This window comes from Anastrepha obliqua, chromosome 1 (assembly GCF_027943255.1).
Source record: "Anastrepha obliqua isolate idAnaObli1 chromosome 1, idAnaObli1_1.0, whole genome shotgun sequence".
NCBI lineage: Eukaryota > Metazoa > Arthropoda > Insecta > Diptera > Tephritidae > Anastrepha > Anastrepha obliqua.
Genome location: NC_072892.1, coordinates 128,874,262 through 128,997,390, shown reverse-complemented (window position 1 = coordinate 128,997,390; position 123,129 = coordinate 128,874,262). Strand labels below are relative to the sequence as shown.

The following is a 123,129-nucleotide window of genomic DNA, read 5'->3' as shown; positions in this document are numbered from 1 at the left end:
TGTTTAATCGAAAGAGCAAAGCTTGTTTTCAAACGAGGAATAACATTTCATTCAAATGACTCCCAAAACTGGCTAAGGACATGTAATTTATTGAAAATGATCAGACTTGAAGCAATCCCAAGTCTCACCGCATGAACCCCTAACGGACAATGTCCGGTAAGGATACCCATCAAATCCGAGAGCTGGGGCTTTGTTAACCTTGGGAGTTCCCTCGAGCGTCTCCGATCTAACCGTGGCCAAAAGGATCTCGCGATTACACGTTTGCACACTAGTCCAGCGCTCGCTGAGTTGACTCGAGGCCCATCTTTCCAGGAGTAGACCACAGGTTCTTAAGGGAACCCCAATCTCCTCATTTCGCGACGACACCATCTCCAAAGTTCCCTGTCTACCTAGCTCATCAGCCCAGCAGTTTCCCTCTATGCCGCTGTGACCGGGAACCCAATTGAGTCTAAACAACGAAATTCTATAGAAATACTTAATGCCACCGTCTGCCTATGCTATAAAATAGATTCAAATCGCTGATGAATGCCGTGTATGTCATCCACTTCAGTTTAGCACTTGCTCATTTTCTAGAAAAATATGTGTTCAATGAAGCCGCCTGACCATAATCCTTAATCCAAATAGTCTCTTGCTGTGGATGCAACGGCTTCTTCTGACGACGTGTTGATTTTCTAACCCCATATGCGACAACTGAAAACTAACTTGTTTATCGATGGCTGTTCGGTAAAAAGGTCTGTCTCAGATACCTACCGTTTCCATGTGCTTCGCCCACAGAAAGTGGCCCGTCATCAGTTCAACCAGCTGTCTACAGTCCCTTCTGCTTAATGACAGGAGTATCTGCGACAGTCGGTCGGACATGTAAGGTAACATCAGTTTTGTCCATCGACAGTCTCTTTCAGCCTGCCAAAATCGCCTGTGGGTTGAAGTAACCCGTTTATTAATCGTGGACTTGATGTCTGCAGAAGCGAGTGGCAGAAGGGACATTAAGAGACATGCACGACTTCATAATTTCGTTTGACAAGTTTTGACGCATGAAATAACTTTTGAATTTAGAAAGTAGGCATTTTTGAAATTCAAAGTACATTGAACGTTCCACCCGGCGGTCGGTTGTATTTTAGCGGAACGACCCGACTAAAAACTGTCTCTCCAGCAGCAATACCCGTACATGTATGGGGAATGTTTTTGCATCTACAACAACAAATTTTTTTAAACTTTAGAAAGATTTGTATACAAGAAAAAAAAGCATAACCGAAAAGTACAATTTACAATTTTCTCAGCAAACAGAGCAAGCATTTTTCCTTCTCTGCACCAATCTATTGAGGTAAAAATAATGCAGTTATTATGAGCACATTTCACATTTAGTAAGCTGCTACAACAACAACAGCACATTTCACATAATGTTGGATTGAATGTAAACAAATTAAATGTTATTTCACTGATTAAGATCGGAACTGCTCGCCCTCTACATCAGTTGACAATTATGCGAAATAAAAAGGATTCTTCTTTATTAAATTACTAAAAATATCTATTTTTTTCTTCATTCATAAAAATAATTATTGCATTAACGGTTGAACTCACAAAACAAAATTAAAAATTTTATATAGGTATGAACATTTTACACACTAACTGTAAATAATTTACCCACAGCCGTCTTAAGCCTGCCATATCACGCCAAAGTCGCAATTCTAATTTGTTTCATATTATACAAAATTATAGTTTTTATTAAAATTTCGACTAATTTCTTAGGTGTTTATCATATTTTTCTAGTTTAGTTTTTTTTTTTATATTCACGTTTGGTGGATTTTGTATGTATGTACGAGTGTGAGTTTACGTGTGTAAATATTTTATTGTGGACGTATGCCTTAGTGTACATTTCCACAAACTCGATTGAGGCCTGGTGTAGCGGTGACGTTTTCTCTCCTCTACTTCCTTTTTAAGTGTTTTTTTCATAATAGTAGTATTTACAAATCGTACAAGCTGTAAAATAGCGCGGCACAGAGGCAAAGCACGAATGTCTCCTTTTGAACAGAGGGCGCGTATCATCAAATTCAACAATGTTATCTCGTGCGTAGGACACGCTAATGCCACTGACCATTCCGGGACCAATTTCCAATGTGTTTGGCTGCACAGCGTTGTGTAGTACGCTTTCTATCGTTGCTGCTCTGCTCTCATTTGCTGAGCTTGTTGCTCTTGCTCCCATAACCTTACTCGTCGATCCCGCCGGGAGTGTGTCTTTTTTATACAATATTTATATGTTTTTTTGTTTTGTTTTTTGCTTTTTGTTTGGGTGCCTGCTTAACCACGAGCTGGAAAACTGACTTTTACCAAGCCTGTATAATATAATTTATAGGTTTACATAAGAACCAAATGTATTGCATATGCTTTACATACATAAGTACACATTATAGCTCAATCAATTTGCATTGTTGAGCGAATTCATGTCTTTTACTTGTTTTATGTTTTGCTTGACGCACACCCACCCGTTTTCACATGCAACCACATTCAACATTTCGTTTGGATTTTTTCTAATTTTCATTTAATTTAGTGTTTTTTTACTATATCCCAAAACTTTATTCCTGTATCCCAATGTCTGGCGACAATCGAAATGTCTGTGTTGTGTTACTGGCAGCTGCTGTAGCTACCGCGGCAGCCGACGACGTTGTAGCCGCAGTACTCGTAGCTGTATTGCTCGCCAGTCTGGGGGTTGAGCTGGCTGAGCTGGAGGTGTGCTCTTCGTCGCCTTCGTTCTATAAGTAACATTTTGTTGAATAAGAGGACATTAAGTACACACAAAAATATACGAAATCCTACATTGTATTGATGCACAATAGGCGCGGGACTATCTGCAGGCGTCTGCGCGTCGTTTTCTTCACTCTTGTCCGAGTACATCATGATTTCGTGGCAGAGCGGACACCGATCTTGCACATACAGCCATTTACGCAAACACACACCATGGAAATAGTGGCGACAGCGCGTAATTTTGGCAGAATACATTTCCTGTGTGATGGTTGGAATGTTAGTATGCTTCCACTCTTTTTTCTCGGAATTATATTGCATTTAGCAACTGATTACCTGGTAACATATGGCGCAGACATCATCGAAGGCGTGCAATTGAGCTGGTGTCGCCTCGGGCAGTGCGGAGATCTTGTGTACGGCCGAACGTCGCTTCATGAACACAGACCAACCGGCACGAGCCTCACACCAAATATTGAAGTAGGCATGGATGCACATCATGATGGCTCGTATAGCACCGCCTATAACATTTTCGGCTATCAAGTTATATGTATTTATTATATGGGAACATATCAACAAAATAAAAGAAATTAAACATAAACACACACCCACATACAAACACACGTAAAAGCTCATTTGAAACAAATTTAACAACATGAATAGGGTCTTATTTGAAAATTTAACCCTCCGTTGGGCACCCGGGTCTGACCAGACTGGCTTTTTCGACTTGGGATGTGAATTTAACATATAATATTTCTATTATAGCTAATGACTTGAACTTGCGAGTAGCTTCCTAAAATTTAATTTTCTATCGATTTATGGACATAACCTTTTAAAAAGGATCCTCGAAAGGATCATCGAAGAGAATGAAAAAAGGATTTTAAAATTTACACCTTCGGCTGGGCACCCGGGTCTGGATCCATTTCATCATCGTTATCTTCATCTGTGCTTCCACGACGAATATCAGTCTCAAAGGCCAAAGATAGTCGGTTGTTATAAGCTAGTTCTGCCATAATTTCTGTTACAAGGTAAGTCCGTTATAGATATGAATTATAATACTTTTTTTAATGAAGTTATATATAATTGGCGCATACACTCTTTTGATCAAACTCCTCACCCTATTTGTGGCCTGCGTCCGAAGCAGCTGCTTGGATTTCTCGAGTCTAATTTTCTTCAAGCGCGTTGTCAAAAGATGACCAGTTGAGCGACGGAAGGCTTCCATGTGGAGTTCATCTCTAATTAGTCTTGACATGGATGTGGTCGATACATTCATTTTCCTGGACGTGATTTTCTGCCTTCTAAGGCGATTTCAGCGAATTCTTTCTCGAATGGCTTTTATGGCTGCACTGGTTCGAAAAATGCGAGGACGGCCACTTTTTTTCTGTCTGTCAATTCAGACGTTTGGAAAAACGATTGATCGTGCCGCACTCAAAAATTTTCGAAATATAAGTGTTTCAGCAATTCGTAAATCTCACTTGCACTTTTACCACACTTTGGTATTGCCACCACTGCAATGCGATTTCCCTTGTTAATAAGCGAATTTGGCCAGGAAACTCGGCATAATTTATGAGTACACAATGCATACGAACAAAGGCATAAATAAAGGATTTTTTCTGCATATTTGTTCTCGCCGTATGCTTTGCAAAATTTGTCACAGAATTAATGGCAGGATTAAGTACATAGCCAGTCCCGGGTGCCCAACCGAAAGTTTAAAAAAAGTATGCAAAAATTAAAAGCACAAGGAATGTGAGCGTTGGACTGCTTGCAAGATTGAAAATTACACACATACACTCACCACCAAAAACTAAAAATATCACATCCTAATAAAATCCTATTAAACGGCGGCTTTCGACTATAGCCGCCACAAATCTGGCTGTAGCTTTACCCTCAAGCCACAACAAAAGAAAATAATGACACAAATCTGTTTTTGCGATATCATTTCGAAACAACTTACCAGACTCAAAAATTAAAATCCAAGCACCGTTAAAGAAAAGCAATATACCAAAGCAAAACTCAACCGAATTACCAAAGGCCCGTACATAGTACAAATAATCATCCAGTTTCTCCCAGAAAGTTTGTCGCCGTGCATCGAGCAAAAATAAAGTGTACGTGGCCAGCGAAACAAGTACCTGGAAGGAATAGAAATTTCCGCATTAAAAGCGTTAAGCCAAATTATTAAATTATAATACACATACCTTTACGACCACTTCAACGGAGAAGGCCGTAACTGCGAGTAACCAGGTAGACGGCGAATGCCGTGTCCAGAGTGCGGCGAGCAAGCAAATCGGCGTAATGACCAGGAAGGCGCACACGGTGAGCGCACGCACATGACGCTTTCGTGAGGGATTGCGTGCGGCACTCAATGACAGCAATATAGGCGATACAATATTGTGTAAGAAATGTAGCAAAGCAGTTATCAATAAGCATAAATTGCGACACAAGCGCACGAAGCGCTTATCGGGCGCCAATGATGTGAGTCCTGTCTGCAGCGCTAGTATATAGAAGAGTACAGCGGAAACAGTGCCCAGTGACTTTTCTTCGTCGTTGTCGAACGTGAGTAGGTACCATTGAAATGCGCGTCCAATATAGTGGCAAATAACCGAGATAATCGAAGTCATGCCCAACACAGCTGTGAGTGTTTCACAACCATCGACCAACAATTTTTGCACGGTGGGAAAGAAACTCAATGTCGTGTTGCTATCGGACAACACAATTGAAATGAATTCCTGTCCGATTCTGTGGAGATATTAATTATATGTACATTTTTGTTGTGACTCACATTGCCCACTTTCCACATTGCACTGCTGCACTTACCTGATTGTCCAGAACACACGCAGCACACTCGGTACATTCAGCCTTTGCCATTCATTTTCAATCAATGCTGATAAGCCAAAATTCGATACAAAATTCATTGCATACTGGTAACCATTGTAAACGGTCTTGGCCGCGTCTATAGCACTGCTCAGCATTGTAATTTTGGTTAGTATCAGCGGCACAGCGCCGGCCAGCACAGGTAAATCCTTGACAATGCGTGGCGGCAGGGGCAACATTGCCAACAAAATGGGACTAGCAAACACGACTGGCATAATTTTTTGTATGGCTGAATAACGTGGACCTAAATGCACGTACGCGAACAGCATACCCATGAACCATTGAGCCATCAGATGTGGGACGAGTGACATCGCAACACCACTTGTGTCCAGCAACCGTGTTGTGTTAAACGAAAGCAAGTCCCCCAATATACATGGCGATTTCTCCATAACGGCCAGTGCAGATACGTTCGACCAATACGACAGAAAGGTTAAGCCCAACGAAATCACAAACATGTAGACCATCACCAGGTGTCGAGTCCATAACATAAATATGCAAGCAGCACTTAGGAATACTGGAAAGAAAATGCATTGATAATTGAGTAAAATATTGAAATGCAAAAGTGGTGTGCTATGTATTTCTGTCCGATAACTATGCCTACAAATGATGAAATCTATGATTACGGAGTGCAACAAATTTTCAAATATTCGTATAACCAATGCATTTGATACAGCAATCCTAAATTTTAGTTCAATTACGTTCCGGCAGAAGGCCAAATTACAAGCAAATAACATTATGAAATAGCCTACAAAATTTCTATTTTTTATATGACACTAGTTTCTCCCCCGAGTAGCTATTTTTATAAGCTTAACTCAATTAAAAATAAATAAATAATTGGAGTGTACACTTCTGTTAGGGGTTTGGCCGAACTCCTGCTCCTATTTGTAGTCTGCGTCTTGTTGTTGTTCCACAAATGGAGGCACTTAAAGTTTTAAGCCGACTCTGAACGTCAAATGTTTTTTTATGAGGAGCTTTTTCATAGCAGAAATTCACTCGGAGGTTTGCCATTGCCTACCGAGCGGGGACTGCTATTAGAAAAAAGTTCTTCTTGTTGTTGTTATAACAGCATAAACATTCCCCATACTTACATACGGGGAATGCTGCTGGAGTGACAGTCCTTGACCGGATATAAATCCGGGTCGTTTCGGTAACGTAGAACCGACTGTCGTGGAAACGAGAAAAAGAAAAACTTGTTCTATCATTTTGCTGTTTCATGCACGGAGAATCGAACCTACGCACTCTCGAATGGTAGACACGCACCAACTCATTCGCCTACGAAAGTCGGTTCTGTGTTACCGGAATGACCCGGATTTATATCACTCCAGCACCATTCCCTGTACTTATATGGGGAATGTTTATGTCACTGCAACAACAACAACTATTGCGTCCGCAGTCGTTCCCACGAGTCGGTTGTACGTAACCGGAACGACCCAGATTTATATCCGGTCAAGGACTGTCACTTCAGCAGTATTCCTTGTTTTTGCACGTGGAATGTTTATGCTGCTACAACAACAACAATTAAGCCGCCTCAATTTAGATTAATACTTTGGAATTCGTTCGTAGACAACAGACCTGAAAGTGTTAATCCCATTTTATTCAAAACTGTCTTTTTACTTTCGTATATTGTTTTTATAGTTTAAGATTCAAGTTATAATTTAAATATACATAGGTTGAATCTCTGGCTTCAATAGTAGGGGGCATAAACACAAAAAAACACGTTTTCATGGGTTTTCACCTTCCTTTTTTTAAATCATGGCAGGCATTTTAAAATTCCAGGATCGTGTTCAACACAACCAAATCACCTCGGAAATCAATTTCATATAAAAATATGTAGACCAGTGTAATTGAATAATTGCTAATAAACTACGAAAAAAAACAGGTATAAACAAATATTTCAAGAGTTAAGGATGTTTTGCGGGTCATTGGTCAAAAATGTCTACTTCGATTCTGTTTGTTGTAAGCCGTGTTCTTATGTTGTTCGTATGTGGAAACATAATTCAATTAACATGCGCATCTTTGCTATTTCTATTGAGTGAATTGATTGCATTATTTACTTTTTGGAATATTTAAATGTTTGCCAAAAAATGGCTAAAACTGTACGTCACAACGGAATGGCCTATATGTAGACAAAAATGTAAATACAATAATTAAAATAATATAACAGGCGAATCTGCGTTCAAATGTCAACCTTTAGTAAATAACTTGCAAGCACAATTAAACTCAAATTCTTCTAAGTACATAACTGTTTTATTTAGAGGTCGTTCGATAAACTTTATGCTTAATTATTACGTATACATGTATGTATATGTATATGCATAATGCATTGCGGTAGCTTTATTCGTAAGCAATTTATTGCTCTACTTTTACCCATTCAAGGTTTTTAGTGAATTTTCATCATAATTTTTCGTTTTCTTGATTGCTTAAAGTGTTAATCGCATACTAACTAGCATTTAACAACAAAAACCAACACGAAATGAAATCGCTGAGTCATGACGAGTGAGTAGTTTGAAGCGCGGGGAGCATTTTCAAATGACTACAAGAAGTACAAAGTTTATGAGAATATCTACTGTTTTTGATTTTGGTACAACGTGCTCGAAAGTAAATATACTCCATATTCGCCTGCTTGGATCCCAGTTGTAAGTCATAAACGACCTTTCGCTTATTTTACTTCAACCTACTACCGTAATAATTTATTATCACATGAAACAACGATTAAAAAAGAAATAGCACTAATTGCAATTATTTTTGCTCTCACTTACCAATTAGGCAGATAACAAATTTGACCGAAGTTATTGACAGCACATCGGAGAGAAATGTGTCCTGCGCCAAATCGTTCATCATGAGGCCAAAAGAGCTGCTGAGCACACCACTTGAAGCGGCTGTAGCCGATGCATTGACTATGGCACGCTCCAGCAAACTATCACCGCCTGAACTTTCTCCGCTTGTGTTATTTGCAAGGCTGGCATGGTTGATATCAGGAAAACTAGATGCTGAATCGCTTGGGACATTGGCGGCGTCACTATGTGTTCGGTTTTCATTGAATTCGTCAATATGTAGTCCCTGGTCGGTGGCTGTGGGATAGAAGCGCGTTGGTAGTCCCATACTGATTTTGAGTACCTCATCAATGACCAAGATGGGCGGCACGCGCATCATTACATCCACTAGACCGAGTACTTTGGTGCGCACAGACATATTTAGGGGGTCTATATAAATATTTAAGTAACTGATGGTTGTAGATTCTTTTGGTTAGTTTATAAATGACGTTTTGTAGATATTACCATCCGAAGAACCGATCGTCGTGGGGCAACAGTTAAGGGGTCAGTGACCAATGACGTGCACCTGACGCTTTGAACTATAGTTGTTTTATGTTTAACAACAAACTTTCAAATGGGCAAACGCTGTTGACTTGTGCTCCATTAAAATTTCTTATTAATTGCACATTCACCTTGTTGTTGAGATGCTCCTACTTAGGGTGTTCTACGAATTTCGATGCGTTTTACAAATTTGCAAACGATTGTCGTGGCCTTATCGCAGTCGTAGGTGTGTTTGTGCCTACACCTTCGCCCCTGTTATTAATTTATTCAAGCACAGATTGTGGATGATGAAGTTTTGCACCTATTTCGTTCTACCAGTCGGGTCCCAGCGCCACTTCAACTCTTTTTGACTCTTCAGATACTTGCAAATACAGCTTATAAGCCCGTTTATTTACAATTAATTACTCGCAACCTCGAGTAATGCCCAAAAGTCCTGCAAGTGTTTTTATTTCCGAACTTTGCTTTGCTCTTTCACGTAGTGAATTATTAACGCTTCTTCTTTCTATTCGTGTCGTGAATTGACTTTTGTAAAATGTTTTTTCCTTCTGTTTGTTGCTACTATTCAAAGTAGCTATCTCATTCTGTCATACGTGTATGAATCGAAATGAAAGAGCTTTATTTGTTTTGGTTTGCAAAGAACTGTCAGTTTGGCGAAAATTTGGCAATTTTCAGAGCTACCGTCTCAATGAAAAAAACTACATTATTTTGACTAGAAAATGTATGCAAAAACTCATATGTGCGCTCACTCATTGCGCTACCAAACATCGTTTAGTAACCTTCGTTGTAGGATGAGTGGAGTTTTTATTCTAATTATGCTAACTTAAATAAAAAATAATATTATTTGTGAACGTCATAGTTCAGAGATTAACACATAGGTGGCGCAAGTGCAATTTAAATACGTGTTATTGTGAATGACAGCGCACTTGCACAGCAAGTTATTTTTGAAGTGAAATTTTCTGACCGGTTGATAATATTTCCGGTGCCGTTATATTGGTGAAACGCTCAAAACTATGGAGTTAGACAAAATGTTGAATATGTGCTCGCTCGTACCAACAGTATTAACTTTCATATACGGGCAACCAATAATTAGTAAGTCTGCAAAACTTAAATTAACCAGACGGTTTTATTTATTTCTATAGCACTTGCGCTTGGTGCACATACATAAACGCTACATCTTTGGTTTGTAAAAATGTAATATACATTTCCAGATAATCATAATAGGAGGTGCTAACATTTGTTCGCATAATTTTGCCTATGAAATTCACATATAATTATAATTAATGCAAATAACTAATCTGCCTGGAATGTGGCTCGGTTGAGAATGGCGTTATGGTAGATTTTTATTATTGTTGTTCTTGTATTAGTATACACATTCCCTATACATGTACGGAAAATGCTGCTTGAGCTGGTTATAAATCCGGTCGTTCCGTTAATGTAGAATCGACAGACTTGGGAACGCGTGGACGCGTTCTGGCCTGATGTTTTATCCGCTGCGTCACACTAATGACTATTGGCCATATTTAACCGGCTGATCGCTTTGAATGCTACAAACAACATTTTCTTTGTTTTTGACCTATAGATATGCTATTGACGAGCGACTAGGGCTAGTTCGAGGCAAGTAATAAAAGTGGCGATATTGCAGCACTTATCCATGTTTGCAGCCCTATTGCAAATACTAAGATGATAATCTTCTGATGTTCGAAAATAATATAATTTCGATATTGACGATAATTCATTCCCGAAAATGGCAAAGAAAAGAAGTAATCGCGTAAAATTCTTAAAGGTTAGGATGTACATATTTTAAATGTACGTAGGAATGATGGAAAACTTAACCTAAAACACATTTCTGGAACTCTATTTTGGTGTAGCCACCAGAGCTGTCTTCGATTTTCCCTTTCGGCTTTTAAAACGCGTAGTTTTTTGACTTGATCAAGAAACAAAAAAAAAAAATAAAAATAAAAACAAAAATCGCAGAGTCATATCAAGTGAATTCGATGGTCGTTTCGTTCTTGGTCAAACATTTCCAGATAATGAAGGCATCATTAAAACTAAATATAGTGTTTCGAAATGCTTAGAGAAAATTTATTAAATTTTTGTCAACATGGCTATTTACTTGGTACTGATCAAAATTACATGAAAAAGGTACTAATACATTTTTGAGTAGAACGTTTTTTAGAATAAGGCATCTTAACCGAAAAATAAAGAAATACAAAAATTTAAATGCCAGCAAAAACATTAAGAAACGTATAACGTATATTGATATATGTCATGTAAATGTGTTTATTTTATTTGAAATAAAATGATTTAGCAAAAAAAAAAATCATTTGTTATTAACACTTAAGGCTTTATAACAAATAATATACTTTATTTTACTCGACATTTTACAAAGATTCATCTAAGCGCCGGAGAAAAACTTTAAAATTGGCTTATTGACCACATAAATTTGACATTTTTGGTGTGCTTCATGTTTACATCTGGAGAAATGCTAAAAATTTGCTTGAAAATCGAAAAAGAGTAGCAATGAAACAACCTTAATTTTTGTGTCATGGTTGTTACATAATAAAATCAAATAAAAAAAATCGATATTACAAAGTTTTCTGGGCAAGGTTTTGCTACGAGCATTACACGAAATGTTATTATTTCTTGTGTTAACTCCTTTTCACTAACTGCTAAATGCCTAACTCCTGTTCAGCTTAAAATCGCCTCGTGTAAACAGCATCGATAAAATAATCGCATGTAAAAGTTGTAACGCGTAAACAGCTGTGCGTTTTGTTTGTTTCTCTCAATAATTTAACTCTTTCCGGGGCGCTGGTATAACATTTATACCACTTATTTAAATGTTTTTCCTGCATTTTATGCACATTGGTATAATTCTTTTACCACTTCTACAGGCAAATTTAAGCTTATATTTTCTAAAAAAAAAATATAACAAGTGTTTGAAAGAGATAAATATATATGTTTTTTACGCGCAAAATGAGTAGAATATTGAAGTATTAAAGTGTTACTCAGAATTTATCATATTTTGTAAATAAAAGCACGTACAACATCGGTTTCCTACAATTTTAATAAAATAAAGTGTTAATGAATTAATTACTCAGCCAATGGAATAAAATATTATTATATATAAGAAAAGTAGAGGAGATCCACTACTTTACATTAAGTGGAGCACTAGTGTAAACACCTTCGGCTCGCTTGTTAATGAATTTACCAGAGTAACAAAAACTTAAGCAGGGTTCGAGATATACTATATACGGGTAAAAAAGGAGATCTAGTCGAAAAAAAAAACTTGGAGAACGGATCATTCTCGGCTTAACTACTGATTTTGGGGGGAAACATCATAAAGTGTTTTTCGATAATTTTTTCACTTCGTTCAACTTGATTCTTGAACTGAAAAAGCAGTTGATAAATGGATGCGGAACAATGCGAACCAATCGAAAATTTCTTCCTACCGATATTAGACCTGGTAAGCAATTAAAACGGGGCTACTAAGTTAAGGCAGCTACCTGACTGCAATACGCTAGCAATGCGTATCAGATGACACATGCGCAGCAGCGTTAGTATATAACCGCCCCTGCACCGTGTGAACCGCTATGTCAGCAATATGTTAGATTAAGAATTAGCTTAGCTTAAGCATAAGAATAAATTGTCAAGACACTCTTAGTTCTGGACTGAAGAAAACCGCAACGTATTTTCACTTGCTGCAAAACAGGAGTAAGTATGGAAAAGGGGCCAAGTGGTTGGCCCCCAACTTTAATTTTTTGGTGCTCCCTGAAGGGAACAAATTGATTGGCAAATTAGTGATTCTGGTATACTCTTTATGAAGTGGATTGACAAAAGAGAGGTTACAGCTTTATCTAACTTTCATGATCCGAGTAAATTTGTAAAGGTACAACAATGCCAAAGAGATGGTTCTGTCAAAGAAATCGAAAAGCCTGAAATAATACACGACTATAATATGCACATGAATAACGTTGACAAGTTAGATCAGCTAAAGAAGTACTACGAGCTGAACAGAAAAAGCCGCAAGTGGTGGCACCGAATATTTTTTCACTTTCTTCATATTGCAGTCGTGAATTATTTTATTATTTCTAAAAGCATAGGGTACCACTTACCCCTTAAGGACTTCAAACTTGATTTGATTTCAATACTATGCAGTTCAGCCTCACCACCTACTTTTGGAACCAAAAATAAAAAGCAAGTTAGAGTCCGCATAAAGAAAAATAAACCGTATGTAGATCCAAGCCTATGATCCTCGTCATCTCACCAACCAGTCAGAACAACCTTACGTAAATGTGCGTACTGCAGCACGACAAGCCACCAAAGAAGGACTCAGTGGATGTGCTCAAGGTGTAATGTGCCACTTTGCCTCAGCAAAACAAAAACTTGTTTCAATGAGTTTCATAAATAATTCTCGCACTCCATGCGCGATGGTATAAAAATCGTACCACATCTTTGTACAAAATCCTGCAAGGATAAAATTTTTTTTTTTACATTTTCTTCATTAAATGTCTCGAATAAATGCAATAAAAAAATCTTTGTGTTTAATTTTTAGCGATTTTTTTCAGTGCGCCGGAAAGAGTTAAAATTTATAAAAGATGAAGCGAGAAATGGGCTACTATATTTCCAGAACGCCGGTTAAAAATAACTCTGAGAGAAATATAGTAGTAAAACGGTGATTAATAGAAGGTGAATTCACTCCAAATGCTCTGTTATTTTAAAGAAAAAAAGTCTTTGCAAAATGGCAAAGCGATGGCGAAAAAATTTTTTTTATTTTTTCTGTGGTATCAGCTGCCATTTTTTGTATTGGTTGATGTGTTTACCGAAAGTTCATCTTCCGAAAAATTTTATCGAATTCTAACTGAGAGATGTTCGATAACCAGATAATCAGAAATCACTTTTTTAGACATCTACATAATTTTTGAGCACTTAATCAGCCATTGGTTTGGTGGAGTATTTTGGTATTTTTGCTATGTTTAATTATAATTATAATAATTATTATGAACGGTAGGAAGAAAATAGGAATAAAACCAATAGTTAATTTAATTGCGCAATTTGCTGCTAGTAATAGACAGTTAATAGACAGTAATAGACAGGAAATCCGTAGACGACAACCTCTACTGAGGTTGCAAAAAATCATGGCAGCAATACGTATACGAAATTCGATGTTACATTTTATAATAAATATTAACACGCCAAAGCGACTATGGGCGACATGGGATTTTCTCTGTAATATGAACACATAATTATTGCAACAATATTTAATAAAAATTGTATTAGAATTATGTCTACGAGCCTCTTTTCTTTGGTGACGCCCATTTTATATAGTTGTTAGCCATGATTCAATTGTTAAAGGTTTGCTCACTAGTGATATTCAATATTTGACACTCCCTTACAAAAGGTTGTATTTAAGAAGGTGAATAAAGTGGAAAATTTTAAATCTTTTTTGGTGAAAATGGTAGCAAGAAAGTAGAGGGTGGCTGATGAATTTTGCTACATTAAGAAACTCAAATAACTTTTTTTTTAGTGTATGGAATTCATTTATTTTTTTTTCAAGTTGAAGGTCATTAAATTTTATTAAATGTAGTTTAACTAATATAGTTTTAAAAATAATTGAATTTAAATGCCCCCCATGCTCGTTGACACAAGTGCGGCATCTTAGTAAAAAGTTGTTCATTGCTGCTTTGAGAATTGCGACAGGAATAGCCGCAATTGTTGCCCGAATGGATTGTTTTAGTTCATCCAAATTTGTTGGCTTTGTTTTATAAACTTCTTGTTTACATAAACCCCACAAGAAAAAGTCAGGTGCAGTAAGGTCAGGCGACCTGGGGGGCCAACGAAATTCGGAGTTTCTTGAAATCAGTTTATTGGGAAATTTTCGTCGCAACTCTGTCATAACAGTCTGGGCTATGTGAGACGTTGCCCCATCTTGTTGAAACCACACAGAGTTGAAAGGAATTCTCTTTCGGCGTAGTTCTGGATAGAAAAATTCTTTCAGCATTTTCAAATAATGGTCTCCAGTAACCGTAACGGTGAGACCATTTTCTTCAAAAAAATAAGGCCCGACAATACAGTGTGAAGAAACCGCACACCACACTGTCACGCGAAGAGGATGCAATTCCGTCTCGTGGAGTATCTGTGGGTTAGAAGTACTCCATATTCGACAATTTTGTTTGTTCACATTGCCGTTTAAATCGAAATGGGCCTCATCAGACATGAAAAGGCAGTTTAACATGTTTTGGTCTTCTTCCACCATTTGCAGGATCTTCTGGCAAAATTCCAAGCGAATCGGCAAGTCTGCTGCATTCAGTTTGTTAACCATTTGAATTTTGTAGGGAAATAAGTCTAAATCTTTGTGCATTATTGTTTGCAAAGGCTGTCGGCTGACACCAAGTTGAGCAGATAAGCTTCTTGTTGAAACCCTTGGATTGCTTTGTATAGCTGCAGCTACAGCAGCGATCGTTTCCTCCGTCCGAACTGGTGGGTTTCGATGATAAGGCCTTCTTGCGACTGTTCCTTGCTCAGCAAAATTATTCACCAGTCTCATTATGGTCCATCTGCTCGGGGGATCGCCGCCAAACATCCGCCTGTACTCTCTCTGTACCAAAACTACGGACTCCAGTGCGTGATAGCGGCGGACTATCCAAATTCTTGTTTGCGTGTCCCAGTTATCCATTTTAATAAATTTTAAAGATCAATCTGCAAATTAAAACAAAAATGGAACAGATAACTTAAAAAGAAAAAAAGTTATTCAATTTTTTTTTGGTAGCGGCTTTCATCAGCCACCCTGTATTTTCTTACTCAAATGAAAACAAACTGTGAACGGTTTAAAAACTAAATTTTTAAAATATTTGAATGTAAATAATAGTACAAATAGAAGTTATTAGCAGAAATTGCCTATTGCCTGTCTAATATATTATTAAAACAAGAAATTATTTCACTTAATCCGAGATTTTATTTTGTGAATTAGTTTTTAAATTTAAAACCGATCGCGAACTTGCGAAGTTTCGCCATTATGAAACTATTTTGTTCAAAATAAATAAATAATTGGCACGTACAATTCTGTTAGGTGTTTGGCCGAGATCCTCCTCCTATTTATAGCGCGGGTCTTGATGTTGTTCCACAAATGGACGGACCTACAGTTTTATGCCGATTCCGGCAGATGATTTTTTATGTGAAGTTTTTTCATGCTGGTACTGTGCTTTGCTAAGCCTCCTCTGGACACTTCATCCATCCATGGGAAGGCGGGCTCATTGGAAACAAGCTACGTCAATCCCAACTTTTTTATAATGAGGTATGCAATGTTATCGATCGCGTTGGGACTATCCAATTATTCTCCCTGTCGTCTTTGAGAAATTCTAACTATTTGAATGAATTCCTCATGAATTCCTTCTAAATCAACACATCACAAGAAATAAAGCTTTGTGAATTCTCCACTCATCGATCTTGGATTACGTCAAATACTCTATCAAGTCCTGACTTAAGCGGTATGTATTCCATTTCATACTACCTTAGTACTGAACATACCGATGAAAACTCTTGCGCCAGTTGTTGCTCGTAAGCAGACCATTTTGAAAATTAAATGTTTTTTCTACAAATCTTACTTTTCCTCCACTTTTACTAAAAATTTCTAGAGCTACCAACCCAGTGTTTTGCTTAGGGGGCCGATTTGTAAAGAGAGAACGAGAAAGCTGCTTACTGAGCAAACCTTTTATTAATTGAATCATGGTTTTTACCTATCGCTAACACAGAAAACACAGAGTTGTATCGAAAAAAGTACCTTTATAATCTAAGATTATTTTATAATTCCGGATTTTGTGAGATAAATTTTGTATGGGTAATTTCGCTTTTCAATTACGAATCGAGAGTTAAGCCGATCGCCGTAGCTGAATGGGTTGGTGCGTGACTACCATTCGGGTGTGCCAAGGTTCGAATCTCTGTGAATGAATATCAAATAATAGAAAAATGTTTTTTTAATTGTGGTGACCCTCGGCAGGTAATGGCAAACAGCCGAGTGTATTTTTGCCATGAAAAAGCTTGTCATAAAAATATCTGCCATTCGGAGTCGGCTCAAAACTGTAGGTTTCTCCATTTGTGGAACAACATCAAGACGCACAGCAAAAATAGGAGGAGGAGCTTGGCCAAACACCTAACAGAAGTGTACGCGCCAAATATTTATTATTCAATCCAATATTTTTGCGTAAAATTTTTGCGCAAATGGCTTAAAATTGTTTTACGGTCGATCATTAGCTCCTGGGCGATGCTAACATCACTAACATGACGGTCAACTTAGATTATTTCTGTGATTTTATAGGCTCTTAACATCCAAAATACCTGAACGGAATCGACGAAACCAAAATTGCACGTAATTCACAATTTCAGCGGCCTGGCTAGCATTTTCGCTTTTATCAAAGATAAACTGTAAAATCAAGGCGAGTTTGTTACAGATGATGGCATCCGCATATAAGTAAAAACTTAGGTGTATTTTGCTTTTGCGTTTTGAATTCCATCACGTCGAAATCAGCATGATTTCCTCCATACTTGCCATTTCGGATCCCCCCAGGAAATGGTCCTTTATCCCGCTTAATTTTTTTCAAGCCCAATACACACTTTTTCATCTCTTTTTTTTGTAATATTTCACTTTAGATATTATTTGAATCATCACCTATACATCCTCAATGTACAAAAGTGCAAACACACAGATGTAAACAAAACAAATAATTTTGACGTTATTCATATCTACGGCGAAAAAATCAGCTGGGGGGATCGATCACCTGTTATAAATCCGCCTGGTGTAAAACGTACCGAATTTTCTCTTTGCTGACTTCCATCAGGACTGAATAAAAGTGCTTGAATTGTAGATTATTTATTTATTTATTTCGAAATTCTCTTTATATGGCATTTGTGTATGTAGGCAGAACATTCATGACGCTTCAAACGTTCAAACCTTCGTCTGTTCATATGCAAATATTTATAACTAATTAAGTAGTAGGTCTTTAATTAATATTTCAGTTGAATTTGCACATAGAGTTTCTAACTGGTTATCTTAAGAATACATTTTTCAAATATATTTCTGATATTTTATATCTTCAGTTCAATAAATACCAACACCGCATACAAAATGAGTTTGACCCAAATCTAAGCACTTATAAATATAAATAATAATAATAAACTAAAAGAAACTAATTGCAGACTTAAGGGAGCGCGTCTTGGCTTGGCCAAATATTGCAAATATTCATCCATCATTTGCAGCGCACGCTGAAGTCTAAGTTTTCACATTTCACTCATTGCGCATGCGCAGCAAACAATTTGAATATTGTTTATTAAAAACTAACTTAACCGAATGAATTGCATTAATACTTAATTAGTACCCATATTTCAATATATTTCTCGTGATCATCTTGTCATCTCTTACGAAATCTAAATCTAAATCTTCAAATTTCTACGTCTATTTCCAATATTCGCCCATTCCATTGGCAGATCATCGCCAATCTCGTATTTAGTTGGTGTGCAGCTGAGCAACTTCTGTGCGCGTTCGCAGCGTCGACTCACTGCCCAATATGCAAATCCTTGGGGGCAACGGAACAGTTGACCCTCCAAGCGACCGGTCGTTGTTGAGTAACCGCATTTGATGAAAAGCTGACTGCATTCATCCTTATTCAGTGCGAAATGACCTTCATCGGGACAAAGTGGCTCGCCGATGGTGCGTATTTGTACCTGTTAGGATTGCATCAAAAAGTGTTTGAAAATTTCGTATTTTTGTAAAATTAATTAAAACCTCCTGCACTTACCATATTCATGCGCCTAATTTGATCCTCATAGAACGCCGAGCGGGTCATCGCCTTATCCAGACAGGTATCACCTTTGACTGGTTTGTCGCAAAGATTCCTTTGCTCTTGATACACCGTTCCATTGGGACACTCGAATACTGTTATCGCTAGATCATAGCTATCGGCCTTTTCGGTACATTGATAGAATAGGTCACAGCTCTTCGGATGTCGACGGAAACCAGTCGGACAGACAAAAGTATTTTGGCCTTCACCAGTTTCAGGACATGGTTTACTGTCGTTCGTTGCTGGACTTGGGGTAGTTGTTATCGCTTCAGGCGTTGTTGTTGGCGGATTTGTAGGAGATTGGGTAGTGGTAGTTGGTTGCTCGGTAGTTGTGGTTGGTTGCTCGGTGGTTGTAGTTGGCTGTTCGGTAGTTGTAGTTGGTTGCTCGGTGGTTGTAGTTGGTTGTGCGGTAGTTGTAGTTGTTGGCACAGTAGTTGGTTTGGTGCTTGTTGTAGGCTGCGTGGTCGTGGCAGGTTCGGTTGTTGGCTGCTGTGTTGTTGTTTCCGTAGTTGTTTCCTCCGTCGTGGGCTTTTCAGTTGGCTTCGTTGGTTTCGCTGTTGTAGTAGTTTGCTCTGTCGTGGGCTTTTTAGTTGGCTTCGTTGGTTTCGCTGTTGATGTTGTTGGCAGTTTGGTTGTAGTTGGCTGCTGTGTTGTTGTTTCCGTAGTTGTCTGCTCCGTCGTCGGCTTTTCAGTTGGTTTTGTAGGCTTCGTAGGCTTCGGCTTTTCAGTTGGCTTCTCGGTAATGGTCGTAGTTGGCCATTCAGTTGTGGTTACCATGCCACCTGCATCTGAGCAGTTACCCGAAACACGTTCGGGGAAGTTGCAAATCTCTAGCGATGTATCCCAAATAGTACCTGCTGGACAGCGGAAACTATAAATTTGATATTTGCCATTCTTTTTCGCGTCAACGCAACGATAGTAACGGTTGCAATCCTGTGGATCAGGGAAGAAACCTTCACTGGTGCAGACGTGATTGACAGGCTCCACAGTTGTGCCTGGATAGTCTTCAGTCGTGGTGGATTGAGTTGTGGTATAATCTGTGGCTGGTTTGTTTGTGGTTATGGGGGCTTGAGTGGTGGGATAGTAGCCTGGTTTCGAAGTAGATGGATATGTGGTGGATTCTGCTTGAATGGTTGTGGTTGTTATAGGTCTTTGTGTAGTTGTTGGTCCCAAAGGTGTACTTGTAGGCTTCTCAGTGGTGGTGGAACTTTCTTGCAGAGTTGTAGATACTATTGTGGTCGTTTGCTGTGTAGTAGAAGTGGGCAGTGTTGTTGTTTGTGGCACCTGCGTAGTTGTTGACCACTCACTCGGTCTTGTCGTTGTTGAACTTTCGAATGATGATTCTGTAGTTATGGTCGATGTTTCCGGTTCTTCAGTCTGGCCGCCACAACGCTCAATATTTGCAGCATAATCACAAGTTTGTTTCTCCTCGCTCCATCCTGTACCTTTCGCACAAGTGAATTCGTGTCGCACATACGCGCCTCCGTTTCGGGTACAACGGTAGAACTTCCGACAATCCATAGGATCCGCCATAAAACCTTCACCTTGACAAGTTTGGCCCGGTGGCAAGTTCGGCACAGGTGTAGTCGAAGTGGGCTGCAATGTTGTGGTCGAGTCACCTTCAGTTGTTGATTCTTGCGTTGGCGCGGTTGTCGTAGGCTTTGTTATTTCCGGCGAGCCTGTAGTCGGAGAAGCAGTTGTGCTTGTCAGCTGTGTTGTAGGCCAGCTTGTTGTTGTTGTAGGGGCTTGCGTTGTGGTCCATGTTGTAGGAGCACTAGTTGTGGTTGTAGCTTGTGTGGTGGTTGCAGGTGCAGCTGTGGTTGGCTTTTCGGTTATGACTGTTGTAGGCTGTTGAACCGTTGTACTTGGGTATTGTGTAGTGGTTGGCTTCTCATTACTAGGTTTGTCACTTGGATACGCACTTTCTGTTGTTGTTTCAAAGTATACTTCCGTTGTGGTTACAGGTTCGGGCTCTTCCGTTTGCCCTGCACACCTGTCGATGTTGCTGGCATGATCACAAGTTTGCTTTTCCTCACTCCATCCCGTGCCTTTAGCGCATTTAAATTCGTGTCTTACATAGCCATCTCCAGTATTCACACAACGGTAGAATTTACGACAGTTGTACGGATCAGCCATAAAACCCTCAGCCTCGCATTTAGTGCCGGGTGGCAGATTTGGTATAGGACTCAGGGTTGTTGTATACTCGCCGCTTGTGGTGGACTCTAGCGTAGAAGAAGTGGTGGATTCTGTTGCGCTGGTCGGAGTGGTTGAGCTTGGATACTTGGTGGTATACTCAGGTTTTGTTGTTGGAGAGGTGCCTGATGTTGTTGTCGTTGCTGGTAGTGTGGAGGTTTCCGGTAGTTTGCCCTCATCTGTTGTAGTTGTCGATGGAGGTCTTGTTGTAGAATCAAAGGTGGGAGTCTGCGTAGAAGATTGCCCTTGAGTGGTGGTGGGTAATGTTGCCGTTGGCGTTGTAGTTGTTTGTTCGTGAGTAGTTGTTGGCTTGCTGGTAGCCGCATTCGTATTACACATCTTTAAGTCATGATTACACGTCTGCAAATCGTTATCCCAAACAGTGCCGTCTCCGCATTTAAATGGATATTGCGTGAATCCTCCTTGTCCATTGTTTACGCAACGATAGAACACAGAACAGTCTTTGGGATCACCAATGAAACCCTCTACTTGGCACACCCCATGAGTGAGGATGGGGCGTTGGGTGCTTACAGTGGGTGGTGGTGGGAGAGGTGACTGCGTACTATCACCTGGGCGACTGGTTGTTTGTGATGGACGTGAAGTAGTAGGCTTTTGTACTTGTGTGGGAGGCTTCGTAGTTTGGTGCGGGAGAGTAGTCGTAGGGCTTTGCGTAGTAGGGCCTTGGGTAGCTGGTGATTGCGTAGTTTGTGGCTTTTGAGTTGCGGCACCTGCACCGCAGTTCTTATCCTTCACTGCCCAAGCGTGATTGCAAGCTGCAATCGTGCTATCCCAAACGGTGCCTGGTCCACAGGTGAAAGCGATCTTATCATAACTGCCTTTGCCATTGTCGACGCAGCGATAGAACTTTGCGCAATCTTTCTCATCACCCAAAAATTGTGTATTGTGATCGCAGTTGCCAGATGGCTTTGATTGGATAGGAGCTATAGTGGTTGTGCCTTGCGTGGTTGTCGAACTTTGGCTGGTTGTTGTGGACGGCGAACCACTTGATTCTTGTGTTGTAGAGCTGCCTTGCTGATTGTTGCTACTGCTACTTGTTGATGTTGAAGATTCTTGTTGCGTCCCGGACGAACCTTGTTGTGTCGTTGTGCCTTGATTATTGCTAGAACTCTGTGTTGTAGAGGATCCTTGAGTTGCAGTGGAGGTCTGGTTGCCGCTAGAGCTTTGAGCTGTAGTGGAGCCTTGAGTGTTAGAGCCTTGGGTGCTTGTAGTTGCTTCTTGTGTGCTACTTGAGCTGGTGCTAGACGACGTTTCCTGATTAGAACTTGTACTGCTTGATGAGCTCGTTTGATTACTGCCGGAAGATTGCTGACCGGAACTTGATGATGAAGACTGACTACTACTAGAAGACTGTTGACTTGAACCGCTCGAGCTTGTTCCAGTTTGATTACTTCCTGATGACTGTTGACTAGAGCTTGATGAGCCCTGCTGATTTGAACTACTTGTACTTGTTGATCCCGATTGGTTATTACTCGAAGTCTGCTGACTTGTTCCCGTACCTGATGTGGTATTGGAACCACTACCACCACTACCACCACTGGCCATAACTCGGCACTGCTCCTTTTGTACATCGGTTGGATGATTGCAGCCTAAAACATCTGGATCCCAAACCGTACCGGGTGCACAATCGAAAGATACCTTAGTAAAACCTCCATTACCGTTATCAACACAGCGGTAAAAACGACGACAATCTGTCTTATCGGCTAAATAAGTCTCGGTATCCTTGCAATCACCCTCCGGATTGAGAGGTTTTTGAGTGGTGCTCGACTGTTGCTGATTTGATTGATTACTGCTTGACTGGTTTGAGGAAGTCGATTGATTACTAGATGAAGAAGATTGATTACTTGCAGAGCTTGACGTATTCTGATTGCTGTTGGATGCTTGATTGTTGCTACCGGAGGTGTTTTGATTGTTGGAAGATTGTTGGTTGCTGCTTGATTGTTCATTGCTTGACTGCTGATTGTTGCTACCGGAGGTGTTTTGATTGTTGGAAGATTGTTGGTTGCTGCTTGATTGTTCATTGCTTGACTGCTGATTGTTGCTTCCGGAGGTGTTTTGATTGTTGGAAGATTGTTGGTTGCTGCTTGATTGTTCATTGCTTGACTGCTGATTGTTACTGGTTGTGTTCGTAGAGCCACCTATATTTAACATTGCTTTGCATTTCTCTTTTTGTGCGCTGGTGGGGATGTCACAAACTTTCTCTTCTTGGTTCCACACTGTACCTGGCCCACATGTAAAGGGCACTTTTTCTAAACCGGTAATTCCATTATCTCGGCAGCGATAAAACTTTGTGCAGTCTTTCTCATCGGGGATGTAAGTCTCGTCATTTTCGCAATCGGGGTCCGAGCCAGGTTTGTTGGTGTTGGTGTTGGAGCTATTTGATTGATTATTTGAACCTGATTGGTTATTAGATGCCGATTGATTGCTAGAACTTGATTGATTGCTTGAGCTAGATTGACTATTGCTACCTGATTGGTTATTGGATCCCGATTGATTGCCAGAATTTGACTGATTGCTTGAGCCAGATTGAATGTTGGAGCTGGACTGATTATTACTACTTGATTGGTTATTAGATGCCGATTGATTGCTAGAACTTGATTGATGGCTTGAGCTAGATTGACTATTGCTACCTGATTGGTTATTGGATCCCGATTGATTGCCAGAATTTGACTGATTGCTTGAGCCAGATTGATTGTTGGAGCTGGACTGATTATTGCTACCTGATTGGTTATTAGATCCCGATTCATTGCTAGAGCTTGACTGATTGCTTGAGCCAGATTGATTGCTGGAGCTGGATTCATTATTGCTACCTGACTGGTTATTAGATCCCGATTGGCTGTTAGAGTTTGATTGATTGCTTGATTGATTACTGCCAGATTGATTATTGCTACTCGATTGATTGCTCGAGTTAGATTGATTGTTGCTGTTCGATTCATTTCCACTCTGATTGTTGCTGCTACCCTGATTTGAAGTGGAGGTTGAGCCTGTGCTAGAAGTGGATGATTGTTGACTACTGGAACTCGAGCTCTGTGTACTCGATTGCGACTGTGAGTTCGACGAATTACTTTCTGTGCTGCTTGATTGAGTGCTTGTTTGCTGCTGATTACCGCCAGCACCTCCGGCACTCGTTGCATTTGAGCTTGTAGAATTCGATGACGATGATGACGACGACGATGAAGAGGACGAGGTGGAAGTGGAACTGGTGGAGCTCTGCTGACTACTGCTGCTCGATGCCGTTGTGTTCTGGTAGTTGGTTTGCGTTGATTGAGTTGTGTCCGCTGCGTAGTCAGCCAATACTAAATTATCAGCTTTTCCTCTACAACCGCCACCTGCGCGTACACTGTGTATATGATTACACGATTCCAATGCACCATCCCAAGCCGTGCCATCCGAGCAGCGAAATCCGATTTTATTGAAACTGCGCCCATTCGAAATGCACCGATAGAAGATTGTGCAATCGTCTGGATCGCTCATAAATCCATCATCTTCACAAGGTGGTCCTTGTTCGGCCATTGCACCGCCACTGCCAGCCGAACGCGCCGCTGATGTGGAAAAGGAAATGACGGAAACGCCACCCAAACCTGACAAGCCATAATTTTGCAATTGACCACGCGTTACTGCGGCAGATGCAGCGACAGTGGTAGGGGCAGCGTCAACGCCAGCATTGCCTGCGGTCGCGTATAAGCCATTAACGTTATTGGCAATGCCATATGTCAGTAGTGGCAGTTGTTGGCCATCATCACCATTATCGCCATTGTCCGTATCAATTTCGTTCATGTAATCGTTGCATTCCTCGCGGCCGGCCAGCTGGGGTGGCATACAGAGACGCAGGTTGCGTGAGAATACGGTTCCCGGTTTGCAAGCGAATGCATACGCTTTGATGTAGTCATTTGTTTTCGCTTCGCAGCGGTAGTAGATACGACAGTCGTAATCATCGGCGAACAAACCCTCGGCAGGGCAATAAAATGCGCTCGGCACGGCTTCTGCATATGAAGGTTGCGTATGGTGGCCAGGTGCGGTGACGGCGTTCGTCGCGGTGAGCGGATCATCTGCAATGGAAAGGAGAGATGCAATGAGTAAGTGTTGAGGTGTTGTATGGTACGTGAGGCAATATTTCCGTGTTGTATGGATGCAATGCGCGCTGCAGGTACTAAAGGCAAATAGCGATTTGTTCAAATTTTCATGGCAACTAAATGAAGTGATTTTAGGAAGGATGCGTTGCTTGGTTTATGGTGATGATTGACTACCGCTGTGGCAGACTAAGTTATCATGAGTGGGAATGCGAATAAAATTCAAAAATATGTAGATTAGCGGAAATGGTTGTCGGGGTCTTAAGGTAAAAGTTATATAAAAATAAGTTTCAAATAAAACATAAATGCAGACATTTGCAAGCATTTCAAATATTCATTTACTGAATCGGAAAATTGCTCGAAACCTCATATTTATTTGCAATGAGATTCAAGACAAGTGGTCGAAAAAATTTAGAGATCCCCTATTTTCTTAAGGAGCACTAAACGATGCCTTTACTTTATTTTATGAAATGTGATGGGTTAACGGAATGGAAATTAGCCACCGTTTGGCCGGACGCTTTAATCCAAAGCCTCCGCTTTCTTTCCGCCCCTGTTCGGTTCTTTTTCCTTTGTTTTTCCTCCGTATGGCATCACAATGGACGAATTTGATTATTTGTCCAAGTGAGCTCTTACAGCAGTCATTTATCTGACCTAACCTAATCTTGAAATCCAACGGGAAATCTCTCCTGCCAATAAGCAACTGTGTAGTAAAGATCTCTTTCGACGAACAAAACCAACACTTTATAAGGCACTCATCACGCCCGTCCTATCGTATGGCGCAGAAGCTTGGACGAGGACAACATGCGATGAGGTGTCCCTTGGAGTGTTTAGAGTGCCCCTTGAAAGATTATGTGGAATATTTTTGGATCTTTGCACGTTGGCGACGGCGAGTACGGTAGGTGATGGAACAATGAGCTGCATGAGCTTTACGACGACATATACATAGCGCAACGATTAAGCTTCATTGGCTGGGATATGTCGTCCGAATGGATACAAACGGTACGGCTCTGAAAGTATTCGACGCAGTACCAGCTGGCGGTAGCAGAGGAAGAGGAATGCCTTCCCTGTGTTGGAAAGATCAGGTGGAGAAGATTAATTAGGGGGTTCAGTTGGCGCCGGTTATCCCGATAAAGATATGACTGGTACGCTTTGTTAAACTCGGCTAAAATAGCGCCAACCAAGAAGAAGAAGAAGATACCTTAGGCTACAGTGGCCGGTAAAGTAATCAGTTAAAAGTCTTAAATCCACTCTACTGAGCGTAAGTAGCTTATCAGAAATTCCTATGCCTGGCATTAGAAGTTGTTTCGCTGTCGTCAGTGTTTAACGAATTTATTCTCCTCCAACTTTCCGTGAAATTTATTAATGTGACTTTTTGGCAGGCCACAGAAAAGCTGTGGACCCATTAAAGGCACGCTCGACCCTTTTTAGCTAAATGGCCCGCTATTTTATTTTTCTCATGCCCTTCGTGTCCAGGAACCCAACCTAATAATAATGTGTTGAAGTGCCCTAGCATGTTGAGAAGGTCCAGGCAGTCATTTATCATTTTTGAGGTGATTACAGTTGATGCAAGGGCTTCCAAAGCCGCCTGACTATCTGAAAGCATGTAAATGTGCGTTCCTTTTATTTTACTACAGAGATATTCCCTCACACATATCTCAACGGCAGGTATTTCTGTCTGAAAGATAGTTGGTTAAAAACCTATTGGAATCGATTTTTTGAATTTAGGCCCATCGATTTCCGCCCCTGTTCTTCCATCATTTAATTCCGACTCATCAGTAAACCATATCTGGGAGCCAGTTTCGAAGCTGATAGATTTATTTCTCCAGGCCGTGAGTTCATTAACAAGAACTTGAAAGTTCCTGAAGAGAATGGGAAATGTAAAGAAGTGGGATAATGTTTCAACCCTATAAAGAATAGGAGTATGTCGAAAGTCTTCTAGATCTTCAAGTGCCCTTTCATATTCCCACTTTTTGAACCGTAGATGCCTTTTCATCTTAAAGCGCTCAATTAAAACGCGAGCACACTTAATTCGTCAGTTGGACACATTTTCATTAGCCCTGCCACAGGCAAGGCAGCACAATTCATTGAGTTCATTTACCGCCTTTCCTTGCTTAAATTTAGGCCTCCATGTTATGGAAGCATAGGTGACTATAGGTTTAACAACTGTTTTGAATGGCCAGTAAGCCATTCTCGGGCTCAGTCCTCATGTTTTTCTTTATACAATTTATAAAATGTTTATTTCTTAACAAAAGAATTTACAATAATCTTGCAAGCTTAGCAAAGCTAGTAAACGTAGTCATCTCCAAGCTGGTCCATTTGAAAATAACTCCCATTAACCGATTCTAATCGGATGAAGGCGAACTTAATACTTCATTGCTCTTTACTGTTAACTGCTTTGTTCGCTCTCACAACAGTCGACTCCTGCTTGCATGGTAACTGCATGGGATACTTTAGAGTCGTATATGTATATGTATATGTCAAAATTTATAAAAATCATTTTAAGCCGAATGGCATATTTTTGGTTTGCTGAAAATAAATTTCTACAAAACAAAAGTTTTTTTTCTGCAATTTAATGATACTCTCATTCATTTGGTTCCGCCTATGGCTGTGAATCGCATTTCTGCGGAATACTGCACTAAATTTGTATGTGACTTACGTTCCGTAACCGAAAATCTAATAAATCTCTAAGCGAGCGAAATAATCACAATTGACCTACATACATACATACATACATATGCACATACATTGATGCTCATGCCTCTAATATATAAAGAAGATATGTATGTGAATATATGCATACCAAGCAGAAACTCGTACCATCTGTATAATGGATGGAGACTAGTCCATTTGGGGAATTTAATAATCTCAGCTTTAGAACCAATAAATGGATTCAGGAGTCTGTTTGACGAGACGATGTTATAGGCTGTGACAATTGCCAGTTGCTATCTATACCTTAAACCGATATGGAATAGTTTTGAGCTGAACTTTATTGGGCAACTTCCACGAAAAATGTTGTTCGTAATTTTTAAGTGATCACTGCAATTAATCCGCAGCGGCTTTTCCATTATAAAAACGTCCGTTGTGATTTTCACATTTGCAAGCAATGCCTAAATGTATTCATCAATGAGAAAAGGCACAGAGTCTACGCTCATGCAGAGTTTATTGAAACGCTTAAGTTTTTATTAAAATTTAAATATTAAAAATCAAGATAAAAATCAAATCAAAATCAGCATTAAAAAAAAAATTGGGTCCGCAATTGTACAGCCCTTTAAATTTTAGTTCACCAAAGTGCAAGTTCAAAGTGAATACAAAATCTCGTGGATTTTTTATAATATTTTTTCTCGACAGTGTGGTGCATTTTCTTCATATAACAGCATCGAAGAAATTTTCTTTTACATGAGAAAATATGCAACACCTTCAGTGAAAAAAAATGATCAAAAATCAATGCGAATTTTGAGCCACCTAATTTGCACTTTTTTACACTAAAATTTAATTGCCTAAAACGCTGAGTATCCATATTTTTTTTGAAGTGAAACTTCTTAGGCGACGATGGACGAGCGAGAATGGAGAGTAAAATTTCAAGGCCATGCAACGTTTTGGGCATTTTCGTTCCGCGAGAGAGAAAAAAGATGTAACGCATGGTGAAAGGAGAGATAGAGCTATACCTTATATATATCTTAGATACACTTTAGGCTATTTTTCCTGAGTTTTTCCTTGTGGTTGCTAATTTCTAGTGAGAAATAACACTGCCAACTTTTTGGCGCTTGTTTGTTGGTGCAAACTTATAGGAAATATATTTTTGGTGCCTACTTTTTGGCGTTATATTTCCTTGGTGTCTACTGTTTGGAGCGTTTTTTGGTCCCAATATTTTTGGCGATTTTTTTGGTGCCTACTTTTATTTCCGTTTCCTGGCTAGTGCGTGGGCGCACTATACAGCGCTATCCATTCTGGCGTCGGATTTATTGGTATTGCCTTGCGGTAATTTGTGCCGTTGCTACGGTCCTGGAATCGCTGCGTTTGTGCGGGTGATAAACGCTCGGAGTGATGCGCGTTGTTGCCACGGTTTGTGTCCGGCGTTTACCTACACCGGTTGACCCTTCTCCGTTTTTTGTAAATTTTGTCTGTTTGTATTCTCTGCAAAAGTTGTGAATTTATTTAGATATATATTCTTTCTCTCTCTCTCCCTCTCTCTCTCAATCTCACTCGGGCCTCTCCCTTTTTCTTTGTCTGCCTTGAAAGTTACACTTCTGTTATGTGTACTACGCTACACACACTCTTTCTTGTGTTTTTTTTTTTAATTTTTATTACATTTTATATAACTTTTATAATTCTTGTACAAAATTTGAAACTTGGATTAAAATGGTTTTTATTATAGATAGAATTTTATTTTTGGAAAAAAATATTCTAAATTGAAAAATAATTAAATAAATAGTCTTAACTTGTCTAAATGTTGAAGTGCTATATTATTTTGAAACTTGAATTAAAATAGCCTTTTTTATAGAGTGAATTATATTTTTATAAAAAACTAATTTAAATTGAAAAATAAATAGTCAAAATTTGTCCAAATGTTGAGGTGCTATATTTTCTTCGCAGGCTGGATACGCAATTCTAAACTAGCTTATGAAAAAAAGTGTGATTGCGCAGGCTCCTTAGCATATTATAAACTTGCCCATTTCCACAAAACAAATCGCTTCCTATAGAGCCGGAGAGCTACACGGCGCAATCACTATATACCAAATGGAAATTTCCTGGAACCTCAACACTTAATATTCATTAATCTTCAAACTCTAGTAAATAATAAATTCTTCAACCGTTCTCTCATTCTCTCGCATGCTGTATATAACTAACTAATGCATTGAGGGAATGAGAAGGAAACCGCTATTTTTTTATGCGTGGTATATTCCTGCACTTCAATTGACATACATTCCCACCGTTTGGTAACATTTTTGTTGCATGCGATTTATTTATTTTTCCAGCAATGCGTCTAGGAGCTGTGTGCAGATATTGCTGGGGGAAGGAAGTTGTAAAAATGTCAGTTATTGCAAATCAACTACTCAATTATGATTTCCGGCATTTTTTGTGAGTGCGTCCGAAAAATTGCTGGCGCAGCTACCACTGCAACTGTGGTTTTTTGAGTGTACTCAAGCATCTTTTTTTTGAAATTTTTTCGAGTTACTGAATTGTTTTTTTTTTTTGTTTCTTCACTACAGCCATCACTCGCATATTGAATATTTATGGTTAAATATAATTTTGATTTGTGCGCCCGCAATTTTTGTTCGTGGGCAAAATAAAATGAATAGTCTAACTGGTTTTTGCATGTTGGAGAATATTTATACATACATACACACATACATACTTACATATATATGTATCATATATGCATTTCGTTTAGGCAAATATTAAATATGAAATGTAAATGCATTTTAATCACATCGCATTAAGAGGCACTCAATTGGTGTGTGATTCCATAAGTATGTATGTATGTATACGCTTGTATGTATTGCGCATAGGTATACGCAAGTGCTATAATGTGTGCGTTAACTGTTTTCCATGAAGCATCAATTTATATTCATTTTCATTTGCATTTACATTTTGCTATTTGGTGCTCATGAATTGCCAAATTTATTTTGGCTTGGTTTACATAAATGCTGAATAATGGCATGTCTATTTTATGTGTGGCCCTTACTGTGCCTGTGCCTGTGCCTCTATGTGTGGATGTGTGTCCTCGTATGTACATATGTCTATACATTTACTCGCATTCCTGCTAATATCGCACGGCTCGATAGTCCCACAAGCTTGGCTCATTGACTTGTTGGTCCGTAACCTCGCGCCTAATGCCGTTATGAGTAAATTTATAATGTTTTTTTTTGCTGATTTTCTGTAACGATTTTTTGTGTGCCCTGCCTTCTCAACCGACACGCGCGCAATTTATCAGCGAAATTAGAAAGTTTATGGCAATAAAATGTGATTATATTCATTGAAGTGCATAGTGCACGGAAATTGTAAATAATTTGGTTGTCGCCGTTGTGGTTGATTGTATTACCTCGTGTTGTTGGTGTAGGTATGCTATGGCGATGCCTGATTTAAATGACTGAGAGACTATACACATACATATGTATCTATGTATTATATACACACGTAAGCACATTAGGGTGCTTGAGGTTACATGAGCTGGATAAAATTGAAAGTGCAGCCAAAAATCGTAATATTTTTAATTCTGTTAAGGGGGGGGTAAGGGATAAAAATCGATTTTTTTTTGCATGTTGTTGTAGTAAAACATTTCAAAAATACCGTGTTAAAATTTTAAGTCAATCCGAGCAAAACTTTTTAAGTTATAGAGCATAAAGCCGAGCCGCCTCAAATATCTGCCGAGACGCAGCAGTTGCGCGCGTAGTCCGTTACAAACTTAAACGCGGTTTTCTCGAAACTTTTTTTTTAAAGTGCATAGTCATTGGCATTTGAAAACTACTCAACCGATCCTTTTGAAATTTTGCACACATATTTTACATATAAAAAACCTCCCCCCAACGTTTTTTTTCGCCATTTTTTTTTATATTAAGGTGGTTTTACACCTACAAAATGGCGGCATTTTTTCGTCAAAAATAACTTTTTACTTCAAACGACTACCAAATGGCTGAAAATGAAAATAAATCGTCAAAATAAACGTTGGGGGGGAAGTTTAACTCATACTTTAACTAAATTATTCGATTTTTTTGATTTCAGATGATTCTACGCTGAGATATGCTGACTACTGCAAAATGTATTTTTGAAAAGACGTCTACGTAAATGTGCTCTCATTCGCTCGTATTGTCGCGCTATTTGCTATTTTTAAGTCTTTTGAAATGCTTGCTTTTGTATGACAAAATAGTTAGCTCTTCCTTCTCAGATCCGTATACTCTAAGGTTATTGTATTCGACCTATGCCCGTTCGAATTTATTTTATTTATTTACTTTATCGGTTTGTTGGCCTTATAAACAAATTTATATCTACTTTGTGTTGCGCTCTCTTCATTTCTCAGCATCTTTGCCTGCCTATAATTTTCGATGCCAGTTGATAAATTGAATGACACTGCATAAAAGACCAAGTTTTTTTATCAGTATCTTTCTTATTTGATATAGTCTCCCGCTCCGTTGAATGCCGCATTCTGTTGGATAAAATTAATTTTAGTGTGCCTTGTAAGGGCTTGCGGTATTTTGATCTATCCCACGTTGTTACTGCAAAACTGTTTAATGTCTCTCTCCGAGTTGAATAAGCTCTTTTTTCATTGGTCATTGATCTCTTAGTTACTAAATTTAGTTTTAGCTCTCAATTAAAGCATTGTTTCGTGATATGCTGAAAAAAGTGACCGACGCACGCAGTCCCTTAACGCAGCCCCTAACGAGCACAAAACTGAGCAAAACTCATTCCGTAGAGAACAAAGCCAAAAACCAACAAATGCAAATAGTTCATTTATCTATAATTAACATTATTCAACAGTGTTTTTAAGTTATTTTAATAAAAATTATAATTTTTCTAAGTTTTTTTTGTAAATGATTTCGAATGTACTGCTTGGCAACACTGTGTGGTGAGAGAGCAATCAGCTGACAGGGTATTACGGGAATTTTTAAATATCGTGAAATAAAATCTACGGTACTACGATACGGAAGGAAGTAATTTTTATTTACATGGGGTTCTCATTAGTTTGCTCGTAACAGCTGACAGGGGACTGCGTTTACGTCGATCACTGTTTTCAGCAATAGTCTTCCTATTTAATTTCTCTTTTTTAATTTTTAATTAAATGCCGTTGCAATATGACTTAATTTTACTTGTAGGTTAGGTGAGGCTAGGTTATAGTGGTAGTCGGTCTGTACGACCAACTCACTTAGACCTTACAGGTCCGTTGTGGTGCCACTGTTCGATTTATGTATCTTCATGAAACCATTTTGTGGCTTTTCTGAAGCGTAGAATTCATCCCATCCCCACGGCGCACAGTTCTGTAAACGAATTGAAGAAGTATCTACCTAGAAAACCTGCTCTGATTTTAACTAAGGCTGACAATCGCAAAGGAAGTGCTCAACTGTTTCTTTCACTTCCTCATCTCTACAACTTCTACAACAACCATGGGAGCAAACTAATCTCAAGAAATGCCTGCCAAATAGCCAATGACTGGCTATACAAGTAATAACCTTCGAGATATTCTCTCTTGAAAGGCTAAGCAGTTCCTTTGTCTTTTTCTTATTTATTTACGGCCACAGTAGACGTCCCTTCGTCTTTTTTAATTTCACTTGTAACTAGTCTGTAAGAACTCTAATTTGTCTGTAGGAATTGTAATTTCGTTGTAAAGTCTGAAATAAATAAACTTGAAATATAATAAATTTTATAATGAAAATACGCAGCTTTTTTTTGGTGAGACACCCTAAAGTACATACATACATATGTACATATTTGCATAGCCAGAGCTCTTACCCATTTCGTGTTTACGTGCGTGTGCGTGTGTGACTATTAGCCTTATTTCTTCGAAATATACTTTTATTTGAGTTTTTCTGCACATCCGGAAAATCTTTGAATCAAAATGCCAAATTCTAATATTCAATGAGCTATGCAAAATTGCTTAGATTTGTATCATTCATAAGTCTGAAGTAAAAGTGAAAGCTAATAAAAATGAGCTACTCAACTACGAGTGAAACAATTGTGTGTATGGTTACATTTCAAGGGGCGATATTGAATGTGAATCACACCTAAACGTCAAATTTTTTCTGCATTTCATTTAACATTTTTCAATTTCAGACTAACTCAATAACGTTAAAGTTATTCAGGCTTATTATGAAAAAAGCCGTTAAAATCAAAATGCATATCGCGGACTTCGTGATTTTTTCGATCAATTTAATCGTCCAAATGTGCGTACAATCGGTAAAATTGTGCAAAAGTTTGGGCAAACCGGGTCTGTAGGAGATGTAAAAACATCAGTACATGCTCGTACAGCTCGTGCTGCAGAAAATATTACTGCTGCTCGCGATAGTGTGGTTGAAGAGCCATCCACCTCAACTCGTCGTCGTGCCCAACAATTGCACCTCTCACGCTCGTCGTTTGTTATTATGCATTAAGGCTTGCATTTACACGCTTACAAGATGCAATTGACTCAAAAACCAAAGCCTCTTGACCATTTCAAGCGTCGTCAATGGTCAGAATGGTGGCCGGAAATGGCAACAGTGAATGCCCAATTTTCGAAGAAAATCATCTTCAGTGATGAGGAACATTTTCACCTCAGTGGATTCGTCAATAAGCAGAATCGCCGCATTTGGGCGAATGATAATCCAAGAGTGATTGCTGAAAAGCCAATGCACTCACAAAGAGTAACTTTTTGGTACGGTTTATGGGCCGGGGGCATCATTGGGCCGTATTTTTTCCAAAATGAAGCCGGTCAGGCAGTGAATAGTGTGAATAGTGTTCGCTATAGTGAGATGATTACGAACCTTTTATGGCCCGAATTGGAAGATATGGATGTGGACGATATGTGGTTTCAACAGGACAGTGCCACTTGTCACACAGCTAACGAAAAAACGGCTCTTTTGCGCGAAAAATTTGATGGCCGTTGCGGCGATGTCAAGTGGCCGCCAAGATCATGTGATTTGACACCGTTGAATTTCTTTCTTTGGGGTTATTTGAAAGAAAAGGTGTGCGTTGATAAGCCAGCAACAATTCACGAGCTAAAGGATGAGCTAATTCGGCACATTAACGGCATAGAACCTCAATTATGCCTCAGCGTCATCGAAAATTTGGACCATCGGATGGAGGTGTGCCGCGGCGGCCATTTGGCCAATATATTGTTCCATACGTAATTGACCATACCAATATTATCATAATAAAGAGAAATGACAAAAATTTCCTAAAAAAATTGTATTTTATTCAAAATGAGCATCGGCCCTTGAAACTTAACCATCCTTTATATGTACACCTGTGTTTAAAATAATAGGAGCGGGACGAATTACAAAGTCTTAAGTATTTGTGTATCTACCTAATTGATTTTTTTTCGGTTTTTTTAAGTATAGTGAATTCTACAACACAAACCTATTAATGAAACCTTCAAGCTTTGCAAAAAAGGTATATCAAAATTTCCAATTTTTTGTACAAAGTCTTTAGAGTCTGCTTATATGTATGTACATGATACCTTTTCTAGGTGTTTGGCCGAGAGGTGTTTCCTCCTCTCACTTGTTTTATGCGTCTGGATGTTTTCCACAAATGGAGTGACCTACAGTTTTAAGTCGTTTCCAAACGGTTGTTATGGTTTTTTATGTGTAGCTTTTTAATGGTAGTAAGATATGCCGATGAATTAGCCAACCGTGGATCAGCGGTGCCCCCACGGGGGCCAGAGCCAATAATCGGAATCAGTTCTACTGAATCATGAATTGGATCAGCTTTTTATATAGGCAATCTACATAAAGAGCAATGGTCCTGTCTAGAACGCTGCAGAATTGCAAAGTGTTTTGTGACAAGTCCGAACAGAAAACTGTCAAACTTTCTACTAAAACTTAGAAGGAAAGACGTTCGGTTGATGGTCGGTATCATTACAGGACACAACCCAACAAGTATATAATTTTATTGAATTATGAATTATGCATTCATTTTCATCTTCATATTAGCGCCACTTTTGTCAAAGTTAGAGGTGCGCTTGTATTTGGTCAAAGGTGCTCTTGGTGGCAAAAAATGCATTAATTCATATATTACTTAAATGCTTTTAAAACGTTTGTAAGATCGTTACTGAAATATGGGTCCATGATCAATTCAGAAACAGTTGCTTATTTTTGTCTTAAGATAATTCGATGGCCTTCGCTATATGATCTTCCACTTACAAAAGTCACTTGAAGCCTAGCAATATTAATATTCTTGCTAGTCTTGCTTGAAACAATATTAAGTGTGAACCCTAGGACTATTTTTGGTACAAATGAACTACCTTTTGTCGTGCCACTATTTAACTTAACCTAATTTAACATTTAAGTTTCTCAATATCCATCCGTTTGCTTTTATTTTGCATTAGATATGTCAATATTTTACATCACCGGTGGCCTTACACCATACACAATATGCGTTTAAATAAGGACACCCCAAAGAATACGAGTATACTCGAAAGTTAATAAAAAACTAACTAATTTATAAATTTATATTATTCGTCTTCACTATCGTAATTTACAATGTCTGTGAGGTGCCTTTTTACATCTAGCTGAATGCACTATGAAGATAATACATTTGTATTGTAGGTTCACCCATTCAAATGTGCTCTCTAGTAATTGTTTGTGCTTTTCGAGCTGTGACATATTTTTGCTAAGTTTCATTTTAAGATTTTATTACACAAACTACACAAAATGTATTTTATCAACATTTAACTAAAAAATTCATATTTGAGAGCGTTTTTATCTATGTATGCTCCACATACAACACATGTGCATGCGAGTATGTGAGCAAGAATTTTAATTAAACTTAAAAACATTGATTGCGTAGATAAAATATTTATGTGCATGTCAAGTATTGAGGAAAGAGAGAGAGAGCGAGAGGCCAATTCATGAATGCGGCATTATAAAACATTTTTAGTTGCCCATAAAAGTGTAGTTGTTGCACTAGTACGAGTATACAATGTTTTGATTTGGCACTTGATTTTTGAAGGGAGACTTCTACAGTATACTCGTAGTACTTGGTCGTTTGCTTAGCTTGAGTTATGCAGTTTGGGCGAATGAACTTTCTTGTGTTTTGATACTTTTTATTGTTGCATGTACGATTGTATGCATGTATATACATATGTATATAAGCTTGCGATATTGAGAGCCTCTTGACGGGTGATGAATAAGGAAGTTGAACTTCTTGGTTATATGTGAGTTGAGATGTATTGTACGTCATTAAACAGAGTAATGGTAATAAAAGAGAATATGAAACTTTACATTTTTCGGCAGATTTTTTGGCGTTGAGTTTGTAAAATTTTGAGAGAAAATACGTATTAGTGACAAGCAAAAATCGTATACTTCAAGAACTCCACTTTTTATAGGCAACATTTGTAGCTTGATTTATATTATGTAATAGGTATGTATGTAAGTATATCGCTTACATTGCATTTAAATACCATACGATTTTTTGGCTGTAATGCTGGAATATTTTTTTCTAAGCATATAGGGCGACTTATGAATGTCAGTAGAGCCAAAAACGTTGTGCGAGAGCAAATTCGCGGAAATTCCTTGAGAAATCAGAAAATCATGGCTAGGGCTGAATCTTGCACCCAGATCCATGTCACGATTAACCCACATGAAATATTTTCACCATATTTTAGCTCGGCAGTTTGGAAAGGTGCAAAAAGCTTTTGCAATCGCACGTCAGCAACGGCCGTAATATAACTTTTATGAAAAGGAAATAAACACCAACTCATATCAACTATGGTAGTATTTCGGTAGAGCCAGGATCAAATATTACTATAATAATTTGCAGAAAGATTTATTGCATTGGCTGCCTAGAAATCGGTGAAATGTGTCGACTACCGGCAGTCGAAAGGGTTTATGCGTGATTGTTATTAGGCAGGGCTCGGGTTCGAAATCTACTGTGGGCTTGAAACACCAAATAATTGAATACGTTTTTCCTAAAAGTGTTCGTCGCTCGGCAGACAATGAAAAACCTTCGAGTATATTCGTTTAGAAGTGGCATAAAACTGTAGGTTCCCTAATTTGTGAAATAACATCAAGACACACACCACTAATTGAAGAAGGAGCTGGGTCAAATTTCTAACAAAGGTTGTACGTGCCAATTACATATATACATACATACCGGATTAACGGGAAAGTCGCCCTAGTTGCTTAGGGACATTATTATTTAGGTTACATGACAGATATTCGATTTAAAATATTTTTTTTAATTATGGTTTTTTAATTATGGTTTTATTGGGGGTCCTCCAATAGATTTTATTACGGAGGACAATATAAAATCTGCCATTGGCAGTTTCAAACCTTATAAATCGCCGGGACCAGATGGAATCATCCCCGCCGACCTGCAACACACAATTAGTATGATTGCACCTAGACTCGTCTCAATTTTTGAGGCAGTAGTACGACTTAGTTATATCCCCAAGAAATGGGCGGAAGTAAAAGTGGTCTTCATTCCCAAAGCAGGAAAAACCACACATACGAGACCGAAGGACTACAGGCCGATCAGCCTATCATCCTTCCTGTTAAAAACTTTAGAGCGATTGCTAGAAGGGCACATCAAGGGGAAGATTGGCAACAAGCTATCACCTTCCCAACATGCATACAGCAAAGGCAAATCAGTAGAGACGGCGCTTCACTCGCTGGTCGACACGATTGAGAAATCACTTCACTACAAGGAATACACCCTTGCTGTCTTTCTAGACATCGAGGGTGCTTTCAATAACATACACCCGGAAGCAATTACCAAATCGCTAACAGAAATGGGAGTAAACAGAGCGCTCGTCTCGCTCATAGAGCGAATGCTAGTCGGGCGGACGATTCGCGCAGATTTGGGTGAAACATTCATCAATAAATTTCCGATCAGGGGCACACCGCAGGGTGGGGTAATCTCTCCACTTCTATGGAACCTGACCGTCAATAATCTCCTTCAGGAGCTAGAAAAAATGGGAGGTAAGGTAATCTCATACGCAGATGATATTGTAATAGCAATCTCTGGCAAACACCTTCCAACTATGTGTGATCTTCAACAAAGAGCTCTCAACAGACTATCACTATGGTGCAAGAGTCGAGGACTAGAAGTAAATCCGGGAAAAACGGAACTGATACTGTTTAGCAGGAAACACAAAACACCTGCTCTTCAACAAATTCTTTTGGGGGGAAAACCCCTTAAAGTAACAGAAAACGCTAAATACCTAGGACTTGTACTAGATAGGAAGCTAAATTGGGGACTCACAGTCGCAGACAGAGTACGCAAAGCTACGACGGCGCTATACTCCTGTGGAAGGCTCGTTGGGAAAAAATGGGGTTTGAAGCCCAGTATGATACACTGGCTGTACACAGCAGTAATTAGGCCAATTCTCTACTACGGTATTGCAATATGGTGGAACGCCCTGGAGAAGGGCGTGAACATCAAAAGGGTTGACAGGGTCCAAAGACTTGCATCTGTTCTTATCACCGGTGCAATGTCAACCACACCGTCGAAAGCACTAAATGTGATACTAAACTTCCTTCCAGTAGACCTGCAGGCAAAGTACATGGCGCGCAGTGCAGCAATAAGGCTGAACACTTTAAGTAAGTGGTCAAACACAATTTATGGCCACGGCAAAATCCTGGATGGCACGTTGGGACTTCCCAGACAGGTGGACTACACAATTCCGCCTACACTTGCCACTACAACGTTCGTGACCCTCCTACCCACGAGGGAAGAGTGGGAGCGTGACGTGGTAAGACAGGGCGAGTCCATCCATGTATACACAGATGGCTCAAAGCTCGATGGCAGGGTGGGCGGGAGTGTGTATTCCGAGCATCTGGGGATTTCCTTCAGTTTTCGGCTCCCCAACTACTGTAGTGTCTTTCAGGCTGAACTGATGGCAATAATGAAAGCCGTGACACTGGTACAGTGTGATGCGATATCTGGTGATGATATCTACATTTTCACTGATAGCCAGGCGGCGATAAAATCCCTCACTAAACAGTCGACAACCTCTAAGGTAGCCATGAAATGCCGCACATCTCTTAACGAGATGGCTGAGTCATTTCACCTAACGATAGCATGGGTTCCTGGCCATTGCGACATAGAGGGGAACTGCAGAGCTGATGAACTCGCGAAAATCGGCACCAAACTGACTGATGAGCACATAGACACTGATATAGGTATACCCTTGCAAACATGTAGACTACATATCCACGAGGAAATTGTAAGTATAGCGAATGAAAGATGGCGAAACGAAGCCACTTGCAAAATAGCCCGACAGATGTGGCCGACTCTCAATGCTAAACGCACAGAACTACTACTAAGGAGAGACAAACATAGTCTCAACATACTGACTTCAGTCATAACTGGGCACTGCCTAATTGGTAGGCACGCCCAGAGAATGGGTGTGCAAACACATGACTTCTGCAGAAGTTGTCTAGACGAGGAAGAGGAAGAGACGATTCCGCACCTTCTGTGCCATTGTCCTGCTCTATCCAGACGTAGACTCGCCAATTTGGGCAAACATTTCTTTAATGAACTGGAAGATCTCGGCTCTGTCGAAATCAAGGATCTAGCAAAATTTTTGAATAGTACACTGTGGTTTCAGGAGGGATAAGGGCTAGTTTCCCCATGCGGCATCACAATGGGCTACGAGCCTGAGTGTGTTCACAATGGACAACCGCTTCAACCTAACCTAACCTATGGTTTTATTGCTTGTTCATTCATTTTAATTAAGGTTAGTTCAGAGCTTCAATGTTTTCTGTTTTTCATTAAGAGGTACGTCAATTAATAAAAAAATCATCAATACATTTTAAACCAATCCCTGAGAGCTGCTTGCTTTTGAATTTACGATTTTCCACCAAGTGTTTCTTACTCCACATCATCAGGCAGCGCTGCAACTCGGGTTGAGCTTTAGCTTCGTCTAGGTATAAGTATTTACAGCTGCGCGAGAGTAGTCTGGATTTTGTTGTGTTGGGGAATAAGCTCATAGTGTTTTTATAATAGAATACCTAAGAGGCAAAAACCAATATTTTCGACATCTGCTCTTCTTTGCTTTTTATCGAGGGCAAAAAGCTGTCGAAGCAGCCCTGGACGTTTGCGTCGTGTATGGAGAAGGTGTCATAGGTTTGTCATGGTTTGCAAAGTTCAAAAATGGCGAATGGTGACTTTGACGCCGATGACACGTCTCGCAGTGGAAGGCCTTCTGAATTCGATGAAGAACGTCTCAAATCACTTTTGAAGCCGAACGGTCGCCAAACCAGTCGTTAATTGACGGAAAAAATGAACTGTAATCGTAGAACGATTCTCAAGCATCTTCATTCAATGGAATTCACCGAAAATTGGGAGCCTGGGTGTCTCACGAGCTCAATGAAATAAATAGAAAGTCACCTTCATATTTTTTCACAGCATTTCGGCCGCCATCGAGCTACACGCGATTATAAACAGCGCTTTTTGTCCGAATAGTCACGGGAGATGAGAAATGGTGCCTATACATCAATATGAAGTAAAGCAAGAAGTTGGTGGCTCTAGGAGATACGATAAACCCGAGAGTCAAGCCGGATCTTCATCCAGAAAAGATCATGATATGTGTTTGGTGGGACTGGGAGTGCATGGTGCACTGAGAAATGTTCGAAAATAATGCCTCGGTCAACAAGGAACTCTACATAACTCAGCTATACCGCGTGAATGCGACTATTTATTTGGAAAGCCCTAATCAAACCATACACCTTCACGACAACGCCATGCCCCATGTTGCACGAGTCATCAAAGCCGCACTCCAAGAGCTCGAAAGAGAAGTCCTTCAGCATTCGCCGTATTCTCCGCATCTTGCATCGATCGATTACCATCCTTTCCGCTCAGTATCAAACCACATGAAGGGCGTTACCTTCGATAACAAAGAGGTTCTTAAAAACTGGCTCAACAATTTCTCTGACACCAGATCAGGCGATTTTTGGCGAAACGGCATCAACAAATTGGTCGAGGGATCCCTTCCCACCCTAAAACAGCAACGGCGAATATATAATTGATTGACTTATTGACACAATTATTGTTTTTTGTTTAAATAAAAGTCTTCGGCAAAAACGCTACGAACTTATTCCCCAGCCTACTACATAGATGTCCCCACTTCACCTCGTCCATATAATCCTAAATGTTACATAAGAATGTTGATGCGGTGCTGCTATTATTTCTACATCTAATCCGGATATACTGATCGGCAAGTAGCAAAACTTCCATGCATGTAAAATACAGTTCAGGATAAGTTGTGAAAATACTGGTCAACAAAGTAATTTCTCTCGCTCCTGCTCACCCTAAAACAATTTTATAAGAAATTGTTAAAATTCCCCTGCCAAACGAGATGGAAATGAATGAAAAAGGAAACAAATTGCACATCCACTTTCGGCAAATCCTTGCTGCAATCGCACTCTCCCTCCGCAGCACATTTAGGTACGTAACGTACATTCGCCGCCGAAAGTGGGAAGGCACTTGTCCGAATAGTTGCAACTATGAATCTGTGGAGTGCATGCCAAAGTTCTTGCCGCTGCTGCCGATGCGTCGATCGCCAACAGCGCGAAGAGTTGGAAGAAGTGCAGGCAATGCTGAATGAAAGTCGGTGCGAAATGAATGCTGTGCAGTGAAATGTAGTGTTTGCTGCCATACGTTGCGGTAGCGTAGCTCAGTAGCTCGCTTTCGCTTTCGTAGTCGCACAGCTAGCCAGCCATGCACCTACACAGCCGTTGGAATGCAGGCGATGCTTGGCGTATTGCAGTCGGTGGGCGGCATTGCTTGGTGGACAATTGTGCGTTCAAGTGCAGTAAAGTGTAAAATTTAAAATCGCATAAAATTGTGAATCGTGTTGAAATTTCGAGATGAGTTCTCCGTTTGGCGTGCTATCACCGGCGTACACGAAAAAGCACATACATGTATACATGCACAGTCACACCGTCACGCTTGAATACTTGCTTTCATACAAATGCATGGTGGCATTGAGCGGTTCTCGGCAGACTTACACATACATGCAGACCCAAATAAATATGCGAACACTTCACCAATCTGAGTTTGCCAACTCTACTCTACAAATGGCGATTGCAACTTTATTATTGAACTGGTATTTTTCGTACTTTCATGAAGATTTTCTACCATTTGTTTGTTTGCTTTCTTAACATAAATGTAATTTCTGCTTTTTTTCTACTTATAAAGCTTGCAAAAAATGTGCACTCAAAAATTTTTCTCGCAGTACAATGTGTCGGAAATTTTTAGTGCGTGAAGTAAATTAAGTTAGTGCGGCAGAAGATAAGAGGGGTGGCAGGGTGACGAAGCGCGAGTAAGCAGCTTGAAACTTGCACATGCAAAAGTGCTCAATAATTTGGCAGCTTGTATTGATTGAAGTGTTCCCCACGGTCTTGCAAATTTAATATACTTAGTTGCTTAACATAAAAAGGAAGATTGGAAAATTACTATAAGTTTCACTCAATTATGTAATTGGGTAAAGGAAGGAAGCCGTTGGTGAAGATTGCAACTAATTTTGGGTAGTAGAATTGGACTAAGAAATTGGTTGGCGGTTGGCTTCAAAAAAAAAAACAAAAAACAAAAAAAGTCATAATGCTCATAAACGAAAAATTGCTAGGGGATTTGTTATCATTAAACTGCGATTGGATTATATTAGATTTGCGGGGGGTTGGAGAAGTCGAAGCACTCAGTCAGGTAGACCATTGTACTACACCCGGTTCTAAATTACACTGCGCCAGTCTGGTCGTCTGAAACTAGTGATTCGCAGTGGACTAAGCTTCAGCCATGCCAAAACACTGCTATACGGACAGAGACGGGATGCCTCCTCTTGTCCCCACTACAACACCTACAGAACGAGGCACAGATGCTCCCTTTGAAGGAGCACAACAAACTGCTCAGCAAGCGGTTTCTGCTAAGGTGCTACCGCAGGTCTCACCCACGCCGTATTCACACCTTCAAGAGCCTGAGCTGCCTTCCAGGCACGTCAGGCGACACCTCTTCAATTACGCCGACGAGATCTAGGACAAAACAAATCGGCAACTACTGGACTGAACAGTGTTTAGGCAGACTATAAAGGACATTCATCGCAATACAGCAGCCTACATCCGATTGTAGAAAACGACGGGCAGCTACAGGGAAAGTACTTTACAGTGTCTTAATTTTCATGCGCTGTGATTACACCCACCAGTAGTCTCAGGTCCGTCCTACTAAGTTTTAAGGAAAAGATCGCTAATTTTCTGTTTAGTTCTTTCACAAAGCACTTGGTTATTCTGCAGGAGTCCAACTCAGACCAACGTCTTCTGTGGGTAGACCTTATGAAGTCGTCAATCCATAGTTGAATTCTTGCAGAATTTACCAAAATTACTTATATTATAGTTCAATAATAAAATAAGCTAAAGCGAACAGGTCTTTTAAAAAACTTAAAAGAAGGTAAGCATTTGTTGTGATGCAAATTTAACTTGCAATCAAACATTTGTCTCTGAAAGCTTAAACTGTGTTTTTACCACTCCAATTCTCAAGGCCACTTGAATTGAAAAAACGTTGTTTTTTTGGGTTAATTTCCTCGCACATGCATATTTAATGGCAAAAAGTAATTAAATAAGAAATTAAAAAAAAGTTTACTTAATTTGTTATAAAACCATGCATATTTTAATTACATTATAATTATTAAGTAATAAAAAAAACCAATCAATTTATAAAATACAAATCAAAATATGGCTGAATTCTTTTAATATCTACATTACCACATATTGATATAAGCGCGCTGTTAATTTTAAGTTGAGTATCCTCTCTCTCTTTCCTCAATGCATTGCTCATAATAACTTCTAACTCATATAATAATGATCCGTTCCTTTTGACGGTAACTTTATTAATTAATTCAAATATTGCACAATTCTTACAACTAAGTTAACAAGGAAGAGCTTTAAAACTAATGCTGGGAGAGAGTGCAAAATGTTGTTGTTGTTACGTAAGAAGAGATTGGTTTAGATAATGTTAACGATCAGTTAATAAGGGAGCAAATTAAGAAACGTGAAGAAGGGATGTGAGAATATAAGTACGAAAGGTAAGGAGAGAATGAGTAAAGAAGTGTGTGTTGTTGGTAGTGGGAGAATTAGTATGTGACTATATTGTTTGTCAAAATAACGGAAATTTAGATTGCATGTAAAATCTACGTTTCGTTGTTGTTGTTACGAGTATACTTAAATCGTTGCATTTTAAATATAGTCACATAACTATGCTCCCACTACCAACAACACACACTTCCTTACTTACTACTGTGTCCAAAAAATAAGGTGACATTTGATTTTAAACTGCGCGCTTTGAAGGATTAGGAGAATTCTTTTTTTTTTTAGGTTGGTAGTACTGTGAGTGACATCTGTGTCAAATTTCATGTGAAATATTCATTTACTGTTTGAGATACGCGTCGTTTTGTGAGCTGCTAAAAGTGAGTTTCTCGTTTTTTGCAATGTCGAAATTTGTTGAGCAAAGAATTTGCATTAAATTTTGTTTGCGGAATCAATTTTCGGATACGTTGAGGATGGTGCAGAAAGCCTTTGGTGATGAGGCTATGTCTAAAAAAAATGTTTACAAGTGGTATAGTGAGTTCCAAGCCGGTCGTGAACGTGTCGAAGACGAAGAGCGTCCTGGGCGACCATCAACCTCAACTGACGAAGCTCACGTCCAACAAATCAAAGATTTGGTGTTGAAAAACCGTCGATTAACGATTAGAGACCTTGCTGATGATGTTGGCATATCGAAAGGCTCAGTCAATACCATTTTGAAGGATGTTTTGGGCCTCAAGCGCGTCAAATCTCGACTGGTACCGAAAACATTGAATTTTTTGGACTCGTAATTCGTGATCATTTCATCAAAAACTCAACCCATATCGTTCCGCAACCACCGTATTCACCTGATCTGGCACCGTGCGACTTCTGGCTGTTCAGCAGGCTCAAAAGACCGCTCCGGGGACACCGTTTTGACACGATAGAGGAGATTCAAGCCGCAACGAAGGCGGAACTGAAGGCCATCCCGGAAAGTGACTACAACCAGTGTTTCGAAAATTGGAAAAAACGTTGGCATAAGTGCATTGTGTCGGGAGGGGATTACTTTGAAGGGGATGACATTGATTTGGAAGAATAAATAAAGAATTTTCAAAATAAATACAATGTCACCTTATTTTTTGGACACAGTAGTATGCTCTCCATACCTCTCCTACTTATACTCTCACATGTCTTCTTCACGTTTCTTAATTTGCTCCCTTACTAATTGATATTTTCTTTAATGATATTATTTAAACCAATATATGTATTTCAACAATTTACATTTTGGCTCTCATTATTAGTTTTTAAGCTACTACTTGTTAACTTAGTTGTAAGAATTATTGAACCTTGGAATCATTAATAAAGCTACCTTCGAAAAGAACGGAACGGAAAAATAAGAACGCATTCGTATAAACGCATCAACTCAATTTGTAATAGAGACATACATATTTACACAACTTTTAATAATCAATTGTTCTTCCATTTCCACGCCCAGAGATTCTCCACCGGATTAAAATCGGGACTGCATACAGGCCTCTTCATAAGCGGTATGTTGTGCTCTTCAAACCATTTCAGGAATTCTTTGAAAACGTGAATGGCAGCGTTATATTGTTGGAAAATGTTCTCTTCATCCATTTTATCATTCAAAAATGAGAGGAGAGTATCGTCTAACAATTCTCTGTATATTTAGAATTCATTTTGTACGACTTAAAGAGCAAATATTTCTATTGCTCTTGATGAAAACGCCGCTCTCACTATAAACCTGCCACCAAAAAAGTTTCTATTTCACATACATACGTACATATGTCGTTGTTATGCAAATCGTGCGAATATCAACTGTACGAGTCTGGTCCATCTAATGGTTATTGGTTAATGGTAGCAAAGTTTTAAGGTATGGGCCTTTAGCACTGCGACCATACTGATCTATTGTGCACCCTATGCTGTCTATTGACTGTTAAGTATGCTTACGAATTGTACCAGCTCCTTCTGAGGGAGTGATTGTAGGTCTTCATCTGTAAGCATGAACTTGTTTAAAAACCTTTTCCTTGTATGCCCCGGACATTCGATGATGAGATGTTCTATAGACTCCTCATCTTCGCAGCAAAATTTGCAGGTGCTGGTGTTAGTTATGCCTAATTTATGTAGGTGTTTGTTGCAGGTGAAGTGACCCGTGAGGGCGCCTGTGAGAGTGCGAATGTTCTTTTTGTTTAACGTGAGGGCCATGTTAGCTCTTTTAGCGTTGCAACTTAGGAACTTTTTGGAGTGTCTAAGACCCTCTATGTTGATCCAATGCTAATTTATTAGAGTTTTGGTCCAGTATTTTACTTTTTGTTTTAGGCTGTTTTTGTTAAATCCAAACATGGGACTAGGTCCGACGAAGTTTACATCTGCCCCTTTTTTGGCTTGAAAATCTTCCTTTCCTTTCCGTCATATCCCTCATGTCCTGGTACCCAAATTAATGAGACATTGTTTTTGGATGCCAGGTTTTTGAGTGCCTTGTGGCATTCTAAGAGAGTTTTTGAGTTGTAGGTATAGCTATCTAAAGCTTTTAGAACTGATTGGCTGTCCGAGAGTATTTTGATCTTTACTCTCTTGTGGTTTCTACGTTGCATGATGTTTGCTGCTTCGATTATTGCGTATAATACGGTTTGTTTAGGGTTTGTTTTCCACCCGTTCCTCTTAGGAAAGGTAACTGTGTATCCTTTTGTGAAACAGAGGGTTGGGCAATGTGGTCTGAAACTTGAGCCATGCTTAAGATGTTTTTGACTTTATTTAGGATACTTAGGTGACCGGTGAGGTTGCCTAATTTGAAATTTTCTTTCATGTGTAGCATGAGTGCTTGCATAGCTGCTTCCTCTTGGATTGCTATATGAAGTGGTGGGAGATTAAGGAGTGCTTCCATGCCAGCTGTTGGGGTAGTTCTCATAGCCCCTGTGATGCATAGGCAAGCAAGCCTTTGTACTTTTCCTAGTTTGGTTACCGTTGTTTTTTGAATAGATTTGCTCCACCATACTAGTGCCCCATACAGTATGATTGGTCTAACCATTTGGGTGTATATCCAGAGGGCCATACTAGGGCTGAGGGCCCAGGATCTCCCTAGTAATTGTTTGGTTGCCCACAAAGATTTTGTGGCTTTTTTTGTTATATTATTTATATGTGACTCCCAAGTGAGTTTTTTATCTAAGGTTAAACCTAGATACTTGACCTCTTCCTTTAGTTCTATCACTGTTTCATTTATTTTCAATATAGGAAATTCCAACTTTCTTTTTCTTGTGAAGGGGATAATTGCGGTTTTGTTAGGGTTGATCGACAGCCCCTCCTTTTTACACCATTCCTATGTTGGGTTCAAGGCATTTTGCATTAAGTCTGTTAGTGCCCTTTCATGATTGCCTCTTTTTATAACAGATATGTCATCTGCTTAGCCAATGGTTATAAATCCCTTATTGTTTAGGTGATGCACCAAGTCATCAACTAGTGGGACTATAGCAGTGGAGAAAGAACTCCTCCTTGCGGACGTACCTTCACTGTTGTTACATTAAGTTCAGCTTGGACTAACGAGGCTTTAATAATCCTCTGATTAAGCATTTGGCTTATCCAATGTGTTAGTATAGGTTTTGCACCACTTTTCTCGAGTGCTGTTTCCATGGATTTGTAATTTGCGTTGTTGAAGGCTCCCTCTATGTCCATAAAGGAACAGAGGGCTATTTCTTTTTGATTTAGAGCCTATTCTATATTGACAACGAGTGTGTGCAGTGCTATGACTGTGGATTTGCTTTTTGGTAAGCAAATTGCAGCTTATGAAGGGGTTTTTTGAAGATTACTTCTTCTCTTAGATGGTATTCAAGTAGTTTTTCCATTGTCTTTAACATAAACGACGATAGACTGATTGGTCTGTAGGATTTTGGAGAATCAAGGGGTTTGTTATCTCCCTTAGGAATAAATATTACCTTCACTTTCCTCCATATCTGGTTCATCTAGGTTGAAGTTGTTTTCATCGGAGGAAAGAACATTGCCATACTCAGCACCTATGGTACAGGTTGATTTAGACCTTTTTAGAATCATTAAGATATTTTCCCTTTGTCATTTTGATAAAAATTTTAGAAAACATATATTTAAAAATTTTGCACCTTGAATTGTTAAATAAACTTACCAATTATCAATTTAAGGGGTAACACCACTGTAGAAATTTCAAAAAATTGATTTTTTTTTTATAAGCTTAAAAAATTCTTTGAACCTTTTAAAATACAGAACAAAAAGTTTTATACGTTACCGAAGTCTATTTCATAAATATTTTAAGCTTTTAACCAAGCGTTAGTGACTGCTACCTAACGACTTCTCCAAATTTCCAAACTTTAAACGCGTTTTTCTCAAAACACGTTTTCTGAAATTGGCACGCAGCATAACTCAAACAATTTTAAATATTTTTAATCAGGTTTTTCACTACGTCTGTATAATAACCTTCTTAAGAGAAGAGCGTAGGGGATTTTCGATAGATTAATTTAAACGATTGTTATAATTATTTAAGTGCCGTTTTTTTAGTCCAAAATAGAGTTTTTTCCTTCAAATGCTTGCTAATTCCACAAAAATAAATATTTTTTAAATCCCCTACGTGTTTCTCTAGCTATTCTTATCTAGATTAAGAAAAAAAATGTTTCTTTGTTCCATATTAAAATTTGCACCCTCTGTGCTGCGTGCCGCGGAGCTCCTTCAAGAGAAACCACATTACAAAAATGTCTCCAATGCCGCCATTTTGTAAAATTTTTCGATCAAACTTTGTAGTTTTGTATTTTAGTATATAAGTAATAACTTCCCAAATCAGAGTGATTGTTTCCCCTTTCCTTCTATACAAAAAAATTCTTTAAAAATCGTGTTTATTTTACGCGTGTACAGTGGTGTTACACCTTAACGCAAAAAAGAGTTATTTTTTTATTCGCTTAAAGGAATACCCTTTTTTTAGTATGACATTTGAAAAGCAACGATTTAAGCATAACAACAACAACGAAACTTGAATTTTGCTTTCAATCTAAATTTCCGTTAGATTCCACAGAAGAGGGGAAGTTCCACTGCCTTGGGGAGTACCTCTACTGGCAGACCTGCGCAACGCAACGGGATAGCAAGCAGATAAATTAGATTAGGATTTACAAAATTATTGTTAGGCTTAAATTTACTAATGAGAAATTTGAAAATTACTTATTGAAAAATTATTAACGGAATAGGAAAAAAGGTAATTGCTTCAAAAACATGTAAAGTATGCACATCAAAAAAATTCACTATCCGTACTGACAACCAGCAACTGACAGCAATAAAAACATCTTTCAACCAACAATGCAATTAGAATCCGGAAATGATTGGAATTCGCTGAAGCAAAAGGAGCAGGGCATTTAAGTAAATCGCGTAAAAGGAAGTGAGTGACAGCAAAAAAAGTGTCATGGACATACTCGATGCAAATACTATTTGCGGACAAATGCAAGTCAAAATAGCATCACAAATATATTTTGCAAGAGGAGCAATAAAACCAAAACATCAAAAAAGAAAAAAACATCTATGAAGACACTCCAGCAAAAAGCCCGTAACGTCTAGCAGATAACCAAAAATGCAATAACAATTGTCAACAAGAAGAACCACATAAAAAAGCAGCAAAACAGCCAGTTACTCGTAGTAAGCAAGGAAAGGCAAGTGCAAATAGCAACATAAGAGTAAAATATAAGAGGAGAAGAACAACAACAACACGAAACTAAAGCAACACAAGACAGCGCCAATGCTACTGGCCGTTAGTGCTAAGAGAGTTGAGCTAATACTAGGAACCATTACCACCAGTTTCAGCAGTCACAGCAGAAGCAGCAGCAGCTGCAGCGGCAGCGGCAGCGGCAGCATCACCACAAAACCACTAACAACAGAAATACTCGTAATGTAAAATCTTATTTTCATGCGAATATTTGGTAATTCAAAGGAATTTTTGAAATTTTCGCATGACATTGGCTGACAACCAACGAAGTGGCACTCGGTTATTATTATTATTATTTTTGTGTACCCAATGCATATAAGTTTTCACGTAATTTGATTCATCCATGAAAGCATTTAAGCGTTCTTTGTATTAGTACAAAACTAGCTGAACTCTAAAAAAAATTTGGTTAGGTTGAAGCGGTTATCCTGTGGGACATACTCAGGCTCATAGCCCATTGTGATGTCGCGTGGGGAACTCGTTTTTAGCTTCCCTAAAACCAGTGTGTGATTTTTAAATTTTTAGAATATCCTTGCAGAACTTAGATCTTCCAGTTCATTAAAGAACTGTTTACCTAAAATTGTTAATCTACCTCTGGATAGAGCAGGACAGTGGCACAGAAGATACGAGATCGTTTCTTCCTTTTTCTCATCTAGACAGTTTCTGCAGAAGTCAGTGATCAGTGTGCTAAGACTTTGCTTAAGTTGGCTTTGAGAACATTGAGAATCGGCTACACTTTTCGGGCTATTCTACAGGTGGTTTCTTTACGCCATCTTTCATTCACTTCTCTTTCGATTTCGAAGGGTATAGACGAAAAAAATATAATTTTCCTGTTTTTTATAGAAGAGGAAAAATACACTCGAGAGGATATTTCTTCGTAACTGCCAACATCTTAGAACTTTATTACTCAGCCATAAATGACGTAGTCTGGGAGCCAGACACAATCGACTGAAATTTGGGTTTTCTACTAAATAATGCTGTTCTTTCGGATAGAAAATTCACCGAATTATTCTGAATTAAAGGATGAGATGGCGTTCATTGTAGCCGAAGCGGTTTGTGCGTATATACTATTCGCTAAGGCCACAGCTCAAAACCCACTAAGAGCATGAAACACCAAATGATAGGACATTTTTTTTCTGATAGCGCACGTTTGATGCGAGGCGCATTTTTCCAGTAGCAGACCACAGGTTCTTAAGAAACTCCAATCCTCTCATATTGCGATGAAGCCGTCTCAAGGATTGCCTGTCTGGCCAACTCATCGGCTCAGCAGTTTCCCTCCATGCCGCTGTGACCGGGAACCCAAATGAGTCTAATATTGAGGTATTCCGATGCAATCGAGAAGAAAGTCAAGCATTCCCCGACTAATTGCGAACGCACAAACAGCAAGCCCAAGGTCCTAATTGCCGCTTGGCTGTCGGAGTAGAAATTTACCTCCTTTACTGCAATCAGAGAAGCGAGCAGCCAATCCACAACTTCCTTAATTGCGGCTACTTCTGTTTGCAAAACACTACAGTGGTCCGGAAGCCTACATTTGAGGTTGATGAAGAGCTCCTCGCAGAATACTCCCGCACCAACTCTTCCGTCTAGCTTCGAGCCATCCGTAAACATATTTGTTATGCCCTGTTTCCAAATGTTGCACGCCGCCCACTCTTCCCTTGAAAGAATATGAATGGGAAAAGTTCCGCTCCGACCTAGCGAGGGTGCACAATGATCCAGCACCATGTGGATGAACTCAAAGTTGTTAAGAATGCTAGAGTGTCCGTAACTTAAGTCTAGCTTATCCCGAACATCTCAATCTGTTTGCGCAGCAGCAGTTTTTCCTGATTGTCCACGGGTGCCACATTCATCATAGCGTTGAGTGCTAGGGGAGGTGTGGTCCAAAGCACCCCACTGATTCCATTGAGGGCAGACCTTTGCACCCTTTAAGGTTTCTTAACTGATGCCATCCTTTCAAGCCAGTTCCACCAGACAAGGACTCCGTACAGCCGAATTGGACTTATAATTGTGCTATAAAGCCAAAAATTAACTTTAGGCGAAAGGCACCATCTTTTGCCAATAGCGCCCTTACAACCATACAAGGCGACTGTTGCCTTCCTAATTCTCTCCTCAATGTTGAGCTCCCACGTTAACCCTCTGTCAAGGACAAATCCCAGATACTTAACTCTGTCAGAGAACAACAACGGGGTGCCTGCTATTGAGGGGAAAAATACTCTAGGAATTTTATATTTCCTCGTAAATAAGATGAGCTCCGTCTTTAGAAGATTTATCGAGAGACCGTAATGTGAGGTCCATTTCACAACTAGATTCAGATAACCCTGCATCAGCTCCATCAGAGTATCTAAAGTTTTTCCTCTAACAATAAGTGCTACGTCATCCGTGTAGGGAATAACCTTACAGACAAGCGGCGAGAGAACCCCTCTCTGTGGTGTGCCTCTGCTCACCTACCGGCGAAGAGAGGCGCCGCCCCACTCTGCTGTGACCGTTCTATCGCTAAGCATTTTATGTATTAGCCTAGTAAGGTCGGTTCCGACCCCTATTTTATACAGAGATCGGGTGATTGCCTCCGGGAGGACGTTGTTACAATCCTCTCAATGTCAAAGAAGGCGCCCACCGTGAATTCTTTCAGAGAGAGGGCCACCTTGATATCTTTAACAATAATATGCAAGGCAGACACTACCGATCTGCCTTTAGTGCCAGTGGGGCGAAAACCTTAGAAATGTTTGGAAACTGTATGGTAATGATACATCTAGCATTTTTAGTTTGTTTGTGAGTGACATAAATAAGACAAGTGTTTTGCGCGTTCGGCGGTTTTCTACTATCGAAAAAAATGGATCAAAGAAGTTGCATCAAAATTTGTGTAAAAAATGTAATTAAGTGCTCAAAGACACTTGAAATGTTTACAGTGGCATACGGTGAGAGTACTCTGAGTCAAAAAAATATTTACAAGTGGTACAAGCTTTTCACAGAAGGTCGAGAAAATGTGAATGACGACACTCGCTCTGGAAACCCCAGCACATCAACAACCGATGAAAATGTTGAGAAATTGAAGAGAATTTTTATGCAGAAATGTCGAATCATAATTAGAGAAGTTGCTGGGGATGTCAGCATATCGGCACATCAGTTGGCTTATGCCATGCTATCTTATCGGAAATTTTGGGCATGAAGCGTGTGGCAGCGAAGTTCGTTCCAAAATTGCTGAATTTTGACCAAAAACAATGACGTCAACTATGATCCAGATTTGCTTAAAAACTCAATCGTCCCAGTGGAAGGGCCCAGGAGAGCCAAGACCAAAAAAAGCACGTCAAGTTCGATAAAATGTCAAGGTTTTGCTCATTCTTTTCTTTGATTACCATGGCGTAGTGCATCAGGAGCTCTTACCACAAGATCGTACGATAAATGAGGAGATGAAGTTATGCGTCGTTTGCGTGAAAAAACGCCCGGAATTGTGGAAAAAATTTATTGTCTTTTGAATTATGATCATGCACCTGCTCACTCATCTTTGCTTGTGAGAGATTATTTGGCCAAAAATATCACTGTTATCATGCCTCAGTCCCCGTATGTACCAGATATGGACCCCTGAGACTTCTTGCTGTTCCCAAGATTGATGAGACCCACTAAATGAAAAAACGGATGCGTACTTGAGCGTAATCACGGAAACCAATAGACGGTGGTCTCTGACTACTAACTGTAGGATCTCCAAGGGACTTGGGCTAAGGATTAAGGATGGAGGATCCTGAAAATAGTCGTTTATGATACTTCAATTATTAGCGATTTGTGTCCTTTTCAGACATGCATCTTCCGGCAAATGTTTGTCGGCAGCAATCCGCCTGGCTGAGCGCTGATCGCCTTAAATCAACTCTCTACTTCGCTCGAGTAGAGAATGCCAGTTAGGAATTGTCGTGTTTTCTGGGTAAGAGTGCTTGTAAACGGATAACATCTTTTCCATTATGATCTATGATAATTTTCCTTGCTTAGCGTGGAACTTAATCATGGAACAAAACTTAATTTTTCTTTTAGTGGACGTTTTCTTCGAGGTTGGATTGCATATTTTTTGATGTTTCAAAGTTTAGTGCACTTCTTTGACTGGAACTTAGTAGTTATAGTTTCAATGAGTCACCAGTTAGTGATAAGCCATATGAAGTGGTAAATATGAATTACTTAATTCCACTGCGAATTTCGCCTTGAATCATTTTAGATCTCACTTAGAACTCAATAACTAATTGTTCTGGGTATAAAAATGTGTACTTAGTTTTTTTTTTACTTTTTTATTGTTTTGCTTCTCTGTCACTGCATCTTTGATATCGACTTGTTTTCCAGACATTTTGCTGTTTAACACATAAAAATTGAAAGCAGCTACTTAGACTTTATGCGAGTATTCATGACAAGCCAATTCCAAAATTTCTATTTTGCATTTTACTATTCGCAATTTCATGCAAACAATATAAAAGCGCACAATGGCCCGCGCAGAGTGACTAGAAAAAATTCTTTATTGAATGACGACAATTCAACCACAAAAATGATTTACTTGAATGCTCGCCCTGCTATAGTAGTTTGGAACTTTGGCTTTGACGTTAGTGAAACTTGTGCAATGGAGAAGTTCACTGTGATATTCATTTGAAATTTTAGCGCAAAACACTCACTATGTCTCAATTAAAATTCATTAAATTTACCTTAATATAACAAAAAGTGTACTAAAGTATGTATGTAGGTATGCATGTATGTGTACACACATGCTCACAGAGCGAGCAGTGGCAAATGGCATGTCTTTATCAAGTATTGTATGAGTTGAGTAGAGAATGCGCCAAAAATCATGCTACACTTAATTGTTACAGTGTAAAACTTTGCACTATGCAATGTATGCATGGATGTGTGTTTGAAAGAGAATGCGCAGGTGGATGAGACTCTTATTCATTCATGTCGTATATGTGCATTTATAGTGCGTTTCATAACTATAGTACCGAAACTTATTGACAAAATTTTGCAATTTATTTTTTATTACATAAAGGATGGTTAAGTTTCAAGGGCCGGTGTTGATTTTGAATAAAATACATTTTTTTTAGGAAATTATTGCCATTTCTCTTTAATATGATAATATTGGTAAGGCTCAATTACGTATGGAACAAAATATCGCCCAAATGGCCGTCGCGACCTCGGCGGCACACCTCCAAAGACCACCAAATGCAAATAAGTTCCTTAGTTCCTTATCTAAAGGGTGCTTAAGTTTCAAGGGCTGGAATTATTTTGAATAAAATACAATTTTTTTTAGGAAATTATTGTCATTTCTCTTCAATATGATAATATTGGTATGGCTCAATTACGTATGGAACAAAATATCGGTCAAAAGGCCGCCGTGGCCTCGGCGACACACCTCCATCCGATGGTCCAAATTTTCGATGACGCTGAGGCATAATTGAGGTTATATGCCGTTAATGTGCCGAATGATCTCCTCGACGTACACCTTTTCTTTCAAATAACCCCAAAGAAAGAACTTCAACGGTGTCGTTGAAGTTTAGGTGTGGTTCACATTCAACATCGGCCCTTGAAATTTAACCACCCTTTATACATATAAGATTCATGTATTTTAATTTTATTATTTAATTTTGATTCTTTTATTGAAATATAGTTTATTACACTAGAAATCATATGAATTCAAATTACAAGCTTTGTACGAAATTATAAAAACAAAAAAAAAATGTCTCTCGAAATATTGAAATTGTTTTTGAAATTTTTTTGAAAAATTTTGAGTACACAGAGCAATAGCCCTTGCAATATTGGTATACTAAAGAGCAGGTATGAAATGTACAAGAAGTGAGTTAGGTTAGGTAAGGTTAGATTAGGTTAGGTTGACCTGGCTGGCTGAAAGCCATCACATAGGCCTATTGGATCTTAGTGGCACCAGATGGAGCTTGACGCTTACATTTCCTTGTAGTAGGCTTCTTGTAATAAGCCTGCGTCTCTTGCGAATCTAAGTAAGCTCTGAAGCTCCAACCCCGAGAGACATTCTAACCTCTCCTATTGTAGAACTCCTAAGCATTTCATTAGGGTTCTAGCTAATGCAGGGCAAGAACATAGAAAGTGTTCAAAAGTTTAAAAAGTGAATTGATTTTGGACACATTTTTTTCGGCAGTCTTGTGGATTTTTTCCGATAACGAATATTCAACATAACTCCGACCGATTAATCGGCATCGGCTGGAAATTGAAAACCGGTTAGACTTTTGCTCGATTTTGTTTTTTATACTCAAACTTTGTTAAACCAAAATTCGATGGACAATAATGCTGGACTAAAACTCTATATACATCTTTCTAAAGATTCTGAGAAAAATTTTGATATTTTGATGAACACTTTTTTTTTTGTTTTGATTTTAAATAGGTATAAGCTGTTTTTTAAGAGCCCGAGAACTTAAAATGATGATAAAAAATAGAAATATTGTTGGAATGAACTTTTTATATTATTATCTGGTAGATAATTCCATGCCATTTATTTTTTGAACATCCGGTATATATCCACCTCGGCTACGAGTTACTTAGCCCATTCGAGTAGCCCAATTTTTTACTACTTTTTCCAATAAATCTATATAATACATTTTTTTTTAAATGAGCGCCATCTGCATAATTTCGACGCAAGTAATGGTGAGTGACTTCAAGACTCAATTTCTCATAATCCTGACGGTGATTCGGGTTAAATTTTTCCACGAGCTGCATTTTATAAGCCCGTAAGCCAAGATCCTTATGTAAAATTTTCCACATAGTCGAAGGACAAAGGAAAACAAGTTGAAAACGTCGACACATCGACATCTCGACATTTTCTTCAACACTTCGCGAACAGTTTGGAAGCGTTATAATGCTGCTAAACGATTCATGACCACTTGCCAAGCCTCACTGAACAGAAATGTTATCACAGTTTGCTATTCCCAGGTGCTGTCAAACCATAGTTATCGATATCGATAGTTCTCATGCTGTTAAAAAAACACACTTTAGAAAGAAGTATATTTTAATTTTGGCGGTTTTGTGCATTTTCTTCATATAAAGAACGCCTGAGTAAACATCGATAACAGCATCGCCTAGTGGCGGTCAAAGTCAACGCTATCGGCTTCGGCCTCAGCCGGACTCTAGCTCAGCATTTTTATATTGAAGCAAAGATGCAGCACCGTCAAAAAAAAAAAAAATATCTAAAGTTAACGCGATGCTTGAGTGTCTTCACGACTCAATTTTTTATATTTCTGCATATTCGACATGTTTCTAAATGTTCTGGAAAAAAGTTTGATATTTTTATGATACTTAAAGCTTGAATTTTTATAATTTTTGTAGTGAAATGCACAATAAATATATATAATTGGCGCTTATGGGTGTTTGGCCGAGCTCCTCCTCATATTTGTGGCGGACGTCTTGATGTAATTCCACAAATGGAGGGACCTACAGTTTCAAGCCGACTCCGAACGGCAGATATTTTTATGAGGAGTCTTTTCATGGCAGAAATACACGCGGAGGTTTGCCACTGCCTACCGAGGGGCGACCGCTATTAGAAAAATATGTGTTTTTTTTTAATTTTTGGTGTTTCACCGAGATTCGAACCTACGTTCTTGTGAATTCCGAATGGTAGTCACGTACCAACCCATTCGGCTACGGTGGTCGCCGGGAATGCACAATACTTTCCTAAAAAAAGTATTAAAATAAATTAAAAGACAAATAAATTGCCAAAACGTGTCTTAATAGGTCTCTGTGCTATAGTTATGAAACGCACTGTATATATATATAAGCATGAATGTACGCCATTGAGCGAATGAGTGAAAGCATACTTACATTTTATGACAATCACTCTATGAATATTTGCGCACTTAAAGTTGTAAGGATGAATATGAGAGCGGGCGTGGGCTTATTTGAATAATTTTTTTTGCTCACCCAAATACCAATGCACTCTCATACTCATACATACATACACCTGTGCACATACAACTCGATTTAATTTACATATAAAACAATACAAGGTATCCGTGCGCTTTACACTGAAAGCTTTTCCTGCAATGTAATTATGTTGAATAATTAATTTAATTGTGCCGCACTATAACAGTAAGCATAATAGTGCCGATCGAAAGCGCCTTGAAGTAGGCAGAAGTTACACAATGTGCAACATTTACTTGTGTGTGTGTGTAGAGTACAGTGTACGCTTGAGTCACTGTTGGCTGCAAGTGTCAAAGAAATAATTTAAAGGTAATACAAAACATTCCTCTTGCACATATTTACTCATTAAACTACTCGTATTCAGGGGAGTGTGAATACGGACAGACATATTTATGTATACAGAATCACGGGGAAAGGCGGCCTAGATATTTAAATACTTTATTATTTGGGTAATTTCACTTTAATTTGGTTATGTGACATTATTTGTGACATGACTAGTTTTGGAACCTTAACCGTTTTCGAGATATTTGATTTCAAAGAAATATTGTTTTTTTTTCCTGCACGCCCAGTTTTTTTAATGTTAGTTCAGGCGTTCGATTTTTTGCCTTCTCTTTTTATGTCAATTAATAAAAATCATCAATAATATTTGCACCAAGCACTGACAGTTAAAATCAACCAATTTTTTGCCACTTTTTATCCTAAGCGACACGAGCATTTTTCTTTATGTTACCGAATGCGAGAAAATCTTTTTAACGGCTAAAAGTTCATAAAATATTGAATTGTGAGAGTGGCATTAGTTTCACTAAGCATGATTTTGTTTAGAAAAAAAAAATTTTTGAGATAATTTCTTTAAAAAAAGTTTATAAAAAAACTAATTATTTATGAATAGTGAAGTTAAGTTTAGAAAAAACCGTTTAAAGCAATTAAAAAAAAATTTATAATTTGTAACTTAACTAACTTAATTAGCACACAGGCGATTAGGACCTTCGGAGCAAATCCGTTTGACGGCTAAATATTGAATTCATAAAATATTGAATTGTGCGAGTGGAACTAATAACTAAGTATGATTTTGCTTCCAAAAAACAATTTAAGACAGTTTCTTAAAAAAAATTTCTAAAAAAATAATTTTTAATGCCTAAGTATGGTTTATTTTAGAAAAAAAAATATAAGAAAAAAGTTTTTAAAAACAAAAAATTATTATATTATGCTTCAGTTTAAGACAAAATTTAAGACAATTTGTTTAAAAAAAGTTTATAAAAAAAATTAATTATTTATGCTTCAGTATGGTTTAGTTTAGAAAAAAAGTTTAAAACAATTTTTTTTAACGAAATATATAAAAAATATTAATATTTATATCTAAGTATGTTTAAGTTTAGAAAAAAAAATTTAAGGCAATTTCTTTAAAAAAGGTTATAAAAAAATATTTTTAGAAAAAAAATGTAAGAGAATTTTTTTAAAAGAAGTATGTATTTAAAAACAAAAAATTATTAAATTATGCTTTAATTTAAAAAAAAATTAAAACAATTTCTGTAAAAAAAGTTAAAAAAAAATTATTATTAATGCTCAAGTATGCTTTAATTTAGAAACAAAATTTAAGACAATTTCTGTAAGAAAGTCTGTAAAAAAATTAATTATTAATGCCTAAGTATGGTTAAGTTTAGAAAAAAAGCTTTAAAACAATTTCTTAAAAAAATGTTTATAAAAAAAAATTATTTAATGCCTAAGTATGCTTTAGTTTAGAAAAAAAAAAATTTAGGGCAAATTCTTAAAAAAGGTTATAAAAAAATTAATTTTAAGAAAAAAAAATTTCAGAAAATTTTTTAAAAGAAGTTTTTAAGAACAAAAAAGAACAAAAATTATTAATTATGCTTATTAATTATGCTACGCTATACGTTTACCCTCCCGTCTGATCCGAATAAGTTGAATTTGGATTCGTCAGCAAAAATTACGTTTTTCCAGAATTCGAAATCTTTCATGTATTTAGTAGATGTGAGCGTATTCCAAACGATTTTTCCTATTTTTTTCACTCACAAATGCTTTTTTCCGGGCAATTCTTCCATGTAAACCAGCTCTATGAAGAAACCTTCTGACGGTTGTTGCACTGCATTTTATATTAAATGCTTCTGCTAACATATCTCGAAGAATTGGAGCACTTACTTACTTACTTACTTATTTACTTTGACCTTTTGTAGAATCCAACGCTCAGTCAGCACTTTTTTACCATTCGATTCGTTTTTCGTTATTATAATGTTTTATTATATTTTTTTAGTACTGCGTGACCTATTAACCATAACAGCTACTTCTCTTTGGCTTTTACCAGTTTTATAATACTTTTTCATCAAATTTCGTATTTCTATTGTGGTTTGAGGAGCCATTTTAGGAAAATACGCAATATCTCACCCTCTTAAATTCTCACGCGCAACTAATAAGTCGATCACATGAACAATGTATTCAAACCAACTAAACAGATAAAAATTTACAAACAATTTTCGAGAAATACCGTTATATGAGTTGCCATTTTAAGACATTTTACAAGTGTTTTGTTCCTTTCTCGTAAATTTTGAAAACTTTATTTTATTAATGAAATGTACTTACGTTTTTTTGTTGGCTATTATATACAATTTAAGAAAAATAAATAAGTTGAAAAAGAAAATTTAAGTTTTTGGAATTATACCACGTTTTGTAAACTTTTTACATGTGGGCCATTTTGAGTGGCGTTCACTGTAACTCTTTTTGGCGTAAAATTCATAGTTGGTAAGTTCTATTAACAATTTAAGTGCAAAATTATTTGCAAATATCTTTATGATTCTGGGAAGGTCTAAATCAACCTATACCATTTGGAGAGCTATTCATATCGAAGGATTGGGCGAAGAATCGGATTTTTCATCAAGAGCAAAAGCAATAATTTGCTTTAAGTCGCAGGAAATTAATTCTAAAATATACAGGAAAATGTTGCACGATACGGTTATCTCATTCATGATGAAATCGAGAAACCAGTGGTGGATGTCAGCCTTTTTGGCATAGACAATACTTTTCACGTAGCTTCAGAAAAAGGACGTCCAATGGTAAGCTCGTGACAGCCATTTGAGCTTGTTGTTTCATGCTGGGAACTTTATTTGCAAAAGTGCCTTTGTTGTATGCGTCGTCTGGCAATTGGATTTGCTACATGTCACTTAATTCAGGCCATACTAAAGGTTTGTTACTATGCATCCATGACCGGCATCATTTTCGAAGAAGTAGGCTCGCGTGTATCTACCAGCATAAAAATCATACCAAACAGTGACCCGTTGTGGGTGCATAGTTATTTCTTGAATGTCATTTTGATTTTCAGTACACCAACTGCAAAAGTTCCGCTTCTTAGCGTTTTTAGATGAAAATCTGTTATCGCTCTTAAACGCAATGCGCCAAATGCATGTCCAACGCAGAACAAGCGAAAATTTTTAGTGGACACGACGAACTCGATTCTCTTATACGGATGCGAAATATGGGCAGATTCGGTAAGGGTGCAATGCCAGCGGAAAATTCTGCAATCTGTGCACCTGCGCTCTCAGAGCGGCTTCTTCATAAAGAACAGTATATAGATATTCTAGCACGAGAGCGCAAACGGAGATGGGAGGCAAAAATCTCCGAAATCCCAATCCCACGCTTCTCCGATATTAGAATTCAAACGCTCACACTTTGACAGGCAAGATGGAACTCTGAACGGTACGGTATATGGACAGCGAAACTAATACCCGATCTAAAAAAAAGGGTAGAAAGGAAGCACGGTGAGGTTAACTATTAGCTCACACAGTTTTTGTTCGGACATGGGTCCTTTCGTAAGTATTTGTGGCGAATGGGAAAAGTGAGCCTATCAAACTGCATATATGGAGATACTGAGTATGATGATGCGGAGCACACTTTCTCTAAATGCGAGAGGTGAAAGAGAACAGATCTGCAACGAGCTATTAGTGTATTTACAGCTGAAGAAATTATCAAGAAACTGATGATAGATGAAGAAAAAGGGAATGTCGTCGCAAATTTCGTGGAAAATATTACCCGAAAAAAGAAGTGTGAAATGGAAAGTTATGCTGAAGAGCATTGAGCATAGGTTTCTCCAAACAGGCGACCCTGGACGCAGGGTGAGTAAGTAAGTGTCCTTCTTAGGACGCCGTCTTGGCCCTCTACCTCAAAGCAATGCGGAAACAGTCCTGGGGTGGAGGGAAAAGTTCAAGAGAAGAGGAGGGATATTTTTAATGGAATCACCACACACGTAGTAGCGACGGGTACTATATGATGCGAAGGCATTTTCAACGCAACCTCACCGCCAAGAAAAAAAATGCATATCTTGCAGAATCATAAGTTTCATAAAACGCTTGGATCAATTTTCTGTGCTTGATCAACTGAGTATCGCTCTATGATTAAGTTTGTCAAAGCCTCCCAAATTTTTAAAAAGTACCCACTGGTTTTAGGAGAGATAAGAATAAGTTTCCGGCGCTGCATTAAAATGGGCTATGATGCGGAGTGTGTCCTATAGTGGACAACCGCTTCAATCTAACCTAACTGAAAGCCTGCAGTAGCAGTCACCTAAAAATGAGTATGAAATTGTTACATGTGTTGTAATTGCTGTCAAAGATCTATCCCACCCTTGAATCACCCTATATTTATATGCACATTTGTTTGCTTACGTGAGCATTCCATTTTTTTGAATCCCGCTGCGAAGCGCAAGTGCAAATACGTAGGTTTTTTTTGAGGTGCCGCACTGCAGCTCAATTTACTCCGCGGCGATTATATGAATCGAACAGCAACTAACAACACACATACACTTACACACTTTCTGGCATAGAGGCCATGAAGCACTACAACCACAGCGATTTGAGTAGCAACAACTGTAGCTTTTTGTATTTCCGCCAAATAAATGGAAATTGAAATAAAATGCGATCAAATGCTACGCCTGCAGTATGTAACGTCCCGTGCAACGTGCACTGGCTTGGAATGACCGTTGTGTGGCGTCTTCAATATGGCAAAGCAAAATCAGCTCGAATTCATAATGCAACAACTCAGCACAGCGTCTCTTAACCAATCAGAGTCAGACAGTCAGCGAGCGCCGGCAGCTGGGAGCGCCGTTGTTCGAGAGAATAGTTGAAGCCTGTAGTAACAGGTACATGACTGTAGGGCTAGTGGACAGCTGGCCTGACAGGAGCATTTGCCGTACTGGAACACCATAAAGGAGAACTGTAGCATGTCCGCCACAGAGTTGAGAGATATATATGGGCGAGAATACATGCATACATACATATATACATACATACATATACAAATACATATATATGAGACACGCGAAACTAAATAACACCCGTAGCTATTGTACATACATACATACGTTGAATTCCTAATTGAAATTTTCTATTGTTTGTTGGCAACACTGCACCATTCATGGAAAAAGGGTGTACATCAAGTCAGTGCATGCAAATTAGCCATATGATTAATTAAATTATTGTAGTAAAATTATCACATTTCACCTAAGACTTTTAAGGACGACTACACACTACGGGTTTGGATAGCGGCTTCGAGTGGGGACCCAACAACAACAACAATGAACAATAACAATAACAAAAACAGAACCACAACAACAACAAACAACAACACAATAACCCTGCAGAAAACTTCAGGGGGTAGCGGGAGTTCGGAACCGAACCCCAAAACCACCTCTCTCAAGACTGGAGGAGGGAAATCACCTCCCAAAAAAACCTACGCCCCGGGGGGTAGTCTCTAGCGGGGGTAAGTCGTCGGAATCGACGAGTAGGGCAGTGACCAAGGGGGACACCGGGGGAAAGTCGGAACCGACTTTCTCCATAAATTCGGGGGTTAAAGGTGGGAACCCACCTTTAATAGGTAGCGGATCACAGACGGAACCGTCTGCGACTCCTGGAGCAGTGGCGCTGGATGGGGTAGCCAGCACCAGCAAAGGGCTTTCACCTAGCTTTCCGGGGACTTCGGGGGTACCTCTTCGAGGATCCTCCGTTAAGCCTAAACGGCAGCCTGGCCAGAGTAAGCGGTCCTTCTCTGACCTTCGTATGGCTACCAGGATCCTGGAGCGCTACGGTGGCCAGAATGACCCTCAGTTATCTGAGAGGCATTCTCAGACGCTCGAGTGGGCCAGGAAGGTGGTCAGAGGAGCAGAGGAGGGCAGCGGAAAGGGAGTGGAAGCGAGCGCTCCACACCCGGGCTCGGGAGTAAAAAGGCAGCGCTCCCAGGAGGAGGACGTCTCCAAAGAGAAGAGACCCAAGATTGGTGGTGGCCCACCAAAATCGTTCAGCGAAGTCGCTAAGCAGGCGGGCTCCATCATTCTCGGGGTGACGGACAGCGGTAGAGAAGACGGCGCTATCTCTAGGGAGGAGTGGAAGAGGGTAGCGTCCGCCATCTCTGCCGTATTCATGAAGGTGGTGAGGGAAAACCCTGGGCCACCTCCAAGCTGTGAAAGTGCCGGATGGCACTACGGTTCCTACAAGAGAATCGTCTGCGCTGACGAACGGTCAGCTTTGATGTATAGGGCGGCAGTAGCCTTGGTGGGAGAGGTTTGGGAGGGAGCCAAGCTGAAGGTCGTGGACAGAAGGGATCTACCTGTGCGTCCGCGAGCACGTGTCTGGCTCCCCTCCGAACCCTCTGCTTCGAAGGAGATGGAGGAAATCCTCCGCTACTGTAACCCCAAACTTCCCGCGCACAACTGGAGGGTGGTTAAGGTGGAGAAGACTGAGGGATCCTATCGGCAAGCGCTGATTCTGCTGAATGCAGAGTCTCTCAGTCCTCTTGCTGAAGCAAAGGGGGTCATCAACTATGGCTTCGAGAAGGTAGTCCTTAAGGTCTACCAAACCGATGCCAGAGGAGATGCCCCCGCACATCCGGAGGTGCTGGGAGAAGCAAGGCCCACAGTAGAGGAAGCTCCTGTGGACATGGAGGTAGATTCCGTCACGTCGGAGGGTGACAATGCTGATGACGTCCGCTCTTTACCGGGGTCCGTCATAAGCATCGGGTCGTTCTTCGACAGGGCGGAGGAGGAGAGGCTTCTGGCCTCGGAGAGCGAGGACGCCGTCCTGGAGGTGATGGAGAGGATCCTGGAGGATGAATATTCTTCAGATAAATCTTCAGCACTCTAAGGCGGCGTCCGCCAACCTACTTATCCACCTTGAGCAAGGTGGAGCTGATATAGTCCTGATTCAGGAGCCGTGGCTGAGCAGCAACGGCATTTCTGGGCTCAGGACGAAAAGCTACAAACTGGTGGCGCACAGCAGGACAGGTAAACCAAGATCCTGTATACTCATCAGGAGGGAACTTAACGCATTTATTTTGCCTAATTTCAGCAATGAAGACATTGTGACGGTGAGTCTGGAGGGCCCGGCTGGAAAGCTATGGCTGATGTCCGTATATATGGCACACGATGACGAGGTGGAACCACCTCCGGCGCTGCTAAGGGAAACCCTGGCTGAAGCAAAACGCAGGAAAATCGGCGTTATCATAGGCACTGACGCGAACTCCCATCACACCTGCTGGGGAAGTTCTAACATCAATGCACGAGGTGAGTCACTTTTTGATTATATTTTAAACGAGGACTTGTTTATATGTAACAGGGGTAAGGACCCCACTTTTATTACCGCAGCCAGAGAAGAGGTGCTTGACCTTACTCTGGCTTCTTCCTCACTGATAAACCGAATCTCCGATTGGAGGGTGCTAAACACTCATTCCTTCTCGGACCATAGGTACATTCAGTTCTCTCTCACTCAAACTCGTCCAATAAGATCCCCCTACAGGAACCTGAGGAGGACGGCCTGGAATGCATATTATAGAAATTTGCTGAGCTTACTCCCCAAGGCACCGGGAGGAAATCTAGATCTATCGGAAGAAACGATCGACGAACTGGTGGAAACTTTCACCTCAGCTTGCAACACGGCCTTGGAAACTTCTTGTCCAATAACAGTTTTTCCCAGGAAGGAAAAACCGCCCTGGTGGACAACGGAGCTATCTGAGCTTAGGGCCTCATGCAGACGCCTTTTTAACAGGGCTAAAAGAATTAGGTCTCCCTCGGGATGGGAGCTGTATAAAGCAGGGCTAGGAATATACAAGTCCGAAATTAGGAAGGCTAAGAAGGACTCCTGGAGAAGCTTCTGCGAAAGCGTAGAGGGCTGCCATGAGTCTTCCAGGTTTAGACGAGTACTCACGAAGAGTTCCGCTCCCTTGGGGTACCTAAGAGACGAATCGGGGCGTTGGGCGATGAGCGGCGAGGAGTCACTGAAGTTACTTCTCGACGCCCATTTTCCGACGAACCCAGCACCTAGCAGCACCGGCCTGGATAGCATTTCAACTTGCATTCCGGACCGGGGCTGGTTGCTGGATAAGCGTCGCCTGGCTTGGGCCATTGACTCCTTTAAGCCCTTCAAATCTCCTGGTCCTGACGGCATCATTCCTGCCCAACTACAGAAATCTGTGGAGGTATCATGCCGTTGGTTGAGCCCCATCTATGCGAGCTGCGTAGCCAGGGGCTACATACCAAGATCATGGAGGGCCGTGAGGGTTGTCTTTATACCCAAGGCAGGTAAGAGCTCGCACGTCTCCCCTAAGGACTTCAGACCAATTAGTCTCTCATCTTTCTTACTGAAAACCCTTGAGAGATTGATTGACCTGCACATAAGAAGCGAAATTCCTCGGGGTCGACTGTCGCATACTCAACATGCTTATTGCAAGGGTAGATCGGTGGAATCTGCCCTACATACAATCGTGGAAGAAATCGAAGAGTCTCTTCTTCAGAAGGAGTTTGCGGTAGGCGCCTTCCTCGACATCGAGGGGGCTTTTAACAACGTCCTTCCGGAGGCAATTACCAGGTCCCTAGGTAAACTAGGGGTCGAAACCGACCTTATAAGACTTATCCACAAAATGCTTAGCGACAGAACTGTCACGGCAGAGTGGGGCGGTATCTCCATCCACCGGCAGGTGAGTAGAGGCACTCCGCAAGGTGGGGTTCTCTCACCATTCCTCTGGGTTGTTGTTCTTAATGATCTGTTGGAGGAGCTGGTGAAGGGAGGCTGCAGGGTAATTGCCTACGCGGATGACGTGGCACTAATTGTTAGAGGAAAATTTTTGGATACTCTGTACAACTTGATGCAGGGATATCTGAATGCAGTTGTTAGATGGGCAACGGATTGTGGCCTGTCGGTGAATCCTCTTAAGACGGAGCTCGTCCTATTTACGAGGAAATATAAAATACCCAGAGCTCAACTTCCCTCAATAGGGGGCGCTCCTCTGATGCTTTCTGACAAGGTGAAGTACCTTGGTATTATCCTTGACAGCAAGCTTACATGGAAGCCCAATATTGAGGAAAGGGTGAGAAAGGCAACAATCGCCTTGTATGGGTGCAAGGGCGCAATTGGCAAAAGATGGGGCCTCTCGCCTCGAGTCGTTTTCTGGCTGTATAATACCATTGTAAAGCCTATCTTGTTATATGGAGTCATAGTCTGGTGGAACTCACTAGAGAAGACGACATTGGTGAAGAAGCTGGAAAGAGTTCAGACGTCGGCACTCATTGGAATCAGTGGGGCGCTTCGAACGACTCCTACTCTGGCGCTCAACGCAATGTTAAATGTGGTACCCGTAGATATCGCAGGCAGAATTGCCGCAACACGTACCGCAATCAGACTGAGGGGCTGGAGCTATAAGCTCAATCTCCCTTATGGGCACTCAAGCATCCTTAGAAACTTTGAGTTCATCCCTCTGTCAACAGACCAGTGTATACCCTCATTTAGTCCGACCGGAACATTCACCACTCACATCCCGTCAAGGGAAGAGTGGACGGGGGGCTACACTTGGGGGCAGGCCCTGGTGAACTTGTTCACGGATGGATCGAAGTTGGAAGGAAAGGTTGGCGGAGGAGTCTTTTGCGAAGGGCTCCCCATCAGACTAAAATTCAGGTTACCGGACCACTGCAGTGTGTTCCAGGCAGAGGTAGCCGCAATCAAGGAGGCAGCTGACTGGCTGCTCAAATGTGTACTAACAGTCAAGAAGGTAAATATTTACTCCGATAGCCAAGCGGCAATAAGGGCCCTCGGGTCTATGACGGTGCATTCGGAATTGGTCAAGGAATGCTTGACCTCACTTTCGACTGCGTCCGAATTCTTTGACATCAGCCTCATCTGGGTTCCCGGTCACAGCGACATTGCGGGAAACTGTGAGGCGGATGAGCTGGCTAAACAAGGGACATGTGAGGTGATTTCCCCGCGGAGGGAGAAAATTGGAATCCCCCTGACTACCTGCGGTCTGCTCCTGGAAAGATGGGCATCGCGCAAACTCAGCGAGCACTGGGAAAATGCACAAACGTGCAAAGTCGCGAAATCCTTCTGGCCACGTGTGGACCGAAGGCGCTCGGGTGAGCTTCTGAGGCTGACAAAATATCAGCTCTCCAATCTAGTGGGTTCTCTCACAGGACACAATGCGCGAGGAATGCATGCTGTGAGACTTGGAATCATCTCGAGTCCTTTCTGTGCTGGATGTATGGAGGATGAGGTGGAATCATCTCAGCACCTTCTCCTTAGCTGCCCTGCCCTGGCGGGGCTAAGATTCAGGCATCTTGGCTCTTACTTCTTTGCCACGCCTGCTGAGATAGCTGGCGCTGACATTAAAAATCTGATGAGTTTCATCAGCAGCATTAAGCGGTTGACGCAAACATAGTCATCGTTCATAATCCGCACGCTCCTAACCTTCCCATCACCACCTCTCCCCGCCCTCTCCCTGCACCTCATCGGTCCTTCCCCCTCTCCTCACTTCCTTGACAATGGTATCACAAAGGACGAATTTCTCTTCGTCCAAGTGTGCCCACTCCCTGGGCAACCATACTAACCTAACCTACCTAACCTAACCTAAGACTTCACTTCACATTCTTCATTTCCACATTAAAGGTTTTATTCAAGCATTCAATTAACTTAAAGACACATTAACCCCTTGCCGTGTCATTTAGCTCGACGTACCACCGACCCAAGTGTTACGCGTCAACGCGTGGGAAACAGATCAGACTGATGCGCGAGATGATGTAACAGCAATTAGAGACTCGTGACTAATTTTGGTGGCATACAGATAGAAACTAAAATTCAATCACGACCCAGGCTCGTGATGTTTATGTTTGATCCGACCTTCTGTACACGAGTCTGGCCCGCCATATTCATGTTTGGACCAAAATTTTCATCACGAGTCAGACTCGTTAAAGCACGGCAAGAGGTTAATAATTACTCCATAAATAATAAAATTCATTTTAGATTTAAGAAAATCAACTCTAAATTCAATATACTCGGCATTTTGCACGCTGTAATAATGCTTTATGGTAACTTTTATTCATTAAAACTGCATTCAATTTGGCGGTAAACACAAATAAAGAGTCAAATCCTTTTCCGGAGAAGCAGCCCCAAATATTAACTTTAACTGAATGGTTGACCACTCGTTGAAGTTGTTGATTATAGCAGTACACCAGGGCAGACGTATGCCACTACCCGTCCGAAAAGAAGATTCATCCGTGAATATTAACTTTGACTAATTCCGTTCTGATTTTGCCTTAGCTCATCCAAGCCTTTTTTCAAAGTGGGATAATGAGAGCAGCAGTTTGTTTAATGTGTTCCGGAACTTGAGGTCTTCTGTACGTAATATTAACACAAATTTTCCTTAAATAATTTCTGCTTAACGGAACGATAAGTTCGACTTTGTCGCCAAAGCAATTACTGATCTTCTGATCTTGCTTTGGAGAGGCAATTTTTTTTGGCCTCATCCGGGGAAATCGTCAACGTTTTTGACCAAGTATAACAAAACGCGCCAATCATTTTTTTTTATGCTAACCGGCGTTAGTTCGACACACCAAGTGAAGCCAAGTCTTTCTTCACCTGATTTTTCCAAGCACCCTTAAATTCCAATCGGCAGGAATGCTTTTATCGGACCATATTTTGCACAGAAGCTGGTACATGCACCTTACCAGCTCCTCGTCGCCCATCGACTTTGTTGTTCTTTAGCCGCATTATCGCTATTCTTACCTCGTCATGGTCGGGTAGCGGAACGAAAGTTCCCTCGTCAACGATTGGGGTATCGGGATCTTCACTTTCTCTGTGACATGCGCAGCTGTCACTACTTAACAGGTTCGAAAAGTGTTCACTCCATAATTTAAGTACGCGCTGGTTGTCAGTCACCAGATCGTCGTCTTTGACCTAACAGAAAAACGCCCCGGTCTTGAAACCTTCTGTAAGCCGTCGAGCTTTCTGGTAGAATTTTCGGGCGTTTTTTCTATTGGCAAGCAATCGCGGCCACCATAGCCGAATGGGTTGGTGCGTAACTACCATTCGGAATTCACAGAGAGAACGTAGGTTCGAATCTCGGTGAAACACCAAAACACCATGAACAAGCTCCTCATAAAAATATCTGCCGTTTGGAGTCGGCTTGAAATTATAGGTCCCTCCATTTGTGGAACAAGATCAAGGCGCACGCCAAAAGTAAGAGGAAGAGATCGGCCAAACGTTACGAATTTCGGTCTTTCGTTTCTTATTTCTGATAATACGTCTCTGTTCCTTTTTTCGCTCCCGTTAGCGATCCCCCAAAGCTCGCGTTGCGCCCGATCGCAGCGTGGTTCTACAGGCAGCATCCTTTCTTTGTGCGGTAGCATAACATTCCTCGTCGTACCAATTATACTTTCGGATTCTTCTTCGACACGAATACGTAAAGATCGTGCATGTCGGATTGTTGGGTAGTACTCTCTCAAAGCAGAAGTGAGAGTCGAGAGGCGAATCTTCTGGCTGTCTGTTATGATTGCAGCTTTCCGATGTCGAACATTCTTTGCGTAGTTAGATTAACATTTTTTGCTGCACAGAGGTGAGTGCTCAGTTTGACTGTAACATTGGCATTGGCTGAGTCGATGTTGGGTCCTCGGATCGTATGTATATCTAAAACACCCGAAGCGTGTCTTCCATCTATTGCGACATGATCGAACTGGCTTCGCGCTTTTCGATTAGGAGACAGTCACGTAGCTTGGTGTATTTTTTTTTGCTGGAATCTGATGCTGCAGACTATCAAGTTTCGAGCTCCGACGAAGTCGATCAGCCGCTGTCCGTTACCGGATGTTTCGTTGGGCAGGCTGACGGCGAGACCAAATATTCCCTCCTTGGCCAGCTTGAGTAGACAAATGTTTTTCGAAAAAAAGGGTAAGCCCTCATATGGAAGGTGGAGGCTCCCTTCTGCTGAGAATAGATGCCTTGCAGACCATTTTCATGCATCTTTGTTCTTACAAAAGTTCGTTGAGCATGGTTCTATACCCATCACCACTGATGGTGGTGGTTGGGCTTTCTTCATCTGTCTAAAGGACTTCGTGACTACCTTCACCTGCGTGACTACCTGAAGTGCGTGAATGATAATCAATTTCCTTGCCATCTCATGAGTGTTTTCATAATACGTAGAGTTCCCAGCTTAAGTCTTTCGTTATTTAAGCGCATTAAAAATCAATAAACTACTTACTCGACTTATAACTCTTAGCTTCTTCTTGCTTGTTGCACAATTGAAAGCAACTCGAAGCAGAATTACTGTTCCACAAATCGAATTTACTGCTTACGTGGACGAATTAGTGTTATTGTTGTTGGTTTGTTGTAGTTACAAATTAGTGTTGTAAGTAGGCAGCGCCATACTAGGACTTCACTGATCGGTGGCTTGGTCGGCAGCCAGGCTTATTGCACGCAATTACATGCAACATGCAACAGGCCTTGATTTAATGAAACACCAAACCGCAGACAGCAAGCATTTGCAGAGCTGATCATTAACTTAAGTGGCAGGCGAATATAGCTGCTGTTGTTATTGTTTTTGCTATTATCTGGTATTTACACGCTTGTTTGCTAGTTGAGCAGTGTTGAAGCAGCTCCTTTGACTGACTGCTTTGCCACTTTGAAGCGGCACAAATGGGATTTCGCATGTGGATTGCAGTGCACCTACGTATGTGTGTGTGTGCATATGTGCATATGTGTGTGTGTGTGATTGAGTATTACTTTATCATTAATGACTGTTGCAGCTTAAGGCACAGACAACCGACGATTAAATTAAGACTTTGCATTGGTTTCGCTTGCGCCTACCGCTGACTGCTGACTGCCATTTGCCGATTGCTGTCTTCTGGTTGTGGGTTTACTTTGCTAAGCTGTATTACTACATACTTAGTTACAGAAGGCCAGCTGAAGCTGTCGACTTGCGTGTGAGCAGCTGCCATATCATCTTGCCACTAGACAGGCTGCGATGCGTGTGCACATGCGCCGTACGAGATGAGATGCGTTGCTAATATTCAGATAAATAGGTGCAGACTGCACACACACACATACATACATACATAAACATATATGTCGCAAAGGAGTTGCAGCAAAGCCGCGTAGTTTTGAAAGAGGCCATAAATAGTAATGCGGTGCAGAGTGGCGAAAATGCGTTACAAAAGCCAGTATATGTGTGTGCGTTGATATACATATCATACACACATACTTACATACATGCATAGGTTTCGAGAGTTTCTCTTGCAATGCGGACTTGTCGGTGGTGAATAATATTGAAAAATGTTTACAAATGGCTTTGACCATGATCCTGACCGTGATCTTGGCAGCTGTGGTATTTGCTTGAGGTTTTGTTATTCTTTTTTTCTTGTGAATCTTCCGCTTTGATTAAGCATTCGCGCCACGAATTACAATACCCCACTAGGTTGCAGGGGAAACACGCAGCTTTGATTGGGTTCAAAGAAATTTTAGACCTAAAATGTCAGAGCAGAAATAATTTAAATGTAAAGAGGTTGCAAAAAAAAAAACAAAAAAAAAGAACACACAACAAACAGCTGTATAATACATAGAAACTTAAGTCTTACAAGGGCCTTGTTTAATAATTCGCTCTGCGAGCTACAAATTAAGAAAAAGGTTTTGGCTGGTCTGTTTCAAATTTTTCAAGTTGGGCAGTAGCTAAATTAATAGCAGCCGCCGTAACCGAACGAGTTGGTGCGTGTCTAGGGGCCTGAAAGGGGCCACGTTATTATATAACAGGAGTTCGAGTAGACCTAGGACCGGTCTTATAGTATCATCCCATCTCACTGGTAGCGGCTGAGGTGTGTTACAGAGGTAGACGCGGATGGTCGAAGTTTGTGATTGCGTCTACTTATTTTCCTAACAAAGATTCGTGCTCGGACCACAGGTACATTGAGTTTCAGTGTGGCGACGAGGCACAAATGCCATTGCCCTCTAGAAACCCAAGAAAAACAGACTGGCAGAAGTTTAGGGAGGCGTTGCGGGACCTTGACGTTACGCCCCCAAGACTTCGAAAAGAACAGGTCATTGAGGCGGCTGTTGAGAGACTCAACGCTGCCCTAACTGAATGTTTTGAGTCAGCCTGTCCAATTCGACCTCTCCCTAACCGGGCTCCCGTTCCTTGGTGGAATCGAGAGCTCCAAATGTTGAGGCGTGAGTTGAGAAAACTTCTAAACCGGGCCCTCAAGACTAACCTTGATGAGGACTGGGAGCGATACCGTGATGTTCCGAAGAACTACAAGAGGCTTATTCGGGAATCGAAAAGAGCGTCATATAGGGAATTCTGTAGCGGTATTGAATCTCTAAGTGACACGGTGAAATTGGTTGGGATCCTGAAAAGGGACCCAACTGCAAAGCGGGGGTCACTTAGGAAATCTGATGGCTCCTTCACGGAGCGGCAAAGTGAGACACTCAGCTTGCTGATGGAATCTCACTTTCCTGGTAATCAGATAAGCGTCAGCCAGCAACAGCCCTTATTGATAGAGGCAGTTGTCAGAGCTGTTACACCTTCTCGGCTTGACTGGTTCGTTGCCAGATCTGTGGTGAATGAGGCGGCATAAAACTGCAGGTCCCTCCATTTGTGGAAAAATGTCAAGACGCACACCACAAATAAGAGGAGGAGCTCGGCCAATTACCTAATAAAGGGTGAAAGCGCTCTTATATATAATTTTTTTTTGCCCCCCGTCATTCTTAGATGAAACAAAGAGCCTCTATAAACAATTTAAAATTAGGTTTATTTAAAACTAGAAACTTCACTTGTCGCCATGAGCAGTCTGCTTGAAGCGCTTCTGTTTTTAGCCGCCTTTTCGCATTCGCGACTTCCTTGTGAATTCCAGTCTGTTGCTGTTTCGGAGAAGTCTTCATTGTGTTTCGGTAAAGTATGGCCATAGCCATAATGCATAATGTTTCATAGCCAGGAATTGTTGTTGAAGACAGTATTAGGCCAAAAAATTTGCGTGACCCTACGAAGGCTGCGGTTGATAAAAACTTGTAGATCATGTATGTCACGCATAGACATGTTCCAAGTCTCGCATCCTTATAAGATAAGAGACTCGACATTGGATTCGAATATTCTTAGTTTCGTGCGCTTAGATATATGTGCTGACCTCCACACCGTCCAACATACCAAACTGTACGAGGCCTTTCGTTGTTCGGCTGCGTTTATCAGCTGTCGATCCGCCGATATTGACAGCAATCTCGAAATTACCAAATTCTTCAAATTCAAAAGACTGCAACGTCACGTGAAATGGCTCAAAAAGTGAAGAAACGACTTGAGCGAAATCCCCGATGAAATGCCAATCAAATGGGGAAGGAACTGAAAATATCTGACCGTAGCATCCATCGCAAACTGAAAGTTGATCTCAAAGTCAAGACTTACAAGATCCAAACGGCAAGAACTTGAGTCATCGATTGGCCCCCAGCAGACAGCGCCCGCCACAGGTAATGGTTTGGGCCGCTGTAACCGCAGGTCGGCGTTCTCCAATCGTTTTCATCAAGCCTGGAGAAATCATCAAGTTAAATGCGAAATATTATCGGGAAAGTATTCTGGAGGTTGCTCTGAAGCCATGTGCAGACAAACATTTCGGTGACAGACCATGGACGTTTCAACAGGACTCGGCACTGTCTCATAAAGCTCGAGTGAACCAAGAATGGCTAAAAAACAATGTTCCGAACTTCATAACGTCCACACAATGGCTATCAAATACACCAGACGCGAATCGGTTGGATTATTCTTTTTGGGTCATTTTGTATAACAAGGACCGAACTAAAATATTCACCAGTCTCGAGGCGCTGAAAAAAACCATTGTTCGCGAGTGGGCCAAAATACCTGCAAGTCACGGGCAGCTTGCGACTCATTTCTGGGCTGTCTCAAGGCCATAGACAAAAAAAAGGTGGTCATATGAAGCAAAAGTAAAGTGACTCTTAATTTTGTATTATTTTCACAATTTTTTTCCTTTGAATTAAATAAAAGTAATTTTCCAAACTAAATGTATGGCCTTTTTAATTGGTTACACTTCGAGTACCGGACCCTGTAATAAGTTAATTGATATGTAAAGCTTAACTTTTGAAGTTTTATTTAAAATTACTATATCTCAAATTAATTCAAAAACTTTTAAAATTGAAAGAAGCCCTTAGAAAAAATGAGTTACTCATTCTTCTGATGTTCCACAAGGAAGAATTTTTGGTGCACTTTTATTCATTCTTTTTATCACTGATATTGGCGTTTATTTCAAATATTCCAGATATTTGCGACAATCTTAAATTGAGGTGAAAAATCGAATCAGTTGTAGTTTGAGGAATAAATTATCACTTAATGTAAAGAAAATGTTTGTACTTTTATATATCCATTTCGCCTCGCCATATCCAAGCGATCTCGATAGTCAAGCGTAAGTGCACTAGCCTGCCATCCCAGAGGTTTTGGGTTCGAATCCCACGTAAAGCACGGTCTTTGCACTTTTTCAAATTCACCTGCTTTCCCTGTTACTAAAAACAAAGAACAAAAAAAAAATAAAACAAAAAAAACTCATTCATCAAGCCCAAAAATGTATCCTTCCATCCTTACTCCCGCACAATAGTCAGCGCATTATTTGCGTTGTGGCTATTAAGACAAGCAAAAGCAAAGAAAAACAAACAGTTACACATTGCATCAGTGGCGCCAGCAAGAGGAAGGGGGCAGCCGCGGTAATAGCGCAGGCACACCACTTTAGCGAAGTCCTCAACCATCTGTGTGATTCTTCTGGTAGAAAAATGTGACACACAGATGGCACTCCAAGCAGTAAGAAGGCGTTGTTCCTAAGCAACGACAGGTGAGCATTCCCACTATTTAGGACTAGGCTAAAGATCTACCTGTCAGAAATCAAATATATTAACGAAACCAACGCAAGACAAGTCTTGTCGAGGTTTTATGCACCCGTGAGAAGTGAGCAAGGAAAAAAAAAATATCCATTTCTAGATCACCAAGTAACATAGCTTCATTTTGAGGAAATGAAAATTTGGGATAGGTTTATTTAATTACATTAACTATTTTGCTTTGTTTTTATGAGCAGTTTTCATTTCTGACCTATTTTCGTGGTGCTCACAATTTTTCTCCAAATTCAGTTGGCTCAATTTCGACCGTATCAGAATAGAACAACTACTTAAGTTTATCTTCAGTTAAACAAAATATTTTATGTGCAACTGAAATTCTTCTGTAATTTTCTCCCACTTCCTTTTTTTATACAAAAACAAAAAAAAAAAATTAATAATAATTGGCGCGTACGCTTCTGTTAGGTGTTTGGCCGAGCTCCTCCTCCTATTTGTGGCGTGCGTCTTGATATTATTCCACAAATGGAGGGACCTATAGTTTCAAGCCGACTCCGAATGGCAGGTCTTTTTCTTGAGGAGCTTTTTCCTTCTTTTCTACTTAACTAAATGTCTAATTGCTTATGTTTATGTGTTAGTAGATACAAATGAAGGCACTCCACCGCGTTGCACTTAAATTCGAACCAACTGTCACACTAATAGTCGTCACAAATTTCAAATTATTTGAGCCATTATAGAACTGTGTAACTCTGGTTGAGTCTGCCTGTGCTGTTTTGTAAGGTACAGGCACTTTCAAGGTCAAGTTTATTTTGTCAGATTCTAAGTAGAAAAACAAGAATTTATTAAAATGAGTTTCAGTTCACTCCAGATAAATTTGCTATGTGTGGTTTTGGACATTGAAATTGCAGTTGGTAGAATTGGCCTTAAAATCAACGAAGATAGGACGAAGTATATGATGATGCCTAGATGCCTTCAAGCAGAAAACTCAACAGATCATACGCGCCACTAACGAAACTCTTCAAATCGAAACTACTAAACAGACAATGCAAATAGATTTTTTACAAAACTAGCATTAGACCAGTCTTATGCCATGGAGCTAAATTGTGGACCCTAATTAAAGCAGATAAAGTTAAACTGCAAGCCTTCGAACGAAAAATACTCTAAAAAATTTTTGTGTATATAGAAGTACGCCTACTAAATACCTGGGTTTGTACATAAAATTTGAAAGGTTGCTATCCAAAAAGCGAAAATTGAACATTTTAAATTAAGAAAGAATTTACAATAGAGTTATCAAGCAAAATATGCTCAAAAACATTTTTATCAAGAATCTGTTCCAAAAAATATTAAAGAATTTTATTCCGTACGGTACTTATTTTCACTCGTTAGTTTCTAATTAAATTCATGAAATAATTTAAAAAAATAAACTCGCACTTGAAAGACCCTGTGCATATCAAAACTTACCGCATGTAAAAGCATAACCGTAGGCGCTTCGTATAGTCTTGAGTGAGTACTAAATCAAATTTTATGACACGTAAGAAATCTCTTTAAATGGCAAAATGAGCCAGCAATGACACACCATTCGTGCCAGCTTCACGTTGGCTGAGCAATTAATTTTTTTAGTGAACAATTGATATTTTGTTTCTCGCTAATTTCATTACCCTTGCCATAGTTGTCATTCTTTCGCGCGCCAATTTCGCGCGCCACTTTTGTCGACTACGGACACCGTTTAGAAGTAGCAGCAGCAGCAGCAGCAGCAGCAGCCCTAAAGCGCTGCTTGTTCTTGTCATGTAACATTAAACAAATTAAAATTCAATTAGCAAATTTCGGTAGGAATCCTTCTGATGCGACTTCAGCCATGCGACTAACCATTCAATAGACAGCAAACCGACCAACCAACCAACCAACCGATCAACCAAGCAGCCACCGCGTCAACGAACCATCAATATTGCCTCAACGCGTCACCGCTGCTGCCTCGTGTTGCGCTATAAAAGTGACAATCTACCAGGCGGCGAGCCACTACTTAACTGCATTACTGCCATGTCCGACTCTAAGAGCCAGTCGATGCTTTTCCATTATCATCTACCACAACTGCCTTAGCAATTGGACGACACATACAAATACACGAACGCCGTCAGGGTTCGAACTCAGTGGCTGCGTGAGTATTGAAAGAATTTCAGAATTTCATTTTTGGTAACGGTGGTGTGAGTGCTATTTTGGGGGGAAAAAAATAATTGTGAATGTAGTGCTGCATTTCGGCGTATGGCGTTTGGTGGTCTGTGCTGCCTTGTGCGAATGTGTCTTGTGGCGCGCAACATGCCACAGATTTTGGCCCGTGGCACAATTGGCAAATGACTGCTGGTTGCTATCAATTAGTTGCACGCACTAACACTTATACTCAATGCTTACATACCCATACGAATGTATGTATGTTCAGCTCAACGTTTGCCCGCCCTAGTTCTGCTGCATCTTCTCGCACACCGAAAATGTAGTGGCATCTGTGTGAAGGACAACTTGCACGCCAGTAAATTAGAAATTGAAAAATAGCAACAACGATGTTCGGACAAAGTGAAGCAAATCTAATCAAAGCAATGTCAGCATTGCCTTTGGAAGTTGAGAGTAAAAGAGCTGTAGTTATACGTTGACAGCCAAAAGACGAATCGAATGTTTGGATTTTTTTCTCCTTTGCTGTTATTTCCAGCACCCACTTACTCTACATTAGTAGGAAGAGAATGCTGATACTATTTTATTTATGGACAATGCAAATTGATTCATCCACAAAACCATCATTAGACCAGTCTTATGCCATGGAGCTCAATCGTGGACCCTAATTGAAGCAGATAAAGCAAAAGTGAAAATCTTCTGACGAAAAAACTAAGAGAAATTTTTGGAGCGATCAAAGATCACGGCGAACTAGAACAGCTTATAAATGGCAAAAATGTTATACGTACTAAATATATAATCAAAGTGCACCGGTTAAGACGGCTGGGTCACATATGTAACAATAATGGACGCTACCAGGGCGCAGAAGAAAATTGTAGAAGCCTAAGCGTTCAACACTAGAGCAAGAAAAAGACCGAGAACAAGATAAGCCGACGAACATCAATAAACTTGGTATAAAAAATTAGAAAAAGTCGCTTGAAAGCGATCGAGATGTATGGAGGTCTCATGAGCAGCAGACCAAAACTCACAAAGAGCTGCATTGCCAAAAGTTGATGATGATGATTCTACTTGTGGAATACTTAAAAACCAGTTTGACGTTTTCATTTTTGTATGGCCTTATGCTGCCCAGATCGTCCAACAATTTGGATTTTCTTTGAGGTGCAATGCAGGAAGTTCTAAGTGAGCTCTATCTCTTTCGCACCTCTATTACATTAAGCCATTGAAACGGCTCCGAGCCTCATGACCCTATAGCCAATAATTACAGACATACTTAGTAGGTAGGTAGGTGGTGAAATGGTTGAGGTACCACTCTGACACTCCCCGTTTTGATACCATTATGACTAGAAGAGAGCTGCCACATGGTGACGTCAGAGTCTTGACTGCAGCTTGGCTACCCTCAAAGAGATTTATGTCACCCTCCCAACAGCGATCCCTAAGCATTTTGGATGCCTGCAGGATCGCGGAAACCAATGTTTAAAAAACACTACTAGTTTTTGGCTGATTTCGGCTGAGTGAAAACCTCCACTCCATCACCAGATTTCATCTGGGATCCGTCGGTGAAAAAAGGGGTACATATGTCCGTGAAGACCCTCCCCTCCACTCCAATACCAGATTTCATCTGGAATCCATTGGTGAAAAAAGATGTACATATCTCCGTGAAGACCCTTCCCTCTTTCCAATCCAGCCTGCTTGGAAAGACAGCCCCAGCACAATCCACAAAACCAAGTTTGCGAATGGAGAGATCTGTACGAAGTGTAGAGAACGAAGGAAATTGATACCATGTCCTTCAGGAGATTGCTTCCCTCCTTCAAACTAATAGCGCTGTGAGCAGCAACGGATTGAGCTTGAAAACTTGAACGGGAAGTAAGTGCAGAATAACATTAAGGCATGCAGTGGGCTAAGTACTACACGTCCCAGTGATGCCAATATATGCAGCCCTCTGCACGCTCTCTAATTTAGAGGTGTTAAAGCCCTTCCGAGGAGCTACTTATCAAACGAGGCATCCGTATGTCAAATGGGCAGAACCACATCAGACAGAGTGCGACACATGGCCTGAGACGCCATTTTTTGCTGAACACGGTAAATCATGAGGCGAATAGGTGGGTGCGTGACTACCATTCGAAACTCAGAGATCGTAGGTTCGAATCTTCGTGAAACACCAAGTGAAGAAAACATTTTTTTCTAATAGCGGTCGCTCTTTGGCAGGCAATGGCAAACCTCCGAGTGTATTTCTACCATGAAAAAGCTTCTCATAAAAAATATCTGCCGTTCGGATTCGGCTTGAAACTGCAGGTGGAACAATATCAAGACGCAGGCTACAAATAGAAGGAGGAGGCCTTCTTAACTCCATTTTCGTTGTGCAGTTTCCAATGGAACTTCGGGTCAAATATTACACCAAGATACTTGACTTCCGACGGGAGCGGAAGAAACTGGTTGCTTAATCTAGGAAGTCTAAAATGTGGAGGTTTGTATTTTCTGATGAATATCATCAACTCCGTTTTATCAGAGTTGCCTCTAAGACCGCAACTGGCAGCCCATCGACTGAGTACAGCCAATGCTTCTTACAAAATTTCAGCCATGACTGAATGGAAGGGTACTGAAACCGTTACTGGCCATCAGCGTATGCCACCACCTTTACCCCACCCCTGCTTAAACGAGTTAGAACTTCGTCAATAACTACTAGGCAAAAGAGAGGGGAGAATGATTCTAGTGATTCTGGCACCTCCCGCCACAACATTAATTTCCATACAGCCCAGCAGGGACAAGACCCAGAGATAGTTAGGTATTTCTACCTATTGCCTAGTTAGTGCAGTGCCAATTTACTCAGCTCTAACATTATTGAAAGCGCCATCTATGGCTATGTCGATGCAGGGCTTAATGAAATAGATACACAAAAATTGACAGCGAAGTGTTGGGTTCGCTAACAAGAACATATTTAAAACTTTCTGCTGATTTTGGAACGTCTGACTTAATGCGATGAAGTGTCCCTTGGAGTGCATGAGAGAAATATTCTGCGGAAGATTTTTGGACCTTTGCATGTTAGCGATGGGGAGTATCGCAGACGATGGAAGAATGAGCTGTACGAGCTTTACGACGGCATAGACATAGCGCAGGGAATGAAGGTCCAGTGGCTAGGTTGATTGGGTCATGTCGTCCGAATGTATACAAACGCACCGGCTTTGAAAGTATTCGACGCAGTACCAGATGATGGTAGCAGAGGAAGAGGAAGGCCTCCTCCGTATTAGAAAGATCAGGTAGAGAAGGACTTGGCTTCACTTGGTGTTTTCAACTTGCGCCGATTAGCACGTGAAAGAAACGACTGGCGCCCTTTGTTAAACTCGGGCAATACAACTGCGCCAGTCGAAAGGAAGAAGAATCCAAGTAGACTTACCTGAATGTAAAAGTCTCGTCACCTTTGTGAACATTTCATATGAATATTTCAAAAAAATTTAACCGAGTTTAAATATTACATATAAGATAAGCTCCGCTTAACAAATAAATTTAAATTTTAAACCGAGCATTTGTAAAAAAGAAAAAAAAGGAATTAAAAGTTTTATAATCAAAAAATGATCAATAAAAGCGTTTTAATAAAATTAAAGAATATGTATCGCGCCGGCAATAGACAGTTTTCTAATCGTCTACACGTACACAAAAATATATCGGCTCCAAATATATTTCGTACGTGCGCATACACATACATAAGGTGTATGTGTGTATTTCAACTTCCCAGCAGGGAAAATTTTATCTGGTGAAACAACATTCTGATTAAGCACTATTTCACTTCTATATATCACAATTTGTCAGCCAACCACACCACTCCTGCCGCGAGAAATGACATTTCCTCTATGTGCAGGTCATACTTGAGTTTTGGCAGCTCAAATGAAGAGTGAAAAGTCGAAAAACGTGCAGAGGTAGCTTAACTCAAGACGGCGTAACTTTTACAAATGTCAAGCAATGGCGATAAAAATTTTGTGGGAATGTTAATCACAGATGTGGCAACCTTACAAAAAAAAAGGGGGAAAAACAGCACTGAAATCAATTAACTTAGAGCGTCACCTGGCGGTTGTTCCGAGAACGTTTTGATCAAGCTGGTATTTGTCAGACCGAAGAATCGAATGTTAAAAAAGTGTTTTGTTCTATGAACTGCAACGCTGACCATAGAGTGATTTATTGCTCAACCACTTGCAAATAAAAACGACATAAGCCAAAAGCTAATTAAATAGAGAAAAACATATCGAAACTAGAACTATGAGCCATTAATAAAAAAATACAAATCCAATTATTTAATTCATTCAACTACCAGTTGTACGCATCATCAATATACCTGAACCCGATTCAGTAGTTTAAACGAAATGTGAAAAAACAGTTAGCTAGTATATAGAATATATGTACGGTATATACTTATGAAATGAGACGCTTTTTTCAATTTCGAACGTTTATTAACAAAAAAATGGTTACAAATTTAATATTCAATATAATAGCCATCGCTAGCGACACATTTTTCCCATCTCTCAGGCAATTTGTCCCATCTCCGCCCAAACAAATTGGCCGCCTTTGGCCGCAAACCAATCATCGAGCCATTTTTTGGCTTCTTCGTGAGAATTGAAGCGCTGCTCGGAAAGTGCGTGGCCCATCGATGCAAACAAATGAGAATCGGAAGGCGCCAAGTCCCAATCGTACGTCTCCACCAATTCCCGGGTCGTTCTTGTTCGATGTGGCGGTGCATTGTCATCAAGAAAAGTTACTTTGTGACGCCGATCGGCATATTCTGGGCGTTTTCGATGTATATCGCTGTTCAAATCGGTCAATTGTCGTTGGTAGCGTGCACCGTCAACTGTTTCACCTGGTTTTAACGGCTCGTGCCAAATCATACCACGCTGATCCCAGAAAACACACAGCCTTGTCTTGCGGCCGAAGCGATTTGGTTTGGGCGTTGTTTTTGGCGGACCATACGATCGTTTACGCTTGGAATTGCAGAAATACACCCATTTTTCATCACCCGTAACGATTCGATGCAAAAAAGAAACAATGAACTGAATATTGTTGACAGATGACAGACGAAAAAACAAGACATTTGGGAAGGTTTAAAAATACTCCTAGCGACATCTATGGAATATGTATGTTAGCTACTGTTAATCAAGTTTTCATACAGCATAAACGAAGAGCTGCTGGCTTCGGTTATGAAGAAGTGATATCTATGTAATAAAGTACAACTAAAAATATAATAATTGCAACTAAAATAATAAAGTGCGGAGTGTACACAGAACTTTTTTCGAGGAGATTTGACAGTTTTGGTGTTTGACAACCGATTTTCATGATGAGATGCATATTTAGAAAGGCTGACGCGTCTGCAATTATATATACATATATATAATTGGCGCGTACACCCTTTTTTGTTTGTTTGGCCGAGCTCCTCCTCCTATTTGTGGTGTGCGTGTTGATGTTGTTCCACAAATGGAGGGACCTACAGTTTCAAGCCGACTCCGAACGGCAGATATTTTTATGCCTGCCGGGGGCGACCTCTGTTAGAAAAATGTTTTTCTTAATTTTGGTGTTTCACCGAGATTCGAACCCACGTTCTCTCTGTGAATTTCGAATGGTAGTCACGCACCAACCCCTTCGGCTACGGCGGCCGCCGTTCTGCAATTACGTATCGAAATTTCAAGCCAATCAAAGTAAAGCTGAGGGTGTTACAGCACTTTTCCCGAAGAGATTTGACAGTTTTGGTGTTTGACAATTGATTTGCATGATTTTCGCATAAAGCTGACGCTTGTGCAATTACGTGTCGAAATTTCAAAGCAAAGCTGAGCGAGTTAGATCACTGTTACTGTAAGGTGATATGTCAAAGTTTCAGTCCAATCCACAGCAAAGTGATAAGTGTTTCATTTACTGTTTTTTTGTTTGTTTTTATTCGCACATGCTAAAAACCAAACACTCTGTTAAAGTTTAGTTGCTCTCCAAACACATGCTCGTTTCGCCCGACTACCGGTCATGTGTATGTTGATGTTAATAAGCCTGTAATGTTAACAGGCGGCGTGTTAACTGAGAGACATTACTCACTACAACAATGCTGTTGCTTTTGTTTATATGTACGAAACAACATTTTCGCATTGGCGGTATTTTAGAATGTAAGTTAAGTTAACAGGCGTAAAAGTATTATGTTAAAGCTGATGCATTTGCTTTTGCATTCAATATTGCACTTAAGCTGTATATTTTAGCAACCCCACATACAGTGACTCACAGCTTATTTGATGTAGGTAATACTTTTTTAGAAAAAAGAAAATGACTCAATGTTTATTAAATTTAATACAAAAAATGTATACTACTTGTAATGAGATATGTATGTACTGTTTACCACTGCAGAGAGAACAATAATAAAATCAAAGCTTGTTGAAAAAATATAGAAACAAATAGTTTTCTCATCAAAATATGCAAACAGCTTAAATGATGCAGTCTATTCTATATTTTCTTTGAGAATGCAATAAAGGTGAAATGAATGTTTTTCTGTTTAGCTTAGCGTCTTAAGTCATTTTCAAAAAAATTTTGTAAAGAAAAGTTGAAAAAATTTAAGTTTTTTAAAATGGGAAAACGGACCTCACTTGAAAAAAGGGAAGAATTTGTTCGTCACTATAAAGAGGACAAAAGCCCATGAAAAATTGCAGAAATTGTTACTATGAGTTCCTCAACTGTTCAGCACATTATAGGAAGGTTTCGCCACGAAAACAGGATAGAAGATAAGGGCAGATATGCGCCAAATAAAATATTCTGTGATGCAGATAAGAGGTGGATTGTTAAAGAAAACCCCGATTTAAGCGCTCCAAAATTAATGAAAGAAGTCGAAAAATGCTTAGGCAAGATCTGTAACGCTGAAACTGTTCGTAGAGTTCTGCGCGAAGATAATTTTCATGGAAGGACTGTCCGAAATAAGCCGTTGATTAATGCTCGTAATAGAAAACAAAGAATAGAGTTTTGCAGACAACATTTAAACAAAGACGTTTCGTTCTGGGTGTCCTTTGTTTTAGCAGATGGAAGCTAATTTAACCTTTTCAGGTCTGATGGGAAGTCCTGCGTTTGGAGAAAACCAAACACCGTGCTTCAACCATGTAATTTGCGCTCTACAGTTAAACACGGCGGAGGCAGTGTGATGGTATGGGGTTGCATATCCTATTCAGGCGTCGAAAATTTAACATTGTGCGGATAAAATGGGCATTAGGGATTCGTTTAGGTTCTACCAAGACAGCGAGCCTAGCATACGTCTGGTATTGAAAAAACTTGGCTTATCTGGAACTGCCCACATGTAGTACATACACCTGCACAGAGTCCAGATCTCAACGTTATTGAGAGCTTGTGGTCAGTGCTGAAAAATAAAATAACAAACCATAATATTTCTAATGCTTCTACAGGAAGAATGGGATAAAATAAGTTCCGATTATACAGACAAACTTGTAGAATCTATGAATTCCCGATTAAAAGCTGTTCTGAATCAAAACGGATACCCCACTAAGTATTAGCCGTAATCATGGGATCGAAATATTAATGTGCTTATGTTTTTTGAATATTTTTAATTTAGTGCACCATTTAAGCTGTGACCTCAAAACTGTAACTGAATTATTTTAATTTGCCATATCTTTCTTATGAAGAAACATTTTTTGTTTTTTTTTTTTTGTTATTGAACAAAACATGTTATTTAAAAATAAAAAAATTAAACGATTTTTTGATATATTAATAAATTTTTTTGGCTGCATCAAATAAGCTGTGAGTCACTGTATATTTAGCAAACATCTGCCTTTTAATAGTTATTAATGAAATTCTAAACAAAAAAACAAAAAAAAAAATATCACAGTACATTAAATTCAAAGTCTGGCGTATTCGGCACTTTGTTCTTCTGTTTTTCAGTTTTAATAATTTACTTATTTTTACGTTTTGAGTGGAAAAGTGCGATATACCTAAGTTTGAGTTCTGCTTCTTGTTCTATAATAATTTTTTTTTTAATATAAAACCAGTTGCAAACTATAGGAGGAGGGATGCAGAAGTTTAAGGCCGATACTACACTCCGCCACAAAGTGATAGCATATCAATATTTTGACCATTAAGTAGCAAGAACTGCTAAGTTTTCCTGCAGGGCTTATGTTGCGCATATCTTCATATATGAATTGCAATTTTTGTGCCGTAGTGTTATGCACTTATATTTAGTAATATTTTTTGATTTACTGTTATTTCATATACATATTTACTTTATTTGCAAATGCATTGTGGCGCCGCTTGTTTCAACATTGACGGCGCCAACGTTTCGTTTTTTTCGCATCAAGTGGAATGTTTTCATTTTATATTATTTAATTTTTTTGTTTGTGACAAAAATTACGAAACATTTTCGGTATTTCATTTTAAGGAAAATGGCGATTTTATTTTAGCGATTGTATTTAGTTGCGTTGTTAAAAGTGACACATCTCTTTGGTAAACATATTTCAATAGAGCGCATTGGATATTTTTTATGCAAATGCAGAAGCTGCATTGTTAGAGAATTCAATTTAAATTAAATTGGATGCATTTATTTCCAAATTTCAAATATGCAATCGATTGCAAGGGTTTGAATTCAAACTGAAAATGATTATTCAAAAATACTAATACCACGAATAGTGTCACCGAGTAAAGCTTAGCTAAATCTTTAAATGCCTACAATCAGTTGCAAATATTTTTTTTGTTTTTGGGAAATGAAGAAACGAACCTTTTTTACGGCTTATTAGGGCTTTTATAGCGAATGTGCGCATCTTATTCAGCCAAGAGTGTAAGATTTCATAGCTCTGGCTGGAATTAATTTCTGAAATCTACAAATGATAAAAATTTGATTTTAATCGTTTAGACAACGGATAATCTTGAAGTTGAATTGGAATGAAATCGGCGATCTACTAAGTTTTTCAATAAGTTTTGTTGTTTCTATTAGAATAGAGCAGTGATTGAATTTTTATTTTTGAAGGGTTTAAAAGCAAAGAAAATTTATGAACGAATGTTGAAAGTGTATAAGGACTTTTCGCGATTAGTACAGCAGAAAGATGGGTTGCTGAATTTAAACCGTAGGCCATACAAGCCTTGAAGATGATCCACGTTAAGGACGCCCATAAACAGGAACAGCAACAATACCAGAAATCGTAGAAAAAACACAGGATATCGTAATGGAAAATCGACGAATGACTGAAAGAGATTTAGTAGTAGAAGGCCTAGGCGTTTCATTGGGCAATGTAAGCAATATTTTCACTGAAGTATTGGGTTTGAGAAAGCTGTGTGCACAATGGGTGCAGCATTCCGTAACAGTGGGACAAAACACATTCGAAAGCGACTTTCTCAGCAACATTTATTGCATTGATTGTGCATCGATTCATCACTATGGATGAGACTGGGGTTTATTACCATGACCCTAAATCAAGACAAGAGGCTAAAGAGTGGTGTGAATCTGGTTCTACGGTTCAGAAAGGAGTTCGTGTGCAGAAATCGGCCAAGAAGGTTAGGTTAGGTTAGGTAGTAATGGTTACCCAGAGAGTGGGCCCACTTGGACGAAAGAAGTTTGGTTCATCCTTTGTGATACCATTGCAAGAGGGCAAAAAGAGGTGAGAAAAAAGTAACGATAGGAAGAAAAGGAAAGGGGTGGGGAGGGTTGAGTATTTGGGGACTATGAATGGTGACTAATTTCCGGTTGTGTTAGCCTCTTTATGCTGCTGAGGAAGTTCATCAGATTTTTGTTATCAAGACCTGCTATATCAGCAGGCGCAGAAAAGAAGTGAGAACCAAGATGCTTGAATCTTAGTCCCGGGAGAGCTGGGCAGCTAAAGAGCAGGTGCTTAGATGATTCCACCTCACCTTCCATATAGCTGACGCAAAAAAGAATCGAAGTAATTCCGAGTCTCACGGCATGTATACGCCTCGGAACGCTTCCTATCCAAACATGGCCAGAAGAACTTCGCGACCTTACACGTTCGTGTACTTGCCCAGCGCTCGTTGAGTTGGTGCAAATCCCATCCTTCCAGGAGTAGAGCGCAGGTTGTCAAAGCGATCCCGATCCTCTCTCTTCGTGGGCATACTACCTCACAGGTCCCTTTTCTGGCTATGTCACTGTGACCAGGTACCCAAATTATCTTTATATCGAAGAATTCTGATGCAATCGGGAGAGATCCCAGGCATTCCCTGACCACCATAATAGAGCCTAGGGCCCTAATTGTCACATGGCTATCGGAGTAAATATTTACCTTCTTAACAGTTATTACGCATGTAAGTAGCCAGTCAGCTGCGTCTTTGATTGCGGCCACCTCTGCTTGGAACACACTGCACTGATCCGGTAACCAATTTTGCCTGCTAGGCATTTTCAGGAATTGCATTTTTTTGTTTAGTGTATCTTTACTTGATTTGAAGCTTACTAGGCTTAGCCACCACTTGTATTTATTTCAGCCTAAACACTGAATTTATTTGGCTACGGCCAAATGGGTTGATCCGTGACTACCATTCGGAAGAGCTTGGCTTCGAATTTCCGGGCTGCAAACACCAAATGATGGCATTTTTATTTCTAATAGCGGTCGCCATTCGGCAGGTAAAGGCAAGTCTCCGAGTGTATTTCTGCAATGAAAAACCTGCTAATAAAAAATATCTACTATTCGGAGTCTGCTTTATACTGCAGGTTCATTCATTTGTCGGCCGATAGCAAAACGCATACCACAAATAGGAGGAGGAGCTCTGCCAAACACGCAATAAAGGATGAAAGCGACAATGATATTTATAACACATGGGCTGAAAAGTCCCGGGCCTAACATACAGATGGGATCTCTTTTTCAGTTACTAACCTTGAAAACACAGCTGTTAAAATTTCATGATATTCTATTCATTAGTTCGTGAGTTATTCTACTCAGAGTGAAGCTACTTTTTATTTACACTGCTTCTTGGTGGGTGAAATACCGTTCAAGTGAAGCAATGGCTTGAAAAGTGTTATGGGGACTTCCTTCAATTCGCTCCGACCGAAACAACAATAAAAGAGAGGGTTTGCTGTCTTCAAACGTAGTCGTAGAGACACCAATGATGCACAACACATTGGACGTCCAAATGAGGTGGTAACACCAGTAAACATCAGAAAAATCCACAAAATCGTTTGAATTATGGAAGAGAAAAGTTGCTTTAGTTAGTTTACGTCGTAAAGATATCAAAAGAGCCTTTTGACTTTATATAGCATGAGCATTTGACTATGACAAATCTCTGTTCAAATTGGGTGCCGCGTTTGCTCGCTGTTGACCAAAAACAAGACAAGACATCATGCTACAAGCCACCCAAAGCAATGGCAAAACTGCATGAATTGAACTTCGAATTGCTCCCACATCCACCATATGCGCCAGATTTGGCTCCTAGCAATTACTGGCTGTTCCTACTTGGCAGATTTGAAAAAAAAAATGTTAGCCGGTAAGAAATTTCGCTCGAATGAAGAGGTTATGGCTGAAACTGAGGTCTATTTTGAAGAAAACGATAAATCGTAGAGCGGCGTTGATGAATAAAACTAATTTTGAATAAAAAAAGTGCTTTGTTTCTTAGGCCTGTGACTTTTCAGCCCATGTATTATGTTAATTTTCATTAGGCTACGTGCTCGCTTACTTCGATTAGCGCAGATTTATACGCAAGTGGTTTCTTTCTATAATATTTTAGGTAGTCAGATTTCGTGGCAAGTAGTCGGAATTTTGAGAATGTACGCAAATGTTTTTTATTAATAAAAACATTGGATTTTAAAAAGCCATTGCTTTGATGTTAGCAGTCCAGCACCTATCGCTCAACAGGTTGGTTGCCGCACAGCACGTCAATTTACGAGTTTTCTGGTGCAGTCTACAAAAAATGGTAGTTGTGGCCCCGTAGCATTCACTGCTGTTCGAAATTGTGTTTCCAGTAGTATTTCATAAACAAAAAAATTAAAATGGGGTCCATACATTTTGTTGTTGTGTAGACAACGTACCTTGCCAGTACCCTGATGCCAGGTTATTTGCATTTAATTTTATACAAATTTCGCAAAAACGCAGGAAAAAGAAGAAAAAAAAACATACGTTGAACGTATAAAATCTGCTGGGATTATAAAAAAAGACAAATTATAAAGTAAAAAAATATTTTTTTATTTAAACTCTCGCTTATTTTTAATTAATTAACGTTTACTCATTTTTTCCCATTTCATTATTTTTGGTCCTTAGAGCTCGTATTGCTTTTAAAATTTATTGCCACACAACGCGCCGTTTGCCGAAAAAAACGTTGTATGATACCCGCCGACCGCTCTGTTGGGGAGGGCCTGTTTGATGTTAAAACAACAATGATTTCATAAAGCAACAACACCACAAAAACATTGCCTACTGTTTCTACGGTGCTGGTTGCCGATAATCGAACTTTATTTTGACGTCCAATTTATCTATTCGCTTAAATTTTTTACCGTTTTTTCTTTTTGAAGCTCTTTTCGTTTTTTGTTTTTTTGTAAATGAATGACATTTCATTGAACATTTTCGCTGGTGCGTTAAATTATGCCAACATTGCAAAAGAATTTCAAATTAAAAATAAAATAAAGCCAACGTGTGACAGTTAAAAAATAAGGTAAATCAAAAGGAAAAAAATTTATAGATTTCATTGGAAATACTGGCACAGGTGATGTGCAGCACTTTTGGTGATACTTTTGGCGTCGGAATGCCGAAATGCCAGCGTAGCGTGAAATTTGAATGTGTGGCAGTAAATTTGTTGTTCTTTTTTGTTTTTTTGCTTTCCGCTGAAACTCGTAGTTAATTTGGTTCGAGGTTTTCTTTGATTGCAGAGTACGGCGAATTGAGCCAATTTTTTTACAAGCAGGTGTGCGTGCCTATTAGTAAAAATTTAAAGTATAAAACTAAAACTTTTAAATTAAAATATCAAAACAGCCAATGTCTGTTTGAACTTTCAAATAGAGCGAATTTTTTCTTTTACTTAATTTTTGTATGAATTTCGAGTCATTCGCTAGTTTTCATTTTGAATTACATAAAAACTCAACCGCTTTATGCTGCATTTATTTGCACACCGTGCATAATAATTTAATCCCACATATTAGTACATACATACATACACATATAAATAAATGCATTTACCTGCACTTAATACCAGTCAGTGCCCTATACTACATCCATTTGCCCCGCTGCTCCGATGCGAACTAAATATTACTGAGTAAACAATTTATGCGATAATTCATAGATATTTGTATAATTTATAAGATAATACCGTTAAATATGCGAGCTTAAGGCATCCATTATTTATTTAAGCGGGAGAAATATTAAAATTATTTACATATGGATTTTTATGTGTAAAAACATGGTAAAAACATTAATGCGATATCATCAAATCTGTGATGCGCTTTTGTTTGAATGTTGCAATTAAAAATAGTTTAAGGTTTTTGTGAAACACATTTTAATTCCACCAGCTTAAAAAGTTAACAAGTTCGCTTTTATTTTTTATTTATTTTTTAATTTTTATTTAATTTTTAAAAATTTTGTTTATGTTTCTTTAAAGCATTTCGTAGAACCAAAATGAAGAGTAAGCGGTGTAAAATTAAGTAGAGAATTATTTTTCCTTCGATGTATGATTATTTTATGCCTTATAATGTGCTTAATTTTCTAAAATTACATTTTTTATAGTATATCATCTAAAAGCAAAAATGTATTGTATAGGCCTTCAATGTATTCATAAGCAGCCTGCTTCAATCTATCATTATCAGCTCATGCTTTTCACGAAATATTTTTTTTCATTTTTGGATGCTAAATCTGCACACCATACAAGTGAAGAAACTGGTTGAGTGTTTTGCAGCCACACATGAGCAGGGCAGTAATCGCAACATGACGCTATCTACTGTTAGTTTACATAAATATAAGGCGCTGTTACGGCAGATGTTGTTAACATTTACATTAGCAGTAAGGAGAATTGAGAGATGTTGTTAACACTTACATTGGTAGTAAGTGGAATTGCATACCTCTGGACTGTAAGGTATGGGAGATGTTGTTAACATCTACATTGGTAGTAAGGGGAATTGTATACCTCTAGTCTGTTTGTCAATACCGGTCATGTTACAGACTAAACTAAACGAGTTGAAAATGAAGTGTATGACAACTTTTAAGTCTTATCTTTAAACATTTTCTTCGTAAGGTAAGGACACGTATTGCGGGTAAGGAGACACTTTAGCTCAGATGGACTCTGAGGCCAACTGCTTTGGCCCGGAGTCAGTTCTGTCACTCCCTTCTGCAGCCATCAAAGTCACGGTTAGAAAACGGGTTACTTCAACCTACAAGCGGCTTGGCAGGCTGAGAGATCCTGCAGATGGACAAAATTGATGTTACCTGTCATGTCCGACCGGCTGTCGCAGATCAGCCTCCTGTCATTAAGTCGAAGGGACTGTAGGCAGCTGGATGGGCTGATGATGGGCACTTTTTCTATGGGCGAAGCACATGGACTATCAGTGCACCCTGCCATGTGGAGAGGTGGATGAGACGGCGGGTCACTATCCTTGCGTCTGCCCGGCCTTCGCTCAAATCAGGCTTTTGCACTATTTGGCTTTGAAGTATTAAGAAGGTGGAAGGTGGTCGCTCCTTGGCACTACAAAATCTACATAGATTTCTTCGGAAGTCGGATAGATTTAAAGAAAATTAAAAATGGAATCCAAGGGCAGTGCATTGGACTTATGTTGTCTGAGTGCTGTGCTTGCTAGTTGTTGCGACAAAAAAAAAAAAATCATTCACAAATGTTGTTATTATATCCAACTTTTTCAGGTGGCTCAAAATTATTTGCTGATTGTAGTTTTGCTCACTACCAATGCCCTGACTATTTACTGATGGGCCGGTTTCGCTGTTTTTTTCAAGACTTGAGTGGCTGACTGGTTTACCACTGCGAGGACTATTGAAAAATTCAGCATAAAAACTGCCATATAATTTTTCTAATTTTTTTGCTGCATTTTAGTTGCTGCCCACAGTTGAAATGAAACTAAAATAAAAAAAGGTAGCAGCACTTTTTGTGCCACCGGCTTGCAATTACGAGAACCCAATTGCATTTCTGTCATAAAAACATTCTCAAAAACAGACGAAAAAATCATATTCTATTCGGAGGCTATCACTATTGAAAATGGAAAATCATTGAACGAACACGTACAAATCCTCACGGATGTATGTAGAACAGCGCTAAATAAAATCTGTCATATAGTTAAGTATAAGGGAAAGAAAAAACCGCCCTGGTGGGCTGAAGATCTAACAACCTTAATTTATTTATTGTAGAATACAGTTTAATATAGCGAAAGCAACACGAGAGTATAAAGACTGGGACTGCTATTACATTAAATTTAAAATATATAAAAAAAAAGTTAGGAAAGTGATAAGGTCTGGTTAGAGAACGTTCTGTGGAGAAATCGAAGGAACCACAGAAGCATCTAGACTGCGTAAAATCCTAACAAAGAATCATTATTCCTCCGGAAACCTCCGAAAACCGGATAAGAGTTGGCCTATCTCGAGCGAGTAGACTTTAACTTAACACTTTCCAAGCAACGTATAACATAACATATTAGAGAAAAATCGAATAGAAAAATCTAATAGTGCCATTGGTGATATAATCACTGAAACTAGGATAACCTGGGCAGAGAACAATTTTTAACCATTTAAATTACCAGGTCCAGACGGATTCTTCCCGGCTCAAATAAAAAACTTACTCGACTATATTATCGAGTGGTTAACTGTTACATTCAATGCTACTTTGAAGCTCAATTGCGTTCCATCCTTAAGGAGAGAAGTAAAAGTTGTTTTCATTCCTAAGGCGGGAAAATGCTCACACATAACATCCAAAGATTTGAATCCAACTACCCTATACTAATTTTTAATAAAAACATTAGAAATAATCATAGAAGAGCATATTAAAGCTACTAATACCAACCCCACTCAGCTTAGATCTCGCAATATGCGTACTGTAAAGGAAAATCCATAGAAAAGGCATTTAACAGACTTGCTACAGAAATTTAAAAGTCAATCTATAACAAGAAATACACACTGGTAGCCTCCTTTGATATCGAGGACGTTGGACGCGTCCTACCGGACACCATAATAAAGGCACCGACCAATTTCAGGATCTCTGAGACTTTGGTAGAATTCATCAAAAACATGCTCATGAGTAGCTTTGTGGTCGCAACCCTAAGAGTCTTGATGATCAGGAACAGAGTCAGTAGATGAACACCTCAAGGCGGAATGCTATCCCCTCTCCTCTGGGTTTTGGTAATAAACTTCTTGCTGAAGAGCTTAGAGGAGAGAGGACTCACATCGTAGCCTAAGTGGATGATATTGCGATGGTAGTAAGAAGGCAATACCCCAATATACTTTGTGAAATCATGCAAGATTTACTAAACATGATTGGAAACTTATCAAAAGCAAAATTGTCAACTATCACAAAACTGAACTCATCTTATTTACTAGGAAACACAGAATTCCAGAAAAATTTTAACTCCTTTGACACTAGGTGGTACGACACTGTCATTTAGAGATGAAGTCCGCTACTTAGGACTAATATTAAGAAGAGCTACAATAGCACTCAACTCTTGCAAAAAGTTAATTGGATTAAGCTGAGGTCTTTTCCCAACGATCGTATATTGGCTTTAAACAACGATAGTAAGATCAATCCTAACATACGGTATACGGCGTCCGGCACTCGAAGTGTAACCAATTTAAAATGGCCATAAATTTAGTTTGGAAAATTACTTTTATTCAATTCAAAGTAGAAAATGTGAGAAAATAATACAAAATTAAGACTCCATTTACTTTCGCTCGATATGACCTCCTTTTGTCTTGACTCAAGGCCAAGACGGTCCAGACACGAATCGCAAGCAGACCGAAAGTGACTTGCAAGTATTTTGGCCCACTCGGGGACAATGGCTTTTTTCAGCGCCTCAAAACTGGTGAATGTTTTAGTGCCGATCTTCCTCTCTAAAATGGCCCAAAAAAATAATCCATCGGATTCGCGTCTGGTGAATTTGGGAGCCATTGTGTGGACGTTATGAATTTCGGATGTTCGGATGAACGATGTTTTTTAGCCAATCTTGGTTCACTCGAGCTTTGTGAGACGGTGCCGAGTCCTGTTGAAACGTTTATGGTCTGAAACCGAAATGTTTGTCTGTCCACGGCTTCAGAGCAACCTCCAGAATATTTTCCCGATAATATACCTTGACGCCAGGCTCGATGAAAACGATTGGAGAGCACCCATCTGCAGTTACAGGGGCCCAAACCATTATCTGTGGCGGGCGCTGTCTGCTGGTGGCCAATCGATTACTCAAATTTTCGGACGAACGGTCTGTAAAATAAACCATATCGCTCAATTTGAAAAATTTTCTTGTCAGAAAACACAATGTTCGGAAATTGACCGTTTTCGGCCAAGTGAAACAACTCCCTCGGGCATCAGCTGCGTAAGTGCTGTGAAGTTGTTTACACTTCGAGTGCCATAGTACATTGACCGGCTTTATATAAGAAATACATCAAAAAGACCATGGAACATGAACAAAGGGTGGCCAGCCTTTGCATCTTCGGGGCCTTTAAGACTACATCTACAGAGGCACTAAACATTATACTCAACCTATTATCTATAGAGCAGTACGACAAGCAAACAGCTGCCAAGTCAGTTCTCAGTCACAGAATGTTTTAAACGCCTGAATGACGTATCTCAATACTACAAAGTACACCTTATCTGGGTTCCAAGCCACAGGAGTATAGCAGGAAACTGCAAAGCAGATGATTTTGCTCGAACTGGTACAATTCTTGATATCCAATTAGATAAAATGTTGATACCTATATTTATAGCCACTTGTAAATTACTAATTGACAGGGAAACCATCAACATGGCAAATACAATTTGGCAAAACCTCCCTACATGCGAACTAAGCGAACAGATATGGCCGAAATGGACCGCGGTCGCTCAAAAAGCCTACTGAGATTTAATGGAGAAGTTGCAAGAAACATGGCCAGTGTTAGCTTAACTGCCATTGGTTAACTGGTCATTGTTTAGTGGGTAACCACACCAAAATGTTAGGACTCGCATACTACGATTTTTGTAGAAGCTGTCTTAACACGGAAGAAAAGGAGACAATCAGACATTTACTATGTTAGTGTGCAGGCTTAGCCAGAGGCCAGGAGGCTTCGCTTTTGCCTACATGCTTAACATTTGCTCTTGCCTACATTCTCTTGGTACTGCATTCTTAACAGATGTAGCGGATAAAGCGCATCTAAAACTAACGAAGCTTTGCTCGTTTATAAAAGCTACAGAATGGTTTAAAAAAGAGCGCATAGTGTAAAGATAAGTGCCAGTGGTATCACAATGGATCTCTGAATGGTCTAAGTGTGTCACTACGACAACCACTCTACTCCACCTACCAACCTTCAGACGCTGCTTAAGAGCATCACAAATTGGCAGAGCAACTCGCTTGAACATTCAACAATGCCATCCATGCGCCAGTTTACATACTCGTGTATGAGTTTTATATGCATTCAGTTCTGCTTCTTGCAAAGTCCCCTAAAATAATTTAAAATTCTTCATTTTCGGCAATGTCCTTGTGCTGCTTCTTAACACTTTGTCCTTCTACTTATCACTTACTATACAATACATTTCACTGCATTGCTTTTACACACTACCTAACTACTTCTCTTTTTTGTCACCCTTTCACGTCCTTTCACATCCTTTGCTGCACTGCATTAATATTACAAACAGTATAATTAAAATGTGAGACAAAAAGCACACATCGTTCGTTCTAGAAGTTAGTGTTTTGTCAGTGGCAGAGCAAGGATTTCCTGTTCGCTGTCATTTTGCCTCTTTTATGCGCCATTCACCCGTGCCCCTCTCGTTTGTGCTGCAACTTACCTTGTGCTTGTGCCATTCGCACGCTTCCGGTCGCCATTAGAAGAATGCAGAATACCGTGAGAAACTGGCAAAACAATAACAGTGTGGCCCTAATAGTGGCAGTGGCAGTGGTGGTGGTGGTGATGCATTGTGGACGCCTCAGGTGTGATTGTGATGAGGTTTTTGTGTGGCACTGCAGTTTGTTGGCGGCAATGTTGTTGCTGTTGCTGTTGCTTTTGTGCAGCGGATGCGGAAATGGCGCCATTTGTGTTGGTGACGCCATAACGGTGCGAAAAATGCAATACCCACAAATGTAGTTCGTGCACGTAGTAAATGTGTTGGCTGTAAAGATTGAAAAGAAACACAAAAATTATACTATAAAAATCGGAGTTTGTGTGTGAACTAAATAAGTGTGTATTGCCAAAAATTTCAATAAAATGCATATTTTCCTCGAATCGCTACGGTTAAAAGTTCATTTTGTTGTGCGCAGTGGCTGCTTTGGCAACAAAGCAAATGGGCCAGCGACCGATACGGCAAAGTGCACCACACTTTACCGAGTAGCGTAAACAATATTTCGTAATAATTTTGCGCGTAATAAATTTCCCATCAATTTTACTAATTAAAAAGTTGCCACTCTGCACAATGGCAGGCCCAACGTGTGACATCAAAAGCGGAAAAGAAAGAAAACAACAAAAAAAAAAGTGGGAAAAATCATTGAAACAAAATTGAAGTGCGGAAAATCGCACACAAATTTAGCGGCACTTCGTTGTCGGCTGTTGTTTTCGCAGCATTCTCAATCGGGAAATGACTAGCACTAACACAACACCGTCCTGCTCGCTGCCCTTTTCGTTGTTGTCGTCGTCGTCGCCGCCATCATCCACTGCATAAATGAATTATGAAATAATTGCTTTACGCAAATGCTTTGCAAAGCCACTCAAAGGCACTAAATTCCAGCTGTAGAGCTTCCTCATTTCCCTTCGTGCATAGTGCGCTCTTTTTAAGTACACAACACACACACATACACACAAACAACCACATACATACATATCTACATCACGTAGACACCACCTGAGTGTTGGTTGTTCACTCCACCGTGTTGAACGACTAAGCTGGGCTCTAAGCTACCGTGGGGGTCGGCAGGTTGCGGATAGCCGGAAGGCCTGTAGTAGCAGGTTAGTTGCGAAATAAGTTTAAGCGAATAAGCAATCCCCGACAATGAGCGGCCAGAAGCGGAGGATGTGGCTAAATGACAGCCCATCCGATGAGGCTTCCGGTGACAGAGGCCGAAAATCAATGCCTCTGAGAAATAGTTCCCCCAAGGGCCCTGGGCCATGGGGAGCAAAACAAAACAAAAAATCCAGGCGCGGCGGTTTCCATAGTGGACGGCTTCCTGGTCAGCGTCTGTTCACCATGTCAGGTGCGGCTGCTAACTGACCGGTATATGCCGTGGCGCACTGGGAGTCTCTCATCACTTCAAGAACCATCTCTGTTGTTGAAGTGAAGGGAGTGATGTGAGCTTGCTCTGCCGAGGTGTTAGCTGCGGGGTGTATCAGTGACCAGCCCCTTCGGGCCCTAGTCAGGGAGTGTGTATTGGACGCAGAGGTAGTAGTATGCGTTGCCCCGGGTGAGCTCCGGTCCGTCCGTGTTTTCCGGGACCGGTAAAGCGAAGAACAGGCCTCAGGGAACTGGGGTAGGGGCACTGTCCCCAAGGGTATACCCGTTCCTGTTTATTTCGGCCCGCCCCCCTACACACGATGCGCTGGTAAACAAAAAAAAGAATGGAAAACAAAATGAGAAATATAATTACAACCAACAACAGCAGTAACATATATGGAGCCATTATGGGCAGTGAAAAGGAAAGCCTGGAAGAGGCTAACAGAAAGGTACCAGGAGCAAGTGGATCGAGTGATCTACTAGTGGACCTAACCGAGGAGTACAAGACCCCCAAAGGCCGTATAATCACGGGGGCTGATCCGTTTAAGCGCGCACCAAAGCTGAGACGGAGTCCTATCAAGACGCTCAGTGTAGAAAGGCCTGAGAGAGCAAAATCGTCGCCACCTGCGTTGCAAGAAAGCAATGAAAAAGCAGCACAACCGGGTAATGATACCTTAACGCTTCTTGGTGAGATGATTGGGAAGCTGACTGAAGCAATGCGTCTACCGCAACGCTCAATTAACAACAACATAAGGGAACTCCTTGAAACGATCACCAAGCTGCACTCGAAAGCTCAGGAAGAAGCAAAAAGCAGGGAAGCCAAGCGAAACGTTCTTGGAAGTGTAATGGCGGAAGGAACACCAAAAAGACCACGCGACGATAAACAGCCGGGCAGAAAAACGCCACCTAAGAAAAGTAAAACCACACGCGAAGAAGAACACAAAGTGTCAGCAAGTGCAGAGAAGAAAGGCAAAGGAGAGGGAAATGCTAAGAGGACAAACGGGGTTGTGGAAAATGGCTGGATTAGTGTCAAGCGCAAACCAGCCAAGAAAAAAGTGACAAATAAACCACCCCCGAGGCCGGATGCGATTGTCATTGCGCGTGCCGGAACAATGACGTACAGTGACATTCTCAGGGTGGTTAAAAAAGATGATGCCCTGCAAGAACTCGGCGAAAACGTTACGCGCATCAGAAAGACGGCCAAAGGCGAAATCCTGCTTCAACTGAAAAAAGAGCAGATGGCCAATACAGGAGTATATCAGAAGAAGATTGGCAAGGTGCTAGGTGACCAGGCGCAAATCAAGGTCCTAACCCACGAGATGTTGGTTGAGATCCGTGACCTAGATGAAATCACAACCAAAGAGGACATAGGTGAGGCTATACGAACGCAAGTAAATGAGCTTAACCTATTTAGTGAAAACGCAATAAAAAGCGTTAGAACGGCGTATGCAGGCACGCAAACAGCAGTGATAAGCCTACCAGCACTGGACGCAAGGCGACTGCTTGAGAAGCAAAAATTGAAAATCGGCTGGGCAGTATGCCGAATAAGAGAAAAGCCTGACTTGAGGAGATGCTACAGATGCCTCGAGTATGGACACCTAGCGAGGGCATGCAAAAACGAAGACGACAGAAGCCAGAACTGTCTCAAATGTGGAGAAAAGGGACACCAAGCGAAAGTATGCGAGAAAAAGCCCTTCTGCGGAGCTTGTAAAAGAAATGGACGAGAAGACACAAGCCATCAGATTGGAAGCAGAAAATGCCCCCTGTATCAAGCGGCGTATATTAAAACCAAAAAATGAGGATTGAGCAGATCAATCTAAACCATTGCGAGGCTGCACAAGAGCTCTTAAAGCAAAGGGTATATGAAAATAAGGTGGATGTTGTGCTAGTCAGCGACCAGCATAAAAATCTAAACGCCGGAACGTGGGTCTCGGACAGGAAAAGTAAAGCTGCTATTTGGGCCTGTGGAGGAAATACCCTGCAGGACAAACCGCACACCCACAGTGATTACTATACCCGAGCAAAAATACGTGGCATATATTTCTACAGTTGCTACGCGCCACCGAAACTGACGCAAGCAGAGTTCGAAAACTTACTGGATGAACTTGTGCAAAACGCTCGTGGTACCACACCAAACGTGATCGCGGGTGATTTCAATGCGTGGGCCCTGGAATGGGGTAGCAGATATACCAATAAAAGGGGAGATGCCTTGATTAAGGCATTCTCACTGCTTGATGCGGTTCTGCTAAACACTGGGGGAAAAAACACCTTCGAAGTGAATGGTCGTGCATCAATAATCGACATCACCTACGCCAGCAGGGCTCTAATACGATCAGCAAGCTGGAAAGTGAATGATTTTTACACAGGAAGTGACCACCTTGCCATTACGGTGGACTTTTCGCATGGAAAAGAAACCGTACAGAAAAAACAGAATAAGGGCTGGAGGGTGGAGACACTTGATGAAGAAATGTTCCAAATCATGCTAGAAAAGAACCCAACTAGCACCAACGATGTGGAACTACAGGCGGAACTGCTAGTAAAATATGTTAGCAGAGCTTGCGATGCCGCTATGAGCAGGAAAATACAGAGCGCTCCCAGAAAGCCTGTATACTGGTGGAACGAGGAGATCAGCACCCTAAGAAGCGAATGCAAAAAAGCAAGGCGCCTTTCCCAAAGGAGCTATGGGTTGGCAGAACACTACAGGCTCCGCGAGAACTATAAAAAGAAGCGGAAGCAATTAAAGAAAGCCATTAAAAGCAGCAAGGCAGCTAGCTTTAAAGAACTGTGCCAGAATGTGGACGAAAACCCGTGGGGTGATGGCTACAAACTCGTTATGGCCAAGGTCAAAGGAGGTAGAGGACAGGCGCCAACTTGCCCCATTCTTTTGGAAAAGATTGTACAGACACTCTTTCCAAAACAAGACATGCAACCAAGCCGGTCCCAGTGCCACGCAGCAGAAAACAGTGTCACAATCAGTGAAGCAGAGGTGATTTTGGCAACGGAAAGTTTCGGCAATGCTAAGGCTCCAGGGCCTGACGGAATTCCGAACAAGGCGCTGAAGATCGCTATCAGGCGCAACACAAAGCCATTTGCAGAACACTTCACCAAGTGTATAAATGAAGGCACGTTTCCGAAAGTATGGAAGAAACAACAACTGGTCCTACTACAGAAACCAAATAAGCCAGCGGGTGACCCAAGTTCTTATCGGCCACTCTGCATGATAGATACCATGGGTAAAATCTTGGAGAAACTAATCTGCACACGCCTGGAACAGCACCTGGAGAAAGCGCCGGCTGAACTATCCGAACATCAGTTTGGTTTCCGAAAAGGTCGTTCAACCATCGACGCCGTCAGGAGGGTGACAAACATTGCAAGTAAGGCTATTGAGGGTGACAGGTGGATGCATGGCGATAAAGAATACTGTGCAGTTGTCACTCTGGATGTCAAGAACGCCTTCAACTCGGCATACTGGCCACATATTATAAAGGCCCTTGAAGGAAAAAAAACCCCAGCATACTTAGTTCGGGTTATAAACAGCTACCTGTCGGAAAGAGTACTTCTGTACAATACAGATGAAGGCCCTAAGAGATATGCAGTGACGGGCGGAGTACCGCAGGGATCTGTGCTGGGCCCGATCCTATGGAATGTACTATATGATGGGGTACTGCAACTCCCAATGCCGAGGGAAGTGCAAATAATAGGATACGCAGACGACATTGCGTTAACCATAGTTGCCAAAACAATCCCTCAGATTCAGAGTATCTGCAGCGAGGCCACAACGAAGGTCAAACAATGGCTAACGGCGGTTAAACTACAGCTAGCAGGGCAAAAAACAGAAGCAGTTCTCATTACGAGTAGAAAAAAGTTAGAAACGACCACACTAAACATTGATGGGTTTAACGTCACAACACAAGCGGCACTACGATATTTGGGTGTAATGATCGATGCTCGACTAAGCTTCAAGGAGCACATTAAAAAAGCATGCGGAAAGGCAGCCATGGTGACGGCGGCACTGTCAAGAATCATGGCCAACATCGGTGGTCCCACTCAGAGTAGAAGAGCGCTCCTGGCTAAAGTCACCCAGTCTACACTCATGTATGCAGCACCCATATGGGGTAAAGCCCTGATACAGAAAACATACGCGAAGAAGGCGGAAATAGTTTTTAGACTTATTTCCCTTAGAGTTGCCTGTGCTTTCAGGACAGTGTCGTTTGAAGCAGTATGTGTCATATCGGGTATCATGCCACCAGATATAATGGCCTCTGAACTGGGTAGAGTGTACGACAAAGCCAAAAGCCTAAACAGGAGGTTAACGGCGGAAGAGCGTAAAGAAGAAAGACTGGGGAGCATAACTGAGTGGCAAAATCGCTGGGACCTAGCGACAAAAGGAAGATGGACGCATAAGCTTATCAGAAGCGTACAGGCTTGGGTTGAGAGAGGACATGGTGACACAGATTACTACCTCACACAGTTCCTGACGGGGCATGGATGCTATAGAGAGTATCTCCAAAGACTCGGCCACGAGGACGCAGCTGACTGCTCGCTCTGCGGCAACGGTAGTGAGAACGTGGAACATGTGTTCTTCTCCTGCCCGAGATACGCATCTGAAAGAATGTGCATTGAAGAAATTATAAAAGAAAAAATAACCCCAGGCAACATTGTAGATCACATGCTGCGGTCGAAGTTGGTGTGGGCCAAGATGAAAGAATGGTCCGCAAATGCGTTACAGGAACTGCGAAAAAAGGAATGGGAACGCAGTAAAGAAAGAAGACAAAGAAATAATGAGAGAGAGATATAAGTGAAGAGCCATAATGGCTAGCTTGGCCCTGCGATGCAATGCTTAAACGGCGGTACCCCAGGGCAAACTAAAGCTACAGAAGTCGGAGTTAGGGTTTAGTACGTAGGTGTACTGTTTCGCAAGTCCAGTTTAGTAGTAATACTGACTGTGCGTGGTCCCGAATGAGGTGCACCCTTAGCGATCAGTATGAATCGTGCATGCCATCTATATTGACGGTATCTATGTAAGATTCCCCCTTCGGATAAAAAAAAAAAAAAAAAAAAAAAAAAAAAAAAAAAAAAAAAAAAAAAAAAAAAAAAAAAATACATATCTACATACATATACATAGCATAGAATGTAGCTATGCCTCCGCACTTGGCCTTGCCCACTTCCGCTCCATTGCCTCTTTGGCGTTGTACAACATTTTAACAACGCTTTCAATAATTTAACTGTTAATTCTACACTTAAACTGTTTAACGCTCTCTGTGCCCAGTTTCTAGTTTTCCGCATGCAGTCTTAGCTGTGTATGTCTGCTGATCCGGCTTTGAATTGTGTTGCGCACCATTTAACCGCACGCTCCTCCATTCCTTCCACGCGCATTCATTTCATTTTCACTACAACAAAGTCATCAGTTATTGCTCTATCTGGGGTCGCTCTCTCTTGCCCATTTCTTATTGCTGTCGTTTGTGCTGTCTTTGATTTTCTTGAGTTGCAAATGAGAAAAGTTGCCGCATTTTAGCTGCAGCTGCAAGCGTCGTAGTGCGAACAGCATTTTACGCCAGTTGCCCGCTGTGCTTTATGGACTGTCGCCATTCAGTCAACTCGACGACATTGTGCTGCGATTGCTGCTGCTGTCTTTGATTCCATTTTATTTTCCATGCGTCAACATTTTAATTACAGAGTTTTAGTGTTTTTTATTTTTTGTTTTGTTATCCGCAGCGTTTCCCAAAGGCCGATGCACTGTGGAATTCACTGATTCTTTGGGCGATTGGTAAGGAAAGACTCTGCAATTTAAATTCGATTGAAGAAGAAAGCAGTTTAAACTCAATAGCGATGTATAGTCATATTCCACTTATCTGAAGGCTGCTCCAAAGATGTAAACAGAAACAAGGAAGCTGATAGATTAGTTGGAGAGGCTATGACAACTACACTTTTGGGCACATAATTAAAGAAGAGTTCAGGAGAGAAGATTCAAATAACTGTCTGCCCGGGTGAAGTCCTTCAAAATTCAAACCCCTTATCAGTCTGTCGAAAACAAAAACAAAACGGGTCTTGTTCTACAGTCATCCGAATAGCGCCAAAGTTTTCATTACATCAGTGGAGAAAACAGCTTCGTGGCAACCTAAAATTCTCTTTAAACTAGCAATCTAAGTGCAAGGGATGGATTTTCTGTATGAGTATGAGTAACTAAAGCACAGGCTTGAACCGTTTTGGCCCGTTGTGGACTTGCATTGCAATCGGGTGCCGGATCCAAAGTACGACAGAGGTTTAGACAGGCGACGACTCCTGCAAGGTGCTCGTGTCCATTTCACACTACCAATTGGCGCCGAAAATGCTTCTAGCGTTTTGGGGCGCTGATCTACACATTGATTTGATTCGTTGTGCTTATGAGCACCTTCCGATTTCGGTAGATACTCAAGTAAATTGTACTGGATGCTGTATGTATACCTTGTGCAATCGTTACTTTAATAGTACAAACTTTATGTATTGGAGTAATCTCAACAATTGCACCTGAAAAATGTTTTGTGAACGTAAATCCATTCTAGCCGGTAGGGAGACTCATTTAAGTCGTATCGTCTTACCACTTGAATGAGTCCATATTACATTTATTTATTTAAGAAATGAGGCCGTATCTGTAAGACTCATTCATTACTCTCTTACCTATTCTAGTCTCGGGGCCACTGCGCTTGGTTTGTACCTAGAATAAGTTCGCTGGGAATCGTAGTGGCAGAGATAATGCCCGCTGTTTCATATCCCCTAAATCCTTAATTGATTTTATTCGAAAGAGTAGAGTTTATTCGAAAGAGCAGAGTTTATTCGAAAGAGCGAACGCGACCAAATTCATGTTGTTGCCTCTGCTGGCTTAGCAGTAGCGCATCCTTTAATTCAGTTTTGCAAAAACTTAGTGAGGATTCTTGACTCTATATCAGGAATAGCTTGTTCAATATTGAATCGCTAATGAACTGTTCGCATATCGTCGGTCTGTCACGACACTCTACGAAGAAAGTATAACTGCGCCAAATCGCAGCATCGAGGAGTTTAACTGACATCATCGAGGCAGCGACAGCGGACTGAATTGGTCGCTGAGATCTTCTACCCGGTCATCGGCATCTGCTTGACTGTTGTTATTGCACAACTTATTTCTAGGGAAAGCGCAGAAAAGTTGGAGCTCCCTCCATTCCTTAATGCGATAATTCGAAAATCCTTTGGGCTCAGTACAATATATGGAGGCCTCAGAAAGTTTTATGGACTCCACGCCATTCAATTTTCAAACTCGTAGCTGTGTTTTCCGTTCATTGGACTTTCGGCACACACGCGAAAAGCTAGGTTTACCATTTAACCCCCACTGCAGAAGCTGTGGGAACCTCTCAGTGAAGGAGACTGTAGAGCACTTTCTCTGTAAAAGTCCGGGTTCGGCAGCCTGGTACGAGTAAATGTAGCAATGGATCTGGGATGTATGTATTTTTATGTGCGACGTTCTCTCAGTGCTTCGTTTCAGGAAGGCCGCTTGAAGAACCAGAAAAGTAGAGAAGTTTGAGAAATAGTGCCCAATATTTTTGAGTTTCAGTCCAAGAAACTATTTAAGACTAATTATTCTATGCTAAGAATGACAATAGTTTTTCGTCGATGTTCAAAATCGTACTACTCTTTGCCGCTTCTGGCTAATTTTATCGCTCACTCAAATCCACTGTGCGAGGCGTTAAGCACATCAGAAGCATTAAAATGCAATCCGCACAAAGCGAAACGACGAAGCAGGAACTGGGAAATTCTATTAACTTATGAAATTACAAGAGAAATGAAAACTTATAACAAGAAGTCATTAAGTCACGAGGAATTAAAAACTAAAAACTCAAATTGCAGCAAAGAGCAAAGGACACAAATAAAGTTGCCGATGAGGAAATCTTTGCTTGCAGTAGGAAAGAACTACAGCAAAGCTGTAGCTGTACATACAACCTAGCAAGAGAGAGTGAGTGAGAGAGAGAGAGAGAGAGAGAGAGAGGGGGATGCAGAGAGAAAGGAATAGCAGAATGGCGGAGAAAAAGTAAACAAATCCATGTGTATAAAATTGTATGTGAAAGGATATGAGACAGAATTGCAATGCAAGTAGAACTTTTGCGTAATGCAATGCCATACACATCCACACCCCCACACATACGCTTCCATGCACACAAATTACTAGACACGTAGTTATGTAATGTGCGTATTAAATAAATGTTTGACTGACTGTGTGGTTAAGCGAGTTAAAGTATTTTTTTAGCGTACGACTATCAGACGTCAGCATACGCAGGGTTGCTTATGTAATTACATAAATATTGTGGCTACCATACATTAAATTTGTCTTCAAAAAGCTGTCAACTTAATTTAATAAATCGCAGATATGGGGACCTTAGGGAGAACGACTCCATAAAATCAGAATATCGCTCTTGATGAATGAATGACATCTTGTTGTTGTTGTAACATCATAAAACAATCCCTATACATTTTTAAGGAACGTTGCCGAAGTGATAGTCCTCGGCCGGGAGTAACTCCGGGTTGTGCTGGTAACGTAGAACCGACTGTCGGAGGAACGAACGAATAACAATAAGTTGCTGCGTCTTATAAAGACCTCTGCTTATAACAAAGTAAACTTGTAAAAGAGCATATGAAGTAAGTCAACTGGACAAAATTGATTTTACCTGTCATGTCCGACTGACTGTAGCAGATTCTCCTGCCTATGAGCGAAGCACATGGAAAAGGCATTACAGGCAGTGCACTCTGCCCAGCATGGAGAGGGGGATGAGATGGCCGATCATTTTCTATGCGAATCAGGCTTGAGGTCTTTGGCACTGATGTGTTAAGAAATGACCACCTTGGCTCCTTGACGCCACAAGTTCTACTCAGTTTTCTTCGGAGATCGGGTAGATTTAAAGTAAATATTAAAAAGGGTATCCGAGGGCAGTACAATGGACTTAATGTTGTCTGAGTGCTGTATCCGCTAGTTGTAAATGGCTCCTAAATTAAAACCCAACTAATTCTGGCATTCTGGAAAATACCGCATAACCTGAGCATTCAGTCTCTTCTTTGATTTGAATACAGCTCAGTGTGGGGCTGCTTGTCTCCCATCGGACGCGTTCCCAGGTGGCGGATCGGGGAATGCTCTGCAAATTTGCAGGGTAGGTGGGAAATAAAATACTCGTGGACCAAAATAAGCAAAACATATTTCATTTCGTACAGTCGATATGAGAAAAAATCTAGGTTATCCCGGTCAGCTTCTGTTCTCCACGTTAGGAGCGGTTGATTACAAAACAATGGCGTGAACTGAGAGCCATCAGGACCGATTCCAGTAAGATCCTCATTACGGCATATTCAAGTGGGAGCAGGGTACAAGCGAGCTGGAGCAGTGAACCACTGTAATCCAAGTAAGCAGAGGGAAATCTTGCTGAAACGACTTACAGATAGGTTCTCTGTTTCTCCGCCCTATTAAAACCTGGTAGGTCTTACAGAGCGCTGAATACGCGTAATCCTAATTTACTATGTAGGTTTGGTTGAGATAACTCCCCATTAGTTGCGGATTGAAGTCTGGCTCTGAACACAGGTAGTAATAAGGATCTGTGTCAAACCTAGTATGGCCTTCTTGTTTTCATAGAAAACCATAGGACCTACGGGTACTACATACACGCGCGGTGATAGCGGCTGTAAGTTTGGGCCCAATAAGCATGGAAAAGCCTAACAAATTTATTGAAAAAAAAAAAACAGCAGTAATACAATTTACACAGCGGACAAGGATGACGTTGCTCCGCCTTTTAAGAGGAGCTCTGTCGTAAGCAGGACACCTCCAGAGCTATGTTGTATACGAAGGCGTTATGGCTTAGCGAATTAAAACACGAGGGCTTCATGTGGTCAGGTCCAGTTGCCCGTTTAGTTAGTTACTATGAATATAAGGCGCTGTTGGCAATTAATCTCCAGAAACAGTCCCAGAGAAGGCTGGGCGTTCCCACAGCAGTTGGTTACTCGAACGAGCCAGATTTTTATACGGCCAAAGACATGTCACTCCAGCACCAATTTGCTGAAACTCTGCGAGCTCAATAATCTTTAGTACATCGCAACCCATTGATGAATGCAACGTCGTAGATAAAGTTCCGGAAGAAAACGGTTGAACTGAGTTGAGTGCTACGATAAAATGTACAGGGAGGCAATTTCTAAGCCTGACCCGAAGGTCTTAGTTATATTTCCCAATTAGAAAAATTAATAAGGGAGGGAACAAAAAAGCAGCCAACCTTGAAAATATCAGCCAATGCTATGACAAACTAAATAAGGTCTCAAATATAGGACTTCAAAAATTTAGACAAGCGTAATTTGGTTTTTGGAGCTGGATGATGCAAATTTACAACATATCCCATGTGACCATCAGAACTCAGCTGTGATCGCTATTATTTCTAAATTCTATTCGGTGAGACACCTCTACATTTTTCGACATGATTTCCTCTCTAGCTCGATGCACGTCATATAATATTCTTCAATTCTTTGAGGCTCTCCAAATAAAATGATTTCTCGAGGTCCTACTGGGATTTTTTTTCATCCATGACATTTTCATTCCTCGCGAAATCTTTTACCATCGACTTCAAATTTGAGTACAGCAAATAGCCGCAATGAGATACATCTGGTGAAAATATTGGATGGGAGTGCAATTCAAAAGTAACTTCCGAAGACGCACTAGTAAGCCTTCGCATCATACTTTTTTTTTTTGCGACATCATGAAAGTTCTCTATAAGCTCTGAATAATGTGTACACTTCTTAAAGTAATCGTGGTGAAGGACAACGAGCACATCTAAAAAAACAAAAAAACTGTCGAAAAACAAGAACTCTGCCTTGCTTTCACCACTAGGATTCCACAAAATCAGTTTTTCTTTGTTCTCACGTAGATTGTGAAGACTTCATATTTCTTCAATGGTTTCGAAATGTCAAAAATTCATTTGGAGTGGTTTTGCATATTGCAAAACACTCAATTATGAGCAACTGCGGTTTCTTGTAAAGAAAAATGTTAGATTTCAGCAAGCAACATCTCTCTTTCTCTCTCTCTTTCTTTGCCTTATCCGTAATTGGGGTCGACCCTACCTGTCCTCAAGCACTAGGTTTCTCTGTCCTACGTCGTCACATCATCAAGGTTTTACGCTCTTAAGCCCCTTTGTAGCGTATTTAGTCAGGTCGATTGTGGCCTTCCTATAGTTCTTGTTGGCTCAGTTATGTTCATGGCGAGTATGATGATGTGGTCTTCGTCATCTTAGCCTGCTTTCTCTAATTTTCTCCGTCATTGAGTCAATTTTTATATTCTCTCGTTCCTTCATGTTTTTCACATTGTCCATCCGAGTTATTCCTGTTGCCCAGTGATGAATTTTTATTTTCGCCACATGCATGTTCTGGTTGTGCTCTGGCCTCACGGCCTCTGGCCTTTACCTTAATCGGTAATGACATTTTCCTGTCACATAAGACGCCCATCAGGCTGCACCACATTAATTACGCGCAAGCAACATCCTCTTTTAAAATATTCAGGGACTTATTGCATGCAAACCAAATCTGAAGCACTTCCACCCGATGTATCACGCGCGCTCGATGAAAACAACTCCACCGCTATGGCACTAAAAACTAGAAAAGTGTCCAGATTTTTTAATGGCCAAGAAAAGAGATCAATGTGTATTAAAGCCTAATAATAACCATCACGATCGCCGCAGCTGACTTCCATTCGGTAGTGTCCGTGTTTAAAACCCTGAGCACGAAACACCAAATGTCAGAAAAAGATTTTTTTAAAGCGGTCGCCCCTCAACAGGCAATGGCAAACCTCCCAACGTATTTCTGCCTTGAAAAGCGGTCCTCATACTGAAACCATCTAGCTTTCGAAGGCGGCATAAATCGTAGGTTCCTCTATTAGCGAACAAATATTTAGACTCATAGCACTAATAGAAGGGCGAGCTAGGCCAAATAATACAAAAATAATACAGCAAAAGCAAAAAATTGTCATACTCTGATTGGATTTTGTATCATTTTATAAATCCTGCCTTGAGTGATAAAGCGCACGTAACACAGCGACTTAAAAAACGATGCAACGACTGTGCCAATTTTCACCCACTTAGCATCAGTTCTGATCTAGTTCGGCGCTGGGCCACATATAACTAGTCTTTTCTTATAACTGCTGCAATTTTTACTGCCCTGAAACATATAAGCTTGTACGCAGTTGCAGTTGTATGTTTGTGAGATTTTTCTCAACAAAATTAAAAAAATAATGCTTTGAGCATTGCAAAGTTGTAATTGTTAATCACAAAATTTTTCATTTTTTTCTTCCATTTCACCCTTTGGCTGCTGTCAAGATAGAGCGGATTTACAGTGCAGCTCCGTTTTGTGTTTTTTTTTTCGTTCTTGCGACAGCGACTTTAAGGCAGTAAGAAGTTTTTATTGCGATTAAGTGGAGAAGACAGTGTCGGTGTGCATGGAAAGTTGAAAAGAAGGAAATGAAAAGGAAAAAATCCTATTTCTCACCGCAACTCAATTTTCAGTTTTAATATTGTATAAAAACTCAATATCACCTACTGTTTTAGGAGCTCCTGAAAGAAATTCCGTTAGCTGAAGTAAAAAAAAATTTTCTAGCTTTTCATTTATTAACTTCTTCTTATGAATACTTGCGTTGCTTGTATTTTTAATGAATTTTCTATAAAGAACTTGACGCACGAGGTGATTTAAATCTTGGACTGGCCTTCTGGCAAGATGCGTTTTCATAGTTCCCCACACATTTTCAATGGGGTTGGTGTCTGAGGACTGGGAAGGCCAGTCCAATGCTGTGGCGCCATTTACTTGTTTTGTTGTTTCTCAATGTGTTCTTCTGAGAGTAGTGGTTTTGATGATGTGGGACGGCAGGACGCCTTCTTCCGGCGACGTTCGATGGTGTTGATACTCACATCTATTCCCTTTTTAGCAAAAACTGATCGTGCTTGGCGTAGTCACAAAGAAGGGTCCCGCTTAAAAAGTTGGACGATCTTTATCCTGCTTTTTTGTCGTTACTCGCTTCAAGCCACGCTCGTAAAAGTCGGCAACATTTTTGTGCACCTTATACCGGTGATTCCACTTCACAACAAACTACATTTGCACCCGCGGCGTAAGATAACATCGGCCCTTTCGAATGCGTGCATGAAAATACCGCCTCAAAACGCTTCGCGTATATCTCACTAATTTTTGTTTGGTTGCGTTTACGGGAAAGTTTCGAACGACACTAACCTGAGTTAGCACTGGCGTCGTAGCCTTTGAGTGGGACGATTGTGCAGCAAAAAACAGAACGAAATATATCTTGAAGTTACAACAAAAAAACCGGTTCTTTTCTTCTGACACAGACTGTAAATCGGAATGTCTTGATGATTTTTTTCCTTCTTTTAAGTTCCTTTGGGATGAAACTATTGGACCTGAGGATAGTAAATGAGCCATTAAATCTTTATTGGTGAGCACTTTTCCAGTTTTTCGAGTATTAGAAAGCCGATGTTTTGAATAGAAAATTTATAAATTAAAGATTTATTCAGACGAGTGACTTCTAAAAACTTCTTAAAGCTCTTTCTTTCGACACCAATATTGAAATAGTTCACTTAACTCGGGTATAATTTATTAAAATTTGATATTCCAAACAAATGCCAACCTACTCCAAAAATATATTTAAACGAAAATATTCTTAAACCTCTTCCGTTTGACACCCATATATTGCAATACAGATGTGTGCATTTCAATTAACGGATGAATTAAGTTAAATTTCCATTTTATTTAAGCTGGCAACCCTCGTTTAAAGCCTAAAATATATTCAAGGTGTTAGTCAGAGTTATAAGGCATACGTGTCCTGTATTTACTCTAAATCATGGTGTTCGTTTTCCATTTCATCAAATTTTCAATAACCCTACACCGCTAAACAGAGTTGATGCCATTCACAAAAAACGCTCTCGCGTATTATAAATATTAATATGAAGATAAACTATAGCAAATAAAAAAAGGACACAAAGTGGCGAAAAGTTAATAATCCAATTTTAAATAACTTTCTTAAAACATTTTGTGTAATGGAAATCTTTTTTTGGCCTTTACACGCTCCACGCTCTCTCTTTCGACAAACTCATCTGCTGTTAGGGTTGAGAATTGGACGGTCTCCCAGAGGAGCTCTTTTTCGGACCACAGGATGATCCTCTACGAAATCGATTTCGTTCGGGAGACCTTGCTACCCCGCAGGAACCCTAAACGAATTGACTGGTCTCTTTTCCACAGGGTTTTCTGCAAGAAGCTGAACAAGAGTAAGTTCTTGACTACCACTAGGGAACAACTGGACATGCAGGTTAGACACTTAGAGGGGTCCTATCAGACTGCCTTCAAAGTGGCCTGTCCAGTATCCTTTAGCAAGAAAGACTTTCCTCCCTGGTGGAGCAAGACGCTGACCGACTTGAAAGAGAAGGTTAGGAGAGTCTTCAACAAATGTTACCAAATAAGGAACTTTCAAGATTACCGGGAAATTTTGAAAGATTATAAGAAAGCCATTAGAGATGCGAGGTGCAACTCTTGGAAAGAGTACTGCGAATCCATCGAATCCGTAAAAGACTCGGCCAGACTCAGCAGGATCCTATCCAAGGACCACTCCTGTAAAACTCTTGTCAAAAGAGAGAACGAGGAGTGGGCTGAATCTGCAGGCGAATCCTTAAAAATCCTTATTGATGCCCATTTCCCGGAAAACTCTATTGTTTCAGTCTGTAACGAAGTCGCGAACCGGCAGGAGGGGTTATCTGCGATGTCCCTGACACCGGTCCTGTCCGTCAACATAATAAACTGGGCAATCGAGAGTTTTTCCCCTTTCAAATCTCTAGGCATCGATGGTATCATGCCAGTAATGCTTCAGAAGACTAAAACCGTGGTGGTTCCCGTTCTTCAAAAGATCTTCTCGGCGTGTATCTCGCTGAACCACGTTCCTGCTAGCTGGAAGAAAACCAAAGTGGTCTTCATTCCTAAGGCAGGAAGGAGGGGCCACGTCCTGGCCAAGGACTTCAGACCTGTAAGACTTACTTTCTTTATTCTCAAGGTGTTTGAAAGAGTGATCGACTGTCACATCCGAGAGCACTGTAAACCAGACTTTCTCCAGCCCAACACGCTCACCTGAAAGAGAAATCTACCGAGTCAGCCTTACATGAGGTAGTAGGGACTGTAGAGAAATCTCTGGAGGGAAAACAATTCACTTTGGCTACCTTTATAGACATAGAGGGCGCCTTTAATAATATTACGGCGGAGTCAATTGTCACGGCTCTAAATAGGCTAGGGGTGGAAAGACCTATCTACCTTTGGATCTCGTCCCTGCGTGGTGGTAGGGAAATAAATGCGGTGGCAGGAGAGGCTAGAATCACCAGATTCGTACATAGGGGCACACCGCAGGGCGGCGTCCTCTCGCCTCTCCTTTGGCTCGTAGCTGTAGATGAAGCCTTAACTCGCTTAAACAGGGGTGGGGTAAAGGTGGTAGCATATGCCGATGACTTGGTCCTAATGGTCTCAGGTCCGTTCCCATCAGTAATGGCTGAAATTTTGGAAGGTGCACTGGCTACACTCAGCAGATGGGTCACCAGTAGCGGTCTCAGAGTCAACTCTGACAAAACGGAGTTGGTGCTATTCACCAGAAAATACAAGCCTCCACCTTTTAAGCTTCCTAGTCTTAACAACCAGCGTCTTACTCTTTCTTCGGAAGTCAAGTATCTTGGTGTAATACTTGACCCCAAGCTCCACTGGAAGCTGCACATAGAAAATCGAGTTAAAAAGGCCAATATATCCTTCCACGCCTGTAAATCTATGTTCGGCAAAAAATGGGGTCTCAAGCCACGTGTCGTACTTTGGATGTACAACTTAGTGGTTCTGCCAATTTTGACATACGGTTGCCTAGTTTGGTGGGTAGCTCTTTAGAAGGGCTACAACTCCACTAAATTAGAGAGAGTGCGGAGAACTGCATGTGTGGGCATCACTGGTGCCTGTAGAACATGTCCCACCGCTGCGCTCAACGTTATTCTCCACTTAATTCCTGTGGATCTGCAGGTTAAATACATTGCTGCTCAGAGTGCTGTGAGGCTGAAGGAGTTTGGCCTTTGGAGACAACTTCCTGTAGGGCATAGCAGCATCTTGAAGCAGATCTCCCCTTCCTTCTCTGATATTCGCACCGACCTCTCCATCCGCAAACTGTGCTTTGAGGGTTGTGCTAGGGCTATCTTTCCGAGCAGGCAAGACTGGAAAGAGGGGAGAGTTGGTGCGGATATAGATGCCTCTGTTTTCACTGACGGATCCAAAATGGAGTCTGGAGTGGGAGCGGGGGTCTACTCTGAATCAGCCAGCATTTCGGTCTCCTTTAAACTGCCGGAGACAAGCAGCGTCTTTCAAGCAGAGGTCTTCGCGATCCTGCAGGCATGCAAAATGCTTCGGGATCGCTGTTGGGTGGGAGACATTAATATTTTTTCCGATAGCCAAGCTGCAATCAAGGCACTGTCGTCGCCGTATTGCAGCTCTCTTCTCGTGAACTCCTGTAAGGAGGAAGTTAAACGTCTCGAACGTGCAGGAAACATTTCCCTCATCTGGGTTCCTGGGCACAGGAATATAGAGGGAAATGAAATTGCCGATGAGCTTGCCAGGAAGGGGGCGGTAGAACCGGATCCAGCTGCCCCCTTCTCAGATATCGGTATCCCCTTGGCCGTCGTTAAAGGGAAACTACACAACTTCTTTCTAAGAAAAGCGCAAGACAGATGGAGGTCTGTCTCATCGTGTGCAATTTCAAAAGCACTGTGGCCTCAAAACGATATAAACAGAACTCTTAAGGTGATGGGAATCCCCCGCCATTCAATTTCCAAACTCATTGCGGTGATCACTGGTCACTGGGTGATCGGTACTCATGCGGAGAAGCTTGGAATTCCGTACAACCCCCATTGCAGATGATATTCTCCAGCCTAGATCCCTTTTCTCTCCTCCGCTACATCAACAGCACTGGATGGCTGTAGACGATTTTATCTCCTCCCTTAATCCTTTCACAGGTAGTGGTCCACATTATGGTATCAAAACGGCACGTAAGTGCTACTTGTAGTGTACCTGGGGTACTCTTGCCATCTAACGTACCTACCTACCTACGCGCTCCACTGCATTTTTGTTTGTATACTGCAGCTGTCTATTTCACAACTGTCAAATATGTTTGATATATGACACCATTTGCAAATATTATACGATAATTCTTCCAATAGGGTGATTAATTTTGAGCCATCTCGTACGTTGAACAAAGCTGAAATAGTTATGAGTTGGCAGTTTGCTCCAGACTCTCATGAAGCATACAATAAAAAGGCAAGGAAAGACATGCTGCCGATAGTACGCGAGAAAATAGTTATTCTTATTATTCTTATAGTGAGGTAATAAACTCCCCTAAGATCAAGCATACTTTTTTTACAGAATCACTTTTTATCCATAATTTCATGCTCACATACTTTCACTTCAAATTTAACCCTCGAATATTTACTAGTTTAATAATAACCCTTACGATTATAATTTTCGCACTCATTTACACTTTTTATGCCGCTGCACAAGAAATATTCATGGCGTTAAAAATTTTCATTAAACTGTAGTTATCTCGCGCGCTATAAAAATGTTGAGCAAATGTGTTAAATGGCTCTGTAAAAAAACCAGTTGACTGTGCGCCGCTTAACAGAGTTGGTTGTAACGTGAGCACTTAACGTCCTTTATTTTATCGAACAGCATCCGCAGGTGAAGCGCTCATACTGCCTGCGCCAGCCAACCAAGTCACCGCGCAATCGACCGAATATTTTGCCATGTAGACGTGGGTTGTTCCATAAACCTGGTAACTTAATTTCATCAATTATTTAAGTGTAAAATTTCTTTCAGAAGATGTGCATTTGGTGCACTTTTGTTCGATGTGCGGCTGCTGTTGTTGTAAAAGCACAGGTGCAAGTAGTTGGTTAAAGGGTTGTTTTGGGCGATAAACGCAAAGGTGACACCCAGAGTGTGGATCACTCATAATTTGCATGATGCAACAGCAGTACTGAACCTTGCATAGATTGGTTGGTTAGGAGTTGGAGATGCTTAGAATGCAGTTTAGCAGATGAATTTGGAACGGGTTTTTTTTAATTAAAATAATAATAATAAAATATATATCTAACTGAACTTATTCATTAAGTCTCATACAACGTCTCTAGATTTTATTAGAAAACAGCAAAATATTGCATTACATTTTGTGACGAGAAAATATTAGTTTGGGTAAAAAAAAATCCATTACCTTCTTGGTAGATGGCTTTAGTGATCGAAATCTCGTAAAGTATCGATAAAACAATTCAAAGTCTTGTACCACAAAGGGAAAGCTACTTTGCGTACATTTTTTAGGAATTTTTTTACTATTTTACAAATTTTCGCTTTTCATCCCATTGGTGGCATTAATTATCATTTGCTTTGGTGTTGGAACTGTGGCAGTTTAGTAGCCACGAACAATGGCATTTTATCATCAACACATCTAACTAAAGTTCTCAAAACTTGTACTTTTGTAAATACGCACTTGCATACACATACCATACTTAGGTATACATATGTGCGTGTAGTTAGACATGGTATTACAACCTGCAACAAGCCGTAGCAAGACTGCATTTTTAAAAATGTCAACGCTGATTGAATGTTACACGCATTTAACTGACATCCTGTAATGAAATTCAATTTGTAGTGGCTTACATGGGCACACACACATACATACAAACCCATTATTATGCGCGTGTGTACGTATGGAATAAATGAAAATAGGTTCGTCGCTCCCCAGCGCACACTTCATTAACTGTAATGTATTTATGTATGTTAAGCTGAAAGCCGCAAAATGCTCTGACAGCCGATTGAGGTGAGAGCGAAAATATTTTGTTGTTGTTATATGTATGTACGTTGGCTGACACGGAAAATTGATAAAGGATTTAGTAAATTGTCCGTCAACCTTTCCATTGAAGATTATAATATAAAAATAAACGTTATTGCGCGCAGCAAAAGTTTTGTATGCCAAAATGTGAAGTCAGGGGGAAAGGATGAATTCAATTTGTGAATTATTAAATGAAAATAGTAATTCCATGAAAATTTCGATTAATTTGGCAATACAGATAATGCCAAGGGATGTTCATCTTGCAAATAATTAGGCCTTGTTTCTGAAACCTGGGAGATGCGTAAGGCGGATGAACAAAAGCTTAACATATTTGGGCGAAAAATTCTACGCCGAATTCTTGGACCGCTGCGGATAGATCATGTCACCTATCGCCTACGTTACAACGATGAATGCCTAGCTGAGCTAAACTACTTCCAAATCGCCGACGCTAAGTACATCAAGCTTCAGCGTCTAAAGTGGGCTGGACATGTACTGAGGATGGATCCAAACAAAGTTGCAAAAAAGATTTACAATAGTAAGCTGTATGTGCCTTATAAAAGGCGTCGCCCAAGGAAAACCTAGATTGATACAGCTAATGCCGTCGCCCGGGGAAAACCTAGTAAGCTGTATGTGCATTATAAAGGGCGTCGCCCAAGGAAAACCTAGATTGATACAGTTAATGCCGTCACCCGGGGAAAACCTAGATTGATGCTGGAGGATTTCTGCAAACGATGGAGATTCTTGATCGAAGTTATTGAGGAGGACCTAGGGGGAACCCAGACCGCCATGTGAACAATGACGATGATATATGTGTATGGAGGCGTCTAGCTATGCTTTGCGAACCAAGTTAAATTTCAGTGCAATTGTCTGGTGGTTTTATATACCTTGAATAAGGGGGGAAGCTGGTCTAGAGCGCAAAAAATGGGCATATTTTATGAATTTATTTTGACTCAACAAAGGAATCAATCGAGAATCTGTGAAATAGGTTTAATAATATAGCTTTCATGGTACAAATACAAAATTTTTCGTCTGAATTAATTTCAAAATGGCCGCTGTCCAGCAGTTCTCCTAAGGCGCCTTTTTTTCTAGTGGGTCCATTGCCGAAGACGTAAACTCCTTAATTTTTGTCCTGGATCAAAAAATAAAATTTTTTTAGTTTCTATATAACAACAGAAAGAGACGTACGTAGGATTTTTTCGATATTTTGTTTTTTCGCGAAATGGTGCACGTTTGAGCAAAAAGTTACAATTTTCACTATAAAGAACGACATAAAATTGTTGATTAAAAAAAAAACTATGTAATATAAATAAAAAATCCTACGTACGTCTCCGGAGAAAGGTATTTCGAATGTATTGTCAAAATTTCGTAAGAATCGGTAAAGATTTGTTGGAGTTATGTCTTCGGCCAGTTTAAAAAAAGTGATTTCGAGAAAAACGCGTTTAAAGTTGTAAGTATTGTAAAATCATACCTGCGAGGCACTGCCGTCGAATGAAAAATTTGGGCATTTAGACATTTTTGCTGGCATCCCTCATTTGGTATATTATTTCTAAGACCCTAAAGCACCTTTTAAGACAAAAAAAAATTTTTCGATTTTTTCAAAATTCTAGACCAGCTTCCCCCCATAAGGCAGCCTAAGTAGTCGAATGGGTTGGTGCGTAATTCACATTTGGAAGTGTACGGATTCGAAATCTCGCGCAAGAAACTTCACATGACAGAAAAAAATTTTTCTAAAAGCTTTTGTCGTTTCTCGATAGGCAACCCTCCGAATGTATTTCGGCATTGAAAAAGCTCCTAATAAAAAAAACCATCCATCGTTCGGGTGCGGCATAAAACTGTAGGACCCTCCTTTTGTAGAAAACATCTAGACGTGCACTACAAATAGGAGGACTAGCTCGGCCAAATACCCAAAAAGGGTTGCAACTTAACTTACACAACAAGGTATTGAAAATTAACAGCGCTCGTTTACAAAGAGTGATCCACGTCCACTGGCACTCTAAATGAAATTTTAAATCCGAAGTCTTTGAAACTTGCAGTTGCTAGTTTGCACTGCTCTACAGCGCCCAAGCTCTCCCTGATATTCACAGGTCCTTGAGTGTATCGAAAAACTTAATCTACTAGGAACACACAATTGCAGCCGGCTAATTTGAGTCCCAGGACACAGGAATATGACTGGGAACGAAATAGTGGACGCATTGACGAGAGAGGCTGTGGTTTTGCCTTTAATAGGCATTCATCAAGGGGAAGCTTAAGAGTGAAGACCTAGGGATATGGGAGGTTTACTGGCTCCAAACTATGGGGCTAGGCCAGGAGAAATCCCTACTGGGAGGATAAAACTAAAAGAGGTTTAAAACACTCATAACCCTCTCCAAGGATAAACTGAGAATGCTCACGGGCAATATCACAGGCCACTGCAGACTGCAAAGTCATCTGCACATGATCGGGATTTGGTCTACGGACACTTGTCGTTTCTACGACCAATCTCAGGAGAGTCCAATGCACCTTTTCCTGGAATGCAGCGCTATAGCGTGGAGACTGCAGCAAGAAGAAAGGCACATACGCTCAATCCAACCCAGCTCCATCCTGAGTTTAATAAGGGAATTGCGTTTGGGTGAGGTACTGTAATGAATAGAAGGCACAAAAGACGATGAGGTCGAAGTATAAACCTCATGAAGGATCTAATCTAATCTATCTAATCTAATCTAATATGATGCAGTGACGGAAAAATTACTATAACGTTTTATCGTTTACGCAGATGGCTCCAAGCCAAGTGGTTTATTACGAGGTGCCACTTCGCTTCGGTGACGTTACTCAGGCTTATACTGCTTTGACTATGGCTGATCTGGAGTAATTCCAAACAGAATATCAAGGATGAGATACATATATTAATTTTTAGTGTTATCCAGAAAGACCTATAAACTCATTCAAAATTAACTCCTTTGCTTGTAAAGGTTTTTCACTGATCTCTTCAAGAGATGGTTAAACAGAACAGGCTCCAGTTCATTTGGGTTCCACCTCCAAGGCACTTAGAATCACAGTTTAGTCTTCACGATCAAATATATACCTTTTTGAAATTGGTATGCCGTATGCCACTTGCGAGCTTTTTCGCAAATAATTTACAAATTTATGGCATAAATAAAGATTTACTCAAAGCACGACTAGTTAAATTTCTAAGCAAACTTGGTGGGAAAGGCATCAGAAACGGGAGCGTAGCATGTACTCTCCGAAACAGGGGAGTGTACGAGTGTCCGTTGTTGTTGGAATTTTAATTGGGCATTGTTTAAATGAACGGCTAGACATGTCTTTCCCAGCTTTTTTTCACATTTTATAACGAGAATGTAAAGTTAAGTAAAGTTTTTGACATCAGATTTGTGAAGCTGAGCACAGCTTCCTAACTCGAAAATACTAACTCAAATCTTAAATTTTGTTATTTGTTAACGAAATAGAAAAAACGAAAGTATAAAAAACACACGCCCATAGTACAGTTATCACACTTCTTTATTTATTTATTTTTTGCTTACCCATAGGCATTTATTATTGAGCCGAAAAAAAGCCGCAAAAAATAAATACAATAATAATAATAAATTAAATGGAAGATAATAAAGCGTGAATTGCTTATACCTACGCCAAAGCATAGACATATATAAAAAGCTCATGAATAAACACAAAAACTATAATACAGGTTTTAAGCTGTCAAGCAACTAGCAAAAAATTCCACTGACGCGTGCCGCTTTAAGTTTGAACAGCTTGAATGAAATGTATGAGTAGTGATGGCCATTCATGAGTAAACATGTGAGTTATTGTACAGTAACTGTGCATAGAATTACGAACGGTAGGAATTTCTTATAACAATGGCCACAAGTCTGCTCCCATAGCTTTTGAGGCCGGCTCGATAACCGAAATTAATATATTTGATTCAGTTTAGCTGACGAAGTTTAATATCTAGGAGTAATCTTGGAAAAGAAACTGACTTGGAATACACATTCTTCACTGGTGATGGATCACGCATTACAGATATTTCAACAATGTCGCAGAGCCTATGGTAAAAAGCGGGGTCGGAAACTTGCTGTGGTCCGGTGTATATACACAATACTTATTAGACCAACGTCACTTATGCATCTATGGCTTGGTGGCGACGGACCATGGTCAAGTCCACACTTCGGGAACTATACAGCCTGCAAATAAGTAGATGTTTATCCATAACAGGCACCTTGAGTACAACCTAAATGCTATGCTTGATTTGCTCTCTTTCGATCTTCAGATACAGCAGGAAGCAATAAAATCAATGCGTAGACTCCATAAATATGGTTTCTGGCACGAAGACGGAATTTCGGGATATAGAGAAATCTGTAGGATGCTAGCTGAGCAGTACCCACTGTTTCATTTGGAAGGAAGTTTGATGCCAGCGTGAGCAATGGTGTAATCCAGAGTGCATTCAAAGAGAATTGATGGATATTTTCTTTACCGATGGCTCCAACAATGAAATCGGGTTTGACGCGGGATGGTACTTAAACGATACTTATTACTGTATCATTACGATATGGGAGGAACGACAACTATTTTCGAAATTCTTGCCATTCGGAAAGTAGCAGAATCGATAACTGAAAGGAGATGGAGCGGGAGACAGATTGAAGCCTTTAGATAAGGTTAGGATTTTGTGGCAGTCGGCTTAGAGTAGGCAACTCATTTAGATTATGTAAGTCCGTTGCGTTACCATTCTGTGATTACGGAACCGTAGTGTTTATTCAGCATTGAACGTCATTTTGACGCTTTTATGAAATGTACAGGGTTGCCCATATTCGACGGACCCATGTGTTTTTTTTAAATCAAAGAAAAATACAATTTTTTTGATGTTGACGATAATCCTTTAAAAAAAACACATGGGTCCGTCGAACCCAGTAGGACAGGTTATACTCCAACACGGGTCCGTAATAAAGTCCAAAGGTTATTCTCCTAGCAACCTTACTCTACTCTTAGCTAAGGCTGGACAATTACAGAGGATATTTCCTCCACTTCGACTGTTTCTTGCGTTTACTCGTCTCTATAACTTCTAAAGTATTAATGAGAAAATACTCCTAGCCTAGAAGACTGATCTACCTTACAGCCAATTACACAAGGCACGACCTTCAATATGTTCGCTCTTAAGAGCTTCTACTGATCTTTTCTTATCTATTTGCGTCCAAATTGGCCTGGTTGTAACACAAGTGTTTTCTTCTCTCCATGACCTACTGGTCTCCTAGAGAATATTTTTTTATCCTTAATTTGCAACTAGAGTCTTTAGTGATAGTCAGGCTGCATAAAGATTCTGGAAAACCCGATAGAAA

The 123,129-nt window shown here is 40.2% G+C and overlaps 2 protein-coding genes across 4 annotated transcripts; both read right to left on the bottom strand.

The window, feature by feature from the left end:
• Positions 1-1,689: 1,689 nt before the first annotated feature.
• Positions 1,690-9,441, bottom strand: LOC129236069 (protein TRC8 homolog). Of its 3 annotated transcripts, XM_054870258.1 has the most exons (8): positions 8,883-9,441; positions 8,364-8,807; positions 5,548-6,118; positions 4,929-5,469; positions 4,688-4,862; positions 3,073-3,269; positions 2,812-2,997; positions 1,690-2,747 (listed from the first exon to the last, which is right to left on the bottom strand). In XM_054870258.1, exons 2-8 carry the CDS (start codon positions 8,794-8,796, stop codon positions 2,571-2,573), a joined length of 2,280 nt encoding a protein of 759 aa, XP_054726233.1. In that variant the 5' UTR covers positions 8,797-8,807; positions 8,883-9,441; the 3' UTR covers positions 1,690-2,570. The 3 variants fall into 3 exon arrangements, with proteins under 3 accessions (XP_054726233.1, XP_054726232.1, XP_054726234.1); XM_054870257.1 differs by having other exon boundaries at positions 8,364-9,441; XM_054870259.1 differs by having other exon boundaries at positions 3,073-3,254; positions 8,364-9,441.
• An 8,855-nt stretch (positions 9,442-18,296) lies between these two features.
• On the bottom strand, positions 18,297-97,755 carry LOC129236068 (mucin-2). The gene is made up of 5 exons (XM_054870256.1): positions 97,494-97,755; positions 22,989-25,008; positions 19,468-22,892; positions 18,707-19,308; positions 18,297-18,632 (listed from the first exon to the last, which is right to left on the bottom strand). Exons 1-5 carry the CDS (start codon positions 97,753-97,755, stop codon positions 18,342-18,344), a joined length of 6,600 nt encoding a protein of 2,199 aa, XP_054726231.1. The 3' UTR covers positions 18,297-18,341.
• Positions 97,756-123,129: the final 25,374 nt, after the last annotated feature.

What these genes read in the sequence shown, in the direction of transcription:
- LOC129236068 (XM_054870256.1), bottom strand. Translation starts at nt 97,755, where the DNA reads ATGGCGTCACCAACACAAATGGCGCCATTTCCGCATCCGCTGCACAAA. An exon ending in GCGAATGGCACAAGCACAAG is followed by an intron (nt 25,009 to 97,493) that starts GTAAGTTGCAGC and finishes TTTCCATTGCAG; the next exon opens with ATGATCCGCTCACCGCGACG. An exon ending in AAATTAGGCGCATGAATATG is followed by an intron (nt 18,633 to 18,706) that starts GTAAGTGCAGGA and finishes CAATCCTAACAG; the next exon opens with GTACAAATACGCACCATCGG.
- LOC129236069 (XM_054870257.1), bottom strand. Translation starts at nt 8,796, where the DNA reads ATGTCTGTGCGCACCAAAGTACTCGGTCTAGTGGATGTAATGATGCGC. An exon ending in ATTTGTTATCTGCCTAATTG is followed by an intron (nt 6,119 to 8,363) that starts GTAAGTGAGAGC and finishes TTTTCTTTCCAG; the next exon opens with TATTCCTAAGTGCTGCTTGC. An exon ending in CTATTGTGCATCAATACAAT is followed by an intron (nt 2,748 to 2,811) that starts GTAGGATTTCGT and finishes TGTTACTTATAG; the next exon opens with AACGAAGGCGACGAAGAGCA.